Source organism: Phyllostomus hastatus, unplaced genomic scaffold (genome assembly GCF_019186645.2).
Source record: "Phyllostomus hastatus isolate PE091 unplaced genomic scaffold, TTU_PhHast_1.1 phas_scaffold_55, whole genome shotgun sequence".
NCBI lineage: Eukaryota > Metazoa > Chordata > Mammalia > Chiroptera > Phyllostomidae > Phyllostomus > Phyllostomus hastatus.
In genome coordinates this window covers 8036215-8180393 of record NW_025334035.1, presented here as the reverse complement: position 1 = coordinate 8180393, position 144179 = coordinate 8036215, and the positions used below count along the sequence as shown (strand labels likewise).

General features: G+C 38.4%; 1 pseudogene; it reads left to right on the top strand.

The window, feature by feature from the left end:
- Positions 1-19151: 19151 nt before the first annotated feature.
- LOC123809514 lies at positions 19152-21155 on the top strand (annotated as a pseudogene).
- Positions 21156-144179: the final 123024 nt, after the last annotated feature.

Below are 144179 nucleotides of genomic sequence, written 5' to 3'. Positions count from 1 at the left end.
AAGAAATAAACAATCAATGAGAACAGAATGAAGAAATAAGAATTCAAAAAAATGAGGAGAAAATAAGAAGACTCTGGGACATCTCCAAAAGGGCCAACATCCGAATCATAGGGATGCTAGAGAATTAGAGGAAGAGTAAGAAATTGAAAACTTATTTGCAAAAATAATGAAAGAAAACTTCCCTAATTTGGTGAAGAAAATAGACATACAAGTCCAGAAAGCATAGACAGTCCCCATCAAGTTGGACCCAAAGACAGCCACACCATAATTAAAATGCCAAAAGTTAAAGATAAAGAGAGAGTCTTAAAGGCAGCAAGAGAAAAGCAGAGAGTAACTTACAAGGGAGTTCCCATAAGGCTGTCAGCTGATTTCTCAAAAGAAACTTTGCAGCAAGAAGTATTCAAACTGATGAAAAGCAAGGACCTACAACCAAGATTACTGTATCCAGAAAAGCTATCATTTAGAATTGAAGGGCAGATAAAGTGTTTCCCAGACAAGGTAAAGCTATAGGAGTTCATCATCACCAAGCCCTTAATATATGAAATGTTAAAGGAACATATTTTAAAAAAGAAGAAAATCAAAACTATGAACATTAAGATGACAACAAACTCACAGCTATCAACAACTGAATCTAGAAAACAAAAACAAACTAAGCAAACAACTAGAACAGGAACAGAACCATGGAAATCATTTAAAGGGTTATCAGGGGGAGGAAGAAGGGAGAGAATGAAGGAAAAGATACAGATATTAAAAAGCATAATTGGTAGGTAAAAAATAGACAGGGGGATGTTAAGAATAGTATGGGAAGCCCTGGCTGGTGTAGCTCAGTGGGTTGAGCGCAGGCTGCAAACCAAAGTGTCACAGGTTAAATTCCCAGTCAGGGTACATGCCTGGGTTTTAGGCCATGACCCCTAGCAACTACACATTGATGTTTCTCTCTCTCTATTTATCTCCCTCCCTTCCCTCTCTAAAAATAAATAAAATAAAATCTTTAAAAAAAGAATAGTATGGGAAATGAAGATGCCAAAGAACTTATATGCATAGTCCATAGACATGAACTAAGAGGGGTTGTTGCTGGAGGGAAGGGGGTACCAGGTGGAGGAAGGCAAAGGAGGAAAATTGGGATAACTGTAATGGCATAATCAATAAAATATATGTTAAAAAGAATAAGGGTGGAGAAAAACAGAGTTCACAATCAAAAGATTTGCACTTAAGGAATGTACAGGAGAATGTACTTCAAGAGAAGGAAAAGGAAGATAGAAATTTATTCAGATGCACAAAGTCATGATAAAGTAAAGTAAAAATTCAATCCAAGTAGTTACATTTGGATAAAGAGTAATATTTATAACAATATCTTTGAAGACTTGAAGAAAAATAAACTACTCAACAAAAAATAGCAAGCATGTTGGAAAGGAGTAATCAAATTAAAATTGTTTTATTCCTTGTGTTTTTGATAGAGGATTAAAATATTGTTTAGTTGTAGACTCTGTTAAGCTAAATGTGTATAATAAAATTCCAAGGGTCATGACTAAAAAAAAAAGAATATGTAAAACTATAAATCAGCACAGAGTAAAAGTTGGGATGAGAAATTTAAGGAAAAGAAAACCCTTAATCAAAACAAAGAGCAAGAAAGGAGAAAAAAAATAGCACACATAAAGCAAGGCAATGTAATGGTGGACTCTAAAGTTCACATCAGTCCTTACACTATAAATAACCAGCAAATACAAACAGAATACAAAAAAAAATCTTTTTGAGGATTTCAGAGTTAAGAGGCAAAAAATAATTATAGGATAAAAAGTGAGGTTAAAAGGAATTGAGAAGTGGCTACCTCATTACTTAGAAGTTACATGATTATTTAGAAGTTGTGGATGAGAAACTAAGGAGCTTAGCATTAATTTTGGCAGCTTCTTGGCACTCCAAAATAAAAATGGAGTTCACAGTACACCTTGGGGAGGAGTTTGGAAAAAAAAAAACAGAAAACAAGAGCAAATGATAAACCGAGATCCATATAATGAAGTAATCAGGTACAGATTTTAAAGTAACTATTCTTAACATGACCAAGTAAATAGAAGGTAAAACTGAATATTTCTTCAGAGAACTAAAAACAATAGAAAAATAAATGGAAATTCTTGAACTAAAAAATAAAAAAAAAACAAAATGAAGACATAGATGAGTTTAATTTTAAATTAGATGCAGCTAAAATCAGTGAACAGGAAGACAAGCTAGAAGAAAATAACCAGAATGGAGCATTAAAAAAAAGTAAGAAACAATACAGAAAATAGTGTATGGAACAGAATAAAAAAATATCAAATGTGTTGTTTACATTTAAGGAGAGAAAGGAGGCAGTGATAATATTTAAAGAGAAAAAGGGTGAAATTTTTCTAAACCTCACAAGACAAATCAAATATTCAAAAAGCCCACTATGTATCATAAAGATCAAAATTAAAGAAATTCAAAAGAAGACATATTATCATATTGAAAATACAAAACAATGAGAAAAATCTTAAAAGCAGTCAAAGGAAAAGATTATCTTTTCTTTTTTTTTTTTTGAGGTTGGCTTCTAGGGAGTCATATCTGTCCTTTTATTTTATTATTTTTTATTGTTGTTCAAATACAGTTTTCTGCCTTTTCCCCTCACCCCTCCCCACCAACACTTTAAAAGAGAAACAATTTTATAGACAGTAGATTTGTCTACCTAAATAATCAAAGCCAAAAGTTAGTGGAATTTTATCTCACAATGTAAAAAGAATATAACTGCCCTCCTAGAATTTTCTGCAAAATAAAAACTATGTTTAATAATGGAGTATGTGTTTATATAATTATCACCAACATGATCACGCTAAAGAAAGAACTAAAAGGTCTTCTCCAAGAACAAGGTTGTGATTACAAATAGAACCTCAAAAATACAGCAAGGAATAAAGAGCAATGTACAAGGGATATATGTGAGTAAATCTAAATTAATATTGAATGTCCAAAAAAATAATATCTTGTGACATGTAAATTTTTAAGAATATATAGCAAAAATGGCAAATGAGTATGAGCAGAGATAATGAAGTTAAGAGTTCTCAACTTATTATATAGGAAAGGGTAAATTATCTATTCTTTAATAAGTCCTGAATGTAACAGTAATTTCATGAAAAGAAAAAGTATATAATTACTACACTAAGAGGAGCAAATGTGTAATAAAAATTAAATTAAAATGAGTCTAGAAAGGAGAGAAAATGGAGACAATTAATGAGGCAAATAATGTAAGTTAATGTAAGAACAGTTAGAGGGTAGATTCAAACCTAAATATATTAGTAATGACATTAAATATAAATGGACTAAAAGGCCATCTGATTGGATTTGAACACACAAATACACACACATGCACACACAATCTGTATGCTTCTTTAAAAAGATAAATCTAAAATAAAAGTTACAGAAAGATTAAAGTTAAAAAGGTGGATAAAATACATCATGGAACAATGAAACAGAAGAAATCTGGTATAGCTATATTTATATCAGAAAAATAGGTGTTAAGCAATAAACATTGCAATGGATAAAAAAAGAGCACTTTGTAATGACAAAGGGTCCAATTCATCAGGCATATGGAAGAATTATAAATCTGTGTGTACCTAATAACACAGTCTCATAATCAATGAGATTTATAGAACTATAAGGAGAAATAGGCAAACAAAAAATCATAGTGGAAACTGTAGATACTCTGGTTTATCCACTAGCTCTCCACTCAGGACGAAGGTCTTCATTCCCCAATTGCTGGGAATGTTGACTCCTGATGAGTCATTCTAAGTTTGTGACCTTTGCCTGGAGACAACCCACAACCATGTTGGGGGTATAAAGCAAGCTTCAACAATGTCTGATGTTAAATTAATACAGAACATATTCCCTAACTATTTGTATTAAGTTAAAAGTCAATAAAAGCTAAGGTAGAAATCAATATCAAAAGATAACTAAGTACATAATACCCAAATATATTTGAAAATCAAGAAAACTATTTCTAAACTCATTTCTTAAATTATTTTGAAAATTAGAAATATTTTGAACAAAATGATAATGAAAATTAGACAAAAACTTGTGGGATGCAGAAAAACAATACTTAGGGAAATGAGTAGACTTAAATGCATATATTAAAAATAAAAACATTTTGGGAAACTTCCGGCCAAGATGGAGGCATAGGTATACACACTGTGTCTCCTCGCACAACCAAAAGAAGGACAACAGCAATTTAAAAACAACCAGAACTGACAGAAAATCAAATTGTATGGAAGTCAGACAACCCAGGAGTTAAAGAAGACACATTCATCCAGACTGGTAGGAGGGGTGGAGTCAGGAAGCAGGGTGGAGAGGGCTTGAGTCAAAGTGGGGCTGGGGGACCCAGTGAGGTGACAGATTGTGGAAGGGGGCACGGTGTGCAAGGCAGCTGGCAGACTGGACGGTCCCACATCCACATGCAGATAAATCAGAAAAAACTGGGTAGCAGGACAACCCAGGGGCCCAGCGCAGGGAAATAAAGCCTCAAACCACCGATGGAAAACACCTGTGGGGGTTGAGGTCCTAGGAGAAACTCCCAGCCTCACAGGAGAGTTCACTGGAGAGACCCACACGGTCCCAGGATGTACACAAACCCACCCACCCAGGAATCAGCATGAGGAGGGCCCAATTTGCTTGGGGGAAGCAGGGAAAGTGACTGAAATTTGGCAGAGAGCAGAGCAAGCACCACTGTTCCCTCTAAGACCGCTTCCCCACATAGAGCATCACAACCCAGTGACATAGGAGATCACAATGGAGATCACATGGAGGGTTAGCAACAGGGGAGTTGGAGGAGAGAGGGAGAAAAGGCACAGAGAATAAGTAGCATAAATGATAGGTAGACTATAGACAGGGGAGGGTAAAATTTGTATGGGAAATATAGAAGCCAAAGAACTTATATGTGCCCTGGCTGGTGTAGCTCAGTGGATTGAGCATGGGCTGGGAACAAAAGTGTCCCAGGTTCCATTCCCAGCCATGGTACATGCCTGAGTTGCAGGCCATAACCCCCAGCAACCGCACATTGATGTTTCTCTCTCTCTCTCTTTCTCTCTCTCTCTTTCTCTCTCCCCCTCCCTTCCCTCTCTAAAAATAAATAAATAAAATCTTAAAAAAAAGGAACTTATATGTATGACACATGAACATGAACTAGATGGGGGTAATGTGGGTAGGAGGGGGTTTGCAGGATGGAGAGGAGTGAAGGGGAGGAAATGGGACAACTGTAATAGCATAATCAATAAAATATATTTAAAAAATAAAGAAATTTTGAAAATTAGTGAATTTTCACTGAATCTAAAATAGCCTTAGCCTTATAAAGTTTTCATTGTTTATATAAATATGTTTAAATTAAATGAACAAGTGTAAAACAACAAACAAAATGTCAAAGCAGACTCTAAAATCTATGTGAAATTGCAAGGGACCCTGAATAGCCAAAACAATCCTAAAAATAATAAACAAAGACACTTAGTACAAAGCAGCCCTGGTCAGGTAGTTCAGTTGGTTCAAATGTTGTCCTGATATGCCAAAGTTCAATGTTCAATCTCCAGTCAGGGCACATACAAGACACAACCAATGAATGCATAAGTAAGTGAATAACAGCAAATCAAATCTCTTTTTAAAGTCAATCAATAAATAAAATTTTTAAACTTCCTACAAAGCTACAGTAATTAAATAGTGTGGTATTGGCATAAGGATAGCATAAGGATAGACATGTAGACCAATAAAGAACTGAGAGTCTACAAATAAACCAATACATCTATTGCCAATTGATATTCCACAAAGATACTAAGGCCCTTTAATATGGAAAAGAATAGTCTTTTCAATAAATGGTTTGGGACAAGAAAATAGTCACATGCAAAATACTGAATTTGTACCTTTACATCACACCATATAGAAAAAACAGAAAAATTAACTAAAAATGGGTTAAACCCCCAAATAGAAGAGCTAAAATAATAAAACTTTTAGAAGAAAACAGGGATAAATCTCTGTTGACCTTGGATTTGGTAATGGGTTCTTAAATATAATGTCATAAGCATGAGCAACAAAAGAAAACATAGATGTATTGGACTTCATCAACATTATATTAAAGTACATTATCAAGAAAGTGAAAAACAAACTATAGAATGAAAGAGGATATCTGCAAATCTTGTACAGTCACATCCTATATAACAATATTTTTGTCAAAAAAGATGCATATACAGTAGTGGTTTCATAAGATTATAATAAATTACAATGACAGTGTTTGTGATGGTGAAAGAAAAAACTAGACCCACTTAAGATGCTAAATTTAAGGCTAGCTCTTTGTAGTTTAAATAGACAGGAGCTCAGTGTGTTGTCCACAGGCCAGCCCACAGCTGAGCAAAGAGCTGGGTAGCCTCCCACCCACCTACCTGCTCCCCACACACACTCTCTGCCCACAAACTTCTGTGTACAAACTCACTTGTCTTCCCTCCAAGTCCAGTTCTTCTGTCTCCTCCTCTCTCTGTTTCCTCTCCCTTTATTCTCTCTCCCTTACTCTTTCTTCCCTCTCTCCCTCCTCCTCTGGCCTCCCTCCTCAGCTCTCCCCACCACCCAGCAAGTGCACATACATACACTTCATATGTTACACCATAATTGTACTGCCTCTTTTCTGCACCAGACTACAGAGATATCTGCCTTTGTGTTACAATTACCACCAGCACAACAACAAAATTGCCTAGTGACACATTTCTCAGTCATATCTCTGTTGTTAAGCAGTGTGTGACTGTATCTGATAAGGAATTTGTATCTAGAATATATAAAGATTTATAAGAAAAAGAAAATCCTATTTTAAAAGTGGACAAAGGAACTGAATATACATTTTTCCAATGGAGATATACGAATGGTCAACAAGCACATGAAAAGATGCTCAGTGTCATTAGTTGTCACACAAATGCTAGTCAAACCCACAGTGACACATACTTCACATCCATTAAGGTGGCTAGCATCAGAAAGCCATACAATAATGTGTTGCAGAGGTTGTGGAAAAATCTGAATCCTTATTCACTGCTCATGGGAATGCAAAATGGTGCAGGCACTTTGGAAAACAGCATGGAAGTTCCTCAAACAGTTAAACATATGACCAACAATTACACTCCTTGTACCAATATGTACCTCAAGAACTGACAATATATGTTCACATAAAAATGTGTACATGAATGTTTGTAGCAGCATTTTATAACATCCTAAAGATGGCCACAATGCAAAGTTCCTAACTCTGATAAACAAATAGTGTATGTTCATACAACAGAATATTATTTGACCATAAAAAGAAATGAAGTACTGATAATACATAAATCAATCTGGAAAACATTATGCAAAATGAAAGTACCCAGTCACAAAGACAACATATTGTATGATTCCATTTATGTGAAATGTCCAGCACAAGCAAATATATAGAAAGAAAAGTAGATTAATGGTTCTTCAGGGGCAGGTGGACATGAGGGCTTCGAGATTCTAGCTAAGTGGTGTGAGGCTTCTTTCCAAGGTGATAAAAAATGTTCAATGTCTGTGCTGATGCTTGAATATGTCTGTGAATATACTCAAACCATTATATACTTTAAATGGATAAGTGGTATGGTTTGTGAATTATATCTCAATAAAACTTCAAAAAGTTTTATTGAGATATAAAAAGTTATTAAAAAAGAAAATCAAGTGTTGCAGGTTTGATTCCCAGTTAGGGTACATGCCTGGGTTGCAGGCCATGGCCCCCAGCAACCGCACATTGATGTTTCTCTCTCTCTTTCTCTTTCTCCCTCCCTTCCCTCTCTAAAAATAAATAAATAAAACCTTAAAAGAAAGGAAATCAAGATAAAACTAAGAAAAGCTGAAAAGGAGAGGATCCAAGATGGAGGCATAGGTGGTCACACTGTACCTCCTTGCACAACCAAAACTAAGGACAACAAGAATTTAGAAACAAAAACAACCAAAACAGAGAGAAATTAACTGAACGGAAGTCTGAATACCATACATCCAGTCCGGTAAGGAGGGGTGGAATCGGAGGCCTAAGGAGAGGAGAGGGATCGAGGGGCACCGTCAGGAAAAATCGGTGGCTGGCAGATGCACATGCAGGGCCCACACCACAGCTGATGGACCAGTGGCAGACCCTGGGCAAGGGAGGTGTCGAGCAGACCCAGTGAGGTGCGCAAGGCAGCTGGCTGTTGACAGCCACACATTCGCATGAAGAACTAAGCGAAAACAGGCAGCTTGACACAGACCTCGCATCCCAGGGACCCAGTGCCGGGAAACAAAGCCTGAAGGCACCAATTGAAAACACCTGTGGAAGCTGAGGCTGGGCGATTCCCTCAGCCACACAGGAGGCTCCTTGGAGAAACCCACAGAGTCCAAGAGAGTGCACAAGCCCACCTGCCTGGGAGCCAGCACGAGAGGGGACCAATTTGCTTGTGGGAAGTGGCAAGGGGGACTGGAGTCCTGAGGAGAACGGAGCGGGCGCCATTGTCCCCTCTCGGACCCCGCCTCCACATACAACATCACAACCCAGCAACTGAGGTGCCCTGCCCTGGGGAACACCTAACGCTCCACCCCTCATACAGAACAGGCGCGACCAGACCAAAGGAAAAAAAATAAAATAAAAAAGATGGCTCAAACAGAGTTAAAAGCCCCACGATCAGTACTTTTAAGTGACTGAGAGATAGCCAACCTATCAGATGCACAGTTCAAAGCACTGGTGATCAGGATGCTCACAGAATTGGTGGACTTTGGTCATAAATTAGATGAACGAATGCAGATTACAGTAAGTGAAATGAAGAAAAATGCACACAGAACCAAGAGTGATGGAAAGAAAACTGGGTTTCAAATCAATGGACAGGACCAGAAGGAGGAAAGGAACAACCAAACAGAAAAGAATGAAGAAACAAGAATTCAAAAAAATGAGGAGAGGCTTAGGGACCTCCAGGACATCTTTAAACGTTCCAATATACGAATTATAGGGGTACCAGAAGGGGAAGAGGAAACACAACAAGTGGAAAAGTTATTTGAACAAATAATAAAGGAGAACTTCCCCAATATGGCAAGGGAAATAGACTTCCAGGAAGTCCAAGAAGCTCAGAGAGTCCCAAAGAAGTTGGACCCAAGGAGGAAAACACCAAGGCACATCACAATTACATTACCCAAGATAAAAATGAAGGAGAGAATTCTAGAAGCAGCAAGAGATAAAGGGACAGTTACCTACAAAGGAGTTCCCATCAGAATGTCAGCTGATTTCTCAAAAGAGATCTTGCAGGCAAGAAGGGGCTGGAAAGAAGTATTCCAAGTCATGAAAGGCAAGGACCTACATCCAAGAATACTCTATCCAGCAAAGCTTTCATTTAGAATGGAAGGGGAAATAAAGTGCTTCTCAGATAAGGTCAAGTTAAAGGAGTTCATCATCACCAAGCCCCCATTTTATGAAATGTTAAAGGGACGTATCTAAGAAAAAGAAGATAAAAAGCATGGATAGTAAAATGACAGCAAACTCACAATTATTAACAACCACACCCCCCAAAAAAACAAAAAACAAAAACAAACTAAGCAAACTAGAACAGGAACAGAACCACAGAAATGGAGATCACATGGAGGGTTAGCAACAGGGGAGTGGGAGGAGGAGAGAGGGGGAAAAGGTACAGAGAATAAGTAGCATAGATGGTAGGTAGAAAATAGACAGCGGTAGGGTAAGAACAGTATGGGAAGTGTAGAAGTGAAAGAACTTATGACACATGGCCATGAACTAAAGGGGGGGAATGTGGGTGGGAGTGGGTGTGCAGGGTGGAGAGGAATGAAGGGGGATAATGTGACAACTGTAATTGCATAATCAATAAAATATATTAAAAAAAGAAAAAAAGAAAAGCTGAAAAGGAGAGTAGGGATAAAGACAAAATTAATCATATATTTAAACACTCACTGAAAATTAAAAAATACAAGAGCTGATTTTGTAAAGATAATAATGTTGATAATTCTTGCCAAGTCTCGTTTCTAATAAAAATGCTAGAAAAAATAGTAATAGAAAGCTCTTTGAATTGATAATGACTTTACCTAATTCAAACATAATATATAATATAAAACTATTCCAATGAAAATCAGGAATAAGCAATGGTTGGAAGAAGTTTAATGGATTAGAATAAGAAAACTATGATGACAGACTAGATATTGAAAATGAAAAGGTACACTCATCATTATTTTCAGATGCCATAATCACATATGTTCAAAACATAAGAATATTTCAGAATTCATAAGAGAATCTGGTAAAGTGGCTGGATGGGCATTTAAAGAACGATAACCAGCCTTCTAATGGGGCATCTCTGTGGAGGCTGGCTTATTGAGATAAATATGCACTGCATTTGTAGTTTGAAGGGAAGGTAAATAACAGCAAAAAAAATAATAAAGGTAAGGTAAAGTCTCTCAATGCAACAAATATATTTCTGATAAAATTATGTATATTTGAGTTTCACAGGGACTTGGGGAATCAGAAACCTGAGGCCACCCCACACCACCTAGCAGCTTCATCCCAAACCCTGTCAGCTTCCAGCAGGTCTCTCTGCTGTTAAGATTCTGTGGCTGGATTTCTATGAAATTCATATGAAAACAATAATTTTCGAACAAGAGAAGTTTTCTGGGGTCACACTATCTTCTCCCCTTTGTGTGTATAAAGGTATCTTCCTTTAGGAGTGGCTTTTAAGTTAGGCCAAGAAATTCAGGAAATTTGACCTTAAAAAGGGGAAAGATGGGAACTAGCCAATACTCACAATCCTCTCCAAATCTAAATGACTATGACCTGTTGTCTGGGTTCAACAGCATCTTTTTTTTTTTTGAGAGCAAAACTGGAAAAACAAAGAAAAGTCTACTAGATATAGGGGTGATGAATCATCTTTAAAAATAATCCATAGGAACCTATGCACCCCAATGTTCATAGCAGCACAATTTACAATAGCCAAGTGCTAGAAGAAACCTAAGTGCCCATCAGTAAATGAATGGATCAAAAAACTATGGTACATTTACACAATGGAATACTATGCAGCAGAAAGAAGGAGCTCCTACCCTTTGCGACAGCATGGATGGAACTGGAAAGCATTATGCTGAGTGAAATAAGCCAATAAGTGAAAGACAACTACCGTACGATCTCACCTTTCAGTGGAACCTAATCAACAAAACAAACAAGCAAGCAAAATGTAACCAGAGACACTGAAATTAAGAACAATATGACAGTAACCGGAGGGGAAGTGGGAGGTGATAATGGGAGGAAAAGAGGGAAGAGTTTTCAGGAATAACTGTAAAGGACTCATGGACAAAACAAAGGGGAGGTGGAATCGTGGGAAAGAGATGGGGATGGCCAGGGGTGAGGTAGTGGTTGGGGGGAAATGCAGACAAATACACATGAACAACAATAAAATAAAAAAATAAAAAGAATAATATCATCAGCACCATTTACTGAATAATTTACATGTTTTCTCCTTTATTGATTTATTCTGATTCTCATTTTTTATTTTTTAATATATTTTATTGATTATGCAATTACAGTTGTCACATTATCCCCCTTCATTCCTCTCCACCCTGCACACCCACTCCCACCCACATTCCCCCCCTTTAGTTCATGGCCATGTGTCATAAGTTCTTTCACTTCTACACTTCCCATACTATTCTTACCCTTCCCCTGTCTATTTTCTACCTACCATCTATGCTACTTATTCTCCGTACCTTTTCCCCCTCTCTCCTCCTCCCACTCCCCTGTTGATAACCCTCCATGTGATCTCCATTTCTGTGGTTCTGTTCCTGTTCTAGTTTGCTTAGTTTGTTTTTGTTTTTTGTTTTTTTGGGGGGTGTGGTTGTTAATAATTGTGAGTTTGCTGTCATTTTACTATCCATGCTTTTTATCTTCTTTTTCTTAGATACGTCCCTTTAACATTTCATAAAATGGGGGCTTGGTGATGATGAACTCCTTTAACTTGACCTTATCTGAGAAGCACTTTATTTCCCCTTCCATTCTAAATGAAAGCTTTGCTGGATAGAGTATTCTTGGATGTAGGTCCTTGCCTTTCATGACTTGGAATACTTCTTTCCAGCCCCTTCTTGCCTGCAAGATCTCTTTTGAGAAATCAGCTGACATTCTGATGGGAACTCCTTTGTAGGTAACTGTCCCTTTATCTCTTGCTGCTTCTAGAATTCTCTCCTTCATTTTTTATCTTGGGTAATGTAATTGTGATGTGCCTTGGTGTTTTCCTCCTTGGGTCCAACTTCTTTGGGACTCTCTGAGCTTCTTGGACTTCCTGGAAGTCTATTTCCCTTGCCATATTGGGGAAGTTCTCCTTTATTATTTGTTCAAATAACTTTTCCACTTGTTGTGTTTCCTCTTCCCCTTCTGGTACCCCCTATAATTCGTATATTGGAACGTTTAAAGATGTCCTGGAGGTCCCTAAGCCTCTCCTCATTTTTTTTGAATTCTTGTTTCTTCATTCTTTTCTGTTTGGTTGTTCCTTTCCTCCTTCTGGTCCTGTCCATTGATTTGAAACCCAGTTTTCTTTCCATCACTCTTGGTTCTGTGTGCATTTTTTCTTCATTTCACTTACTGTAATCTGCATTCGTTCATCTAATTTATGACCAAAGTCCACCAATTCTGTGAGCATCCTGATCACCAGTGCTTTGAACTGTGCATCTGATAGGTTGGCTATCTCTCAGTCACTTAAAAGTACTGATCGTGGGGCTTTTAATTCTGTTTGAGCCATTTTTTTTCCTTTGGTCTGGTCGCGCCTGTTCTGTATGAGGGGTGGAGCGTTAGGTGTTCACCAGAGTGGGGCACCCAAGTCACTGGGTTGTGACGTATGTGGGGGTGGGGTCCGATAGGGAACAGTGGGGCTTGCTCTGCTCTCTGTCAGACCCCAGTTCCTTCCGCTGCTTCCCCCAAGCAAACTGGGACCCTGTTGTGCCAATTCTGATGTGGATGGGCTTGTGCACCCCATGGGACTTTCCAGCAACCTCTCCTGTGAGTCTGGGAGTATCTCTCGGTGCTTCAACTCCCACAGGTGTTTTCAATCAGTGCCTCAAGTCTCTCTTTCCCAGCGCTGTGATCCTGGGTTGCACGCAGTGCCTTGCTTCACAGTCACCTCCTCACTGGGTCTACCAGCTGCCGCTTCTTGCACTCAGGATCCACCCGCTGTGGTCTTTTGTGCCCCGGATACCTTACACCCCAGTCCCAACACTCTCTGCAATCTGCGCTGCGACCCACGCCCGGCTGCCTAACTCCACCACTCATACCAGTCTGGATGGGCATGTCTATTTTAACTTCTTGGTTGACCAACTTCCATACAGTTCAATTTTCTGTCAGTTCTGGTTGTTATTCTTTTTCTAAATTGTTGTTGTCCCTATCTTCGTTGTGCAAGAAGGCACAGTGTGTATATCTATGCCTCTATCTTGGCCTTAAGTCCTTATCCTCATTTTTAAATTGAGGAATCTGAGCCTTAAAAAATGTAAATAATTGACCTAAGGTTAGAAAAGTTGATGAAGTTGGAGTTTCTATAAAATGATAACCACCTCCATCTTTCTGTACCTCACCCCAGGGTCCCACCCATATTAAGAACTCTATTGAAATGGGTTATATGACCAAACAAATATTTTCTCCCTCATCTAGGCTCCACTCTTTCCTGGGTGTGGAAATTAAGCCACTTTATCCCTTCCCTGACTCTAAATTTGCCTGCTCTCTCTATGTATAATGTTAAAGGTCAGAAAATAAAGAGTGAGAACCTCTTAATTCTCTGGGAAATTAATCAAGTGAATGAAAGTACTTATGGAGAAATATTTGCATAAGACATCAAAATGAAATGACCAACAGCACAAGTAGTACATAAAATGATTTGGGTAAGAAAATACATTTGCATTTATATTAACATCTTGCAGACATTTCTTTCCATGTGTACACTTTTGTCTTTCTTTTTCATTTGTTTTCCTTCTTATTTAATTATGAACATCTGAACAGCCTTGGATATAAACTAAATTTCACTGGGAGATCCCAGCTACTGGTTAGGATGCCCTGCACTGGGTAAAGGCAATTAAAAATGATGAGTCTTATCCCAGATATGCAGAGGGGTGCCCAACCCCCATTATTTGTGACTTCCAGGAATCCACCCCCCTTCCTGCAGGGCCCCAGAGCTGGCTGTGCAGCTGCTCAAAGGGTTGTACCAAATTCCACTGCTGGAAAGGAAACCACAAATATCAGGGCTGCACTCCTCAGTTAGATGCCTCTCAGTCACCTTTTGATCCTGGGATCCTTACACTCAGTTTGCCTTCTTGCCAGAGCCCCAGTGTCTGGCCTTAAGAATAATACTTACACTCCTCCCCGCAGCCCTTGAATGACAACATTTTTCTTACAGTACTTTAATGCTCTAATAAATTCCTCAGTTGTGGTTAGCACACCAGACTATTTAGACATAGTCCACAAACTGTTTGGACTGCAGGGGAGGTTCTGGCGTTCACATTTTCAGGCTGGTTCAGATCGCTCCCGAGGACTGAGATGTAAGACTAGGTCTTCAGGAAGATGCGTTAACGGGCTTCTGAAATGAAAACATCACACACAAAGCAGCCTGCATAATCAGGCACACACAGCATGGACAGTGTTAGTTCATTCAGTGGCTTTCACGTGAAATCACATCATCTGATTTTGTCACAGGGGGGAAGAGAGTGACTCAGGAGAGATTTGTTGTGGCAGTCAAGGTGAATTACTAAGAACTGCTTGGAATCCAGGGTGCTCTGTGGATCCCAGACTCTGGGGTGATACCACTGATTGTAGGTTTGTTTTATTTGCCTTGTTTGTTGGGTTAAAAAGATTTCAGAAGATTCTCCAAAGACTATCAAGGTCCATGCTATGGCTGTTGAGTAGTTGAAATGTGCCTAGTTAGGAATGAGGAATTTAATATTTTACTTTATTTAAGCTTAATCAATTTAAATGTAAAAAACTATTTGATTTAGTTATTGGAACACTGTTAAGTATATTTGATACAAATTGAGTATGTAAATCTTTTCAACCACAAATTTTATGAAATACAAATAAAGTATTTCTGGAAATTTAGTACTCAAGTTGAGATACGTGATAAACATTCAATATACATAAGATTTTGAAGACACAATATTAAAAGGAAAGTATTTTATCAAAAATTTCTTTAAATTAACTCCATGTTGAAATAACACTTTGGACAAACTGAGTTAAATGCTATATAAGATTAACATTTATTTATTTACTTTTTAAAGGTGGCTACTAGAAAATTGTAAGCCATGTCTGAGGCTCACGTTATATCTTTGTTGGGCTTCATTGGTTTAAACCATGATGCTACTCCTGCTGGTTGAAAAGGACAGGCAGCTCTTACAGCATCATTTCTTCAATCGGATACCTACAGGCATCTTTAGATCCTATGAGCCGGGTCAACTAACATTCTTGACAACTTCAAGCCTGTTGTCTAGAGTGACATGAAGGAGTCCAAGTTAAACCAAACTAAACCTATATTAACCCAGTCATCTGACAACTTCAACCTTGAGTCAGGTGCCATAGTGGACTACAGTTTGCAGTGTTGTAAAGACAAACATTTGACACACAACAAATAGTGAGAAGTAGAAAACAGTGCAATGAGACACAACATAAGATATGGTGGGATTATTAGATAAAATACAGGGAGCCCAGTTAAATTTGAATTTCAGATATACAACAAATTTTTTTATATAAATATGTGCCAAGCAATTCATGGACATTCTGTGTTTTAATTTGCTACCTCTGGCAATCCTGAGAAGCAAGGCCCACAGAACATCAGACAGGAGAGGATTCTCTCTTCTTAGAAGAACCCAAACTGACTCTATAAGGGTCTGAGGATGTCCATAGAACTTTCTACTTTCTCTGGGAGACAAATAGTACATGTCTTGCTTTTGTTGCCTTTACTTCTGGATAAGATCTGAGTTCTGCTCAGTTCCTATGCTGTTTATAGATGAATGGGAACAGAGAGAGCAGTACAACTGATACCTTTGCATTTATGACTTTTATCTTCATCCACAGCCTTTCACAGGTAAAAGCCATGTCTTCCTGTAGGAATGAGTTATAGCAGCCAGGCCATAGGACTTAGCAGATGGGATAAAACCCACAGGCAGACCTACACTGTCATAGAAACCATTCTGAAACAAGAAGGGAAAGAAACTCACAACTGCTGAAACTTCCGTACTCTTCCCTTCCCCTCACAATGGCCAGCAGAGCGGAGAAGGGCCAAAGGACACTTTCTGCAATGAAAATACCACAATGGACAAGATACTAAGACCTAAGAACTCACTTGGATTCTTCACACTCCAACACATATTCCCATTTTAAGTTTGAAACAAAGTGGAGCAGACATCTATGCCAGTCAGTGAGGAGATGGAGAAGCAGCCTGTTCCATATTGGTGGGCATGTGCCGAATGCAGGACCCCTCACGCCACCACAGGGAAGGGTAGACCCCAAGTATCCCACCTACTGACACCTACCTAATAAAGGAGAACTTGATCCTTGAGTTCCCAGTTCTAGGATTCCAGAAGGATGAATTGCTGAGAAATGTCAGCTGCCATACTTTGCCAGAGATCAGTAAATCTTCCTTGCCCTCACAGATGGGCCACTTTAAATACCTTCTTCATTACCTACTCTGGTTTCTTAACTCTCTGCTGAATTTTAGTGGGTTATGGCACTTAAAGTCCCTGCAAAATGTTACATTTCACTGATATTTGAGTTGACTGGCTTGTCTCATTTATGTGATTCTTCCCCTCAGACTTGTCATAATCAGAATATTCCCAGGAATTTCAAAGAAGTGCTACAAAACCCTAAAGTAAAATTCGTTTAATTTAGAAATTTAATTAGGATATATGAAATGGTGGAGGGTAGGACCCTGTTAAAACAAAATCAAACAATTTCAGAAGAAGCCATCCTTCGTGCTTGACTTCCTGAGTTGTTTTATGCTACTTCGTTGGCCCACTCTTCCATCAGGTGTCAGGCTCCAGGCTTTTGAATATTTGTTCAGGAAATGCCTACAATGACTAGGCAACAATTCAAAGGCATCAGGAAACATTGTTAAGATTTCAAAGTGACACTTTTCTTTATCTATTTGCCCCAAAGAAAAGTATAACTATGGTCTATAGATATTTGAATATAAAATGTGTATAAATATGTGAATAAGTTTATATAAATATCACTATAAACAAATAATAATGTCTTGGTGAGTTTTTGATACAGACCCTGGCTTGTGGGGTCCATGTCATTATGGATGAAATATGAGACAAACTCACATGGACTACCGAGTCCTGTGGAGGAAAAGGGACGGCATAGCTTTTCTCTCAAGGGGAGCAAAAACCTTGGCCCTAGCTCCAATGAGCTTTTATTGTCTTACTGGGGACATTACAAGAAGATTCTCATTAACTATGCACAGGCTCACTTTACATGGTTACCTTATACAGGAAACAAAGGAGAGGATGCTGGTAATCACATCACAGAAGAGGGATATTTGCAAATGAAAAGGCAAAAGTAGTAGAACTGGTTACACTCATCCTTGAAAGGTTTAGCATGGTTTTTAGGAAGTTGCTTTGCATTAAATGTCTTCAATTCAGGGTGAGGGAGTTTTAGCAAAAAGCAAGACTCATAGCGGCCTAGGTACATTGCAGGCCTGATTCCCCATGGGAAAACCTATCCCTGGGTGTGGGTCCTATGCATCTCCCAGTGGGAGCTGGGCCCACGTCACGCAGAGTGGCCTCCCACAAGTTTTAAAATATAGAAAGAATCAAGATAAAATGGCATTAACAATGAAAGAATCAACAATGAAATATAAGTCAGAGGGTAAAAGGAGTAAAAGAGTTCTATGGTTTTTGCCTTTTCCGGGAAGAGGGTTAAAATATAAATTAGAATTAGATGCTGATACATGTATGTAACTTATTCTTTAGGAAAACCACTAACTCTTTGAAATAAGAAAAAGGGTTAAATGGAATAATAAGAACCAATCTGAGGCCTGCCCTTCTGCGCAGCGCTCTGGCTGAGTCAGGCTTGCCAGCATTGTTGTTACAGAACAACAAAGCGGGGGGAGGGGGGGGGCAAGGGCAATATACAATTACCGAAAGGAACCCCCCAGGTTCGTTATGTCCACCGCCAGAGAAAAGACATTTCTCAATGCCAGAGATTTGTGAAAAAGAAAGGAAATGTTTATTTAATACTATACTAACCTAAAGTAGTGACCTAATGTCTTCATCAATATTCCAAAGTCCCTTAAAACACCCACAAACACACACAGTCCTTCCTTTACCCCCTTTTGCCCAGTCTGGGGTACCATATCTCAGAAAAAGAAATAGAAGTCTATGGCTCAGGCAGTGCCTGGTTCTTCCCAGTAATCCATCTCAACTGGTAGGCCTCCCTCAGTTTCCATCACCATCAGCTATGTCACTGGGATCTCTGCTAAAGCTGGGTGGTGGTTCCCCCTTCTAAAGCTGCAGGGGTCCCCACTCTTCCAAAACACATGGTTCTCTCTGCACAATGGATGCGGGAGTCTCCACTCTGGCAAAGCCTTGTGGTTCTCTCTCCCAGGGCAGAGAGAGTCCCCATGTAGCAGGGTGCAGCCAAGAGGGGGGCCCCAAATAGGGATTTGAATGGGGTCCAGAGCTCAAGGTGTTCAGGAAATATTAGGATGTCCTCCCCCCACCCAGGTGTGAGTTGGGGGAAGGGACAAATGGAGCAGGGCCATTGAGAGCTGTTTTGCATAGCAACAGCTTTGCAGCTAACCTTTGCTGTGGTCATTTAACATATCTATAACCTTTAACTGGTTACATGGATATGTTAAATAGCTGTGGCCAAGCTCTGAGCCAGGGGAATGGAAGTAACTTCTCCACCAAGATGTAACTGGGGCCAGGTCCCTCGAGTTACAGCACCTGTGTGGGAGCTTGGAGAAGATTGGCTCCATGATATAGGGCCACACCTGCCCAGACTCACGATGGCAGCCAAGTAAAGCTGGAAAGATATCAGTGCTGGCAGGTGTAACTTATTGTAGAAGGAGTCGGAAATGGGGCTGCAGAGGAGGACGGGTGTGGGGATTTAAACCCAGATGTGGCAGCCATTGTGCAGAGAGGATCAGTCGGCTATGGCAATAGAAGAGAGAGCCACTTGGTCTTTAGCAGAGTGGTGACTCCTGCAGTCCTGGAGAGAAATCACCATGCAGGTTTGGCAGAGAATCACCACTCAGCTTTGGCAGAGTGGCAATGCCCCTCCTTGCAGCCATTGAGGAGGGAGAATGGCACGGCTTTGGCAGTGTGGAGACTCCCACAGCCATTGTGCAGAAAGGACCACGCATCTGGGGCAGTGGAGAGAGAACTACACAGTTTTGGCTGAGTGGGGACTCCTGTGGCCCTTGGAGAGAGAACCACAAGGCTTTGCCAGAGTGGGGACCCCCGAAGCTTTAGAAGGGGGAACCACCATCCAGTTTTAGCAGAGATCCTGGCAACACAGCTGATGGAGACAGGAACCAAGTGAGGCCTACCAGCCAAGATAGATTACTAGGAAGAACCAGGGCTTCCTGAGTCATGGACTTCTATCTCTTTTCCAGAGATATGGTACCCCAGACTGGGCAAAAGGGGGAAAGGAAGGACTGTGTGTGTTTGTGGGTGTTTTAAGGGACTTTGGAATATTGATGAAGACATTAGGTCACTACTTTAGGTTAGTATAGTATTAAATAAACATTTCCTTTCTTTTTCACGAATCTCTGGCATTGAGAGACATCTTTCCTCTGGCGGCGGACATGACGAACCTGGGGGGGTTCCTTTCTGGTAATAGTACATTGCCCTTTGGCCCCTCTTGGTGCCCTTGTTGTTCTGTAACACCCACTCTGGCAAGGCCTTGTGGTTCTCTCTCCCAGGGCCATAGGAGTCCCCACTTGGCTAAAGACCGAGTGGTTCTCCCCAATGGCTGCTGTGTCTGGGTTTAAATCCCCATGCCAATCTTCCTCTGCAGTCCCATTTCCAACTCCTCCTACAGTTGGCTACACATGCCAGCACTTTCATATCCTTCCAGCTTCACTGGGCTGCCATCATGGGTCTGGCCAGGGGTGGCCCCATGTCATGGAGCCAATCTTCTCCAAGCTCCCACGCAGGTGCTGTAACTCGGGGGACCTGCCCCGCAGTTACATCTTGGTAGGGAAGTTACTTCCATTCCCCTGGCTCAGAGCATGGCCACAGCTTTTTAACATACCTATGCAACCAGTTAAAAGTTATAGATATGTTAAATGGCCATACCAGAGGTTAGCTGCAAAGCTGTTGCTATACAAAAGAGCTCTCAATGGGCCTGCTCCATGTGTCCTTTCCCCAGCTCACACCTATGGGGGAAGAGGGTGAGGACCTAATATCAGGAAATATCCTAATATTTCCTGAACACCTTGAGTTCTGGACCCCATTCCAAATTCCTATTTGGGGCCCCCCTCTTGGCTGTACCCTGGTATAGTGTGTGCGTGTCCCACGAGGACTGGCACTGTGCTCAGCCCATGTACAAGTTCTCAGCCAAAAATATTCATGGGCACATGGATAACATGGACAAGCACTGGGGCTTTGTGTGCATTGTCACTAATGTGGCCTCTCAATGAGGCAAAACAGACATAAACTACATTCAGCTTGTTGACCTGCATACCTGATATGCTGAGTGTGGTTTACAGATTCTGACTTTCCCTTGCAACCAGTTCAGGAGGCAAGAGCCAGGGACTAATAATGCAGAGGTCAAAGAGTTCACTGCCAGCTATAATGTCAAATTTGATGTGTACAGCAAGATCTGTGTGAAGGGGGATAATGCCCACCTGCTGTAGAAGTGGATAAAAGTCCAGCCCAATGGAAGGGGCATCCTAGGAAATGCCATCACATGGAACTTCACCAAGTTCTTCATTGACAAGAAAGGTTGTGTGGTAAAGCTGTACAGTTCCATGGAAGAGCCACTGATCATAAAGAAGGACCTGCCCTGCTACCTGTGCTCTACAAGTGTGTACCCTCCAACCAAGCCCACCACCCATGCCCATCGGAGCTTTCCACCTGGCACCCATAACATTCTGTCTAAACATCAGCTTGCTGGTGGGGCAGACCTGAGAACCTGGTACACCCTTGAATGAGGAAGGCTCTTGAGGCATCCCCACCCCCAGCTCTCTTGTGGGAATAAAACATACAAATTGGAAGAGAAAAAAAAAGAACTAATCTGAAAGAAGGCAAAAAGAAAGAGAAAATGAAAGAGAAAAAATAGGACAGGACAAATAGCATGCAGTGAGATGTTAGTTTTATCATTTTTAAACAATTTTTATTGAGATATATTTGACAGATAACATTGTGTAAGTTTAAGGTAATTATGTGGGTGTGATACATTTATATTGCAATGATTGCCATTCTAGCATTAGCTAGCACCTCTATCATGTCACATAACTATCATTTTTTGTGTGTGTGACAGGACTAATTAAGGTCTAATCTCTTTGCAAGTTTGATTTTTATAATGAAATATTGTCTATAATCACTATACTGTGCATTAGATTTCCAGGATTTATTTATCTGGATTTATTTATTTATTTATTGTTGCAAAATTGTACCCTTAAATAACATCTTTCCTATTCTTCAGCCCCCAACCCCTGGTAACCACCATTTTACTCTGTTTTTTATAAATTCAGCTTTTAAGATTCCACATATAAGTTATATATAAAATGTTTGCCTTTTTCTGTCTGACTGATCTCAGCATAGTATCCTCAAAGTGTATGCCTGCTGTCTCAAATGCAGGACTTCCTTTTTTCTCATGGTTAATAATATTCCATTGCATGTATATACCACATTTCTTTATATATTCTTTGGTTCATAGGCACATAGGTTGTTTCCACATCATGGCTGTTGTGAATAATACTGTAATAAACATAAGAGTGCATATATCTCTTCGATACCCTGTTTTCATTTCTTTAGGGTATATTCTCAAAAGTGGTATTGCTGGAGTATGTGTGTAGAGGATACTGGCCTGCAGTATCCATCTTGGCTGCGGATGTTTGTCAAAACATGCTAAAAACATACACAGAGACAACCAGGTCCTGTGGGGGAATAGGAACAGAAGGGCCACTCCTCACGTGGGGAGCGCCTGGGCCACCCTCTCTCCCGGAGGGTGCCATGGCCAACCCCATTACTGGAAAGCACTTTGTGTCCATACCCAAGCAGATTTTTACTGAGAAAACAGACTTAGTTTGTGGATTCACAGTCTGGCAGAAAAGATCAAAAGATGTAAGCAACTTACAAAGGTGGGGACAGAACTCCTGCTGAGATTCTAGGGAAGGTTTGTGGTCTTTAACATATGAAAGAGCTACAGGTTCCAAAAGTTTCCTGCCTGTGCTTTTAAATTCCAAGTTAATAACATCCTCCAGCAAACAAATCTCAGAGGATCTTGCATATTCTATGTCCCAGGCCTGATTACCCCAGGGGCCCGCCTCCTGGTCTGGGCTGCCCCTGCAGGCCTGAGTTAACAGAGAAGACAAAGGCAGCCAGGAGACTTGAATTTCTCACATCTAAGAACAGAGACTCAGGCTTTGACAAAGCAGAGGGGGCAGGGGTTAATGTCAATCACCCCTTCATTTCCACAGCCCCTTCTCTCAGGGCACTCCCACGTGATCGCATCTTAGGTTCATTCTCCTTCTTAGAGAATTGTTACCCGTCATTGACCGCCGATCATGCCAGGGAAATAAGTTTTGTCTCCTTAGTGGCTCCTGGTCCGGAGGCCTTTCACTCAGCCTAAGTCACGGGGGTTTACAGCTTCCTGAGACCAGGCAGGGCAGTCTCCAACATATATGGTTGTAGTAGTTTTAATTTCTTGAGGACTTGCCACACTACTTTCCCTAATAGATGTACCAATTTACATTCCCACCAACAGTTACAAAGTTTCCTTTTCTCCACATCTTCACCAACACTTATCTCTTATCTTCTTGAGGACAGCCATTCTAACAGGTGTGAGGTTATGGTTTTGATCTGCATTTTCCTGATAATTAGATATTAAACAATAAACTGGTAGTTTTAAATTCAAAAGTATCAGAAGTATCAGTTATCACATTAAATGTAAATAGATGAACTGCCCAGTTGAAAGTCAAAACTTGTCATACTGGAAAAAAGCTAGATGATACTTAAATCACATTCAACAAGGACACAGGAAGGTTTAAAGTAGAAAGAATGGAAAGAAGACATATCATAAAAACTGCTAACCGAAAGAAAGCTGTTATAGCTATATTAATGCCACAACTTTCTTTTAGACAAAAAAGATTAGTAAAGATAAAAAGAGACAATTTATAATAATAAACATTTTAATTCACTAGAAAGATATATTTCTAAATGTCTGTGCATATGATAAGATAACCAAAAATAAAGTAACCATTGGCAAGAATATGAGGAGAAATAGGCAAATTCACAATCATGGGGCAAATAAACACACCTATGTCATTAACCTAGACCAAGCAGGTCAAGAGTTAATAAGGATGAAGATTATTTAAATGATGCTACCAGTAAACCTGACCTAAAGGACATACACAGGATACTGTCCCTAGCAACTACAGGGTACACATTCTTATAAATTATACATGGAGCACTTATAAACATTTACCATGTGCTGACCAATAATGCATGTTTTATTTAAATGTTACTTCTCAGCTGTCTTCTCTATTCTTTACATAGTAGTTCTTATTGGATATATGTTAGAACCTCTCAGTCTATCTTCCATTCCTTATAACCCTTCATTTTGTTTTAAAATAACTTTGATGTTGTATTCTAGGTGATTTTGTTGATATCATCTTCTAATTCAGTAATTCTTCAGTTGAGTCAAGTCTAGGATTCACTTATCTATTGATTTTTTTAATTTCAAAGTTTTTTTTTAATTTCTAGAACATCTAGAAGAGACTTGGGAGAAAGAAGTATCTGTGTTCAAAATCCAGTAAATATTTATGTGGATCAGAAACTGAACAGCATCAAGCAAATGCACCCTCTCAGGCTTCGCCAAACATGTGGGAGTCGAATGGAGACAAATGGTATGTATGTAAGAGGCAGAGTACCTCAAACAGCCTCTCAGAGTTTCCATCATCCCAGAAAGAATAAGAGAGCACAGAAGTTCAGTAAATAAGAAGCGGTGGGTCTAATCACTAGGAAGAGGGCAGTCTATGACAGGAAAGGGAGGAGATGGGATGGATTGTATAGCTGAAGGATGGGTGAGATCCTAGGAACCTTGTTAGATATGCATGTGGAGAGATGACCACTCATAAAGACCAGACAGCAAAGAGCATCCCAGTGGCTGCCATCTGCCTGCCATTAGGACAGACAAAGGATGTGGACTGGATTCTCCCCAACCTTATCCCCACACTGTGCTCTATCTAGATAGAGTCCTCAACTTCAGTGACACCTTGGGGAGAAAGAGGGTATGAAAGCCAGAAATAATTTATACTAAAATGGGTTTTCTGATAATCAACCAAGTTCTGGTTTCTGCTAGCTGGAAAGATGAGGTATTGAGATAGAAACTAAGTTAAATTATATATAAAAAAAATAAAGTTGTCTACCTAGCCCATCTTTAGTTGAGTTTTGTTGATGTACAATTTTGTCCTAGACTTAGAGCATTTTAGGATGGAAAAGACTCTCATGTCACCAAGTCCCATAAATATCATAAATACTATCATAAATACAAAGAATCCGAGGCATCTGGACCTCAGTGAAATGAAGCATGGAGGAACTAGTTCAAGGTCACTCAGTTATGTTGTAACTCAGAATAGGACTCAGAACAGGAACTCCTGTGAAGCAACTCTTCCACCCTAGACTCTTTTAGTCTGCTTTCATTTGAGGTCTCCCTTACTCTTCCATCTTTTAGATTCTGTCATCTAGAACATGTTAATTTTCTTAATTCCATTGCCTCACAACTGTGTAATTAATAATTTCTGTTTCTATCATACATAATATATTACACATGGTTCTCAAACTTCAGTGTGTGTAACAGTTTCAGGAAGGGTACAAAAAACACAGATTCCTAGGCCTCGCCTAACTGGTTAAATTCAGTAGACCAGGGGTAGAACTTGAGAATCTGCATTTATAACAAGTTCCAATGTGATGCCATTGCTGCTGGCCCCAGGATAACATTTACAAAGCCACTGGCCTGGACTGGGGTTTTTTGAAAACCCACCCTTTCCTCCACACATCTTTGTTGCCTTTCCCATGATTTCCACTGAAGAAATACTGTTAACTTTTCTTCAAATGTTCTTTACTTGCATTATACCTTTCTAATTACTTTCTTAACTATTATTGTCTAAAAAATTCATTAAGTAAAGTTGGCATACAACATTATATTAGTTTCAGGTGTACAATGCAGTAATTGACATTTTTATACCTTACAATGTGATCACCACACTAAGCCTAGTAATCATCTGTCATCATGCAAACTTTTCACAATATTATTGACTATATTCCCCCTTTTACCCCTTCCCTTCTATCAATTATTCCTTTTGTCTCTGTTTCTATGAGTCTGGTTTGGTTTGGTTTGCTTTACTTTGTTTTAGATTCCCTATAGTTTTAGATAACCCTAACCCTAACCCTAACCCCGCCCCATGTTTATTTTTATTTCTCTGCTCTGAAACTCAAGATTTTATTTGTGGCTTAACATATAATACTTTTTAAAAAGTTTCATATTCCCTGTAAAAAGGCATTCTTGCTGTTTGTAGGCTATGTAATTCAAAATCTACCTTTTAGATACAATTTATTTCATTAATAATACTTTCAAAATTGTTGCTAAATCTTCAATTATTTTGAGATATGTATGCTTCTCAAATTTCTCCTTGTAGGAGTGTTAGTTTTACACCTATCTTATCCACTGATTTTGGCACATCAATGCTTATTGGCATTCCACTGTCCTTTAGTGTTTATAAAATGGTGGTCTTTACTTAGAGTCTCATTTGAGGCTTTTAATTTTAAATTCTGTGTAGTCTGCTATTAATATTATAACTCATTTTTTTCTTTTTGCTAACATTTTCTTGGTATAAATTTCTATGTGGGCCCTGGTCAGTGTGGTGGGGTTAGTTGGAGTGTCAACCAGTACACCAAGTTTGTGAGTTCAATTCCCAGTCAGGGCACATACCTAGGTTGTGGGTTTGATCCCCAGTTGGGGCACATACGGGAGGCAACCAATGGATGTCTCCCTTCAATTGATGTTTCTCTCTGACATTAATTTCTCTCTCTCTCTCTCCCCCCCCCCCCCACCTTCTCTCTCTAAAAGCTTTAGTAAAATTTCCTAGGGTGAGGAATAAAAAAAAATTCTATATGGATTAGTTTTAGGTATGCCATTAGTCAACAGAGACAAATTGGATTTTGTTTTATCACATAGCAATTTGAGAATCTATATTTATCTTTTAAACCTGAATGTATATTTTACTTTTATATTTTAAGTATATTTTCTTGATTATGCTGTTACAGTTGTCCCGATTTTTTTCCCTTTGCTCCCCTTTGCTGGGCATCCCCCTTCCCTCCAGCTATCCTCTCTGACCTTAGTTCATGTCCATGGGTTGTATGTGTAAGTTCTGTGGCTTCTCCCTTCTGTATACTATTGTTTTTGTTGTTGTTACCATGTTTATTTTGTCACATGTGCAGAATTTACTCCTACACTATTCTTAATATCCCCCTGTCTATTTTCTTCCTACTAATTATGCTTCTTGATCCCTGCACCATTTTCCCCTTGTCCCCCCTCCCTGTCCCAGCTGACAACCCTCCAAATGATCCCCATACCTATGATTCTGTTCCTGTTCTGGTTGTTTGCTTAGTTTGCTTTTGTTTTTTAGATTCAGTTGTTGATAGTTGTTTTAATGTTCATAGATTTGATCTTATTCTTTTTCTTAAATAAGTCCCTTTAACATTTCATGTAATAATGGCTTGGTGATGATGAACTCCTTTAGTTTTACCTTATCTGTGAAGCACTTTCTCTGCCCTTTGATTCTAAATGATAGCTTTGCTGTATATAGTAATCTAGGCTGTAGGTCCTTGCCTTTCATCACTTTGAATACTTCTTGCCAGTCCCTTATTGCCTGCAAAGTTTCTTTTGAGACATCAGCTAACAGTCTTATGGGTTGTAGGAAACTATTTGCTTTTCTCTTGCTGCTTGTAAGATTCTCTCTTTATCTTTAATGCTTGGCATTTCAATTATGATGTGTCTTGGTGTGGTTCTCTTTGGTCCCAACTCATTTGAAACTCTCTGTGAGCTTCCTGGATTTGCATGTCTATTTCCTTTGCCAAATTAGAGAAGTTTTCTTTCATTATTTTTTCAAATAGATTTCCAATTTCTTGCTTTCTCTTCTTTTTATGGCACCCCTATGATGCAAATGTTGGATTTCTTGAAGTTGCCCCAAAGGCTGCTTATACTGCCCTCATTTTTTGGATTCGTTTTTCTTCTTGTTCTGATTGTGTGTGTGTGTGTGTGTTTGCTTCCTTATGTTCCAAATCATTGATTTGATTCTTGGCTTCATCCATTCTACTGTTGTTTCCATGTAAATTGTTCTTTGTTTCAATTAGTGAATCCTTCATTTCTGACTAGAACATTGTTATGCTGCTGAGGTCCTCACGAAGTTCCTTGAGCATCCTTATAACCAGTGTTTTGAATTCTGCATCTGATAGATTTCTTATCACCATTCTGTTTAGCTCTTTTTCTGGAATTTTTATCTGTTTTTGCATTTGGGCCATGTTTCCTTGTCTCTTGTTTTTGGCAGCCTCCCTGTTTATTTCTATGTATTAGGCAGAGCTGCTTTGACACCATTTCTGTGTAGTGTGGCCTAATATATTAGGTGTCCTATAGGGCCCAGTGGCACAGCCTCTCCCATCACCCAAGCTGGGTTATCAAGATGTGCCCTTCATGTGGGCTGAGTACACCCTCCTTTTGTAGTTAAGCCTTGGATGTTGTGGGCAGATCAATGGAAGAAATTTACTTAGGGCAGTCAGCTGCAAGGACTGGCTGTGACCACTGACTACTAACTTCCACCCTCTGTGGAGGATGAGCTGTGCAGGGGCAGGGTGGTGGTGCTCTGACATGGTCTATAGTTGTCTACTGGGTGCACTGGCCCTGAGGTTTCTTCAGGTGGTACAGGCCAAGGTCAGACCCCACCTGTGTTTTGCCCAGGGCCACCCTTCCTGACCTCCAAAGCTATCTGAGAAGACTGCTACTTGTGCTAGGCTTGGAGATTCCCAGGTGAAGCGAAGCTGTGAAACTAATCTGGATGCTGGTAGTGACTGCCTGGCCTAGAGCTCACTGAGGCCAGCTGCTGCTTGTTTGATAAGATTTAGGAAGTTGTGAAGCATGAGCCCAGACCAGTTTATTCATAAGAAAAAGCAACTTTCTTGGGCCCATAAGTTGGGTGGGGTGGAGTCTTTGGGGATCTCCAAGGCACTCAAAACAGTATTAGCCAGGTTGATGGAGCCTCAAATACGGCAGCATTCTGCCTGCTCCATGGCCTGTAGGGGAAGGGCTCAGAAAAGGGACAATGGCCTCTCCTAGTATGCCACTGGTGCCCTTCAAGCTGCCACCTCAGTGCTGGAGCTCAGAGGAAGTAAGTCTGAGTAAGTAAGTCTGTGTGTGGGTTCTTTAAGAGGGACTGCTTGGAGCTCCAGGAGTTTCTTCCACCAACTCAATCCCCATTGGTTTTTGCAGCCGGAAGTTGTGGGGATTCATTTTCCTGGCACTGGAACTCTAGGCTGGAAGGCCTGTTGTGGGACTGGGGCTCGTTGCTCCCAATATATCCCTCCCAAATTTTTATTCACCACACATAGGTATAGGACCAGTCCTGTTCCGCATCTGCACCCCTCCTACCAGTCTGGGTGAATGTGGTTTCTTTAATTCAGTAGTTGTCAGACTTCAGTTCAACTTGATTTTTGATGTTTCTTACTGATGGTTGTTCTATACTTTAGCTGTTATTTTTGATGTGGTTGTGTGAAGAGGGGAGCCATGTCTGTCTATGTTGCCATCTTCGAGAATCTTTTTTAAAATCACTTTATCTCATTTACACTTACTCTTGTAAGTACTATATTTAGTCTGTATCTTTTGTCCTTGTCTCTGTTTGCTTCTTGTTTCCCTTCACTCTCTTTTATTTCCTAACCAGATAAGTTTTTTTTAACTTTACTTTTCTCTGATAGCCTTTAAGTTTTCACATATATTCTTTAATCTATGGTTTAAAAATTATTAGAATTAATAATTTCTGTTACCTAGTTTAAGCAAAACGTTTAACACACTTCTACATTTTCTTTTCCCCATTTACATTATACACCTTGTTAATGTAATATGGTTTTATAGATCCAGATTATTCATAGCACTTTGCATTAAAATAATTTATCTTCTTTTGTGAGGATAAGTCTTGTTTGTAATTATGTTATGAAAGGTTCACAATTACTTGGATATCTCTCAATTTTAACTGTTTTGGTTCACATTACCAATATGTTTATGATTATTTTTCCAGCTTCAAACATTTAATTGTGTGGTACTTTTGCAAGGAACTTTTTTCCCATGAAGCATACATGCCTAATATTTTCTGAGTCCTTTTGAAGATGCATCTTTGTTGCCTTCACATATTTAAATTTTAAAAAACGAGCCTGACAGATATTGCATTCCTGGATCACAACCTTTTTCTCTCAAAATTGCTTTGAGGTTTCTGTCATCTGAACTTAGGGTAACACTAAAGAAGTTTGACACCAGCCTAATTTTTACTTATTTGTGGGTTATTTTTTCTTATTGTTTCTTTATATAGAAGCCTGATAAATTTTCTTCTATGCAATTGAAAAGTTTTCTAGACAATGTCTTGCTATGAATTTGAATGAAACACAGTGAAACTTATTCTGTATAGACAACTCCTTCTTGAATTCAAATGTCCTCAAATTGTAGTTTCAATTTTAACTTTTATACTTTTTTCATACATCTTTTAGGTGCCCAGCGCATAAAGACAATATTCTAAAAAGGCAAAATCTTTGTCTACATGCAAAGAATTATTAGTTAGTGAGTGAGGCACTCATTAGAGAAATAAACCTCCACACTCCTGGTGTTATTGTCATCTAACATAGATTCAACACTTACTAAATACCAGGCTCTCTGTTAAGCTGTTTATATTTATTACCTTGTTTAATTTCCATGTCAACAGAATAAAGAAATTCTGTTATTAATTGGATTTATTGATGAGGATACTGAGTCTCCAAGAGATCAAATAAATTGCCTGAGCTGGGATTTGAACCCAGCTAAGTGAAGAGTAGGAAAGAATGCATTCTAGGCACAAGGAACATGTGGCTCTGGAAAGAGGCTGGTAAATTTGAGAAAAGAAAGCAAAATCTGTGACTGAAGAATAGAGAGCTAGGGGTGAGTGGTAAAAGTACGTTTAAGAAAAATGTGAGAGCCAAGTCATGCCCTTTCTGGGAAATTTGCAAATTTGGGCCCTATGACATTGTTTTCTCTTGTTCTTTACTGCCTTTGAAGATAGTTTTAATTCTACTGCTATGTCTTTAATTCCTTGCAGACCTTCTGTATCCCATCTTCCATGTCTTGAAAGCAGTTCCATCTTCTCTTTCTTGAATTTCATTGCTTAAATTCAAGCCCCCTTTCATCTCAGTCTATTCTCTTTTTCTGATGCTATGTAAAGATTATGGAATTTTTAACCAAGTTGAGAAAGCTAAACAGTTCTGTGAATTGTTCACATTGATTCTACATTAGATAATCTTCAGACTGCTTCCCATTAGCTGTCTGAGTGCTATCCTTGCATATTGTTCTGGAGCATTTCTTTTGATAAACTCACTTTCAATCATTTGGAAGAATGTTGTTCTGCTCATGTCCTTGAACAAGATAAAACCTGTCTGGACTCAATTCTCATATGAAGACTAAGCAAGTGCATGAATCCAGGTCTCCTTATCTGTACATTATGATGGTGAGTCCACTCTGGGTCTAGAGCTTGGAGAATATTTTGATGCTTCAGTCTAATTTCTAGTTCTGGAGGATTTTCATACTTTCTTTTCTGTCCTTCAGTAAGGGGCATATTTTTTCCATTCCTCTTAGTTGTTGGATTTTTAAACTGAGACAGAACTTGAAAAATGAATATTTCAAGATGTACAATCTTTGAGATTATTACTGATTTCCTCCCTACTTTGATCACATCACTCTTAAAAATCACATCTCTGATAATAGACGGGGCCACTCCCAGGTCCCTCTGTGCAGCCTGCTGTTTTTCCTAAATTAAAAAAATATATATATTTACAGGAACATGGAATGATGGGGGTGAAACTAGGAAGAATAATTTTCTTGCCCCCTGGAATGCACTTGAAGGTGTCTGAAGGATGCCTGCTCTGTTTTCTCATTACAATAGGTCACAGATCCTTGGGATAGGACAGGGATGGGAGGAGGGAGAGGAATATAAGCATCTTTTTTGGTAAAGACAACATTGGATTTCATAAGTTTGGGTTTTCACAAGCAGAAGCCTGGGTAGGGTCTGACTCATTTGAATCCATATGCTTTATAATTAAATCAGCTGATACCAAATTTTGGCATAATTTTCTCTTGTTTATTTTAATTTTTAATATTACTCTGAATTATTACATTTATGCAGGTATTCACAGAAGCCAGCTAGACTTCCATAATTTTTTTATTGTGACATTTTTTAGTAAAATTTTGAATTTGACAAGAGCACAGACAAAGATTTTGGGAAACTCACACCTAACATCTAATTCTTTGTATTATGAAAAGGAGAAAAAAGACACCTTTACAGTGGCAGGTATAAGCAAAGACTTCATCACTGTAACTTGGAGTCATAATACTTCCTCACTGTTATCTTGTCAAAAGCAACATATACACAGTATTTTTTAGCTTAAATTTGTCAATAAGTTGAGAAAAAGTATAGAAATATATTTTCTTAATTATTGCAAATGTGCTTTATTTCTCCACTCTTCATCACTACCTTTCATATTTAAATGATAAATTTGGAGCAACACTTTGCACCGCATTTCTTTTTGGCCATTAATTGTCTAATGATCAGTATTATTGAATCTCTTATTTTATATGTAGCATTTTTATAACATTTTATGTGTAGCATTGCTTTCCTAATATTATCCATTTTCTGCCTAAAGCTTCCTTTTTTCTCTACCCCATCCTGGCTTTTGGATTTAGTTGCTTTTTTTGATCCTGAACATCCATTTTGCAGCTTCTGACTTTCTATAAGCCTTTTCAGCTGAAATATGAAGGAAATAAGCAAGCAAGTCAGTAATCAGTTTTTGTCAAACATGGTGCCAGAAAATGAGCACTTCTGTACTCATTGGGAAAGAATCCACTTCTTGTAACTTGAAAGTAAATGCACCTCCTTCTCCTCTTTGAATTTAATTCCCAATCTCTATTTCAAAATAGAAAAAGATCAGGAAGAACATGCAAATATTGGACATCCAGCCTCAGCAACATATCATATTTATCACCTTTAATGTCCCCTTAATGTCTTTGTGTCTTGTCTTTCTAATTTAGCTCTGACTCCACTAGTAAAAATTATATGACTCATGTCCAATTCCACATTTAGCAAAATATCTAAAGCTTTGTTAGTGTGCAAGGCAATGAATATGAAAAGAGATCTACATTCTTTATTTGGATTAAGTTTGAAGCTTTTCAAATAACACCATCTGAAAATGTCATAGCATGACAGAGCAGCCCTCCATATGGGAGGGAACACTAGGTCCTTCCACAGCGTGCAGGACCTAGGGGGAAAATACACTGCTTGTCCTGCTATCTTATAACTCTTTTACTCACTGCCACACATATCTCACCCTGGCACTTTTATATATAAAGAAAATAAGGTTAAAAATTAACATGAAGGGAAATTTTCATATGGAAAATAACCTAGAGAAGGCTAAAATGTAGGGATTAATATAAGATACTATAGGTCAGGAATCAAAGAACTATGAGCCAAGGGCTAAATCTGATCTTCTTTTGTAAATAAATTTTCGCTGAAACATAGCCATGCCCGTGCTCGGTTATTTACATTGCATCTATAGCTGCTCTCCCACTGTAAGGGCAGAGTTGAGTCATTGCAACAGATACCATATGGCCTGCAAAGCTTAAAGTATTTACTATCTGCTCCATTAGAGAAAAAGTTTTCCAACCCCTGGTGTGACTGTTGGTTTCTGCCTAGAATCCATTCCTCTCTTTCTCTTTCCTAATAGGATCTTGATTTGTCTAAGTTTCTACCTCTCCCCCATGCAGCCCAGGTGTTCTAAGGAATGCTCACCCTTCCCCACCTCTGATTAGTTGTCTGTCCTGTCAGGCTTGCCAGAATAATTGGGAACAGCATCTCTGGTCAAAGCCAATCAGTACATGGAAATCCCCTAATCATAGAGATTGTTTCAAAAACAGGTAGGTAACCCAATTCAAATCCTACGAGGAAGAGACTACCCCAGGTTTGGGGGAAATACATTTCTCTTCTTTTAATTAAGATTCAGTGGAAAAGCCACAGTCCTCTCCTTGAGGTGTTGTATGCAGCACCACAGCTATTTTCCACCAGAAAGCAAGCCTGGGGTACAAGCAGAAAGGTACAGCAGAGAGAATTGCACCAAAACAGAGCTGAAGTCCACAGATTCAGCTGACCTTGAATAATGCCTTATTTCTGGAATTACAATTACTTGGACCAATTAATTTAACAGTTTTTAAACCAATTTAAATAGTGGGTTTTCTGTTATCTGCAATGTAGAGATTTCTAACCAATAGATATATTCCCATTCCACTTATCTTGTAAAAAGTATCCTAAAATTTTGTGTTAATTAATTTATTTGTAGGTTTTTTCATCTGGATAGAACACCCTCCCCTTCCTCCTATCAGTGTCTCTTCGTAGCTGCCTCTTTGAGTCACTGCCCAGCAATTTGTTTAATTCAGAACTCAGGGCTCAAGGTGGTCACCACTCTTTTTAATACCTTTATGGGTTTTTTCACTCTCTCATAGCTTTTGTCACAGTCATTCCTTGATTGGAGATCAGGAAATCTGAGTGTGACATCCTAGGCTTATAGCTTCTCATTAGCTTCCTATTTATTGCCTTCAGAAAAGTCCATCATTCTTAATATGGTTTACAAGACCATCCGTGTTCTGTTCTCTGTCCACCTCCACAGCCTCATCCTGAACCATTTTCCCCTTTTCACTCTACTTTCTAGCCATACTCTTTTTCTATTACTTCCTCTAAGGAGCCATACTCTGTATCCAAACATTTAAGAAATACTCTTCTCTTTGCCTCAAATCCTATTTTTAACTTTTACCCATATTAGTCTGGTTTATTCTCCAACTGTAACCCAATGATTGTGTCTCCAAAGATGATTTACCTAACCATCCAGACTAGTTTAACTGCCCCTATCGCAAGCTCCTAGCTGCCCACCCTTCCCTTTTCATACAACCTTTTTTTTTTTAATTTGGAGCTACTAATTCAAAATCTGTACTCATGAATATACTAAAAGCTCCATGAAGGTTGAGTCCAGGTCTTTTTTGTTCACAACTGGATCCCAAGTCCCCAGCAGAGTTTCCAGCACAGAGCTGGTCCTCAATATATATGGATAAACTTGTCATTTTGGCCATTTTTAAAAATTGAAGTTATGGGTAGTACCCATGTTTAAATACAGAGTACTTTTCTAGTGACTCATATCTAGTGATTTGAAGAGAATGTTGGGTCAACACTAATAAATTCTTATTCTCTGACTCTCTGTTTTTTAGAAAACATGCAGAACATCAGCCTTATAATGTGACAACCATTTATATTTTGCAATATATCAAATTCCCAAACAAGTCCTCACTATATACTATCTCCAACTTCTAAAGTTCTTCAAAGTACATTTTATTAACTCATTCTGCTGAGACTTAACAGGGAGAAGTAACCTCACTTGCTAGTTATGTGTGAATCTATCCCTTCTACCACCACAGACCATTACATCAATTTTCAAACTCAGAGAACAATTTCCCCTGCATCTACATGAATGAAGGATCTTCAATCACTAAGATTCCAGACTCATGGACTCAGGTCCAATTCCACATTTAGCAAAATATCTGGACTCTGTGTGTGTGTGTGCATGTGCATGCATGTGTACACACATGTGCTGCTATGAACTGAATTGTGCCCCTTCCCCAAAATTTATATGTTGAATCCTTAATTCTCAAAATGATGGTATTTGGCAATGGGGCCTTTAGAAGGCAGTTAGGTTTAGATGAGGTCATGAGGGTGAGGTGTTTATGATAAAATTAATGCTCTTATAAAAAGAGACACCACAGAGCTCTCTCTCCCCTTCCAAACTCCTCTCTCTCTCTTTCCCTCTATCCTTCCCTTACCCCCTCCCTCTGCCATATGAGGACACAATGAGAAGGTGGCCATCTGCAGGCCAGGAAGAGAGCTTCCACCAGAACCCAGCCCTGCTGACACTTGAATCTCAGGTTTCTAGCCTCCAGAACTGTGAAAAAGTAAATGTCTGTTATTTAAGCCCCCCTGATCTATGGTGCTCTTTCAGGACAACTAAGCTAAGACTGTTGCCTGTAGGAAGTCTACTTCACATAACCAAAATTTCTAATATTTCTTAGACCTTTTCTTCACTTGCACTGTTACCACTCTCTCCTAACTTTTTATCACCCCTCTTGGAAAATGGCCAACACCTTGTATATGGCTTCCCCCCTTCAGCTGTCTTCTCTCCAATCAGACACCACCCAGCAGCCAGAGAGACCATTGCAAACTATCAATTTGTTATTGTGAAGTCTATGCCCAAAACATTTTAAAGACTTCCCATCAGTTTCAGGAAACAGAAAAATAAAATAAAATTATCAAATACCTGGACTAAAATTCTGGAATGAATGTCAATATTCAAACCTAAAAGTGGTTGAATACATTCAGAAAATAGAAGGTCACTTACCTTTATGTCAACTTAATTTCATGATATGTTTGAGTTGAAAACTTGCCAAGTTTAAATATTCTATTGATCAGAGATACAGTTGCTGCCTTAGTTTTAGCCTCAGCTGAATTGACTCCCAGAATTCATGTGTGTCAGAATATTCTCTTGTGGGTCAACCAGATGTCAATTTGCCTGAGAAAAGGAGAAATGCTTTAAGTGAGAGCTTCTACTAAGGGAAAAAGAAGCCAGGGAAGTAGGCACCCTTGAATATACTTTTTAAATGTACAAGTCATTACAGAATAAGCGGGGCTATTCTGAATTTAGTAAAATTGTTATCACTCAGCCAAGCCAAGTATGCTATTAATCCATATCTGAATACTCTACTGAGGAGGGGACAATAGATAAGCCAGAATAAGCCAGTCAAATAAAACCTTTTAAGAGAAGGAGGCACAAACAGTATTAGATCAGCCCTTTCCTACAGAGTGTAACACAAAAGATAGACCTGCCACTCACTGCATTACACTTTCTGGGCAGAGCTGGTATGGGAAGAGAGGGAAAGTGATGCTTGGCAGGAGATGTGTGTGCATAGTAGTGTGTCAGGCACAACAGTTGTACCTCACGGAATTAGTGACATCCAGTGGATGGTGAGAAGAAGGTAGTGAACATATGGGACAGAAGTGCCCACTAGCAAGGGCAAGCAGAGAGGTGGCACTAGAAAAAAGGATGGGGGGGGTAACTATTAAGGTAGTTAACTTAGGTATGAAAATGTGAGAGACACCACCATAACATACTTGAGATGGGTTTTCTAGAATTTGAAGTCTGTGTGAATAAAAGTACATCAGGAAGAAAGTGTTCAAGATGAGTTTAAAAATGGCCTTCACTGCCAGTCAGGTTACTACTGAAGGCATGGTACACACAGTGTTGGCAAGGTAATGGAAAGAGATCCAGAAAAGTAGACATGGAGTGCTGGAAAATGTCTCCTTTCTCTTTGAAAAAAAAAATTTATTTTTTCTTTTAATTGTGTTCAAATACACTTTTCTGCTCGCTGCCCGAGCCCAACTCATCTCCCTCCCATTTCCACCCCTCCCCCTTGTTATTGTCCATGTGTTCTTTATACTTCTTCCTGCAAACCCTTTACCCTTTCCCACTAAAATTCCCTCCCCTCTCCCCTCTGGTCACTGTCAGATTGTTCTTAATTTCAATGCCTCCGTTTATATTTGGCTTGCTTGTTTGTTTTGTTGATTAGGTTCCTGTTAAAGGTGAAATCATATGGTATTTGTCTTTCACAATTTGGCTTATTTCACTAAGCATAATGCTCTCCAGTTCCATCCATGCTGTCGCAAAGGGTAGGAGCTCCTTTCTTTCTGCTGCATAGAATTCCACTGTGTAAAGGTACCATAGTTTTTTTCATCCATTCATTTACTGATGGGCACTTAGGTTGTTTCCAGCATGTGGCTATTGTAAATTGTGCTACTATGAACATTGGGGTGCATAGGTTCTTATGAATTGGTGTTTCAGTGTTCTTAGGATGTAATCCTAGCAGTGGAATTGCTGGGCCAAAAGGCAGCTCCAATTTTAGTTTTCTGAGGAAATTCCATACTGTTTTCCAGAGTGGTTGCACCAGTCTTCAATCCCACCAACAGTCCACTAGGGTTTTCTTTTCTCCACAACCTCTCCAACACTTGTTGTTTGTTGCTTTGTTTATGATGGCCATTCTGACTGGTGTGAGGTGGTATCTCATTGTGGTTTTAATTTGCATCTATCTGATGGCTAGCGATACTGAGCATCTTCTCATGTGTCTCTGGACCCTCTGTGTGTCCTCCTTGGAGAAGTGTCTGTTTAACCCTTTTGCCCATTTTTTAATTGGGTTGCTTGTTTTCTTAGAGTGGAGTCATGTGAGTTCTTTATATATTTTGGAGATCAAACCCTTGTTCGAGGCATCACTGGCAAACATGTTTTCCCATACAGTTGGTTCTCTTCATTTTAGCCATGCAGATAGAAGCTTTTTATTTTGATGAGATCCCATTTGTTTATTCTTTCCTTTATGTCCCTTGCTCTGGGGGACATATCAATGAAAATATTGCTGCCTGGAATATCCGAGATTTTCCTGCCTATGTTTTTCTCTGGGACTTTGGTGGTGTCATGGTTTATATTTAAATCTTTTATCCACCTTGAATTTATTTTTGTGTATGGTGTAAGTTGGTGCTCGAGTTTCAGTTTTTTGCATGTAGCTGCCCAGCTCTCCCAACACCATTTTTTGAAGAGACTGTTTTCACTCCATTATGTTGCTGCCCCCTTTGTCAAATATTAACTTACCAGAAAGACATGGGTTCATTTCTGGGCTCTCTGTTCTGTTCCACTGGTCTATCTGCCTGTTTTTATGTTAGTACCAGGCTGTTTTGATTACAGTGGCCTTGTAATAAAGGTTGATATCAGGTATTGTGATCCCTCCTACTTTGCTCTTCTTTCCCAAAATTGCAGCAGCTAATCCAGGTCACTTATGGTTCCATATAAGTTTCTGAAGTGTTTGTTCTATATCTGTGAAATATGTCATTGGTACTTTAATAGGGATTGTGTTGAATCTATAAATTGCTTTGGGTAGTATGGACATTTTGATGATGTTAATTCTTCCAATCCATGAACATGGTACATGCTTCCATTTGTTTGTGTCTTCCTTGATTTCTTTCTTCAGTCTTGTGAAGTTTCTGAGTACAGGTCTTTTACCTCCTTGGTTAGGTTTATTTCTAGGTACTTTATTTTTCTTGTTGCTATATCAAATGGGATATTTTTTCCTGAATTCTGCTTCTTCTGTTTCATTGTTGGTATACAAAAAATACCTTTGATTTCTGGATATTGACTTTGTATCCCACTGTTTTACCAAATTCATTTATTAGGTTGAGCAGTTTTTTGGCAGAGTCTATAGGTTTTTCTATGTACACTATCATGTCATCTGCAAACAATGATAGTTTTGCTTCCTCCTTTCCAATTTGGATGCCTTTTATTTCCTTTCCTTGTCTGATTGCCGTGGCTAAAACTTCCAATATACTATATACTATATTGAACAGAAGTGGTGAAAGTGGACAACTTTGTCTTGTTCCTGATCTTAGTGGGAAAGCTTTTAGTTTTTGACTATTGGGTATGATGTTGGCTGTAGGTCTCTCATATATGGCCTTTATTATGTTGAGGGATGCTCCCTCTATTCCCACTTTGCTGAGTGTTTTTTGTCACAAATGGGTGCTGTACCTTATCAAATGCTTTTATCCACATCTATTGATTTGATCATGTGATTTTTGTCTTTGCTTTTGTTTATGTGATGTATTATACTTATTGATTTGCAAATATTGTACCATCCTTGCATCCCTGGGATGAATCCTGCTTGGTCATGGTGTATGATCTTTTTAATGTGTTGTTGGATGCAGTTTGCCACTATTTTGTTGAGGACTTTAGTGTCTATGTTCATCGGCGATATTGGCCTGAAGTTTTCTTTCTTTGTTGTGTCTTTGTCTGGTTTTGGGATTAGGATGAGGCTGGCTTCATAAAAAGAGTTTGGGAGTCTTCTGTCTTCTTGGAGTTTTTGGAATAGTCTGTGAAGGATAGCAGTTAACTCTTTCTTAAATGCTTTGTAGAATTCTCCTGTGAAACTGTCCTGTCCAGGGCATTTGCATGTTGGGAGATTTTTTGATACCTGCTTCAATTTCATCAGCTGTTATTTGTCTGTTCAGGCTTTCTGCTTCTTCTTCATTGAGTTTTGAAGATTATATTTTTCTAGAAATTTGTCCACTTCACCTAGGTTTTCTAGTTTCTTGGCATACAGTTCTTCAGAGTAATTTCTTACAATCCTTTGTATTTCTGTGGCATCAGTTGTAATCATGCCTCTTTCATTTCTGATTGTGTTTATTTGGGTCCTCTCTCCTGTTTTCTTGATGAGTCTGCTTAAAAGCTTTTTGATTTTGTTTATCCTTTCAAAGAACCAGCTCCTGAATTCATTGATCCTTAGAATTGTGCTTGTAGTCTCTATGTCATCTCATTCTGCTCTGATCTTGGTTATTTCCTTCCTTCTACTTGCTCTGGGCTGTCTTTGTTGTCGTTCCTCGAGTTCTTGTAGATGTAGGGTTAGGCTGTTTATTTGAAATGTTTCTATCTTTTTTTGGTAGGCCTGTATTGCTATGAACTTCCCTCTCAGGACTGCCTTCACTGTGTCCCATAAGTTTTGGATTGTTATGAGTTCATTTTTGTTTCCAGAAACTTTTTGATTTCTTCCCTAATCTCATTCTTGACCCATTCATTGTTTAATATCATGCTATTCAATCTCCATGATTTTGAGTGTTTTGGGTTTTTTTCACTGGTGTTGGTTTCTAGTTTCAACCTCTTGTGGTTGGAGAAAGTGCTTGATATGATTTCAATTTTCTTGAATTTGTTGAGGCTTGTTTTGTAGCCTATCATGTGGTCTATCTTTGAAAATATTCCATGTGCATTTATAAAGAATGTGTATTTAGCTTTATTGGGATGGAGGGCTCACTATATATCAATTTATATTTTAAAAATCACCTGAAAAACTATTATAAATCAAAGTATTCAGGAAATTAACCAGTTTTTAAGTTACCATTAAAAATTATGTGTTTCATACATAAATAAACATGTAGAAAATATAATGAAAGGAAAGATCTATTTAGAAAAGAGTAGAAATAAATTTGACATATATGTATGATCAATATGAAGGATACTGTAAATAAATATCAATATCAATGCAATTATCAAGAGTTGGTTGTAACTCTTGATAACTCAAAATAACCTGTTTCATATTTTTAAGTGAAAAAAGTAATGTGCATGAATAGCTATTTTTTTTAAAAAAAGAGAAGATCTTGAGTCTGATAGGATTCATTTTATCAGACATGAATATACATTTTATTTTAGGTGCTCTAATCACTAAATTTTTTTGGCACTGAATTGTGAACAGAAAGGTTAATTTAATATAAGTCTGTAGGTAGATACACCAAATGAATTTGGTAACCGAGTTCTTGATAAAGATGGTATTTCATATTATTTAAGAGTGATAATTCATTCAGTAACGGAGGTGGGAACAATTGGCAAATAATCTAGGGGAGCAGATAGACAGGTCTATCACTGCCTCATTCTAAAATAAAATTCAGATGAATAAAAATTTTTAAGTAAAAATGAGGTACTAGAAGAAAAGGTAGATATTATTGTTAACCCAGCTATTCCTCTAGCAATTTGCATTAAAGATATATTTTGTCCATGATAATATAGATGCATGTACAAGGGTTTGTTGCAGTTTTGTAAGTATTAGCAAAAACCTGCAAATAAATAGTACATCAATAGAGTAATTTAAAAAAGGGTGCAGTCATATAGTGGAATCTAGTTAGCTCTAAAAAAAGGAGACAGATATATACACACACACACAAAATGTCCTCAACAAATTAAGTGGAAAAGGTGAAGTACAGAGGAGTATGCTTAGTTTGTTCTTGTATGCCTAGAATCACATAGATGGACATATCTTTATGTCTATCTGTCTATGAATGTAGATGCCAAATGTAGAAGTAGTACAAGTATATGTGTCTTGGTATACCTATAAATAAAGAATATAGATAATGATGCATTTGTGTATGCATTAAACCTCTCTGAATAAATACCAGAAACTGTTAGGAATGAGTCTCTGGGGAAGACTGGGAGTTGAGTTGGATGAATGACTTTTATTTTATAATACTGATTTCCATGTCATCCTAATATTTCAAGTATGTGTATGAGGAAAAATAGCTTTTAAAAATAATATAAAATACCAAGTAAGTTAGCTATTAACCAAGAGCCTGAAGGGTTTCCTATAATTAAAGTATAAGAAAATGTGACAAGTATTTTTCCTGATTTCAATTTTTTAAATTTTTGAATATTTTCTTGGTTCTTAGCTATGTTACAAATGGTTGAACTTGACAGACAGGTCATTTCAGATAGCTAGGTACATATTACATGTCACAACACTGTGACACATGTTAAGGTATTTTTTCAGAAGTTTCAGTTGTTCATTTATCCAAAAACCTATTATTGAGAAGCTCTTGTGTTCCAGCTGCTATTCCCCAGACACTTGGATGGACAAGAAAACAAACCTGAGATAGCCCCAAATGTGAGGCGGCACCGAGTGAGGTGTCACAAAATGTGATGTGGCACCAAGCATCTCTGCAGGCTGTGGTTAGAAATCTCTAAGACTAGAGTGTATGTGTGCTTTAGGAGTCTTCACTTAACCAGAAAGACTTAGGATATATCAAAAGTGGCTAATTATCATTTATTTTTTTAAATTCACCCACAATATTTATTAAGTACAGTCCTAGGGTTAAAAATTAATAGCAATTAGACATTAAAGAGGAGGCATGAATTTATATCCAAGTTTTGGCATTTTCAAATATCTTCCTTCAAACTTATTGAACATGTGTCAGTGAGTGCATGAGGCACCTGAAACTCACATCAGGCTGCAGGGTATGCACAATGGTGCAACCACACTAGAAATCTGTTTGGCGGTTTCTTTTAAAGTTAAGATACTGTTGCCATAAGACCCAACAATTCCACTCATAGGCATTTACCTGAAGGAACTAAAAAAGTCCATTAAAACCCACACACGTACACAAATATTTTTAGCAGTTTTATCCATAATAGCCCCAAACTGGAAACAATCCAAACATCCACCCAGAGGTGAAAGAATAAATTATGTTATATTCACCCTGTAGAATACTACTAAGCAGTAAAAAGAAACTGCTGATAAATGCAAATTATGGGTGAATCTCCAAATCACTATGTCCAGTGGAAGAAGCCAGACCCAAAGAATGTACACTGTATGATTCCATTCACAGAACATGCTAGAAAGGATAAGTCTACTCTGTAGTGACAACAAAAAGACTAGTAGTTGCATGCAAAGGGATTTGGGAACTTTTTGAGGATGATACAAATGTTCCATACCTTGATTGTGGTATAGTTTCATGGGTGTATACATTTGTCAAACTCATCATAGTGGACACAATAACTGGCTACATCAGATTGTATGTAAATGACACCTTGGTAAAGTTGATTTTAAGAGAAAAACAAAGCAAGTAGGATAAAAGTCATTGTACAATATTTTCTATTTTGGATGATGCAATTAAAACAGGTCAAAGTCCTGGCAGGTCTACTAAGAGAAAATAATACCTAGACCTTGAGGAAAGGCAAATACAAATTTTGAGTGGTAAAACTGGAAATGAACAGAAAATAAAATACAGTACATGGGAATAGCCTGATATTTCAGGAGTAATCAAGGAACTGAGAGAAAGACAATCCCCACCTGGTGTGAATTTCTCTGTGGCCGGGACTTGCTCTGCTTCCAGCCCCAGAGGACCATGGTCTCTCTGAGGTACGGTGTGCATGTGGGGGTGAGCAGTACACATTTACAGGGAACAGAGGGATCCCAGACAAAAAACCTTCTGGTGTGGCTGCAAAGGAAGAGAGAAGGGCCTGTCTTATGTCTCCATCTGCTCTTGGCTGGCAAGAGCCTTACTAGAGAGCTGTGCTAAGCAGCCCAACTGTGCTTATGATTTGTAAATAAAACAAAGTCAAACAACTGCAAGCAAACAGTGTGTGGTATATCTGCTGCCCGAATTCATCCACTGAACCAGGGAAAGCCGGGTGTGTTCAGAAAGCAAAGGTCTCTGGGGTCAGCATTGTATTCTAGTTTAGAAATCAAGAGCCCTGGTCTTTCCTTTGAAAATGAAACTGCTCACTGGGCAAAAACAGACTTAACATAAATAATGCAGCCACCCGCTGTAGAGGACCTCCGCTGCTGGTGGTCCCTGCACACTCGCGGTTTGGCATTTCATGTACATTTCAAAACCAGAGTCATTTTAAGCCACATAAATCTGTCACTTCTGTTGAATTTGTATATCACCAAATCCCTGACTAATTTTTCAAAGATTATCCTCTGCCCAAATGAAGCCCAGGCTCTCTGACCCAATGGGCTTTCCTGGGTTGTCATATCACTCATGTTGCTGCCTGTATTTTTATTGTGTGAATGAAAATTCACCAGGATTGTTGAACAGAATTCAATGTTGCAAAGACTTCATAGAATGTTTAGGAAACCAAATTATACTGGATGTTGCTAAGATACTCCTTTCTTGAAAATCCACCTGAAGGAAAGCATGCTTATTTCATATTGGTTGCCACTGTTATCTAATTAAAATGACAGACATGGCCCTGACCAGGGCAATTGGTTAGAGCATTGTCCCATACACCAAAAGGCTGTGGATTTGAACCTTGGTCAGGGCACATATCTACGTTGCAGGTTTGATCCCCAGTCAGGGTATGTACAGGAGGTAATCTATCAATGTCTCTCTCTCTCTCTTTCTCTCTCTCTCTCAAATCAATAAAACATATCATCAAATGAGAATTTAAAAAATGACAGACACAATCCTACTCTCTGTTTGCATTTGTGAGCTTATCTCCCACACTTCTCCCTGGAAACTCAGATTCTCTTTACTTTCCTGAGGATATACAAGGTCTGGCAGAAGTAAGGGCTGCTTGAGTGTGGTTGGTAGGTTAATAATATGGGTGTACTAATGTTTAGTTTTAATTTGAACATTTTACCTAAAATGTCATATGGTGTGCTTGAGTATGATATTGTTTTGTTACAAAATTATATGCTTATGATTTTGTAATAAAAAGGGTTTTTTTTTTTTGTCAGACCTTGTATGTACAAATCTGAGGTCCATCCTTTCAATTTTCCCCACCACCCTCTCTCCTCACTCTAATTTCAAGTCCTGGTTCCCTGGACTGTGTTTTCAGTTATTTTTTTAAAACTTACTATATTACTAAAATTACCTTATTAAAACATTACATACTAAATACACTAACACTTTAAGAAAACATTTAATTTTTAAAGGGAAAGGAGGAGAAGATGGCAGCAAGGTAGATGGAAGTAGAGTCCACTTTGCCCAGCACACGGATGAAATACCTAGCTGACCTTCTGAGGAACAGAGAGAACAGCCAACAGTATTCCAGAGCATATGAAGATTGGAGACCAAAATTTATAGAGGACACTGAAAAATCAGATGGTGAGACAATAATACTTGGAGCATAGAAAAGACCAGAGTTAGACCCAAACAGGGGTCATCCCAACAACAGAGACAATGAGACAAATTTCACTTTGCTACTCCAGAGAACTTGCAAGGTAGGAGCGGTGAACACCACTACACCTGATGGAAGAGGAAACCCACCAACAAAGAAGCTACCAACAGATAACAATGGAAGAAGGTGAAGGAGGGAGTGGAAGCCACACAAACCTCAATCCAGGACCTATCTGAAGATACAACTAAATAGTGGAGAAATTATCCACAACAAACAACTGAACAAGAGTGAGAGAGAAGCCTCAAAACTTCATACACACAGAAGAATCAGCTTCAATGCAACCTGTCCACACCTGAACAACAGAATACGAGACATGGTAGATGGAGTGATCTTCAGCTAACCAGCTGGAGGGAAAGACCCAACAACAATCAAAACCCAAAGACATACAGAGAGACAACATAAATGACGGCCCAAGACCAGCGAGCTCAGGAGATTAAGACTGCACCACTGAATCCCACAGATATTCTACCATAGAAATTCACACCATAAACCCAGGGAGTCAGAACAGATCAATTTAAGAAGCAGAGGCTAATGAGAAGTCCCACAAACAATGGAAAGACAAAGAAACAATCCCCAAATGAAAGGAAAGGAAGAAGCCTCAGAAAGAATGCTAAATGAAATAGAGTCAAGTCAGCTATCAGATATTGAGTTCAAAGTAATGGTTATCAGGAAGCTCAGTGAGCTCACAGAGAATTACCAGAACCTACAGGAAAACTACAATTAACTTGCTGCAAACTACATCAGCATGAAAAAGGAAATAGAAACTATCAACAAGGGCCAAGAGGAAATGAAGAGTACAGTATCTGAACTGAAGAACACAGTAGAAGGAATCAAAAGCAGGCTTGATGAAGCAGAGGATCGAATCAGTGAGCTAGAGGGCATGATAGAAAAAAACACCTAGAAAGAGCAAGAATAGGAAAAGAAGCTCAGAAAAAATGAAGAGTGATTAAGGGAAATGCAGGACAACATGAAACATAATAATATCCATACAATAGGGATGCCAGAAGGAAAAGAAGAAGAGCAAGGGATAGAAAACCTGTTTGAAAATGTAATGATGGAGAGTCCCAATCAAGAGGAACACAAAGAGGGTCACTTCAAGACACATCATAATTAAAATAGCAAAATTCCAAGAAAAAGAGAATCTTAAAGGCAGCAAGGGAGAAACAGGAAATTACATACAAGGGAGCCCCAATAAGGTTAGCAGCTGACTTCTCAATGGAAACACTCCAAGCCAGAAGAGAATGGCAAGAAACATTCCAAGTAATGAGAACCAGAAGCCGGCAACAAAGGCTACTTTACCCAGCAAGGCTCTCGATCAAGATAGAAGGCCAAATAAGAAGCTTCCTAGACAAAAGAAGTCTAAAAGAATACACCTCCACGAAACCAGCTCTGCAAGAAATGCTAGAGGAACTGCTTTAAGGAAAGGAAGGAAAAGAGAGAGAGAGAGAGAAACACAAGTAGAAAAAAAAATGGCAATGAATAACTACCTATCAATAATAACCTTAAATGTAAATGGCTTAAATGCTCCAATCAAAAAACATAGAATAGCTGAATGGATAAGAAAGCATGACCCACACATGTGTTGCCTACAAGAGACCCACCTCAGGACAAAAGACCTACACAAACTGAAAGTGAAGGGCTGGAAACAAATTTTTCAAACAAATGGATGGGGAAAAAGCCAGGGTAGCAATACTCATCAGATAAAACAGACTTCAAAAAAGGGTCCATAAAGAGAGACACAGAAGGTCACTTCATAATACTCAAGGGAAGAATTCACCAAGAAGACATAAACATTGTAAATATATATGCACCCAACATAGGACCACCCAAATATATAAAGAAAATCTTGGAGGATGTCAAGAAAGATATTGACAGCAACACAATTATAGTGGGGGATTTTAACAATCCACTGTCAAAAATAGACAATTCTTCCAAACACAATATCAACAAAGATATTGTAGCATTGAACAATGACCTAGAGGAAATGGACATAACTGATATATATACACATATATATACATATAATATATATATGTATAATATATATATAATATGGTATATTATATATATATATATATAGAGAGAGAGAGAGAGAGAGAGACAGAGAGAGAGAGAGAGACAGAGAGAGAGAGAGAGAGAGAGAAGGAACGCCTTTCTTCCAAAAGAAGCTAAAAACACATTCTTTTTACATAGACCACATGATAGGCTACAAAACAAGCCTCAACAAATTCAAGAAAATTGAAATCATATCAAGCACTTTCTCCAACCACAAGAGGTTGAAACTAGAAACCAACACCAGTGAAAAAAAACCCCAAAACACTCAAAATCATGGAGATTGAATAGCATGATATTAAACAATGAATGGGTCAAGAATGAGATTAGGGAAGAAATCAAAAAGTTTCTGGAAACAAAAATGAACTCATAACAATCCAAAACTTATGGGACACAGTGAAGGCAGTCCTGAGAGGGAAGTTCATAGCAATACAGGCCTACCAAAAAAAGATAGAAACATTTCAAATAAACAGCCTAACCCTACATCTACAAGAACTCGAGGAACGACAACAAAGACAGCCCAGAGCAAGTAGAAGGAAGGAAATAACCAAGATCAGAGCAGAATGAGATGACATAGAGACTACAAGCACAATTCTAAGGATCAATGAATTCAGGAGCTGGTTCTTTGAAAGGATAAACAAAATCAAAAAGCTTTTAAGCAGACTCATCAAGAAAACAGGAGAGAGGACCCAAATAAACACAATCAGAAATGAAAGAGGCATGATTACAACTGATGCCACAGAAATACAAAGGATTGTAAGAAATTACTCTGAAGAACTGTATGCCAAGAAACTAGAAAACCTAGGTGAAGTGGACAAATTTCTAGAAAAATATAATCTTCAAAACTCAATGAAGAAGAAGCAGAAAGCCTGAACAGACAAATAACAGCTGATGAAATTGAAGCAGGTATCAAAAAATCTCCCAACATGCAAATGCCCTGGACAGGACAGTTTCACAGGAGAATTCTACAAAGCATTTAAGAAAGAGTTAACTGCTATCCTTCACAGACTATTCCAAAAACTCCAAGAAGACAGAAGACTCCCAAACTCTTTTTATGAAGCCAGCCTCATCCTAATCCCAAAACCAGACAAAGACACAACAAAGAAAGAAAACTTCAGGCCAATATCGCCGATGAACATAGACACTAAAGTCCTCAACAAAATAGTGGCAAACTGCATCCAACAACACATTAAAAAGATCATACACCATGACCAAGCAGGATTCATCCCAGGGATGCAAGGATGGTACAATATTTGCAAATCAATAAGTATAATACATCACATAAACAAAAGCAAAGACAAAAAATCACATGATCAAATCAATAGATGTGGATAAAAAGCATTTGATAAGGTACAGCACCCATTTGTGACAAAAAACACTCAGCAAAGTGGGAATAGAGGGAGCATCCCTCAACATAATAAAGGCCATATATGAGAGACCTACAGCCAACATCATACCCAATAGTCAAAAACTAAAAGCTTTCCCACTAAGATCAGGAACAAGACAAAGTTGTCCACTTTCACCACTTCTGTTCAATATAGTATATAGTATATTGGAAGTTTTAGCCACGGCAATCAGACAAGGAAAGGAAATAAAAAGGCATCCAAATTGGAAAGGAGGAAGCAAAACTATCATTGTTTGCAGATGACATGATAGTGTACATAGAAAAACCTATAGACTCTGCCAAAAAACTGCTCAACCTAATAAATGAATTTGGTAAAACAGTGGGATACAAAGTCAATATCCAGAAATCAAAGGTATTTTTGTATACCAACAATGAAACAGAAGAAGCAGAATTCAGGAAAAAATATCCCATTTGATATAGCAACAAGAAAAATAAAGTACCTAGAAATAAACCTAACCAAGGAGGTAAAAGACCTGTACTCAGAAACTTCACAAGACTGAAGAAAGAAATCAAGGAAGACACAAACAAATGGAAGCATGTACCATGTTCATGGATTGGAAGAATTAACATCATCAAAATGTCCATACTACCCAAAGCAATTTATAGATTCAACACAATCCCTATTAAAGTACCAATGACATATTTCACAGATATAGAACAAACACTTCAGAAACTTATATGGAACCATAAGTGACCTGGATTAGCTGCTGCAATTTTGGGAAAGAAGAGCAAAGTAGGAGGGATCACAATACCTGATATCAACCTTTATTACAAGGCCACTGTAATCAAAACAGCCTGGTACTAACATAAAAACAGGCAGATAGACCAGTGGAACAGAACAGAGAGCCCAGAAATGAACCCATGTCTTTCTGGTAAGTTAATATTTGACAAAGGGGGCAGCAACATAATGGAGTGAAAACAGTCTCTTCAAAAAAATGGTGTTGGGAGAGCTGGGCAGCTACATGCAAAAAACTGAAACTCGAGCACCAACTTACACCATACACAAAAAATAAATTCAAGGTGGATAAAAGATTTAAATATAAACCATGACACCACCAAAGTCCCAGAGAAAAAACATAGGCAGGAAAATCTCGGATATTCCAGGCAGCAATATTTTCATTGATATGTCCCCCCAGAGCAAGGGACATAAAGGAAAGAATAAACAAATGGGATCTCATCAAAATAAAAAGCTTCTATCTGCATGGCTAAAATGAAGAGAACCAACTGTATGGGAAAACATGTTTGCCAGTGATGCCTCGAACAAGGGTTTGATCTCCAAAATATATAAAGAACTCACATGACTCCACTCTAAGAAAACAAGCAACCCAATTAAAAAATGGGCAAAAGGGTTAAACAGACACTTCTCCAAGGAGGACACACAGAGGGTCCAGAGACACATGAGAAGATGCTCAGTATCGCTAGCCATCAGATAGATGCAAATTAAAACCACAATGAGATACCACCTCACACCAGTCAGAATGGCCATCATAAACAAAGCAACAAACAACAAGTGTTGGAGAGGTTGTGGAGAAAAGAAAACCCTAGTGGACTGTTGGTGGGATTGAAGACTGGTGCAACCACTCTGGAAAACAGTATGGAATTTCCTCAGAAAACTAAAATTGGAGCTGCCTTTTGGCCCAGCAATTCCACTGCTAGGATTACATCCTAAGAACACTGAAACACCAATTCATAAGAACCTATGCACCCCCAATGTTCATAGTAGCACAATTTACAATAGCCACATGCTGGAAACAACCTAAGTGCCCATCAGTAAATGAATGGATGAAAAAAAAACTATGGTACCTTTACACAGTGGAATTCTATGCAGCAGAAAGAAAGGAGCTCCTACCCTTTGCGACAGCATGGATGGAACTGGAGAGCATTATGCTTAGTGAAATAAGCCAAATTGTGAAAGACAAATACCATATGATTTCACCTTTAACAGGAACCTAATCAACAAAACAAACAAGCAAGCCAAATATAAACGGAGGCATTGAAATTAAGAACAATCTGACAGTGACCAGAGTGGAGGCAGGAGGGGAAAATCAGGGGGAAACGGGGAAGGGTTTTCACAAATAATGATAAAGAATTCATAGACAAAACCAAAGCGATGTAGAATTAGGAGAAGTTTGGGATGGCTGGGGTGGGAAGTGGGGGGTATAAATGTAGACAACTGTACTTGAAAATAAAACAACTTAAAAAAAGTTAGAAAAATAAATAAAATTAAAACCAAAAAGATCTCAACTACAAGTGTAACCTAATCAACAAAACAAACAAGGATGCAAAATATAACCACAAACTTTGAAATAAAGAACAAATGAGAGTAACCAGAGGAGAGAGGAATAATATGGGAAATAGGGGAAGGTCCATCAAGAAACATGTATAAAGGGCACATGGACAAAGTGAAAGGCGGTAGGTTTGAGGGTGTGGCAGGGGGGCATTGTGGTGGGGTGAAAATGGAGACAACTGTACTTGAACAACAATAAAAAAGAAATATGCAAAAAAATAAAAATAATAAAAATGAATTATAATTTATAAATTAAGATAATTTATATCCTCTTTTTAAATTTTATTCCTCCTATTTCTTTTATTTTTCAATTCCAAACACTGGCCAGAATGATGTTGACTAATGAGGAAACTGGGGTCTTTGTTTCATTTCTGACTTTGATGGATCTGCTTCTAATTGTTGCAATTGAGCATGAGACTGATTAGGTTCTCAGATATTAATTTCAGTGTTTTTTAATTAAATTTATTAAGGTGAGTTTAATTAATAGGATCATATACGTTTCAAGTATACATTTCTATGGTACATGATCTGTGTATTGTATTTTGTATCCACCACCAAAAGTCAAAACATTTTCCATCAACAAGTATTTGGCTTCCTTTACCAACACCACCCCTCTTCCCTCTATAAAATAAATAAATAGATAAATAAAAACATAAATAATAATATTTGAGAACCCAATCAGTGTCATGCTCAAAGGTAATAATTAGAAGCAAGTCCAATTTTGCATTTAAAAAAATATGCATCTATTCGTAATTTAATAGGAGTGAATGTCAATTCTTATCAAACACATTACATTGTTGGCATCTGTCTTAATAATCATTTTCCTCTTTACCTTTAATAATATTAATGGATGTCCAACTATTGACCTCTTCCATTGACTTTCTGATATTGAAACATATTATTTCTAGAAAGGACATCAGTTTATTAGAGAGCCTTTTTCTCTATAAATATTGCTGGAATCCAATTTCTACTATTTAATTTCAGATTTCTTAAATTAACATTCACTACTGGGATTATATTCTAAGAATCTTGAAATACCAATTCAAAAGAACCTATGTACCCAATGCTCATAGCAGTGTTATTTACACTAGTCAAGTCCTGAAAACAGCCTAAGTGCCCATCAGTGGATGGGCACTTTCTAAATGAGTGGATCAAAAAATTGGTACATTTACACCATGGAATACTATGCAGCAGAAAGAAAGAAGGAGCTCCTACACTTTGGGACAGCATGGATGGAACGGGAGAGCATTATGCTAAGTGAATAAGCCAGAAGGTGAAAGACAAATATCATATGATCTCACCTTTAACAGGAACCTAAACAACAAAACAAATAAATGAGCAAAATATAACTAGAGACATGGAAATAAAGAAAAAACTGACAATGACCAGAAGGTAGTGGGGAGGGGAGTAATGGGAAAAAGAAGAAGGATCAAGGCAAGGAACATCTATAAGGGACCCATGGACAAAGACAATGGAGGTGGGAAAGAGGATGAATGTGGGAGGTGGGGGCTGGGTAGGGCAAGAAAGAGTAATGGTGGGGGGGAATGGGGACAATTATAATTGAACAATACAAAAATTAAAAATAAAGAAAAAAGAATATGTTCTTTATTAGTATCCTTTATTAATAGAGTATTATTCAAAAATACATTCTGAGGCCTGGCTGGCATAGCTCAGTGGATTGAGCGCAGGCTGCGAACCAAAGTGTCACAGGTTCGATTCTCAGTCAGGGCACATGCCTGGGTTGTAGGCCACGGCTCCCAGCAACCGCACATTGATGTTTCTCTCTCTCTCTCTTTCTCCTTCCCTTCCCTCTCTAAAAATAAATAAATAAAATCTTTTAAAAAAAGATCATTTAAAAAAATACATTCTGAATATATAGCATTTTATTATATAGTATTATATAGAGGATATGCTAATAAAATTATTCATATTCTTTTTTAAAAACTCATATAAATGACATTGCCCTTTGCTTTTATCTTTTTGTGCTATATTTTTCAGGTTTTAGAATTAACATAATGCTGGATTTTAAAATAGATTTAATACTTTCTCCTGTCCATATGTTCTCAAACATTCAATTCATTTTACCTGGTCCTTAATAATTTAACAGAATACATTTTGTCTGGTTAGTGGGGTTTTTTTAGTAATAGAAAAAAAATTCCTCAATTTGTCTTTTATGGCAGTGGGTCTATTAGATTTCTAATGTCTTCTGAGTCCATTGGATTCATTTATATTTTGTTATAAAATCATCAGTTTAAATCAGGTACTCATATTAATTTTTAGAGTATCAACAAAAGATTACTATATATATATATTTTGAGGTTTTTCTATATATTTTACATTTTTAAAAAGCTGTTATTTACATATTGAATTTATCCCTTTTCTATATTCTAATTTATTAAATTATACTTTATCCTTACTAATTAATTTTTCCATATAGATATCTAATTATTCCAGCATCATTTGCTGAAAAGATTTCCTGTCCTCATTTAATAGCTTTAGCTACTTTGTCAATAATCAATTGACTCTTTAAGTGCTTCTGTTAGTAGACTTTATTATGTTCCATTGATTGATTTGTCATTTTTTATGCTCTTATCACTATGTCCTGATTACCATAGTAATTTTTATGGTAAGGTAGAATAAGTCTTCCAACTTCATTCTTTTTTAAATTGAATTTTCATATGTGTTTAAAATCAGTTTATCAATTTCTACCAAAAAACCCCCAAACTACTAGGATATTGACTGGGAAGCTGCGGGATTTCTAGATCAAGTTAGGAATAATTTATATTTTTGCAATAATAAATCTTCAAAATCAAGAGCACAGCAGATATCCCCATATTTTCAACACTATTTTGTACTTTTTAGTGTAGAGATCTTACATCCTTTTTATTAAATATATTACCACTTATATTTTTGATGCTATTGTGAATGGTGTTTTTAAATTTTTATTTGGTTTATAGAGATACAACTAATTTTTGTATACTGAACAAGTACACTGCAAACTTGTTAAATGCAATTGCTCTTACATATTTTGCAGATTCCTTTAGTATATATATTCTTATATTACCTGAAAATAAGGACTATTCATTTTCCAAGATTTATGTCTTATTGTCTTGTGTTATCTTATTGCACTGAGTAGGACCTCAAACCTAACGTTGAGGAGAAGTGGGGAGAGCAGACATTCTCACTGTGTTACCAACATGGGGAAAACTGTTCAGTACTTCCCCATTAAATATAACTTTATTTGTAGGTTTTTTTCTGGGTGCTGTTGGTCAAATTAAAGTTTCCTTTCCAGTCTGATGAGGGTTTTTATCATGGATGGATATTAAACTTTGTCAAATTCTATATTTCCCCATCTGTTGAAATGATCTTTTATTTTTTTATTTTGTTAATGTGAGTTACACAGATTTATTTTAAAAAAATGTTTAACCAACCTTTTATTCCTTGGATAAATTCTACTTTGCCATGATATATTAATCATTTTTCATATTGCTACATTTATTTCCTAAAATTTTGTTATGATTTTTATACCTCTCTTTATTAAGGATATTGGTCATAATTTTTTCTTACAGTAACTCAGGTTTAATCAAGATTATACATTTCTCATAAAATGAATTGGAAAGTATGCCTACTAGCTCCTCTAGTATCTGAAATTGTTTATGTAAAAGTAATTATTTTTCTTAAATGTTTGATAGAATTCATTAGTAAGGCTCTCTGGGTTTTTGGTTTCCTTGTAGGGAGAAAATTCAATTACACAATTTCTTTAAAAGATAAAACAATATTCAACTTTCTCTTCATTCCTATGTTAGTTATGATAAGTGATTTTTTTCTTTTAAAAGTAACCATTTCATCTAATTTGTCAAATTTAGTAGCTTATGTTTTCATCATATTAGTGTTCCATCTTCTATACCTTTTCATCATTTTTGTCAGTAGAAACTGGACATAAAAATCTATTGATGTTGGTATTGAGGTATTCTTTTCCCTGGATCAGTCTTGGAGGGAATTATAAATTTAATTAATCTTTCCAAAGAATCAAACTTTGGTTTTGATTTTCTCAACTGTTTTCTGTCTTATCAATTATTCTCTTAGCTTTATTATTTTTTCCTTCTGCTTATTTTGGACTTAATTTGCACTTCCTTTTTTTGTTTTTTCAAGATGAAAACTTAGATTATTGATTTTAAACATGTTTTTCTTTTCTAACACAATTATTTAAAGTTATAATTTTTGCTACATGTACTAAAAATAGCTTAGGAGAATCCCACAAATATATTTTGTATTATTATTATTTATTCAAATATTTTTTATTTCTTGTGTGATTTTTGGCTTATGGATTATTTTAAAGTCCTTATTTAATTTCTAGGGGTTACTAAATTTTCCAGATATCACTCCTTTATTAATTTCCAAATGAATTTCATGTGATTTGTGTACTCAGTGATTTCAATCTCTCTAAATGTATTTATACTTGCTTTATATTTTAGCATATGGTCTACCTTAGAAAATATTTCATCATAGGCTTTGAAGAATGTGTATTTTGGTATTGTTTGGGTGGTGTTCTATACATGCCAATTAAGCAAATTTTGTTGGTAGACATTGCAATCTTCTATATTCTTATATTTGCTATATATTCTTATCCTATTAATTATTGAGAAAATGTTAAAATCTCTAATTGTAATAGTTGTTTTCTATTTCCCTTTTTATTTTTGTTAAGTTGTATATCTCTTTTTAACAAAGTGTTTAGGTGCATAAACATTTAGAATTTTCATACCTCCTTCATAAATTGATATCAGTATATTAGAGATGAGAAAACTGAAACTCAAAGAGGTTAGATGAATTTTCACTAGCTTTGAGTAAACTCGGGTAACCTGGTTCTCACTAAGAGGATAAATAATCATCAAAAGAATGAAAAGATTGTTATAAATGTTAGATCTGAAACCACAAGAATCCTGGAGGAAAACATAGACAGCAAAATAACCAACATTGCTCATAGAAATTTTTTATCTGATATATCTTCCCAGGGAAGGAAAACAAAAGAAAAAATAACAAATGGGACTTCATCAAGCTAAAAGGATTTTGCACAGCAAAAGAAATCATCAACAAAATAAAAAGACAACCCACAGACTGGGAGAACATATTCACCGAAACATCTGATAAGTGTTTCAGATCCAAAATGTATAAAGTACTTACAAAACCCAACACCAAAAAAAAACAAGCAATCTGATTTAAAAATGGGCAAAGGACCTGAATAGACACTTCTCCAAAGAGTATATACAAATGGCCAATAGACAGAGGCTCAACATCACTAATTATCAGAGATATGTAAATTAAAACCACGAGGTAATACCTTTCACCTGTCAGAATGGCTATCCTCAATAAATCAAAACACAACAAGTGTTGGTGAGGATGTGGAGAAAGGGGAACTCTTTGGGGGGGGGGTGGGAATGCAGATTGGTGTAGCCACTGTGAAAAGCAGTATGGTGATATCTCAAGATATTAAAAGTGGATCTGCTTTTTGATCCAGCAATCCCACCTCTGGGAATATATCTGAAGGAACCCAAAACAGTAATTCGAAAAAACATGAGCACCCCTATGTTCACTGCAGTGTTATTTACAATTGCCAAGATATGGAAGCAGCCCAAATGTCTATCAATAGGTAAGTGGATAAAACAACTATGGGACATTTACACAATGAAATTCTATTCAGCTATAAAAGAAGAAGAAAGGAAGGAAGGAAGGAAGGAAGGTAGGTAGGAAGGAAGGAAGGGAAAAGAAAGGAAGAAAAGAAAGGAAGGAAGGAAGGAAGGAAGGAAGGAAGGAAGGAAGGAAGGAAGGAAGGAAGGAAGGAAGGAAGGAAGGAAGAAAGAAAGAAAGAGAGAGAGAGAGAGAGGGAAGGAAGGAAGGAAGGAAGGGAGGGAGGGAGGGAGGGAGGGAAAAAGAAAGAAGAAGAAAAGAAGGAAGGGAGGAAAAAAGAAAGAAGAAAAAAAGAAGGAAGAAAGGAAGGAAAGAAAGAAAAAAAAGAGAGAAAATAAAATTTTACCTTTTGCAACAGTATGGATGGACCTGGAGAATATTATGCTAAGTAAAATAAGCCGGTCAGAGAAAGACAAATACAGTATGATTTCACTCATATGTAGAATCTAATGAACAAACTGAACTAACAAGGAAAACAGAGACAGACTCATACATGGAGAAGAGATGACAGTGGGGAGAAGGTTAGGTGGTGGAGAGGTTGAGCAGGAAGGAAAAAGGACTCATGGGCATGAACTGGACAGCAGTGTGGTGATTGGCAAAGGAGAGGGTGGTATAAGGGAACTAAATGTTAATGGAAAAAATATAATAAAGATTTAAATAAACAAATAAATAATAAAAACTGAAGTATCCTGTCTGAGGTACAGGTTAAAAAAAAGAATGAATAAAAGTAAACAGAACCTAAGGTACCTGTGGAGGACCATCAAGCACAACAACATATGTATAATGGGAGTATGAGAAGAGATAAAATAGAAAGACAGAAAGAATATTTAAAGAAAAAATGGCCCAAAACTTTCCAAAGCTGAAGAATGATATCAATCTCTATATCCATAAAGTTTAGAGACCTTTGGAAGTAGACAAAGAGAAGTAACTCATGACCTATGAAGAATCATTAATAAGATTAAGAGTCTACTTCTCGGAGAAACCTGAAGTCCAGAAAGCAGTTGGATTACATATTTAAAATGCCCGAAGGGGAAAAGTACCTGTCAACTAAGAATTTTATATCCAGCAAAATTTTTCTTCAGAAATTAGGCAAAATTAAGACATTCCTAGATAAAGAAAAACTAAGGTAGTCCATAACCACTTGATACATCCCATTAGAAATGCTAAAGAGAATCTTTTGTGTTGAAATTAAAAGATAGTAACTCTAAGGTGTATGAAGAAATTATAAAAGCTGATATTTTATTCTTGATTTATACTTCATTTTTTATTTTCTACCTGATTTAAAAGATATATGCATAAAATAATCATAAATCTATATTATTGGGCACAAATCTATATTATTTATACAATATGTAAAAATGTAATTTGTGGCAACAACAACATTTAAAGCAACATTTAAATGAGCTCTACATAAACAAAATTTTTGCATATTGTTAAAGTTATGTTGGTATAAATTCAAATTATATTATTATAAATAGAGGGTGTTAAAAGCAAAAACCAAGGTAAATACAAATAAAATATCAAAAAAAGAAAAATGGAAAAAAATCAAAATGGTTCACTACAAAACAACAATAATTACATACAAGAAAAGGCAGTAATGGAAGAAATGAGGGACGAAGATACATAGCAAAGGGCAAAATTAAATCCTTCCTTATCAGTAATTAAATTTAATATAAATCAATTAAAGTTTTCAGTCAAAAGGCACAAATTGTCAGAATCTATTTTAAAAATTATCCAACTAGTCCACTGCTCTAAAAGCATGAAAAACTATCCTCAGGTGAGGATAAAAAAAAATCTAAAAAATGTACATGCATATTTACTGTGACACTATTTATAATATCTAAAAAGTCAAAATGGCCCCAAATGTGCATGAATAAATGAATGGGTAAACAAATTTTGATATACAAATAGAATGAAATATTCACCCATAAAAAGGAATGAAGTACTGACACATACTACAACATGGAGAAATCTTGAAAACTTTATGCTAACTGAACAAAGGAAGTCACAAAAGTGACATCTTGCATGATGTCATTTATGTAAAATATTTGGAAGAGCTATGCCTATAGAAATGAAAGGCAGATTAGTGCTTATTATGGGGCTGTGGAGAGGTAGAATTGGGAGGCACTGTTTGCTGGACACAGGGTTTTGTTTTAGAATGGTGAAAATGTTTTGCCACAAGATAGAGGTGGTGGTTGCACAACACTGTGCAAGTACTAAATGCTACTACTGACTTACTCACTTTAAAATGGTAAATGTTATGTATGTGAACACCTCAAAATTTTTTAAAAAATCCATGAGTTGTAAACCAGCCTGTATCTGCTTTTTCTGTCCTGCATGTGAAAGGCAAATAAACAAAATTTTATACAGAATATTAAACAGTTTTTTTTTTCAACTACAGAAAGAGAAAGAGCTAAGGAAGGAGAACAGAGAGAGATGGGGGAAGAGAGGCAGAGAGAGAAGGAGGGAAGGATAAATCACACATACTTATTTCAGGGAGGTTAAAATTAAGCAGATATTCTAATTTAAAACAATTATAACTTCCTTAATTATTGCTCAGAAAGAGGAAATGTTATATACATAACTATTGTAATCTGATATGAGCAGAGTTTGTCACTGGAACTCACATAGTCTAAGATTTAGCCCACTATTTCCCCTGCACAGCACCATTTCCAGCACTCAGCCAAAGAGAAAAATCTGGAAACTTCATTGAAGTTCCCAGTTACATGACCTGGTCTTTTTCAGATATTTAAAGTACAGAACTGAAAAGCTCACTCACTATTTGATATCTGTTCAGTTCTACCAATATATATTTCATCTATTTTTAGAAAGACTGAGAATTTGCTGGGGAGCAGTTGATAGTTTGTGATAGAGAGCCAAAAGATTAAATATTTATCTTGCAAAAGGTTCTGACTTCAGGTATTGGTTAAACAATGAGATTCCTGAACTGGAATGCTGTGACAAGCTCTCTCATTATGGAAAATCCACTCACTTCCACCTGGTAAAATCTGCCTGGCCATCAGTGGCATCTGAGTGAGTAGGTCCAGAGACCAGTTTCCAGTAAACAGGGACTCTGTACAATAGGACACTAGGCAAACCACCATTAGAGAGGGGCTTCGCTTGGAGATGGCCAGGAGCCACACCCCACCACCAGGGGTTTAGAGCAAATTTTCTCATGAATTCTGTGTGTCAGATCTAAGGAGGATGTTTATTAAAAGGAAGCAGTGTGGTATCACCCCCATGGAACATGTGGTTTCTGAAGATGCCTAGAAGGCAAGGGCTGAGATGAATGTTTTCTAATTTCTCAAAATTTACACTGAAATGTGAAGGAAATTATGAGTTAATCAGCCTTGTTTACCAAATCCGAAAATGTTGTGAAAAAGAATTGATAAGTTTAGTACAGTGCTTTATCTCTAATCATGGAATTATCAAAACACCGAGGTAATTTCAAATTCTCTGACACAGGGGGATGAATTTATTTGGAAAGAAAGCAATGATAGAAACAATGCTCTCACACTTGAGGCATTGATGCCATGCCAATAAGAAGAAACAATCCACACTTACATATGAAGTGTTAAAATGTTTTTGCTTAAAAAGGAATTATTTTCCTGATCATTTATTTCATGTCATGCCTCAAGTTATCTTTAGTAGAGGCAGTTTAAGTGCATGTTTACTCTAATTAAAACAAACAAACAAAAAAACAAAAAATCTTGCCAAACCATGTTCATAGCATCTGTATTGTTTACATTCTCACCAGCAGCATGTGAGAGATCCTGATGCTCTGTCCTTACAAGCATTTTGCATTATCATTACTTTTTCTTTTAGGTGTTGAAACGGGTACGTGGTACGTGGTAATCTTTCATCATTGTTCAATCTGCATTTCCCTAACAGCTGGTGATGTCAAACACCTTTTCTTGTGCTCTTTGGTGAAATGTCTCTTCACATCTTGAATGTGTTTGCCAGAGCCACAACACAATTACACACACTGAACACCTTCAACAACAGAAATTTGTTTTCTAGTTCTGGAGGCCAGAAGTCCAGGACCAAGGTGTTTGCAGGTTTGTTTTCTCCTCAGGCCTCTCTCCTTGGCATGCGGAGGCCTGCCTTCTCGCAGTATCCTCACTTGACCATCCTTCTGTGTGGCAAATGTCTCTCTGTGCCCAGATTGCTTCTTTTGATTGGAGCAGAAACAGCAGTCTGGTTGGAGCAGGAGCCAACCAATCGACTTCATTTTAACTTAATCGCCCCTCTTGAGGCCCTGTTTCCAAATGCAATCACATCCAGAGGTGCTGGAGGTCAGGACTTCAACCTATGGATTGGAGGAAACACAATTCAACCCATAACAATGTCTTTGCTTATTTACTAATTAAATTATTTATTTGTTTTTTACTGCTGGGTTGAAGAGATCTTTATATATTTGAGATAAAAGTCCTTTCTTGGATAGAGTGTGCAATATTTTCTTCTAGCCCACAGCTTGTCTTTTCATCCTGTTCAGGTCTTTCTCAAAATAAAAATTTTAAATTTTCACAAAGTCCAACTTACCAAATTTTTTAATGAATTGTGCTTTTGGTGTCACATCTAAGGACTTTTTGACTTGGGATTAGCTCTATTGTTATACCTTTTATCACTCAAATGTCACTATAAGAAACATATAGTCAGTTGTTTGCTGCATTTGTTGTAGAAGAAATCCTGTAGGTATGTTGCCCACAGTCCCACTCAGGATTTCCTGCTTCAAATCCCAGGTGAAGGGTGTCTTTTAGAATGGTGTTTCTCAAACTGTCATGTGCCTATCAATCACCTGGGATCTGGTTAAAAAATGCAAATTCTTTTTTAGTAGGTCTGGGGTCAACTTGATATTTTTTCATTTCTAACAATTTTTCCTTGGTCTTCAACCAGAGTTTGGCCAAAAAGTTTTAGAATTTCATGTTCTTCTGATATCCAATCATAGGAACCAGGTTACAAATTGTGTCTTCTTTTTTACCAGAGAAAAGAAGACCAACATTAGAAATGGAACTGAGCACACAAGTTGACTTATGTTTGGCATTTTTGTGTCCTTATTTCCATGGTTCTAATTTTATACTTTTATTTCAGTAAGTCTATTCTTGTAAATTTTCTCAAAATCTTTCTAGGACAGGTAAGCTATAAACAAAAATAAATTATTACATGTAAAAGACAGATTTTCTTTGCCCTGTGTACCCCCAAAATGAATCTTCTTCATTTTTTATGCTCAAGTTTTAAAACCAATGGTATCTAGGATATATTACAATGAAGAAATATTTTTAATGATATTAGGAATTTTGAGTACTAATTGGTCTCTTTTTTCCTAAATTATCTGTGACTTCCATATTGATAATTACTTTTTGTTGTTATTAAAAAATAGGTTCTGGTATGCTAGATTATGCTTAGGACAGAATCTTAAACATAGTTCTGTTTAATAAATATTTATAAACTAAATTACTTTTTACAAACTTTATATCCTTATAATCAACAACGCAGTTAAAAAAATGTATTATGTTGTAACCCTTGTGCACTGATGGTGGAAAAGTAAAACAGCACCCAATGGGTGCTGAGGAAAATGCTACTGTGGTTCCTCAAATAATTAAAAATAGATTTACCATATGATCCAAAAATTCCACTTCTGGGAACATACTCCAAAAAATGGAAAGCAGGGTCTCAGAATGGCTTTTTTACACCCAAGTTCATAGCAGCATTATTCACAAGAACTGAATCATGGAAACAACTCAAGTGTCCTTTGAAAGATAAATAAATAAGCAAAATGTGGTCTGTAACATACAAAGGAACATTATTCAGCCTTATAAAGAAAGGAAATTCTGACACAGGCTACACACAATATGGTTGCTCCCATCTAAGGTGCCTATAGTGATCAGATTCATAGAGGCAGAAAGCAGAGTGGTGGTTTCCCGGGTGCAGGGTAAAAGAAAAAGGGGAAGTACTGTTTAATGGTACAGAATTTCAGTTTTACAAGAAAACATTCTGGAGATGGATGGTGGCGATGGTTGCACAGCAATTTTAATGGGTTTAATACCTCTTAACTGTACCCTAAAAATGGCTAAGATGGATGAAAGTGGTGGTGGGAAAATAGAGACAACTGTATTCAAATATTAATAATTTTTCAATAGCTAAGATAGTAAGTGTTATGGTATGCATATTTTACCACAGTTTTAAAATTGGGGAAAATGTATTAGGGAGTCAGCTTTTTCCCCAAACGCAGTGTTCACCAGTTGCTCAGGAAGGGGCCTCCATCAGGGTAATGCTGGACTCTGGAACAGCTCTGCACATGGTGTTAGCATTGCCTTGCTCTGGCCACGTGGTTCACTGTGTTTTCAACAATGGTTTGACTTCTCCCTTTATTCTTTGCCATATGACTTCCCATTATAATGCTCTACTTATGTGAATCTCTTCAATTTGATTTTGAATTGTTTAGAGAAAAAGCCAATGTTTTTTTTTTCTAAGTTAATTCCCAGCATTTGGCATTGTGAGTGGAACTTGGTTATTGCTTAATATTTTTAAAAAATAGGCAAATGAATAAGTATGCCTTTAAAAACCACAGAATGCAATTTATTTTGACCTCTGTTTGATCTGATTTTTATAAAAAACATTATACTTTTAAATAAAGTAAGTGTTATCAAGTATTTAAAGATGGCTTTCAAATGAAAAAAAAAAAAACAACCTGTAATATATTTCTGAGTCTACTGGAATATACTGCCTTTTCCCATACTGGCTTTTTTTTTCTGGCCCCATCTGATTCCTATGTTATATTCACATGCAACATGTTGAGTACAACCTTGGCATTACTGTCACCCTAAGAAGTCTGCATTTTTATCTGAGTGTTCCTCTTCCTCCTCCTTCTTCTTTGCACAGAAAGCTCAATCTTGAGTAAGTTTGTGCATCTTAGAAAATGCTCTGTGAATAACCCTTTTGAAATCACTGTGAATGTTGGTAAAGACCCCTATCCTGTCGCTAACTCTGCTTTATCTTTTCTAAATATTCAAGTCATTTAACAGCAATTCACTTCTGTGTATTGGAATTAGCACGTATGCACAGCGGAGCTCCATTTTTCTATCTGGAAGCTCATCACAAGAAATACCTTCTAGATGTGGCAGTCATTCCCTTTTAGATGTGGCATTTACTTATTCACCCCTGGTTTTGCAGCTGCCACTGAAGGATTTGTGAGTCATGGCAGGTAACAATCTTCCAATATTTCTTGCTAAGAAATATAGGCCCTTCTTCATTTTACCTAGAAATTGTATACACAGTTCTCTCAGCAGAAGTGCCTGATCTACCACGAGAAGTTCCTGATCTGCCTCTGGGTGCTGGGACATGTGTCCTTCCTTCTGTAGGTTCTGCAATGATAGGACCTCCCTAGGTTCTGGAACTGCAGAGCATGGGCAAAGCCCTTCATGTACTATGTAGCTTCAAAGGTAATAGAATTCCTTTTCAGTGTGTCCCCAGAATGTTTTTTACCTCAGTGTAGTTGCATCGATGCAGTAATATATATTTTTTATTCCAAGCACTTCTACTTTTATATCAAGTAAGTGGGCTCTAACCAATGCTGATCTTTAGTGATGTGACAAACATGTACATTACCATAGTAACTGCCACATTTCCCCAGAGTTCCATTTAGCCTGAGTCTCTACATGAGCAGTAGTTCAAATGAGCAATGAGTATAGTTCCCATTTCTGATAGCCCTAATTGGAGGAAACTGAGTCCCTTGGCACCAAAGGACACCAAGAGTCTCATCAGTAACCAGGAATATCTGATTCTGCTCTAGTGTGAAATGCCTTTGGAATCAGCCACCTTGACAATAACTTCAGTGCATTGGGAACAAAGACAGGATTAAACAGAATAAATTAAAAGCAACCACAACGTTGAGAACTTACACCTGTAAAAATCATTTTAACTGGGGTAGGGACATAAGCCAGCAAACTAACATTCCAAAGGGGATAATAACCCATCAAATAGTGCAGACCCAGTTTCCAATGTAGTTTCCTAGTAAAATACAGAGAAACAATAGACCACAGTTATCAGAAGCTTCTAGAATTGTCTATGTTACTCATTTGGAAGCAGAAGTTACTCCTTTGGACTGAGTTTCCTGGACAATGCAAATCCCCATTCACACAGGATTCTCACGAATGCATGTGAGTTCTCAAGCTTAAAATTGAATTGCATGTATGGACCAAGTTGATGAAATCAATCCCATAAGTAACTATCCATATAGAAAATTTTATACTAATAGAGATTTTAAACAATGTTCTATGAATAACATTAATGCTAAATAACCATCTAGAGATAGAAAAAAAATGTTTTAGTTTGTTTTTTTAGAGAAAGCCACTGACTGTTACAATGAAACTATCTCACCGTGGAGGGTAACACAGTGAGTACATGAACAGCCATGGTCATATCAGCACAGAGCACACCCATTTCAACTATGATCGTTGATATGAAGGGATGGCAGAGAAGCTGAAACATGGAGCTGTGGATGGTGTGGAAGGTTGGGAAGGGTTCTTATAAAAGACTAGCAAATTCTTCAACATAGGAGTCTGGTGTGAGATGGTGGGAAAAAGTGGGAGAGGAGAAAGGACCCTGCTGGGCTGGGACACTGAAAGAGAGGGTAAAGAAAGGGCAGGAGAGAGGAGCAGGTGGCTTCAGGCTCTGAACCCAGGCTCCCCATATTTCCTAAGTGGGAATGAGGCCAGTCTGCCCCCAGGGCCCTGGGAGCTCCAGCAGCACCTTACACTTGTCCTGGGTCTGCACTTGCCTTTTGGTCTGAAACAGTGAGAGAACTATATGATCTTGTTTGGAAGCATGTTTTGAGGATGGTTTAGCTGGAAGGAGGCATCTGTTTTATGCCAACTAACACATTCTCTTGGCTTGGAGGGAGTCATTAGTACAATGGGGCTATGAGGGGAAGGGTGTGTGGGGTAGGGCATGTCTTCCCAGTCAACTTTCTGCTCTGGGTTAGGGCATTGCAAGGGAAGTGGAGAATAGCAGTTTCTAAGTTATAAGATAAGCAAGTTAACTGCATATGAAATATCTATCTAACCTTCCTTTATACCACCTACTTGGGAAATATAAACCTTGTATTCACAACTAAAATTGTGATTAAATCAAGCTGGTATTAAAACCTCTCATTCAGAGGGAAAATGTGCATACATTTTCATTATGTATAATATATATGTTCTTGTTATATATGTACATAGATATAGTATCTCTGTATTCTTTCTACATATATGTATTCTACATATATGTATACCTATGTACACACATAAAATATATTAATAAACTCATTTTATATGATGAGAATGTATATATTTTTCTTGGAATGAGACTGTAATAATAAACAATAATATGTTTATCATGTAAAAACAATATATATTACAAAATAATCATATAATAAAAGTAGTTAATATTTATTACTACTCATTATGTGAGCATTATATCTAGAGATACTTGCACACATCCTCATTATGAGTTGAAATACCTGTGCTTCCTTCTCTACATATTCCATAGGTATACTCCCTCCAGACTCAGCTTTCTGTTTCTGGAAAAAGGTAGAGTGGCAGGAAGGAAAGGATGAGGAAAGTAGAGAAAAGCAATACAGCTGACAAAAGGGGTGGATGGCAGGTTGAACATTTCAAAGCTCAGGATATTTTCAAACTCCACTTTCACCTCAGCACCAGAACTTCCAGATAAAAGTTATACTGCAATGTCCTCAGAGGCTCTCTATGAGAAAACTACTTTGCACATTATGAAATCACTGGTCTGACTGCTTAAATATATTTGAACTCTCCAAAAGAGAAAAGTTCTTAGCATTGTGAGAAGCCCAGGGACCATGGTCCTACATAAAAGGAAGCTATAAAACCTAATGAACATGGGACTCTTTGCCTCCTGCTATACCATAAAATTTCATCTATTTAGAACTCACTTTCCATGTAAATGAAATGCTTATTGTTCAGGTTAAAGAGCTTAAGATAAAAGGGATTAAACCTGGTGGCAACCCCAGGGTACCTTTGTGCACAGTGGCTAGCCTTTTAGAGCCACATGGGCCCTTGAAGAAAGGAATTAGAGCAGGAGAGAGCCAGTTGCTTGAAACATGTATATTGCTCTTGCATCCTACAAAAGAAAGATAGACTCTCGGGTAAGAGAAACATTAGGGGCACATAGGAGCCCAGGTGTCTTTCAAACCCCTTTCACATTTCAGGTGAAAAGACCCTAAGGTACAGGGGGAGGAGGCTTCCAATCCACAGTTCTTCTCCTCTCCTGCATCACCAGCTTCTTTCTCCTCAAGGTGACACAGCGTCACCATCCACATCATCTGCATTCACCCCTGTATTCACTGCCTACCATTTCAAAAGAGTGATCTAAAAATGAAAACCCAACCCCTCTCTAGACCACACGCCTGGCTCCTGCCCAAATTCATTCCTGAGTCTGCTGTACAAAATCTGTCCCCACTTTCTCATCTGCTATTTGTTCATAATCCTCTTCTAACTTGTAACCATGTAGCCACCCTGACTTCCTACAGTCAATTTTCAATGACAGCCAGACCCATTTTTAAAACATGTATCTAATAATGTCACTCTTCCACTCAAAAATTTTAAGTGGCTTCCCACAACACTCAGAATAAAACCCAGAATCTGCACCATGGCCTTCTGGAACCCATGTGATTTGCCTCCTAACCCAACCTCATCTCTGAATTTCCCTCTGTGTTTCCCAGGAGACCTTTCTGCTATTCTCTGAATGTTCCAGTTGCATTGTTACTTCAGTCTTGAACTTGTTTCTCTTACTTGGAATCCTTTATTTCCAAGCTTGACCCATGACTCCCTAATGCTGATCTCTGCTCTCAGGACCCCTCAAAGAGGGTTCCTTCATTCTCCATCTAAAATAGCCATAGCCCCCTCTCTGTGACTGCTTCCCACTGCCTTGCTCACTTCATAGCAGCTGTCACTACCTGACATCTTGTTATTGAATTGCATCAGATCTAAAACATCATCAAATGTACAGTGCTCTAACTTACACACCAATAATAAATAAAAATTTAGAAACCCACTGGCACTAAATAATAGTACAATATCTCAGTGGGAGTCACAAAAAATATATAAGAATCCATTACACCAACTTGCATTGCTTGGAAACTTTTTGTTAATGTTGGAGGGCTCGGAAATTTCTTCTGCACTCAATTGAATTGTTTGGCTTTTGATAGGCATCATCTACTTGTGGTCATGTTCTTGCCTTAGGTTCAATAAAGCCTGATTGCTGCTTTGAAAAAAAAAGGTGGAATCCCATCCATTCATCCAACAACAAGTATTTGCCTCTAATACCAAATTTATGCTCCATTGCTGTGGCTTTGGGTCTACACAGCAAAATCAAAATGGGTCTACAAAAGCCAAATCAAAATGCAAAATTTTGAAAATGTTTTAAAATATAATCAAATTCACACTGGTCAGTGTGGTTCAGTTAGTTGGGCATCATCCCATAAATGGAAATATCATGGGTTTGATTCCCAGTCAGGGCATATGCTTAGTTGCAGGTTCCATCCCTGGTCAGGGCATGTATGAGAGGCAACCATTCAATGTTTCTCTCTTACATAGATGTTTCTCTCCCTCTCTCTTCCTCCCTTCCCCTCTCTCTAAAATTTATAAGCATGTCCCCCAGTGAAGATAAAAAAAGATAATCAAATTCAACATATGTAACATCAGCAAACTCATACTGTTAACTCAGTTGACTGATGACAATACGATAGTTTCGGCTGAGTTTACATAAGTAGACAGTGAAAGTTGCATCATGACTGCCACCTGCCTGACAGCAGGTACAGCATGTTGTCTATTGTAAAATGCATCCCAATTTCAGAGATGTAAGAAGGGAAGATATCTTAGAATGAATAAACACAGTAAACATTTATTGTTTACTTGTTGTATCTTTCTTCCACCAGCATGTAAGGATAGCAAGGACTTGTTATATACTTCTATTTTATCTCTGAATCCTGAGCATCTTAAGAGGCTGGTACATAGTAGGTACTCAATAAAAGCTTGTCAAATGAATGAATAACTCAGTGAGCATGCACTGGAAACAAAAGAACTTTCACTATATGCCAGAAATTTTGAGGAATGGCTACTAGAAGGTTGATGAGTCCATACTGAAACAAAAGCCAATGTGACGTGTAAACTCCCCCTGCATTTATGAAAAAAAAGGGAAAGATCCTGGCAGAACTATTGAAAGCTTCATGACCTGGAGGGAGTGTGCTGAAGGTAACGTGTCACTGGGGGCTAGCCAAGGGGCACATCTGGATATATAGCACCAGTTCCTTGGCACACTAAATGGGAAGCTCATAATGCTACTTATCTCTCCTTACTCTTAACCCTGACTAACATGCCAGAAAGAAAAACAAAACAAGATCACTGCACTGCCAGGGTGCCAGTGAGCAAGCCCAGGCCCAGCAAAGACTGGGGTCTCCGTCCCAGGCCACTGCTGACCACTGCAGCAAACCCAATGAGGCCATTATTTGGAAGAGGCAAAGTCTCCTGACAAGCTTTCTCCAGCTTTGGCAACCTTCCTTCTCTTCCTCGGGCTTCCAGATCAAAGAATTTATAAAGTCCCAACTATCATAAATGTAAAGCCTGAACAGTTGTGAACCTATACATTTCCTTTGCTCTTTCATTTACCAGAATTTAGTCTCTTAATGAGTCCACTTCAAAGTCCAATATGGGATAAGTGTATGTCTCCTCTGGCTCCTAGTCTTTATCAGGTTGACAAGAAAGAAAGCCACCAGATACAGAAAAAAGATACCACAATTCAAATTAAGAGAACTATCTGGGTAACCAGAACAAATGTCTTCCTATGAAATACTGTGACTACCAGTTACAGGGCACAATTTTAGAAGATGTCTACACATGTTCCAGCTAAGATTTAGGAGTTCATTGAGGCTTCTGGTTCCAAAGACCACCTAAGTAACATCCTCCTGTGCAGCATTTCTTAGCTACTTAATAAAACTGAAACAAGACTCAAATAAGAAAAAAAAACTTCACAGTAATATTGTCAAAGAAAACAAATAGAGAATTTAATGGCATGAAACAAGAAGAATTGGGTTTATTACGAGAGATGGAGCTAGGTTGAGAAACTTACACAAGCTGTATTTTGTGAGCTTAACTTTGCTTTAGAATCTCAGTGTACCTCAAAAGGACATTAATGTCTTAAAAGTCCCACAGAATGTGACCCTGACACAGGGAGAAAAGAACTCAACCAGCTAACAAGGGGCAAATCTAGACTTTTCTCAAGACTGGCACTTTCACACTTTTTAGAGTCTCTTTAGGTGAAAGAATACAAAATCAGATACAAATGAGATGTTGTTTAGAATGAGAAAATAAATCACAACAAATCACACATTTTAAAAACTGAGGACTATAATAAACATTATAAAAATTCAAAAATTTACATGGTATTTTAATAATTAACTGCCTAACATGATTCCATTAATATTTTCATTATATGTCTTGTCTGAACCCTTTTTGATCATATTTTCAAATAAAACATCCCAGGAGCCTTTGGTAATGCCATATAAATTATTTGGATTATTGTAAATTGGGGAAATGTACATGATGTCTTTTTCTCACATATAAGATACGGAAGAAATTTCCACAGACTAGCTTTGGTTCCATACATTTAAATCTTCAGGTTCCAGGTAACATAGTCATGATGTGATTTGAGGTCATCTCTGGCCCTAGGCCCAGCTATCTCAGTGAAGGGTGAGTTGGCACAGTGGGCAAGAGGAGCTCCCCTAGAAACCAGTCCTGCACCAGAACAGCTGGCAGCAACTTAGCTCATGGAAGGGACTGAAAACACACCCTTACATGCCTTTAAATTAAGATTAAATGAACACCCCTGCCCAGACCTCCAAAGCCCTGTGTTGGTGCCTTGCCCCCCAACATGAGGGGAAGTGGGATGGATGATAAATGGGAGTGGAAAGAGATAGTGGGTGTTAACTGATCATCATCAAAATGTCATACTCATGCAAATTTTACAAAGACATAGGAGAATGGGAATATTCTTCTAAGGCTCTTTCCAGGCCATTAGAAAGGACTGCTGCAAATGACTATAAGCTTCATGATTAGATTTGTCTCACAGACAGAGAACTGGACAGCATTCCTGTAGCTCCAGGACAATGTGCTATGGAGGCAGGAAGACTATAGACCTCTTGGCCACCAATATTCCATCTCCCCAACTCAAATAAAATCAGGAGGCATGGCTTCTCTGTAACAAGATCAACAAGCAGAAGGAGAAAATAGACTGAAGTGAAAATACAAAAACAAGAGGTGAAAAATGATGGACTTCAGCTAAAGAGAGGTTATATAAAAAGAAGGGGGAAAATGCAAAATCAGGAAGATAGAATTAAAATTTATTACCTCAACTAGTGTACTCCTATTTTTAGTTGAAGCCCTATGCCAGTAATGTAGAAAAATATAGATGGGGCTGGTGATCAGTATCTAAGGAGATTCAATTATGATCATGTTGCCTGCAGGTATCAAAAATGGGCATGTAAAGGGAGCATGTATCATTCACCAGGAATAAAAATCTAAATGTCTCACTGCAATGATTTCCTTGATACCTTCAAGCCTTCCAATACCCTCTTCTCTCCCTCTGAATATTAAATATCAAGATATTCTGGAGTAGGAGAGTCTTCAATAGGTTCTTACTGATCACCTGTGGGAGCCCCTACCTTGCCCCTTTTCTTATTGAAACAACCATCTCTGCTCTCCTTCTCCCTCAAAATAGGAATATACCCTCTCATTTTTTCCAATGCACAACTCATGTAAAACTTGTGAATTTATTTTACTGAATGTTTGAGGTTAGCTAAAGCACAGAGCAAGAAACAACTGAATATTGAATATCAAATGTTGTTTCTGATGGCTATGGCAGTCCCCTGCCCTGGCATGTTTCTTGCTGGGGAAATTCATCTTCAAGGCCAAGAGCACAGACATCTCGATTGTGTTGTTTTTCTGAAGTAAGTTGGAAAATAGAGGCACAATGGTGCTTTCTGTTGCCACCCATATAAATATCAGGCAAGTTACTTTACCTGTCTGTTCTTTCATTTACTTAATTGAGGAGGAAGATAAGACTAGTGCCCCTTGAAACTAACAGAATAGGATTTGTAGAGGGTTGAATGGGTTAATATATATAAAGTGCTAACAATAGTGACTGGCACCTAAACTTTAGCTCTATTACTTGCTGTTTCTCTTGTTGGCTTGACCCAGTGTGCCAAGAGCATCATTGTTTTTAATAAACATAAAAAGTCAAAGGTAGCCCAAGTGTTTTTTAATGTAAGATTTGTTTAATGCCAATAAGTTACATTCATGAGCTAGAATACAATTGTCATAAATATGATCAAGATATATTCATAATAAAAGCCAGAGTGCTGAGTGTTAGAAGTTGACCACTGAGTAGTTTATATGATATGATCCCATTTTACATGAATATATACTATATAATTTTGTGGGGGAAAATCTGTTCAAATAAATATCAGAAATATAACTGGTTTTTCCTAGGGTTATGGTGTGGGATTTCCAGTAATACCTTTATGAAATTGTGTGTGTGACATGATCACCAAGCTGCAGCGACTGTGGAATGCTGCAGATGGCTCATCAACACACAAGAAAAACATACACAGAGACAACCAGGTCCTGTGGGGAAGTAGGAATGGAATGGCCACTCTCTCTAGAGGGGAGAGACCTGTTCCCCTGCTTTGTTTGCATAAGAATTCAGGTAAAGCTCATTACTCATTGCTAGGAAGTAAGGATCAAACAATAGATAACTAGGAAATATGAGGGCCTATTTTGAGTCAGGGTCAAAGAGCTGTAAAACTTTGAGGAACAAACTTACTTCTTCCCTAGACCCTTATCATTCAACTGAGAGCATTCTAAACAAAGCAGGTTTCACAGGATTTTACATGTTCTTTCTTAGGCCTGATCACCTGGGGAACCAGCCCTTTTCAGCACAGAGCTGTACCACCCTGTCATTGTTTCAGGCTTAGGTGGAGCAAGGGAAGTAAGGCAGCCAAGAGATTAGGAGATTTTCTCACAGACAATGAGGACTCAGGCTTTGTCAAAACCAAGGAGTGAGGGTCCATCACCCCCTTTTGCTGTAGCCCTCAAAGTCCTTCCTTGGGGGCCTCCCACATGATCGTGCCTGTCTTAAGTTGTCCCCCCTTGAGGAATCTTACCCGTCATTGGCTAACTGACCGAGCATTGGGGGCCAGGCATGGTGAAGTAAAAGGATCAGAAGCAGTGGTCCTGCCAGGGAGATAAGTTTTTGTCTCCTTGCTGGTTTATGGTCCAAGGTCATTCCCTCAGCCTTAGCCTTGGTGGGGGTTGCAGCTTCTGATACCAGCCAGGGCAGTTCCCAACATGTATGTATATAACATGTGTATATATCTAGGCATCTGCAAACAAGCACAAAGATCAAGTAAATACATGAGCAATGACATAAGTGAATAAAAGTCAAAAAACAGTCAGAAAAATTATACCATATACTGCAAGTAATGGGTTACTATCTTTAATAAATAGTTCATACAAATTAATATGAAAACACAACACCTCAAAGCAAAAAGACATATGCAGATAATTTATAAAATAAGAAACACAGATAGCTAATAATTATATAGAAAACAGTTAAGCTTCATCTGTCATCAAAGAAATACAACTTAAATATTCTTTTTCACCTTTCAATGTAACAGTTGTAAAAACTGATAACATCTAGTTTTTGTTAAGGTGAGGAAAAGCAGATATAATTATTTACTGCCTGTGAGATGTATACTAATGCAATCTTTTTGGAGAACAATACAGTAACATATTTTAAAAATGAATAATCATACCTCCTGATGCAGTAACTTTAATTCTAGGAATTTTCATTAAGCAAATCATCAGAGATAACAAAAATGTGTTTATCATAGAAACAAAATATAGGTGATTAATTAAGTAAATTGTGAGAAATATATAAAATGGGATATATGCTTTTCATAACATTTAAAGGTGTGGGAAGATGCTCACAATATAATGATAGGTGATAATAAATAGCAGATGAGGTAACATTGTGGTTTGTTATTTTTCAAAGTAATTTGTGCAATGTAAAATGAACTGGTACATTAATAAGTTCCTGTGCATGGTCAAGTATGATAATTTTTATTTTGCATATATTCATTATTATAATTTTTTGCATGACTATTCCTCTCATAAATAGTGTATTAGTTTTTTATTGCTGTAACAAGTTACCACAAATTTAGCAACTTAATACAGATTCATTATCTTCCACTTCTCTAGGAAGGAACCCTCCCTGTGTCTCACTTTGCTAAAATCAAGGTGTTGGCAAGGGTGCCTTCCTTCCTGGAGGCTCCAGAGGAGAATTCTTAACTTTTCTAGCTTCTAGAGGTCACCCACATTGATTTGCTTGTGGTTCCCTCTTTCATCTTCAAAGCCAACAGCGGGAAGTAGGGCCCTTCTAACACTGCCTCACTCCAAAGTCTAACTTCTGCCTCCCGCTTCCTCTTTTAAGGACTCTAGTGATTACATTCAGGACACCTAGATAATCAAGGATAATCTCCCTTTTTTAAGGTCAGCTGATAAGGAACCTTAATTCCATCTGCAACCTTAGTTCCCCTTGGCCATATAATAAACTATTCATAGATTCTGGGCTTAGGACCTGGGCCTCTCTGGAGGGGGAGCATTATGCTGACTACCAGAAATGCTAAAAAGCAATAAACACTATTTCCATATAAACAAAAGTTCCATTGTGTTTTAAGTGTTCATGAAGAGAGTTTAACAAGTCAAAATGAGATCTTGTGCTGAATAAAGAAAAAAAATTAAGAATCCAGTGGAACTTACTGCCAGGATGTAGCTCTTTCTCCCCCATAACTGAGAGAAGCCTCATTAACCTTTTGATGAGTATCACTTGGGGCAGACTCGCTCAAGGAAATGATTGACAACATACTGAGAAGGGGTCTCTGCTTTATCCTCACAGGTTCTCATCCTTTACACTTGCTGTAGACTGTATCCATTTATTCCTTAGACACAGTTAACTGATTCCTAATTTTATTTAATTAAAAACTGGTTTTTAGTATAAAAATTATAATTTACTTCATATCATGCACCAATTTATTTATTACACTTTTTAGTTAACCAAAAACATAAGTGTTAACCCTCTCAGCTACCTAAAAGCCCATATCAAAATTTCAGTGACCATGCCTGTAAGAAATAACCCAGGCTTCAGGGTGAGGCTTAGAAGTTTAATGCCATGAAGGATTGGCAAGTATCATATGGTTTTCACACAATGTGTATTATCACTTATTTGAAATAGGTGCCTGATAAAGGCGGAGGATTGGACTCTGATGGCTTAAATCCTTCCAAATCTCTGGCTGCCCAAGTGGCCTTCATTGTTCCAACGCAGAGCACAGGCTTGATTTAGGACCCATGGCTCTGACTTGGTACTTCTCAATCCTACTCACTGCCTGGTAGCTATGGGTCAAGATCCCTGGGCAAGCCAGCAGATGCCCAGGGCAGTGGTGGACATTGGAAGATGGCCTTGGAGAAGAAATCTCACCTCCCACATTCACACCTCACCTTCCTGACTTGGAAAACACCTCCCGTTAATGAACAAATCTGGCATCTGTCAGCTTTTGTAAGCAACCATTTCACAAGGTTTACAGAAAAGTAAAGTAAACAGAGTTCTGAGTAACAAAAGAGTGGGGTTTATGCATTCTTTGATTCACTTTAAAGGATGGTATAAACTGACTTTTTAACCAAGCATTAGGCAAGATCTGGGCCCAAGCCATTCTATAATAAACAGTGACATGGCTATATTAAAATATTTACTTAGTGTGCTAAAGTGACTTATAGGAAGAGTGGCTACTACATAGAAGTCCTAAGTATTAAGGCGTCAGGTGCCACGGGCGGCATAAATATTCCATGTGCACTTGTTTATAGGAAAACCCCATCTGGATTTGACTAAAACAGCAGGCACCCTGCTGACCTCAGTTTTGCTATTGGAAAATATAACACAAGTGTTCTCTCATCTAGAATAACTACAGTGTTAAGTGCCAAATGACGGATGGGAGGGGATTGGCTTTTCTCAATAAAATCCAGGCACTCCATTGTGAAGGGTTTCATCGTAAGGGCTTCTCAGCATTTATAGACCCTCAGGGCAGATATGCAGCTAGATGAGGCAGGGACTGGGTCAGGCTGACCACAGCCTGCCAATCACAATGGCTTGGCCACTACCCGTCCAGGCATACTGGCCAGGATTTGGGAAACTTGGCCTGAGACAGCCCATGAACATCAATGTCATCAATCCTTGCCCCCACCCCAGTGACCACCCCCCTCCAACTTAGTTATGTTGAGTAGCCATCAAGCAGACAGGCTGCAGACTAGGCCTGGTATAATCAAAAGAACACAGTATTTTGAGACAGAAAATTGAGATCTGTAGCACCTCCCCTAGAATGAGACAGAAGACAATGTATATTGATAAGCACTGTATTAGATGCTTTTCCCATGTTATCTCATTGACATCCTCAGGTCAATACTTATGGTGCAGGTAGTACTCTTCCCCTGAATAGATTCACATAAATGTTTCCAGGAAATGAAAAGCTGGCCCTTGGTCATCCCTTAGATAAACACATCAACCTTCTATGAAGGTTGACCCAAGTGTAGTGGGAGCAATAAAAACAATGAGAGTAGATCTATCCTCTAGGACTAATAATTTATTTGGGGAAAACTGCTTCTGCATGAAAGGATGAATACCTAACAGTGCAGAACTTCAAAAGATAGGAACTCAAATTGAAGTTAGACTGTTAACTGAAAACTGAAATCTCTAGGTGACCAGATAAAGCAGCTGCCTCCTCTTCCCCTTCCACCAGACTGCAAACATTTCCCTGTTGAATTTGTTTAATAGATTTCTTTTCACTCATCTACTCACTCAACAAAGATGTACTGAGTAGCTGTGGTGCATAGAGCCTTTTCTAGGCAATAAGGATACAGTGATAAGCAAAGTCCATGCCTCCATGGAGTGGACCTCTTGGCAGGAGGACAAATAAATGTATAATTACATAAATATTTAACATAATTTCAGGTAGTGATATGAAAAGGACAATTAAACAGATTACAGGAGTAAAGAGCAGCTAGGAATGCCATTTTATGTAGGGTGATTAGGTAAACCAAAGCTATTAGTTTAAAAGGCATGGGAATCAGGAAAAAAGTTAATCTAATTTACTGTCTTTGATATCATAGCTTAAAGTTTAAATTATTCAACTGCACCATGACATGAAGGAAACAATACTGAACTGAGAGTTACTTGGAACTCTGGTCTAAGCTTTAACGTTAACTTATTAGGTAGTCCTGAGAAAACTGTACCATTTCATAGATGGGAAAACTGAGACCCTGAAAGGCTGTGCTCAAGTCAGCAAAGTTGTGATGAGTCTCTAAGATGTCTTTCCATGCTGCATTTCTAGAAATGCGCTGTTCAATTTGGAAGCCACTAGCCATGGTGAGTATTTTCATTTAACTTTATTAAACTTAAAAAAAATTCCAGTCCAGTTCCTCATTTGCACTCGCCATATTTAACTTGAGCAAGAGCTGTAAGAGGCTGGTGGCCACCACATTGGACAGTGCAGACTACAGAAGAGTTTCTCTGCTCTAGAAAGGGAGAAACTTGTTTTAGAGCTTTGTGGATTCTGGTGGCTCTTCATAAAAGAAAAAAAAAAACATGTGCTTACACATTTTCTATTTATACCAGATGATTTGGCATCTTAGAAACAAATAATTTTGGGTGGTATTAATCCAAGAATTTTATGTCCAGTAGTCTTTTATGCATGGAAACAACAAAATGCTTCAGAAATAATACCATCTATAAAATGTTCTTGAACAAAAACAATTAAAGACATAGTCTAACTGCTAGGGTGACAAAGAAGTTTAAAGAGCCCAAAGCTGGCAAAATTAGAGTACAAAGATTGTTTGGTGTGCACCAAAAGCAATTAATGCACAGATCTATCTAATTAAATGTGATTGTAAATTAAATGCAACCTCCTCTAGAAAACTTAAAACATACAAAATGTAAAAGGAGGGGACTGGATAAAGAGATTAGCCAAACAACATGTATGCACAACCCATTGACACAGACAACAGTGTGGTGAAGGCCTGAGGGAAGGGGGTGGGGCAGGAGCTGGGCGGAGATGGGCAAAGGGTGAGGAATATGGACATCTGTAACAGTGTCAACAATAAGAATAAAGAATAATTAAGATATAGCCTAAATTTTAAAATAAGGAAAACTAATGAAGTTGCACAGTGATACTCAAGGTTGACCTTGGGAGTGAGGTGGTCCCACCGACATAGTCATGGTAAGAATGTAAATGGGTGCAGCTTTTGAATCAGTATTAATGACTTTGAACTTGTTAAACTCCTCCCACCTTGTTATTCCACTTACAGGAAACAATCCTAAGAACATAATAAATAGCACCAGCAAAGAATGCTTTGCCTATTAAGGTTTTCATGGCAACACAATGCATAGAACTCAAATAAAAATTAAAAATATATTCAATTAAAAAGGAATAATTGAATTCCAGCATAACCATAAAGTATAATTTCATGCAACCATTAAAAAACATGATTTTTGTCTTGGCTGGTACAGCTCAGTGGATTGAGCACAGACTGTGAACTAAAGGGTCACTGGATCGATTCCCAGTCAGGACATATGCCTGGGTTGCAGGCCAGGTCCCCAGTAGGGGCCACATGAGAGGCAACTACACATTGATGTTTCTCTTCCTCTCTTTCTCCCTCCCTTCCCCTCTCTCTAAAAATAAATAAATAAAATCTTTTTTAAAGAATTATGATTTTGAAAAAAATTAATAACATGGAAAAATGTTTATAATGTGACAGTAAGGGCAAAAAGTAAAAAAAGTTATAATAGCTAACTTTTATTCAGTGTTTAGTAAGTGCCTTGTCTAAAGGTTTTAGGTATATTGCATCATTTACCTCTCAAAATACTTATAAGTAGCAGTTAGTACCAATATTGTCTCTGATATACCATTGAGGAAACAGAACCTTTTAGCTAATTTGCCCTGTGCCCCATAAATCACTAAGGGACAGAGCCAAGCTGTGAATGCGGGCCCATCTGATGCAAAGTCTGTGCTCCTGACTGCCTCCTCCCCAAGAGACAAATTCTCCAAGCAGCATGACTTCAGTCATGTTAAAAAAAAAAGTATGTACATTTAGGAAAAAAAACCTAACTAGAATATACACTGAAACCTTAATGGTGATTGTTTCTGAATGATGAAGTTACAGATCACTTTCATTCTCTTCTTTAAATTAGTCTTTATTTTTAAAACATTCTGGCAGTCGACATTATTCAGTAATTGAAAAAAGTTTAATGAAAAAGAGAGGTCATCTTCATACACAGATTTGTACACCAAGGGGAAAAATAATAATTCAAAGGCAAAGCTAAAAATGGAATTCCAAAGTGTTGCCTGGAAATTAGTGGGAGTTCAAAGGAGTTAAATAAAAGATGGAAAATTGGAGACATGCCAGTGCTAAATCTCTAAGCTCTTCCAAAAGGTTTCTGTTTGTGGTTGTTGGTTTCTATCTATCAGCCCTCTACTTAACTGATGAGCATTTATATAAGACCGAGAAGTCAGAAGCCACTCAGAGGCTCCAAGCTTATGGGTCTGCCTACTTGTTGTTATTTTGTTTTAATGGATTTGTTTATTGGCCTAACAAATGAGTGTACTAGCAGCAGGCCTTTTCTCTCTCTCTCTCAATTTTATTATTATTTTTTTTTAAATCAGGCAACACTTTGTTGAATCAACCTGACCCTGAAGAATGCTTGCTGGCACATTGTCCAAGAAGTCTAGCAGAAGTTTGTATGATTATCTTTATGAGTGAGCACAGTTTAGTCTAGTCTTTTTTCTTTTTTTTTACTTGTCAAATGGTATGGTCACACATAGTCCCCAGCAAATATGAGAGTTGGTCTTACCTTCTATTGGGTGTTCATCACCATCATTGGCCACAGAGGTCATTAAAAACAAATTCACACACTGCAGAAAAAACACAGAAAAGTCTTGGACATATCTGTCATCCTCATAAGCACACTTTAGTTTGCCAGTAGTTTCTCTGTGACATCTGGAGGAGGGTCCAGTGCTGTCATCCTTGCTCAACACTCAGTTCCAGGGAGGCAAGTTCTAACTCCTTGATTCAGAATCAAAACAATGCCCTGGGAAACAGTGTATTATTTAAACTTTAAGAAGTTAATTTCTCTGGGCCTGTTCTAATGATTTGAATTAGTATTTTTATTTCATCACATTCTAGACCCAACAAAACAACTCATGTGGGAGGTAGAATGGGTTGATGCAAAAAGCTCAGGAATTAGAAACATGCAGACTTGAGTTTGAATCCTACACGATCATTTACTGGATAAGACCTCTAACAGTGTTTAACTGCTTCAAGTCTCGTTTTCCTACAAACTAGAGTGTTGCCATTAAGATTCAAAATTTAACATGTATAGTACTAGCATGGTGCCTGGCACAGAATGCACACTTAATAAATATGCTCTCTCTTCCCATCCTCATTGTTCTCAGAAGCTCACCTGCCCCACATTGAGCTTCTTGGAATCTAAAGCAGTTATGGTAGTTTTAGGACATGGTTCTTTGTCTTTATTTAATCAAGTCTGAGAGATCTGCTTTGGGGTGAAAAGCATTGCATTTCTAATGATAAGAGAAGGCAGAACTTCCACTGAACTTTGCTCTTGATTCCAGTTTATTTCCATGCTATATAATGCCCTAAAGAATTAGACTATAAAGTACCCACAGAAATGAGCATTACCTGTGCCCCACAATGACCCAGCCTGTCAGCACCAGAATTCAGGTGCAATGCCCCAGATGACTCCAGTCTTCTTTTTGTCTGTGATCCTCATCTTGTCTTAAGAGTGGGAGATGCTGCAAATTGTTTGTCTCTTTTTGCCTAGCCAACATGGGCCCAAGCTTATTTAACTTGTAAATTCAGCCTCACTCCCTCATTTAATAATCTACAGGGTGCTTTGAAGTTATTACATCTTCCTCACGCTGTGTAGCAGACTGGACAGGTTGGGTTAGGTTGAGGCAGCAAACATATAGAATTCTCAGTATCTAAAATAATGAGGGTTTATTTCTTGTTCATGAAAAGTGCAGATGGGCTACAGTCTCTGTTCCAAGACCTTTCTCACTCCAGGACCCAGGCTGGTGCAGCGTCTACTTTAAGGAACTTTGCCAGTATCTGCAACAGAAAGAAAAGAGAAATTCATGTTCATGTTTGAAACTTATACCTGAAGACATCATATCACATTTCAGAAACTAAAAATAAGGCATATAATCACGCTAGAATTTGAAGGAGCAAAAACACACCACCACCGCATGTCTTAAAGAAGAAATAAAACACTTTTATAGTATACCCATCACATATCTGTAAGATTTGCTAACTAGGTAAGATATGCTGACTTCAACTTATTTGAAAAAAATGAATACACATCTAAGAAAAAGGGAGATGGTAACCTAAATTTATTAAAATTAAATAATTTTTCTGCTCTGCAAAAGACATTTTCAAGTAAAAGAGAAGATAAGGCATGGACTGAAAGAAAGTATTTGCAGAAGACATGTCTGAAAAAGAACTGTTATCCAAATATACCAATAACTCTTAAAAGTCAACAATAAGAAAACAAACAACCCAATTAAATAATGAGCCAAAGACCTTAACAGACACCTCACAAAGTAGATATCTAGATAGCAAATAAGCACATAAAAAGAGGCTAAACATCAAGACACCTAACAAAGAAGATATACACATAGCAAATAACCCCATAAAACGAGGCTAAACATCATATATCATTAGGGAATTGCAAATTACAACAATGAAGAAGCACTGGCGACATATTAGAATGGTCGTAATTCAGAACACAACACCAACTGCTGATGAGGACATGGAGCAATAGGAATGCTCACCCAGTGCTAGTGGGAACACAAAATGGAGCAGCCCTTGGAAGCCTGTTTCTCAGTTTCTTATAAAACTAAACATACTCTTACCATGTGACCTCAAAATTGCACTCCTTGGTGTCTACCCAAATGAGCTAAAAACTTATGTTGATGCAAAAACCTCCACCAGGATGTTTATATCAGCTTTATTCATAACTTCTAAAACCTGTAAGCAACAAAGACGCCCTGCAGTAAATGAATGCGTAAATAAGCTGTGGTGCATCCCAACAGTGGAATACATGTCAGCACTACAAAGAAGCTGGTTCTTATGTCATGAAAACACCTGAGGGAAACTTGCAACCTTGTGAACATTACTAAGTACAAGAAACTAGTATGAAAAGGCTCATGTTATATGATTCCAGCTATGTGACATTCTGGTAAAACAAAAAAAACACCTATGAAGATAATAAAAAGATCCAGCCCTGCCAGAGTGGCTCACTTGGTTAGAGGATCGTCCCACAAGCCAAAAGGTCCCCTGTTGGGGCTTGTCCCAGAGGCAACTGAGCTATATTTCTTTCTCACATTAATGTTTCTCTCCTCTCCCTCCCCTCTTCCCCCCCTCTAAAATCAATTAGCATTCCTCAGGTGAGAATTAAATAAATATTAACAAACTAAATAAAAGATCTGTGGTTGTCAGGGGCTGGGGGAGAAAAGTATGACCAGGCAGAGCACAGAGGATGTTTAAGGCGATGAAACCACTCTGCACTGGTGGACACATGTTAGTACAATTTTTTCCAAATCTATTCAACATACAATACCAAGAGTGAACCTTAATGTAAACTATGGACTCTGGGTGATAATGATGCAACAGTATAGCTTCGTCATCTTGTGTAAGTTGTAATAAATGTACCACTCTGGTGGGAGATGTTGATCATGGCAGAAGTTAAATGGAGCAGGGGCAGGGGGCTGGGGATCTATAAAAACATTTCTGTACTTTTGACCCAATTTTGCTATAAACCTAAAACCACTCTAAGAACTAATTATTATTAAAAATGAACACATGCCTTAGAGCTTAAGTGTCTTGGGTAATGTCATTCAAAAGAGTGCCTTGCACATAGTAGATAATAAAGATTTGTCAAAGGTTCGTTGAAGGGATGTATGAACTAATGAAAATGTAAAATGAGGAAAGCCAGGGTGCAAATACAGGCGACCTGATTCCTGATACAGGGGGCTTTCTGTTCACATGATATGGCTAGCTGGGTCCTCTCTCACTCTTCCCCCATTCAGGCCACCAGCAGTGATCTTTCGCCCCAGCACTGGCTTCTGGGCTTGTGAAATAACTGGGATTCCTGAGTTCTACAGTGACCAGCAGTCACCTTGTAGTACAACACAGGCATGTGCACATATAACCCGCAGAACAAAACCCATGATAAACTTGGAATGAGAGCAGTGACTGCACAGGGCAGCTAAAGGGAATAATCCGTGTAACTTGAACCAGAAACCTGTTACGAAGGACAAAGTTGCAGGAGTGATGCCTGAGTCCACAGAGCTCTATGATTCTCTCTCTTGCTCCACTTAGATGGTGTCGCTGCCCAGAGGTGTTACTGTCCTGAAGAGACAGCTGTGGCACTTGGACTTCACTGAAGAAACCAGGAAACTGGAGAAATAAAAAAATGAAAAAGAGATAGACAGAGAGCACTGAACTGAAAATACTTCTGGTATCAGGCAGAACAAAGAGAATAAAAAATTCTTCATCTATGAGAATCAAAAACTGCACATGAGCCAAATACATCTGTTGAATGTTGAAAGTGACAAAACACAGCTCAGAGAGAGAACACACTGAATCATTAAAAAAATTCTTAAGAAACTTAACAAGTACATCTAGACACTGCTCAAGTATGTGCTCTGGTGGCTCATGGAAACATCCTGGGGAAGTGATTCAAATGGCTTGAGAAATGCAGCCTCTTTGCTTGGATGAGTCACCCATTGAGGAGACAGCAGGAACTAAAGGTAACTGTTCACTGGGAGTTTCTTCAGATCATATGGAATCCTGTATGTTGTGCCTACAAAAAGACATCAAGGCATCTGGGTACTGGTATGGGAGGGAAATGAATAGAAGAAAAAAAGATGGATTATTTTTACTTTTTAATTTTATTTTTAATGGATAATACAGTCATGATTCAAATTTTTATTTTATTTTTTATTTATTGAATTTATTAGGGTGACATTGGTTAATAAAATTATATAATTCTGCAGTACATCACCTGTATATTGTACTGTGTGTTCACCACTCCAAGTCAAATCTCCTTCTGTCACTATTTAACCCCCCCTTTACTCTCTGTATCTCCCCGCATCCCCCATTTCCTTCTGGTAATCACCATATGTTGTCTGTGTCTATAAGTTAGGGGCTTCTTTTTGCAAAATTTTAGAAGTAAGAAGTAGTATAAGGTGAAAAATCCCCTACTACTGTCCCACCCACCCAATTCCCCTTGCCAGAATCAGTGAAGAATTCCTAGTGTATTCTTCTACACATAATTTTTGAAAATGCAAACAAATATATTTAAAATTTTCCTTTAATTCAAATACAAATCTACTTTATAAACTATTCTGCACCTTAAAATAGAATTTGGAACCTTATGTTAAAATTGAACACATGTAAAAATCAACCAAATAACACTGTTTCAAATGGCCATTAGAAAAGTACAAAAAAAAAAAAAAAAGAACTTCAGTAACTTTTGAACCCAGCATATTCTGACTCTGCACCCTTAGGGTTATATGCTTTGAGGATAAAAAATGGTGTAAAGAAATCTGAATCTTATTTAGTTTATTTGTTGTTTGGTAGTGGTACAGAGATAGTTATTCTGAAACTATTTTGAGTGTATTGCAGAATAGAGAAAAATGAACAAGTGGATGTATTTAGAAATCATGAAATCTCATGTAAGAGAGGAAGATAGAACTGTGGTGAAAGTGAGAAAGAACCTTGTGCTTTGGATAAAATGATATTATGGGCTAAATGTTCACATTCTCCCCAAATTCATATGTTAAACCCTTGAACCCTGATGTGATGGCCTCTCTCCTTGACTTTCAGATGGCTGCCCTTCTGCTATCTCTTTGCATGTTTTTTTTTCCATGCATGAATGCCCCTGGTGTCTCCTTCTGTGTTTAAATTTTTTCCTCTTTGACTTTATTTAACTTTCATTACCTTTTAAAAATCCTGTCCCAAACACACACTCTAAGTCACAGGGTTTACAGATTTAACACACAAATTTGGAGGGTGGGGGGTGTAGGCACAATTCAGCCCATAACAGACATATTCTTCAATACAAAGTAAATTACAGTTGAGAAGTCTGGCAGCCACTACCTTAAACAAATGAGCAAGCTCAGTATCATTGTGAGCATCTCTGTAGTATTCTTGACAAAAATGTTTCACCTGAATCTCATGAGAGAATAATTAAATAAATCCAGATTACGAAAATTTCTATAAGACAATTGGATGGCTTCTTCAAAAATGATCATTGTCATAAAGTAGTCTGAATAGATAAATAGAAACAAAAGAGACATGAAAGCCAAATTCTAAACACTGGATCCCCAGCCCACCCCTCAAAAGATAAGGCTAGAAAGAACATTTTAGTGATAGCCAAGACAGAGTGAATAGTACATTAGATGATACTATTGCTGCAATGCTAAATTTCTTAGGTGTGTGGTGATGTGGCTTTGTATTTAGGGATGAGTGTCACGATGTCTATAATTTATTTTCAAAAAGTTTTATTAAAATGTCTGTAATTAGCCCTGGCTGCTGTGGCTCAGTGGATTGAGCACAGGCCTGTGAATCAAAGGGTTGCTAGCTGAATTCCCAGTTAGGGCACATACCTGGGTTGTGGGCTGGGTCCCCAGTAGGGAATACATGAAAAGTAACCACACATTGATGTTTCTCTTCCTCTCTTTCTCCCTCCCTTCCCCTCTTGCTAAAAATAAAAAAATTAAATCTTTAAAAAAATGTTTATAATTAATGATTAATGAGTCTAGATGAAAAGTATATATGTATCTTAATATTCTTATAACTTTTCTATTTGATACTTTGTAAATGTAAAATTAGAGAAGAAAGATGAATCAGTAGATAGATTATAGTTATATAGATAGAAATAATCTACATGTTTTAGGAGATCTCCCTAGCATATGTAAGAAGTATATTTGTTATGTTTCACATCTGTCAAATGTATTTTTTTCTATTGTGTATCTATTATTTGATCAGTTCCCTATTACTGAATATTTGGGTTATCTTTAATATTTTTAATTAAAAACAATGGTGCAAAAATAATCCTGCACATACATCTTTTTGGATATGTGAAAATATATCTTTAGGACAAACCCCTGGAAAAGAATTGCTTGATTGATGACTGAACGTGGGTACTGAGTTTCTAGGTAAAACAGGTTTTTTTTCAGTCTGCTGGGGTTCTCAGCCAATATGAAACAAACCAGTTTAAAAAGTAAGCCTCCTTTGTTCACAATGAATAACTAATTTCTTTACCTCAATGGTTTAGTTCAACACTTGAATTATTTAATTTTAAATGCAAAACATCTAAGGCAGTGTGTTGTACAAAATGGATATGGGCATTCATCAAATGTGTTTGAATGAATGAGTGAATGAATGAATAGAAGCTTCTAGACACTAGAAGCATTAACTGTGGAATTATAAAATAAACACATCTTTCCTCCTCACATTCCAAAGAGGCTGTGAGAATCTTAATGGCATCTCACTATAACACACTCACAAATTAGATGTGAAGGCACATCTCCCATGGACCTCATCCAAGTCACCAAGATGACTTCCTTGTAACGGACTCCACAGACAGAATTATGTGCAGTGGGTGGGGTCTGCAAGTTTACAAAGCACTGGCTTCTCCAGCTCCTTTGCTGCACATTGCTGCTGAGGCTATTTTTCTGTCCTCTAGTCTCCAATTTCTCTATCACTTTGCTCCACTCAAGGGCTATTTGGAAGGATGACAAATTTAGATCTCACCATAGTTGGAGCCCATTGAGGACAGGAGATACAGGATTTTGAAGAAAATCACTTTATCCCTCAAAGGTTTTATGCTATCATCTGTGAAAAATTAAATTAAAAATTTTTTAAAATTAGAAAAAGGACTTTAAGCACTAAAATTTCTTCCCATGTACTGTATGTAGCTCTTGGTGAAATTGTTATTGATCATGTAATGTGTGGTAATAATAACTGCATATAAAAAGGGACAAAACTTGCATTAAAATATCAACAAACACAATGTAATAGGATTATCATGTACATCAGAAGAGGAGGATTATCAAAAGTCAGGTTCCCACATGAACTCCTTCTTAATCCAGGTTTAGTAATTATGGTTCTTCCAGGAAAGTAGACATCATAGAAGTCAAGTATAAACCTGCTCCCAAACTCAGAGGTCCCTTGCATTGTTGCAATATGCCACCATCTGCCTATATGAACCATCATTTGTTGAAGATTTGCTACCTACAAAATGCTCTAAGTGCTGATGCGGACTAGAAAGCTTTCTCAATTCCACCTCTAACTCTAGGCTTGTGATTCTTTCCAAGTAAGACATCTATAAAATAAAATGTAATAATACCTCACCTACCTGTTTCTCGAAGCTTATTTCCCTGGTGGGAACCACTTATCATTCATCAAGTCTTAGGTGTTCCTACTGCTAAGGTTCCCTTCTAGAACTAAGACAGGTTTCCTCCCGGAATCATACACTAGCTTTTATATTTAACAAAAAGGTAAAAAAAATGGTTTCTTGAGTAGAAGAACCAAAATCACAAAGAAAATAGGAAGTCAAATTTTCGTAGGGATATTTCAAGGAACTGGCATATTTGATTCACAAAAGAAAAAAGACGAAGGAGGAAAATGGCAGTTGCTTACAAATACGCAGAGAGCCAATAAATGGAAGATAGATGGGGCTGGTTCCTTACAGATCAGGAGAGCAAAAGTTTGAATGGTGACATTTTCAGAGTGGAAGATCTTAGTTCAGTTTGATGAAAGTCTTTCTACTATGTAGATATCCCAAAAAGTAGAATATATTTCTGTGACTCACTGAATTCTCAAGAATATGAAGACTTCAAGGGTATGTTTGATGTCAATTTATAGGGATGGTGTGGGATGAGAGATTGAAGTCACCCAGTCCTAAGATCTGATCCATATCTAATATCCCATAAAACAAGTAATATTTGACAAATTTCCATGAAATAATAATCAGACTTCAATATTATTTTCCTTCTTCACAAAAGAAAGACAAAAGAAATAGTAGTCATTGTAAGATTGCAAAGATTAAGTAAAATGTATAGAAAATTATAAGTAATAAAATATGATTACAAAATTTATGGTAATACAGATGCATCTAATTGAAAGCAAAGTGGGAGGGTACATAAAAAATTATAAATATCCAGTGCTTGCAAAAAACAAACAAAACTGCAAGAATATGACTCATGAAAACTAAAGGGTAGTTTTTCATGAATTAAAATTATAAAATTTACTATAAAATAATTTTAAATCTCAAACAGCATGAGCAGGAGTTCCCATAAGACTATCAGCTGATTTCTCACAAAAAACCTTACAGAGAAGAAGGTGCTGAAAAGAAATATTCAAAGTCATTAAAGGCAAGGACCTACATCCAAGATTGCTCTATCCAGCAAAGCTATCATTTAGAATGGAAGGGCAGATAAAGTGTTTTGCAGATATGGCCAAGTTAAAGTAGTCCATCATCACCAAGCCCTTATTATATGAAATGTTAAAGGGACTTATCTAAGAGTCCCTTTAAAGATCAAAACTATAAACAATAAAATGACAACAAACTCACAACTATTAACAACTGAATCTTAAAAAAAAATGAACTAAACAAACAACCACCCCACTAACAGAATCACAGAAATGGAGATTACATGGAGGGTTATCAGTGGGAGGGGGTGAGGAAGAGTCGGGGGAAAGGTGCAGGGAATAAGAAGCATAATTGGTAGGTAGAAAATAGACAGGAGGAGGCTAAGAATAGTATAGGAAATGGAGAAGCCAGAGAACTTATATGTATGTCTCATAGACAAGAACTAAGGGGGGAGGGAATACTTGTGGGAGGGGAGTGCAGGGTGGAAGGGGATAAAGAAAAGAATAAATAAGACAAGTATAATAGCATAATCAATAAAATGTACTTTAAAAATCTCAAAACAACATGAACAAAATTAATCCAATAAGACAAGAAAAAATAACACGTATACAGATGAGGAGGGAAGAATAAAACTGTCTTTGTTCACTGATGACATAATTGTCTATGTATAAAATCCAAAAGCAGTGACAAAAAAATTTCTGGAACTAGTAAATAATAATAGCAAGATTATAGGATCAAAGCTAATATGCAAAAGTCAATCACTTTCTTATATTCTAGCAATAAATACCTGGAATATGACATTAAAAATACAATACTTTTTACATCAGTACTTCCCAAAATGAAAGACGTATTTGAACAAAATATGTATAAGATTTACATAAGAAACACTCCAAAACCTTGATGAAGAAACTCAAAGAACTAAATAAGTTGATAAATATTTCATAATCATGGATAGAAAGCATTAATATTGTTATTGTGTCCGTTCTACACAACTTGATCTACAGATTTAATCCCAATAAAAATCCATCAAGTTATTTTATGGACATTGACAAACTGGTTCTAAAGTTAATGTAAAGGTACAAAAGACCCAGAATAGCCAACACAGAATGGAAAGGAAAAAAAAAAACATTGCAGGAGTGACAATGCATGACTTCCCAAATTCCTAGAGAACTAGAGTAATCAGGACAGATGTGGTGGTACTGGCAAAAGTAGAGACAAATAGATCACTGAATAGAGAAACCAGAAATAGGTCCACATAAATGTAGTCAGCTGATCACTAACAGAGAAAAAGTAATACAATGAATAAAATATAACAAATAGTGCTAGAAAAATTATACATCCACATGCAAAAAATAAAATGAGTATGGACACACACCTTACACCTTTCACAAAAATACTTTAGATTATAAATGTAAATGTAAATATAAAATGCAAAACTGTAAAACTCCTAAAAGACAGCATAGGATGAAATCTAGGTGACCTTGGTTTGGGTGATGACTTTTCAAATATAACACCAAAGGCATGAGCCATGTAAAAAAACAACTGGTTAGCTGGACTTCATTAAAACTAAAATTTTCTACTCTGGGGACTCTAAGATGGCGTCGGAGTAGGAAGGAGCAGATTCGGCTTCCCTCTGCTCAGGGGAGAAAATCCTGGCTGATCTACGGAATAGAGGAGCAAGTAACCAACATACTTCAGTATATGTGAAAACAGGGGACCAAGGATTGTGTCAGAACTGAAAAACTGGACCCTAAGACGAATGCTGCAACACGGTAGGGTCCCAGGGACCAGCATGTGGTCCGGGGGCTGCAGCCCCAGGCCCAGGGCCCGCTGCTGGGTTTCCCACAGAGTCCTTGGGAGAGAGCCAGGACAACTGCTGCCTCCCCAGCAAAACAAGGTCTGAGTGGCACTGGGAGGAATCCAGGTGCTAGCAAGCACACAAGGGCTGTGAGCACCTTTGGAGGCTGTGGACATCGGAGAGGCTGGGTTGTGCAGCAGGCCCTGATCCCCACAGTCACCAGTCTGGCTGGAGAGTTGGGCTTCGGGAGAAGCCAGGCCATTGTGTGGAAAGGCAGGCTTGAATAGGAGGAATTTCTCAAGAGGAAGGAGTGAAAAGACAGACACTGTTTGGGGAATTCTCCTAAAGTGATCAATCACTCCAGCTTCCCTGCCACACACCCCGCCCCCCCCACCCCACCCCAAGGTTGCACGGAGGGTGTGCTTCTGTGGAGGACCCTGCATACCCCCATAGAACCAGGAAGGGTGAGGCAGTCTGGCCAAGGGTGCCCACGGGAGAGCATCCCTGCAACCCAGTCCACAGCAGTAACCCTGGGGAAAGGCCTGATTCCCACACACAGGGCGCAGGGCTGAGGACCCATGATAGCTTCCCAGACAGTGCACACCATTCACTGAGGAAGAAAAGCCATACCAATCACCCCTCACCCTGCTGCAGCCAGCAAGAGCAGAAAAACCAGTTTGGCGACTTTGAAACCAAGAGACTTTTTAATTTGATTCTATTTTTTAACAATTCTTAATTTTTAAATTTTTATTATTTTTATTCCCTTTTAATTTCTTTGTCCTCTCTTTCCTGCCTTCTTGTTTTATTCCTTCCTCCTTTCTTTCCTCCAATTTTATCTCTTCTTCCTTCTTTCATCTGCCTTTTTTATTTTTTTAAAATACCTGAAAGTGAAGCAAAATCCTGGATCTGTGAAAAGACCAAAGTTGAGCCCAAAGAAGGGGCATCACAACAGCTGGGACAGTGAGACAAATTTCACTCTGCTATTACAGAGAACCTGCAAGTTACTGCATATTTGTATTATTATTTTTTTACAGTATTCTTGCATCTTTTTTTAATAGTATTTGTGTATCCCTCTTCTTTTTGTATAGTCTGCTTTGCTAGGCTGGTTATATTGTATGACCTGACAGCTTTCCTCTGATATCTCTTTCATAGTATATTGCTAATCTACCGTCCTTTAACTCACCTGTGTCCCATAAGCACACTACTGGAGGTTCTGTACTCCCTATTCTTGTTACCTAGATCTCATAGACTCTGTCATATGATTGTTGCCCTAATATTATTGTAAACAATTGCTGTTCCATGCAATTGTAATTATTTCACAACACCCCTCCCACATCTTAGCCCATTTCAAAGTTTCCTGAATTCTATTACTGTAGTGGTTAACTATATTCTCTCACACACTACACCTATTTACTATCCCTTACTCTCACTTTACCTCAGAATCTGACCTCCCACAACCTCACTGCTTTGTAGATCCAACTCACAATCCTTCCTTCCCCAACAAGAGTCTTATCTTCTTTTCATCCTTTCTAAAAATCAGCTAGCTGGGTGGAAGATCACGGTTAACACTATACATAGTCAAAGGATCTCCTATCTCTTCTCTACAGGCTGCTACTGTAAATATCATAGAATACTCTCTTGCTGTCTTAAACCATTCTGCCTTCCCCCTCCAACTGATCACAAAAAAAGAGTAGGTGGAAGTGGTGAACACCAGGATATCCACTGGAAGAGGAAACCCAACAAGAAAGGAACCACCAACAGATAACAACAGAAGAAGGTGAAGGAGGGAGCGGAAACCACACAAACCTCAATTCAGGACCTATCTGGAAATAAAACTAAACAGTAGAGATAGTACCCAATACAAACAACTGAACAAGAGCAAGAGAAAATCCTTAAAACTTTATACACATGGAAGAACCAGTTTCAACACAACCTGCCCTCACCAGCACAACAAAATACAAGAGGTGATGGACAGAATGACCCTTATTTAACCAGCTGGTGGGAAGGAACCACCAAAGAAAGACCCAACAACAATCAAAACCCAAAAGCAAACACAAAGCCAACTTAAATGACAGCCCAAGACGAGTGAGCTCAGGAGATCGAGGAAACTGTACCACTGAAATTCACTGGTATTCTACCACAGAAGTTCACACCACAAACCCAGGGAGCCAGAACAGATCAATCTAAGAAGATGAGGCTAACAAGAAGAGTCTCACAAACAATGGGAATACAAAGAAACAATCCCCAAATGGAAGGAAAGGAGGAGCCTCAGAAAGAATGCTAAATGAAATAGAGGCAATTCAACTATCAGATATTGAGTTCAAAGCAATGATTGTCAGGAAGCTCAATGAGCTCATAATGAGCTACCAGAAACTACAGGGAAGATAGAATGAACTCACTGAAAACTACATCAGCATGAAAAGGAAATAGAAACTATCAACGAGGGCCAAGAGGAAATGAAGAATACAATCTCTGAACTGAAGAACACAGTAGAAGGAATGAAAAGCAGGATCGATGAAGCAGAAGATCGGATCAGCAAGCTAGAGGACAAAGTAGAAGAAAACACGCAGAAAGAGAAAGAAAAGGAAAAGAGGCTCAGAAAGAATGAAGAGAGATTAAGAGAAATGCAAGACAATATGAAATGTAATAATATCTGTATAATAGGGATACCAGAAGGAGAAGGAGAAGAACAAGGGATAGAACACCTATTTGAAAAAGGAATGATGGAAAACTTCCCTAGTTTGATGAGGGAAAAACTCACACAAATCCAGGAAACACAGAGAGTTCCATCAAGAGGAACCCAAAGAGGGTCACTTCAAGACATATCATAATTAAAATGGCAAAATACCAAGACAAAGAGAGAATCTTAGAAGCAGCAAGGTAGAAACAGGAAGTTACATAAAAGGGAGCCCCAATAAGGCTAGCAGCTGGCTTCTCAATGGAAACACTCCAAGCCAGAAGAGATTGACAAGAAATATTCCAAGTAATGAGAACCAGAGGTCTGCAACCATGGCTACTTTACCCAGCAAGACTCTCAATCAAGCTAGAAGGCCAAATAAGAAGCTTTCCAGACAAATGAAGTCTGAAAAACAATACACCTCCACCAAATCAGCTCTGCAAGAGATGCTAAAGGCCCTGCTTTAAGGAAAAGAAGGATGAGAGAGAGAAAGAGAGAGAGAGAGAGAGAGAGAGGAACACAGGTACAATAATGGTAATGAATAACTACCTATCAGTAATAATCTTAAATGTAAATGGATTAAATGCTCCAATCAAAAGACATAGAATAGCTGAATGGATAGAAAGCACGACCCACACATATGTTGCCTACAAGAGACCCACCTCAGGAAAAAAGATCTACACAGACTAAAAGTGAAGGGCTAGAAACAAATTTTCCAAACAAATGGACAGGGAAAAAAAGCTGGAGTAGCAATATTCATATCAGACAAAATAGACTTCCGAAAAAGGGCTATAAAAAGAGACCCAGAAGGTCACTTCATAATACTCAAAGGAAGAATCCACCAAGAAGACATAAACACTGTAAATATATATGCACCCAACATAGGAGCACCCAAATACATAAAGAAAATCTTAGAGGACTTTAAGAAGGATATTGACAGCAACACAATTACAGTAGGGACTTTTAACACCCCACTGTCAAAAATGGACAGATCACCCAAACAAAATATCAACAAAGATATTGTGGCATTGAGCAATGCCCTAGAGGAAATGGACTTAACTGATATATAGAGCCATTTATCCCAAAGAAGCAAAATACACATTCTTCTCAAATGCATATGGAACATTTTCAAAGATAGACCACATGATAGGACACAAAGCAAGCCTCAACAAATTTAAGAAAATTGAAATCATACCAAGCATTTTCTCTGACCAAAAGGGACTGAAACTAGAAACCAACCCCAAGGGAAGAAACCAAAATCATGGAGATTGAATAGCATGCTATTAAACCATGAATGGGTCAAGAATGAAATAAGGGAAGAAATCAAAAAGTTTCTGGAAACAAATGAAAATGAACTCACAACAACCCAAAATTTATGGGACACAGCCAAGGCAGTCCTGAGAGGAAAGTTCATAGTGATACAGGCCTACCTAAAAGAGATAGAAACATTTCAAACAAACAACCTAACTCTATGCCTACAAGAACTCAAGGAAAAACAATAAAGACAGCCCAGAGCAAGCAGAAGGAAGGAAATAACCAAGATCAGAGCAGAATTAAATGACATAGAGACTAAAAGCACAATTCTAAGGATCAATGAATCTAGGAGCTGGTTCTTTGAAAAGATAAACAAAATCGACAAGCCTTTAAGCAGGCTCATTAAGAAAAAAAGAGAAAGGATCCAAATAAACACAATCAGAAATGAAAGGAGATATTACAACTGAAACCACAGAAATACAAAGGATTGTAAGAAATTACTATGAGGAACTGTATGCCAAGAAATTTGAAAACCTAGGTGAAATGAACAAATTTCTAGAAAAATAATCTTACAAAACTCAATAAAAAAGAAGCAGAAAGCCTGAACAGACCAATAACAGCAGTGGAATTGAAGCAGTAATCAAAAAACTCCCAACACACAAAGTCCAGGTCCAGAGGTTTCACAGGTGAATTCTTCAAAGCATTTAAGGAAGAGCTAACCCCTATCCTTCACAGATTATTCCAAAAAATCCAGAATGATGGAAGACTCCCAAACTCTTTATGAAGCCAGCATCATCCTAATCCCAAAACCAGATAAAGACACAACAAAGAAAGAAAACTTCAGTACAATATCACTGATGAACATAGATGCTAAAATCCTCAACAAAATATTGGCAAAGCACGTCCAACAAAACATTAGAAAGATCATACACCATGACCAAGTGGGATTCATCCCAGGGATGCAAGGATAGTTTAATATTCACCAATCAGTGAATGTAATACATCACATAAACAAAAGCAAAGACAAAAATCACATGATCATATCAATAGATGTGGGGAAAAGCATTTGATAAGGTACAGCACCCATTTATGATAAAAACACTCAGCAAAGTGGGAATAGAGGGAGCAGTCCTTAACATAATAAAGGCCATCTATGAGAGACCTACAGCCACATCATACCCAATAGTCAAAAACTAAAAGCTTTCCCACTAACTCAGGAACAGGACAAGGTTGTCCACTTTCACCACTTCTGTTCAATATAGTATTGGAAGTTTTAGCCACAGCAATCAGACACAAAAAGGAAATAAAAGGCATTCAAATCGGAAAGGAGGAAACAAAACTGTCATTGTTTGCAGATGACATGATAGTGTACCTAGAAAATCCTATAGACTCTGCTAAAAATCTGTTTGACCTAATAAATGAATTTGGCAAAACAGTGTGATACAAAGTCAATATTCAAAAATCAAAGGTATTTTTGTATACCAACAATGAAACAGCAGAAACAGAAATCAGGAAAAAAAAATCCCATTTGACATAGAAAAAAGAAAAATAAAATACCTAGGAATAAATCTAACCAAGGAAGTAAAAGACCTGTATATAGAAAACTACACAACACTGAAGAAGGAAATTAAAGAAGACACAAACAAATGGAAACATATACCATGTTCATGGATTGGAAGAATAAACATCATCAAAATGTCCATACTACCCAAAGCAATTTACACATTCAATGCAATACCTATTAAAGTACCAATGGCTTATTTCACAGACAGAACAAACACTTCAAAATTTATATGGAATCATAAATGACCCTGAATAGCTGCTGCAATTTTGACAAAGAAAAGTAAAGTAGGAGAGATCACAATACCTGATACCACACTGTATTACAAGGCCACTGTAATCAAAACAGCTTGGTACTGGCATAACGACAGGCACATGGACCAATGGAACAGGACGGAGAGCCCAGAAATAAACCCAAGTCTCTATGTCAATTAATATTTGACAAAGGGCAGCAACATAATGGAGTAAAAACAGTCTCTTCAACAAATGGTGTTGGGAGAGCTGGACAGCTACGTGCAAAAAAATGAAACTCGAGCACCAACTTACACCATACACAAAAATAAACTCAAGGTGGATAAAAGACTTAAATATAAGTCATGTCACCATTAAAGTCCTAGAGGAAAATATAGGTAGGAAAATCTCAGATATTTCACGCAGCAACATTTTTACTGATACGTACCCCAGAGCAAGGGACATAAAGGAAAGAATAAACAAATGGAATTTCATCAAAATAAAATGCTTCTGCATGGCTAAAGAAAACAGTATCAAAATAAAAAGAGAACCAACTGTATGGGAAAACATATTTGCCAATGATACCTCAGACAAGGGTTTAATCTCCAAAATATATAAAGAACTTACAGGACTCCATTCTAAGAAGACAAGCAACCCAGTTAAAAAATGGGCAAAGGACTTGAACAGACACTTCTCTAGGGAAGACATACAAAGGATCAAAAGACACATGAAACGATGTTCAATATCGCTAGCTACCAGAGAGATGCAAATTAAAACCACAATGAGATACCACTTCACACCAGTCAGAATGGCCATCATAAACAAAGCAGCAAACAACAAGTGTTGGAGAGGCTGTGGAGAAAAGGGGACCCTAGTGCACTGTTGGTGGGACTGCAGACTGATACAACCACTATGGAAAGCAGTATGGAATTTCCTCAGAAAACTAAAAATGGATCTGCCTTTTGACCCAGCAATTCCATTGCTGGGATTATATCCTAAGAACCCTGAAACACCAATTTAAAAGAACCTATGCACCCCAATGTTCATAGCAGCACAATTTACAATAGCTAGGTGCTAGAAGCAACCTAAATGCCCATCAGTAAATGAATGGATCAAAAAACTATGGTACATTTACACAATGGAATTCTATGCAGCAGAAAGAAAGAAGGAGCTACTACCCTTTGCAACAGCATGGATGCAACTGGAAAGTATTATGCTAAGCGAAATAAGCCAGACATTGAAAGACAAATACAATATGATCTCACCTTTAACAGGAACCTAAACAACAAAACAAACAAACAAGCAAAATATAACCAAAGACAGTGAAATAAAGAGCAGACTGACAGAGTTCAGAGAGGAGAGGAGAGGGAATTTGAGGGGAATTTCAGGGGAAAAGGGGAAGGGATTACAGGAACAAGTATAAAGGACACATGGATAAAAACTAGGGGCAGGTGGAAATGGGAGGGAGAAGGGGAGGGCTGGGTGGGTACATTGGAAAGGGAGTAAAAGAAAATTGTACCGCAATAACAATTAAAATAAAATTTAAAAAAATTTTTCTACTCAGTGAAAGACAATACCAAGTTACTGAGAAGACAAACCACACACTGAAAGAAAATATTTGCAAAAGACATCTGAAAAAAGACTGTTATTTAAAATATACAAAGAATTTTTGAAACTCAACAATAAGGCACGTGACTAAAAACTGAATGAAAGACATTAACAGACACCTCACCAAATAAGATATACAAATGGAAAATAAACATGTAAAAATTATCAAGAAACAGACAGCAATACTATAATAGTGGGGACTTTAATACCCCACTTACATCGGTAGATAGAATATCTAGACAGAAAAATCAATAAGCAAACATCAGCCTTAAAGGACACATAAACCAAATTCACTTAACAGAAATATACAGAACATTCAAAATCAAAATCTAAAAGCAACAGAATACATATTTTTTCTCAAGTGCACATGGAATATTATTCAATATAGATCATGTGTTAGGCCAGAAAACAAGTCTTAAAGAGACTGAAATCATATCAAACATCTTTTCTAACCACAATGGCATGAAGCTAGAAATTAATTACAAGAAAAAAAAAGGAAAAATTCACAAATCCGTATAGATTAAACAACATGCTACTGAATAATGGGTCAATAAAAAATCAAAATCAAAATAAAAACAAATACATTGAGCCAAATAAAACTAGAAATACAACACACAAAACTTATGGGATGCAGCAAAAGCACTTCTGAAAGGGAAGTTCATAACAATTCCAAAATCAAGAAACAAGAAAAATCCCAAATAAACAATTTTACACTGCAAAGAATTAGAGAGAGAATGAACAAAGCCCAGTTAGTAGAAAGAAGGAAATAACAAAGATCTGAACAGAAATAAATAAAATAGATCCCTAAAAGACAATGAAAAGATCAACAAACTAAGAGCTGGTACTTTGCGGGGGGGGGGGGGAGGGTGGAGGAGGCAAACCTTTAGTTAGGCTCACCAATTAAAAATGAGAGAAAAACTCATGTAAATAGTAAATTAGAAATAAAAAAAGATGTTTAAACTGATACTACAGAGATACAAAGGATCATAAAAGAATACTATACGCAATTCTACACCAACAAATTCGACAACCTACAAGAAATAGATAAATTGCTAGAAACATATGATATACCAAGACAGAATGTAAATAGAACAATTATACAATGAGAATGAACCAGTAATCAAAAACCTTCCAACTAACAAGTCTAGGACCATTTTATTGAGTGTTCTAATCATAAATGAATGTGGTATTGCTGAATGATTTTTATCCATGAATTGATATGATCATATGATTATTTTCATTTATTTTGTTAATGTATATTACATTGATTTGAATATGTTGAACCATCCTTGTACCCTTGGAATGAATCCCACTTTATTATGACGTATTATTTTTTAATGTATTATTGTATTTGGTTTGCTAGTATTTTGTTTAGGACTTTTGCATCTGTATTTATCAGAGATTAGGTTTGTAGTTTTCTTTGTCTTGGAGAGGCTCTTATGAACTTGACCACAAATGCAAGGAAAGTAAAGGCAAAAATAAATGAATAGAACTATGTCAAACTAAAAAGTTTCTGCACAACAACAGAAACTACCAACAAAACAAAAGGCAACCAACCAAATGGCAGAAGACATTTACAAACAAAAGTCCCAACAAGGAGTTGATATCCAAAATATATACAGAACTCATACAACTCAACAACAACAAAAAACAAACAATCCAATTTAAAAATGAGCAGAGGACCTGAACCAACACTTCTTGCAAGAAGGAAAATAAATGGTTAACAGGTATATGAAAAGATGCTCAGATTTCACTAGTTATTAGGGAAATGCAAATCAAAACTACTGTGACATGTTACCTCCACCTGTTAGAATTGCTATTATCAACAGGACAAGTGTTGGAGAGGTTGTGGAGAAAAAGGAATCCCTAATCATTGCTGGTGGGAATGTAAACTGGTACTGTCACTATGGAAAACAATATGGAGGTTCCTCAAAAAATTAAGTATAGAGTTAACCATATGACCCAGGAACCCCTATTCCAGGTATCTACCCCCAAAATTGAAAACATTTATTCACAAAGACATATGAGTCCCTGTGTTTATTGGAGCATCATTCACAGTGGCCAAGATATGGAAACAACCAAAGTGTCCTTCAATAGATGATTGGATAAAGATGTGGTACACATGAGTATATACTATGGAATGCTACTCAGCCATAAGAAAACATGAAATACTGCCATTTGTGACAATACAGATGGATCCTGAGAATATCATGCTAAGCATAATAAGTCGGACAAAAAAGTTAAGAACCATATGATTTAATTCATAAGTGGATATTATGCTAAAAGCAATAAATGAGCAAATAAGAAAAAACAAAAACTCATAGATATATACAACAGTATTGTGATTACCAGAGGGAAAGGGAGTGGGGAGTAGTAAAGAACAAAGGAGATCAAATACATGGTGACAGATGTCTCTCAAGAAGACTTGACTTTGGGTGATGAACACTCTATGCAATATATAGATGATGTACATCGAATTTTACACTTGAAACCTATATAATTTTATTAACCGGTGTCACACCAATACATTTAATTAAAAAAAGAAGTTTGAAAAGTGGGTGGGGGGAGTCCAGGACCAGACAGCTTCAATGGTGAATTATGCATTAAAAAATTAATACCACTTCTCAAACTCCTCCAAAAAGTGGAAGAAAAGGAAACACTATCAGACTCATATTGTGAGGCCAACATTACCATGATACCAAAATCAGACAAGATTATCACACACACACATACAAAAAATGACAGGCCAATGTCCTTTAGGAACACAGATGGATGTAAAAATCCTCAACAAAATATTAGCAAACCAAACTCAACAATACATTAAAAGAATCATATATCATGATCAAATGGACTTTATTCCAGGGAAGCAAGGACGGTTTAACATCTGTACATCAATCAATGTGATACATCATATTAACAAAATTCATATGATCATATCAATAGATGCAGAAAAAACATTTGACAAAATTTAACATCCCTTTATGATTCAAACTCTCAGTAGAATCGGTGTAAGGGAACATACATCAACACGATAAAGGCCATATATGACAAGTCCACAGTTAACATTATATTCAACAGTAAAATGATGAAAACTTTTCCTCTAAAATAAGGATGATTACTCCACCACTTTTATTTAATCTAGTATTCAAATTCATAGCAATTAGACAAGAAAAAGAAATAAAAGGCATACAAATCAGAAAGGAAAAAATACAACTGTCACAATTTGCAGATGACATATTTTATGTAGAACAATCTAAATATTTTACCAAAAAACTGTCAGAAATAATCAACAAATTCACTAAAGTTTCAGGAAACAAAATCAATATACAAAAAATCTATTGTATTTCTGTACACTAATAACAAACTATCAAAGAGAGAAATTAAGAAAACAACCCCACTTGCATTTGTAGCAAAAATAAAATAAAATACCTATCAATAAATTCAACCAAGGAGGTAAAAGACTTATACTCAGAAAATTATAAAACTTTGAAGAAAGAAGTTAAGGTAGATACAAATAAATGGAAAGATACCCTGTGCTCATGGATTTGAAGAATTAATATTGTTAAATTGCCCATGTTACCCAAAGCAAGCCATAGATTCAATGAAATCCATATCAAAATTCCAATGATATTTTTCAAAGACACAGAACCAACAATCCTAAAATTTTTATGGAACCACAAAAGACCCCAAATAGCCCAATCAATTGTGAGAAAGAACAGCTGAAGGCATCATGCTCCCTGATTTCAAACTATGTTACTCAGTCACTGTGATCAAAACAGTATGATACTGGTACTGGCATAAAAACAGACACATAGATCAATGGAACAGAAGGGAGAGCCCAGAAACATCCCCACATTTATATGGTCAGTGAATCTATGGCAAAGAGCCAAGGTACATACAAAAGAATGAAACTAGACTACTTTCTTACATCATTTACAAAAATTAACTCAAATGAATTAATGACTTGAATGTGACCACCAAAAAAAAAAAGACTCCTAGAAGAAAATATAGGCAATAAGTTCTTTCACATAAGAAAATTGACAATGATTTTTTGATAAATCACAGAGATATATTCTACAATGTCTATAATTAGCAATACTGTGTTGCATATTTGAAAGCTGTAAGAGTAAAACTTAAAAGTTACCATAAGAAAAAATTCATAACTGTGTATGATGATATTAACTAGATTTATTGTGTTGACCATTTTACAATATATACAAATGTCAAATTACTATGTTGTATATGTGAAAGTAATATAATGTTATATATGTCAGTTATACCTCAATTTTAAAAAGAAAGAAATGTCCAATATCATATGTCATTGGGCAGTTGCAAAAGAAAATAATAAATTACATTTGCAAATTTACTAGAATGGTCAAAATCCCCCAAACCGGCAATGTCAAAAGCTGGAGAAATTGTGAAGCAACAGAACTCTCACTCATTGCTGGTGGGAATGCAAAATGGTGCAGTCACTTTGGAAGACAGTTTGGCAGTTTCTTATAAAACTAGACATACTCTCACCATATGATCCAGCAATTACATGCCTTGGTATTTACCCAAATGGACTAAAAACTTATGTCAACTGGATGTGGATGTTTATAGCAGTTTTATTCATAATTTTTGAAATTGTAAACAATCAAGATGTCCTTCAGTAGATGAAGAATATATAAACTATGATATATTCAAACAATGGACCATTATTGAGCATTGGAAAGGAATGGGCTGTCAAGCCATGACTTGAATGCTCATAGTAAATGCATATTACTAAATGAAAGCAATCAATCTAAAAACACTACATACTGTATGAGTTCAACTATTTTACATTCTGCAAAAGGTGAAAACTATAGAAAGAAGAAAATCATCAGTGGTTGTCAAGGGCATAAGATGAGGGAGAGATGAATCAGCATAGCACAGAAAAATTTTAGGGTAGTAAAATTATTCCATATGATACTACAATGGATACATGTCATGTGTCCAAAACCATACAATGTACACCACCAAGAGTGAACCCTAATATAAATGATGAGCTTTGGGTGATAATGATGTATCAGTCTATAATAGATTTGTCAATTATAAAAAATGCAGCTCTCTGGTAGCAGGTGTGGATAGTAGGAAAGACTGCATATATAGGGGCAGGCAATATGTCAGAACTCTACTTTCCACTCAGTTTTACTGTGACCTTAAAACTGCTCTTTAAAATAAAGTTTATTATTTAAAAAATCTTCTGGGACAAACTTGAGACCAGCTTTTTATGTCAATTGGAAATAATGGCAAATTGGGTGTTTAGCTTTCTTTAGCTCACATTGCTATGGAGGTAATTTGCAGCTGTAGTGTATTGTAGGTACCCCCAACATTTCTGGAGTCTAAGTCCAGGGATCTGATTCTAAACTATTTCAATGCTTTGATTTGTGTAGATTATTTGAACTTCTTTTCCTTGTTACCCTGTGTAATATAGGCTTCATCACTGATTTGATGATGGGGCCACCATTAGACTGACATCAACAACAGAGAGAGAATCCAGATGGCAGGTTACCAAAAGAATATTTATTACCAAGGGCTTAGTGACAGTTCAAACTAAAACTAATTTCTTGATATTTATAACATATAAAATACAAGATGATAAATGAGATTATTTTTAAATGCTATGTTTACATTGGGTTTTAGAATTAAATATTGTATCTTTGATGAATGAAATCTAAGTAATTAATCAAATCTTATAATGGTGAGATGCGGGGGAGTTGTTGAGTCACACATTCTGAAATATTTTTTATGCATGGAAAACACTTATACTGAAAAGCCAATATGCCACAATTGACTTGAAACAATCTTGAAAATTTTAGAAGTTTAAGGTTTTAGTATTGGATTTTATACATGCATATGTATACAAATGTATACATTTTATACATTGATAGTGGTCTTCCAGATTTTAAGTGAAACAATAAAATTTCACAGAAATGAAAAATAGAAACAGCAGTCTTCAGAATGTGCTTGAACATAGGAAAGACTCTTGCAAAAGTTTTGTTTCTTCTCAGTTTAACTGTGAATAAGTTCATTAGTAACCAGATACTCACAGCAAGCTTTTTTTCACTAATTACATATCCCTGATCATAAAAATATGTGGTCATCATCAGGCCATTGACTCAGTCCCTGAAGCTTCTTCATTTCCTCAGCTCTGGGGCTCTAAGTCATTGTAAGTAACTTGAGCTAGTATTTTGGGTGATTCTCAATTAATGTTTATTGAATACTTAAATAATGTCACAGGGCCATACCCATTTCTTGCTATGTTAATCTATAATAATAATGACAGTTAACACATATACTGTTCTCAGTTTTACATGTTTTAACTTATTTAATTTGACTGAAACCTTTTGAAGTACATACAATTGACATCTACAGTTTACAGATGTGGAGATTGAGGCATGAAGAGGGTAAGTGACTTGTTCAAGGCCACATATTAGCCAACTTGGAACATGGGTAGTTGGGCTCTTGACCACTCCTACCCTGTACATTATACTACTTACATAAAGTGATTTTTTCTTTCATTGTAATGTTGTTTTGAGTTTTAAATGAGTTCATCTATTTAAAGCACTTAAAGAGCTTTGACACTTAGGAAGCACTTCAGAAATACTAGTCACTTATGTTATCATTACTATTAACATTTGCATATCTTCTAAAAGACTATCATATATATAAAGGAAAACCTTTGACTTGGATATGTCCAAATTCTCTTATTACTTCTAATAATAGTGTTTAATATTTGGATTCTATTTGTGTATTTTGGGTACCCAGTTTTCAAATAGCAGTTCTATTTCATTTGTTCTAAATGTCTTATTATTATTTTAATTTCTTGTCTAATTGTATTGGCTGGAGTTTCTGGAATGATGTTACATAAAAGGAGTAAAAGTGAAAATCTTATTTCTGTTCCTGACCTCAACCTCAATGAAAATGGACATATTTCAACAACCTCTCTGTTGAACTTTTGCCTGGATTTCAGGGTGTAAAATAATGGTAAGAAAGCATCTCTCTATTTTATGCTACTAAAGAATTTTCATTAAAAATGTATGTTGACCTTACCAAATATATTTTAGGCATTGATTATTCATAATATGCTTTTCCCACTTTGACCAGTTAAAATGCTGATTCATAGCAATGAATTTTCTGATATGAAAAGATCTTTATTTTCCTAGAATAAAATGCACTTATTTGTGATGTTGTATTTTATAAATTCACTGGTGAGTTTTATTTGTTAATATATTTTTAGAAATTTTGCTTCATTATAATTCATATTGTTCTTTAGAGTTTGTGTGTGTGTGTGTGTTTACCATGTTATGATGGCCTTAAAAAAGAAATTTGAAACTATTTTTTCTGTTCTCTATGTTCTATTTTCTATGTTCTGCAACAATAAAGCATTGGATCTTTCTACTCATTGAAAGTTACAGAAAATTTTCTTGTGAAACCATCTGAATTTTATGCAAATTTTTAATTTTGGAAATTTTTGTTTTCTATGAACATTGGTACTGTTTGGGTTTTCTCCCTCTTCCACGGTCATTTATGTTTTACTAGAGAACAAAATTATTTTTTACTGTAGGTTTTAAAAATTTGCCTGGAGTTTAAAAAAATTATCCTCTTATGTTTTGTTAATATTGTCTTTATCTGTGTTTGTTTCACTTGTCTTGTTTGTAAAATTGCCTGTTTGTGCTTTTTCTCTTTTTTCTTAATTAATATAGATGTATCTGTTTAATTTTTAACTGCCTTCCACAGATTGTACTAAACCCAATTTTTCTCATCTCCAATTCAAATGCCTAATTTACTTATTTTCACTCTACCTTAAGACTGTGAATGTTTTTTTCTAATGATGGTATTTTCTTCCCATAATTTTTATAGTTATTTTATTTAAGAAAATGCATAAATCTGATACATATGTATAGTCAAATTTTCTCATTGACCCAAAAGTTGTTTAGGAGTTTTTCTTTTCTTTACTTTTCTCTTTTTATTACCAAGTACTTGGAATTTTTGTTTGCTTCAGTCTATTTTTTGCTATTTTATGTTTTATTGCAATGTAAGTAAAGAGAATGAGATCTGTATTATTTCTACTTAATACAATTTGTTGATTTTTTTAATGTTTACTATATCAGCATGGCACTTGGGGAAAATGTGTAATTTCTGTTTTATCAGGATCTGGAGTTTGTTCTACATTCATTCTATTACATTCATTACATTAGTCAGATTGATTATATGTTTCCTTCTTTTTGTCTAAAGCTATGCCATGTGCTGAAAGTGGTGAGAAAATGCTGCACGTTACTACGTGTTTCTATGGCTCCTCCCCTTTTTGGTTGTTGCCTTATATATGTTGATCTGGTAGAATTTGGATTTATGACAGTTTTTGTAAAAATACCAACTTTTTTGTTATCTTACCATTTTTAGTTTACATTCAACCTTGCTTTTAATGTTTCCTTGCTTTTAAAAAATGTAGTGTATTTTCCTTTGTTGTCTGTGTCTTCTCTTTCTTAAAAATCTTTTTTTTTTGATAATTTTTAAGGTTATATTCATTTTCCCCCAGTTCTTGTGGTAGTTACAACTTTAGATAGTAAACATTTTTAGTGTGTTTACCTTAAATGTTCTCTATTAGACATGCTCTCCAAAGAGGGAAAGATCAATATCATTAAATAGTGAAGGTCATTCTTCTTACTTGTGCAGTCAATGATCATATTCAGAAGGGACAGCATGGAGACAACAATTTGCTGTTCCCAGCCTGCTGAAATTGGGGCTTGTCAGGGATTTTTGGACAAGCATTCTTTATAGAATATAACCCCTGAAGGCAGGCAAACAATCCTATGTTTATGCTAAGAAAGAAAAGACATCATATTTTAAGGCTAATGGGAAAATTTGCTGAAGTGAACTACTGAAAGACATTAGATTGATTTCCAAAAAGACATCTTTCTTATGGATTGTCAAAACAATCCTGATTAGGGGACATTATGGTGGATGTTGTGGCTGTGGCTGCTGCCTTAAAGTCTCTTTCCTATTCTCTTGGTAATAGCCCTAATTTTCATTTGGGAGCTCACTCACAATCAGCACAGCTCTGGTCTGGGGAAAGTTGTTTCCACTCCTAGTTCTAGGAGTCAACATGTGACTTACACCTGAATTGATCAGCACCCAAGGTCATTTTCATTATGAGAAATGGCACCCATAACCCAATTTGTGCCAACAAGATAAAATGACAGTTTTTTCTGAGAGTTCCTTGGGAAAAATAATTTCTCATTCTTTTTGAAAAAACTTCAAGGAATGCCATTCTCTCTAGATCCTTAGATTTGGATAAGGAAAGAAGCATGTTATCCAGATATTGTTGGACAGGCAATTTGCAGCCATGCCTGGAGTGCATCCTCCTGCCACCTCCCCTTAACATGCAGCTGATATCAAGGAACAAAGGCAAAACAGGAAAAGACACAATCCTTGGGAGCATAGTTCAGCCCCTGAGTCAAACCAGCCACAATGTTCACAAGGCCTGGCCCTGCAGTTACTTGGATCAATGAGTCTTGCTCAGCTGTTTACATCTGATTGAACTTGTCCAGATTTTCTGCAGCCACTGCATCTTAGGATTGTGGTTTATACTTGTGCTGACTGGAGAGCCTGACCCAGCCATGAGACGTGACTTCCTTCAAACTCTGGCTCTTAATTTATCAACTTTTAAAATAAAGTAGTGTCTATTAGCTTCTCACTAAGATAGGGAAATTAGTCCACTATTTTTCATGGCTTCATTCCTCCTCCTCTTAATTTTTGTCAGAGTAACTGAGAATTTTAACATGTATGCACGTATATGTTAAAATTTCATAAATATATGTGGTGTGTTTTCTTTCAAGGTTAGTGATAGTTATAATTTTTCTTCTGAAACCATAATTCTCATTTTCCCTGCTAAGTTTTATTTAAGTAGAGTAGATGTTTATACTAGTGCTTTTGTAGACCAGCTTTATGTTCTTTATTTCCTTTTTCTTTCTTAGATTTCACATTTAAATGCCTAAATTTCCTCATAAAATAGATTGTTCAACTAGGACTCATATTAAGGTTGCCAGATTTAGAAAAAAAGAAAAAGCTCCAGTGAAATTTGCATTTTAGATAAACAATGACTAATTTTTTAAATATAAGTATGTTCCATGCCATAATTGGAACATATTTATCCTATAATGTTATTCATTGTTTATCTGAGATGCAAATTTCACTGAACATCCTGTATTTTATCTAAGAAACCTTAGCTCATGTGAGCAGTGTTCTCCAAGTCCTTAACTATGTGGACATGCAAGGCTATTGCCTTTTATCTGAATGAAAACTTAGCTGGGTTTAAAATATTCTGAGCCACTTTTTTTTTAAACTTAGAATCCTACACATGTGGTTGCACAATTTTCTATTAGTGAATATTTTGATGAAGACAATTAACTAAAAGTTTTTCCTTTTATATTTTCTTTCATAAAGTGGCTTGCTTCTTCTGGTAGGATATTTACAGAATTCTTTCTCTATCCTTGAAGCTGAGAAAATTCTTAGACTAAGCTTCATTATGCTATTTTTCTTTTTAACTTTTTCTTTAGAACATAATATGTCCTTTCATTTGCACATTCAATCCTTTTATTTCAATATTTTTCCCCTGTATCTATGAATATTTTCCTACTACAGTTTTCTAATCTTGATATGTTAAATCATCATTATCTATTTTACACATTTATTATTTAGCATATAATTTTTATCTCTTTGCTTTTTCTTCATATTTCATGCCATGCTCTATCTCAAGCCTTTTCTTCATCTTATACACTCAATTTCAGCTATATCTATTTTTTCTGGTTGCAATATATTTATTATTATAAACATATAATTTCTAGTGACTTCCTTTTTTCTGAGCCCCTATGTTTTTTAATTTTTTAGTTTCCCTTTTCATCTTATTTTATCACATTGTTTATCCCTTGCTTCCCAGGTTTCTTATCTACTTAAGTCCTTTGAGAAAAAAGAATTTGTTGAAGATTTTTTGGCATGGTTAAAGTATAGATGTCATCAATTGATTCCTATAGTGGTCCATTCTTCTGTTTCTAAGTAACCTTCCAAGATTATGGGTGTAAGACTGTATTCGCTCTTTCATTTCAATACTACTGGTATATGTTTTTCTATTTCAAAAACTTGTATTTTGCTTTTTTTGTTGGATTAGGAGAGGAAAGTTTGCAAACACTGTTTCTAAGTAGCTGCCTTTTCCTAGAATCACTTAAACTAAGCCACTCAGAGGACTTTTACCTACCTATTAAGATCATTTCCTAGAAATAGATTAATTCTTAGAAACTAATTCACTCAGAGGAAATTTGTAATAATTGAATGGTGAATAAATAGTTTTGTAGAGAAAGAAATACTATGAAAATCAAGGGCCCATTGCAAAAGCTAAACTAAAAGCTGCCAAAATGGTGAAGAATAATAAAGAAAATGAAAAGCAATAACATAATAAAACAAAAATGATAAGGACAATACTTTGCTGGTCTCAAAGATGATATTCAAATTAATTAATGCTTCACTTATTCCAACAATGGGTAACCTCTAAGCCTCAGTTTTCTTATCTGTGGAGTGGGGATAATAAAAATATCTACATCATAACCCTTTTTTAGGGTCAAATGAGATAATATATGCAAAGAGTTTAAACATGGTGCCTGACACATCGAACCCAAGAGATGTGAACTAATTATTATTCTTATTCTAAGTTCACCTTGAAAACTCAAAAGGAAGAGACAGATGTTGCAGTTTGTGACATCCCTATACCTTTACCCTGAAGTGTTTACTATTCAGGTTCTCCATAGTGTATAGGTGTATACACTATACACATAGTATGTATAGTACTGTCGTATCTACCAGACGTTAGGCTTGTAGCTTAACACTTTAATCTGCCTAATATAGCACCCTGACCTTACACATAAAGGATACTCCTTGCTTTCACCTGTTGAATCAATAAACAAATGGATTTATGATTACAAGACACACAAAAAGGAGGCATTTATCCAGGACTTAATGGATGAAACTGAACTGACACCAGGGGGACGTGACCACTCCTCTAGATGCGAAATGAAGAGAGATCCAGGGCACTTGAAAGGGCTAACAATTTAGATGTTGACTGCAGCCACAATGTCCAACCTCCCCCAAGGCATTTAGACTGCTGATGACCAACATGCAGAAGTTTACAAACAATCCCCATCTGACAAAGAGTTCTAATATCCAGAATTTGGGGAGAGAAGGAACAAAAGTTACCATAATTCTTGGAAAATGAGGGAAGGGAAGGGGGTGGTATTAAACAACCCAGCACAAGCAAAGCAAAAACAATTGTTAATATTATTAACAACAGTAACAACAAAATAATAATGGCAAGCACTCGCATAGCATTTACTATATATCAGATCTTATCAAAGATGGATAGATAAGTTTATTTAATCGTTACAAAAATCCCATGAGGCAGGTGAAATTATACAGTGATACGGAAATTAAGGCACAGAGAAGAGTTAAGTCTCCAAGTCACACATCTAGTGTTCAAGTAAATTTGGGTTCATGTTGGCCCTTTGTGGGAGTTGTGTTATTAATTAAGTCTTACACTGTCATACAGAAAGTGATGAGTGGCAGCTGGTGGTCCAATTTTCTTTTTGTTTTGGGAGAAAATTTTCTGCCGAGGATTTGAATCATGCAGTTTGCCTTGGGGTGTGCTTTGTCTCCAGCATCTCCCTACATCTTTGTTAGAAACAGATGCAGCAGATTGTACTGGTTAAGAGCAGAGACCCCTGAAGCTAGAAGGCAGAGATTGGAGTTTGCCTCTTTCTTCAGCTGTGTGGCCTGGGCTGCTTCAGTTATTCAATTTTAAGGAATGTTTCTGCCATCCAGACACTGGCATCAGCCAGGTACCTGGAATCCCTGTTGGTAATGCCTGACACATATATTCCATTTCCAGCCCATCAAACCCCACAGACTTAGCTCCTGGATATGTCTCTGAGGCTTGTTCCCTTCTCACCTCCAGCCTGGACACTCCCCTAGTCTGAGTTCTTTACCTGCTGTGTGACCTGTGGAAAATTACTCTCTCTGTGCCTCAGCTTCTTCATCTGTACAATGGGGATAATAGCCATACCTATTTCACAGAGCTTTGTGAGCACTTCATATATTCATGAGGTGAAGGATTTAGAACAGTGCCAAGCACATTGTAAGAATTCAAAGATTATTAGCCTCAAGAAACTTGCTGAGGTTTCCCTGCATTTGCTTGGCTCCTGCTCTAACCTGTTTTCTGCCCTGAAGCCAGAATAACATTTTCCAGTGTCAGTTTCGACCATGTGCCTGCCTTACTTAAAACCATTCCTGGATTTCTCCTGGTGCTTGGGCATGAAAAGCCCTGCCCTGTGGTGCCCTGCCACCTCTCAGGTTTATCTCTCACTGTGTTCCACCTTGCTCTTAACTCAACACCCACTCTAATCTCCTATGGAAATCTCCCACTCCAATCTCCAGTTCCTGGAGTGCCCAGTTTTCTTCCCAGCACACAGTGCACATGGTGTTCCTCCATCTGGACTATTTTCCCTTCCCCTCCTCCCTGGTCCCAGGTTGTGCATCCATCCTTTGAATCTTCCTGCAACTCTCTGGGAGGCCTTCTCTGAAGCCTGCCTGCTCCACCTCAGTGTAGGTCAGTCTCTCTTGTCTGTATACAATCTCAGGACCACATTCTGTACTTATCTCCTTCTTTAGTGAGCTTGTCTTTTAAATGTTGATCTCCCCAATTAGAATGACACTATAACCCAGGTGGGAAAATTCACAATTGTATGTTATGTGAGTTTTCTCACAACTCACATGAGAAGCTTCATGTTTCATTTCCTCCACCTGATCCTCAATCCTCGTGTTGACCTTCTCTGTAAATATAAATCCTTATTCTAATCTCTACTGAGAAACTGTATAACAAGCTTTCTAGAAACACCACCTCATGTCTACCCTGGTGAATCCTATTCTGAAGGTCACAGCCCATACTCCAGTGGTGCATTTCTCCAAGTCTGAGTTATGCAAGCTAGACATGCTCCATGGAGATGGGAGCAGAGACTTGACACTCATGTCCCACACAATAGCCTGTCCTTGATGTGTGTACAGGTGGAAAAGGGGATGAGCAGGGATGGAAGGAACTTCAGAAGGAGCATTTCAAGATGGAGGGAGCATTTCCAGTCTTTTCAACTCTGAGATGATTTACAGACTTTCTTGTAACCCGCTAATTGTTCAGGAGGTAACTGTTTAATCACATGCCACCAGCACCACCAGCACCACCACCAGCAGCACCCCCCACATCTCAGACATACTACATTCTAAACCAGAAGTCACAAACTGGGAGTCTCAGGACCAAACCAACACACAGAATTTGTCATGGAAAAATGATCAGATTTCATATAAAAATCCAGATTTTCAACTTCTTTAGAAAAATAGGAAAGATTTTCATGGGCTGCAGCTGAATCATTGTGGTCTCTGGGCAAGTCAAGCCCTCCTCAACCTGCTGGTCCTTACCATTTCCTGCAAGCAGCCCCCAACACTCACCCACTTCCTGCCTGGCCCCTGAGAGCCTCAAGTTTCTCAGCTCTAGTCTAACTCTGACGGTGGGAAGATGTCTTTCCCTACCTGCACCTTAGTTTTCAAGAATGTACCACTCAGTATGGGTGCGTTCTTTCCACCGTTGCACAGAATGAGAAAGTCCTTGGCTTACCCTTTTTTCCCCTCCCTTTCACATTGTATCCCTGAGGACTTGCCGGGAATAAGAAATAGTCCATTGCTGAGTCACCTATCTCTTAATAGCAACCCCCTTAGCTTCAAAGAATGTGGTTGGAGTTTTCAAATTACTGCTTGTAAGGGCCAAACTAAATCCTAAAATTAGGTCTGTCGCCCTCACCAGATGATTCTGGTTGCACAACACAGCACACATTGGCAGGCAATGATGGGAGACTGGAAGAGGGAGCAGCAGGGAGACAAGAAGGAAGGGGCTGAGGGTCTGAACTCCAACAGTGGCCATAGGAAGACAGGAGGGGACAAATGTTATCAGCTTGCCCCCAAAAGAACCAGCAGTGCTGTCATTTCTCTGTGATGGTGACACAGCAATTTACTGTCATCACATTCTGTATTTACAGTGTTTCTCCCCATCCCAGAAAATTCTAATGATCATCTCTTCCCTCATCTCTTAGGCCTAAACACATGTTTTTAAAATCTGTGTGTCTATATATAATGAAAACATGTACAGGCTCCAACTAAAGTTGAAGGGAAATTATGACTTTGGCTTCTAATCAACTAGCTAAACAACCATAGCAATCAAATCAAAATCCAATGTAGGAGCAAGACAGTGACTGTAAGTTGTGACTGAGTTAAACACAGGATCTGGCTCTTATGAGAAAAAAAAATCCTACTGAAAAGTCTGACAGAAATTTTGATTTTGGGAGCACACACTCAGTATGTGTGTAAGGTCACTTTCAAAATTCTACATTGGACACCATTTTTTAGTAAAAATTAAAAGCACAGAGTGTGCGTCATGGGCACTAAGTTAATATTTGAGAAAGAAAGAAAGAAAGAAAGAAAGAAAGAAAGAAAGAAAGAAAGAAAGAAAGAAAGAAAGAAAGAAAGAAAGAACACAGGACACCTCCACCTGTAAGTTCTGCTTCCTAGAGAAATAATAGCTTGATTCAAGCCAGCCTTTGATGAGAAAGAAAGAGAATGAACAACTGTCCAAAGTTTGTCTGACCTACTAAAAGGAAAGTTTGGAGAGTTAAACATCAAGCCCTATTATAGTTCATAAGTAGAGAAAACTCCATATTGGATGAGACAGGTCTCTGCTCTGCCTGGAGAGGATTTAGAGAATGAATCTGGATTCAGGTGGAAGAGTTGTGAAGGGAAAGAGTGGATCTGGAATCTGAGACATGAATCTTACTTCCCTTGAGTTCAAAATCCTTGTTTGCATTAATTTTTTAAAAAAGTGGAGAGGTTCCAGCCAAGATGGAGGCATAAGTAGAAACCCTTCACTTCCTCAGACAACCAAAAGGAGGATAACAACCAATTTAAAATCAATAAACAACCAGAAATGCCAGAAAATCAAACTGCATGGAACTCTGACAACCAAGGAAGTAAAGAAAAAATCAATCATAACAACCAGACCAGTGCACCAAGACAAAGAAATATGGCCCAGATGAAAGAACAGAGCAAAACCTCAGAAACAGAACTAAATGATGAGGACATAACCAACCTATCCGATGGAGAATTTAAAGCCCTGGTAATCGAATGCTCACAGATCTGACTGAGCTTGGTCAAAAAATGAAAAAACAAATGAAAGATACCCAAAATGTAATAAAGCAAAATATTCAGGGAACCAACAGTGACTAGAAGGAAACCAGGATTCAAAGCAACAATTTGGATCAAAAGAAATAAACATCCAACTAGATCAGAACAAAGAAACAAGAATCCAAAAAAATGAAGAGAGGCTGAGGACTCTCTGGGACAACCTGAAATATTCCAATATCTGAATTATAGGGGTGCCAGAAGGAGAAGAACAACAGCAAGAAATATTTGAACAAATAATGAAGGAGAACTTCCCCAATCTGGCAAAGGAAATAGACTTCCAGGAAGTCCAGGAAGCCCAGAGAGTCCCAAAGAAGTTGGATCCAAAGAGGAACACACCAAGGCATATCATCATTAAGTTACCCAAGATTAAAGACAAAGAGAGAATCCTAAAAGCAACAAGGGGAAAGGAAAGAGTTACCTACAAAGGAGTGCCCATTAGGCTATCAGCTGATTTCTTAAAAGAAACCTTACAGACAAGAAGGGGCTGGAAAGAATACTTCATGAAAGGCAAGGACCTACATCCAAGATTACTCTATCCAGCAAAGCTTTCCTTTAGAATGGAAGGACAGATAAAGTGCTTCCCAGATAAGGTCAAGTTTTCTTAGATAAGGGCTTATCTAAGAAAAAGAAGATCAAAGATATAAACAGTAAAATGACATCACAACTATCAACAAATGAACCTAAAAGAAAAGAAAAACAACAAAAACAAAAACTAAGCAAACAGCCAGAACAGGAACAGAATCAGAGAAATGGAGATCACATGGAGGGTTTTTAGTGGGGAGGGGGAAGGGAGGAATATGGGGGAAAACGTACAGGGAAGAAGCGTAATTAGTAGGCATAAAATAGAAGGGGAAAGACAAAAAATGGTATAGGAAACAGAGGACTCAAAGAACTTGTATGTACAACCCATGGACATGAAGTAAGAAGGAGGGAATGCTGGAGGGGTGGGGGACAGGGTGAGGAGTGGATAAAGGGAGAAAAATTGGGAAAACTGTAATAGCATAATCAATAAAAAATACCTTTTAAAAAAGGTGAATGTTTGGGTTATTCTGTTGCACAACAGCTTGTTTCTGCTTTCTTGAGCCACACACCAGGAGCCATTGCAAGTTCCCTTCCAAATGGACTTGGGTGCCAAACTAACATGGAGAGCAACACGGAGGTAGGCAACTTTGCAAACACGTTGCAGAAAGGCTTTGGGCTCTCTACACAGTGCACAGTATGGAGACTTTTAGAAGTCCTCTAAGATCTGATGGAGTTCAGAGAAGCTGACAGGCACAGTAAATCAGCAGAGTGGTCAGAACAGAACACAGAAACTTCGTGACCAAAGACCAGGACCAGAACATCACCAGTAAGTGTAGCATACTGTTCCAAAAAGCTGGATGTGATTGGGCTATATGAGCGGCCACTAGCATGTGGGTGCCCTGGGCCCAGGCCAGTGTGGGCCCAGAGACAGTTATGCACCTGAGGCTTCCTGAAGCACCACCAGGAGGACACATAAATGCTCCATTATCCTCAAATACTAACTTGGTCATAGGAGAGCGGTGAGGGTGGTGGTGAGGACACCAGCAGAGAAACCGTGAGAAACTGAAAAAGCTGCTCTAATCCCCCAAACACAATCAGTGGCTGTAGAAACTCAGGAAACAGTTATAGATTCACCTGTACAGCTTGAGTTTGTGCATGTGAACCATAGATTATACATGCTTGACTCTGCTATAGAAAATAAGTAAGGTGATGATGATTCACTCAGAAACAGGAGGAAGAAAAAATAATAAAGCATGGTTTCTTTCTACCACCAACAGGTGATGCAAGGCAATATGCAAAAAGAAAAGCTTCAAAGATGAAAAGTGTCATTTTTTGTTCCTAACAATATGAGGTTACCTCATTTATCCTCTGCATAATCAGTGTAGTATTGTGATACCCAAGTTAGATGAGGACACAGAAGCTCTTAACCAGGAGCTTGCACTAAGAGACAGTTCTGCGTATTATTCAGAGCCCAGTTGGAAACAGAAGGGCCTGAGAGCAGGATTAAGAAAATGAGAAGGTGAGTCACCCAGGGGCTAGGTTTAAGGTGGGAGAGTAGAGACCCTGGGAGGGAATTATGCGAGAGAACCTTTAGAGAGCTGGGGGCACAGAAGAGGAGCACCTACAGGGAACTGAACCTGACCTCTCTCCCCTCCTGCCCTCCAGGCTCCTGCTGGCAGCTCCCTTCAGCAAAATCCAGCAAGAAGTCAGAGGCCAGGTGATACAATCTGCCTAGGACCTTGGCATCCTAGGGCACCAAGCAAAGCAGAGAAGGATGAAGAATGAATCAGGGCAAGGCAGGGTGGCAAATGGAAAATAACCAACCCAGTCTGATACACAGAATTGCATGACATGGCTGGCATGTTAAGGAGAAGTTCTGTATTTCTGTATGACTTTCTAAAACCACATCAGCCCAAAACCTGCACTTGGGTGGCCAAATGAACACCTGAAAAGAACTTGTTTGTTCAATTTCTGAAGAAATTAAGAAATTTCCATCATCTTCCCCAAGGCTGTGATGTCAGACTGTTTTAGTCTCAGCTAAGCTACTTCAAACATTGTCATGTATTTCTGTAAACTTGAGCTATGGGAGTTCTGCTTTCATGGTTTTGATATACAATTGAGAGGCAAAGACTACGTCTCTATGTCATGGATGTTCTGGTCACATGACACACCGCCACACGGCACAAAAGACAGCCAGCAGGCCCGACCAGACCAAGCTGACCTCGTTTTACAATGCAGGCTTTGGGAGATTTTATTTTAAAACCTGAATATTTATACAGTTTGCATTCTTTAGGAGGTGATAGATTCTATTAACCTTCAAGAGCTCTCATTTGCTTTATCTTTTTGCTAAGAGAAACCAGGCTGCCTGGCAGAGAGGACCTAGCTGGCTTGGCTTCATTCAGCAATACCTGTTGTTATTAAACACAGAGCAGAATTATTTTAAGTTCAATTTTTACATTAAACATAATAATTTTGCTGTGTTTGGATTCCTGAGGGTTCTTGGACACCATAATTTCTTTTTTTCTTTTTTTTTAATGCCTCTTCTCCCCCCGCCCCCTTGAATTCCATGCTGTAAGCTAAGGGAGTTCTTGGGAAGGGGTGAGTAAGGAGCAGCTCCAGCAGGGAATAGGACCAGAAGGAAATGGGAGAAAGGTCATGGTCATGGTCACAGAGACTCTGGGTTTGCTCTGGAGGGATTCAGAGAGAAGGGGACTGATCAGTCTGAGAAGAATCAAAAGAGGAGAATTTAGGGAACTGAGAGGTGACCCTTCCTTCCATTCTCTTTTCACAGATAACTCATTTGAAATCTAGTAACTTTGACATAATTATTTTCACAGCCTGTTTAACAGTTTCTATATGTAAACCAGAGGTGCTGGAGCTATCTTGACCTGAAGTGGAATTGCAGCTCTTACCTGCAGTGTGACCTTAGGCAGCTGGCTTACTTGATGAGACAATGCCTGTCTTGCTGCTCAAAGAAGTGTGCAGCACCGACTGGAGCTGGTTTGTGCCCATGTATCTCTTGCCGGGTAGGTATGACAACAGAAAGTGTGTAGAAACCTTCTTAGTGATTTGATGTTGCTGTAACACCCAAACACGTGATCTTTGACTCAGTTCATTGAACAGGGTATGGACTAAAAAGGTATCCAAACTTTTGACATGTCTAGGCCACACTGGAAGAAGAAGAGTTGTCTTGAGCCACAGATTAAATACAAAAACAGTAACAAAAACAAAAATAAATCTCATAATGTTTTAAGTAAATTTATGATTATGTGTTGGGCCACATTCATAGCTATCCTGGGCCTCATGCAGTCTGCAGGCCATGGGTTGGACACCCCTGGAATGTGACAACATGGAGAAAGAAAAAAGAAAAACAAAAAGATACAAAAAACAAAACCGTGGTCTTTCCTTGGAGAAAGCGTGAGCAGCACAGCAAGAATGGTGTTCATCCGTGCCTCTCAGATGGCACTCAGGCGCCTGGCAGCCATGACCTGGCCCTTTGTGGAGCTCAAGAAATGGCAGTTCCTTCCACTCCTCATCCCAAAGATTTGCAGTCAATACCTGAAACCTATGAACTCTGACATTGCTCCAACAGGAAATGCAAGGATGAGTTTTGTCAGAGAGCTGCATTGAAGCCTTTGTTGAGGAGGAAAGCAGTCCCCAAATGTACTGTGAACACAGCAGGGTCCACATGAGAAATGCCCTCATCTAAAACAAACAAACAAAAAAAAACAAAATAAAAAATATAAAGAAAGGAAAAAAAGAAGAAATTCCCTCATTTTTCCATCTAGGGGGAGTTCCCACCTGCCATTAGATTTACAGATAATATTCATTTAAGGTCAACCTTCAATTTCTATCATCTGGTCATTTCCAAGGAGCTGAGAATTTTTCCCAGCTGATCCTTGGATTTTCACTAGAGGTAGTTCATTTACTTGCGCTGAACCATCTTTTTAGTCTTCCATTTTTTAAAAAGAAACTGAATAGCAAAGAGGAAACAAGGGCTTAGACTGGGGTCAACAACACTCACTTTTATCACAACAAGAATGACCCTGCTCGGGTATATTCCTTTGTTTTTAAGATTTTTGTTTTTGAGAGAAATTTTAGGTTCATAGCAAAATTGAATGGAAGTAGCAGAAATTTCCATAGACCTCCTGGTCCGAATAAGGTGCAGTATTATAAAAAGCTCAGGTACATTGGTGTGAACTTAGGCATGTTATTACTTCATGCTCTGACATAGAGGCCAAAGCCACAGAAACATTGTCTGTCCAGTGCAGTGTAAAGTATCCCTTAGACCATGTTTAGTCTTGTGCAAAAAACAAAAATTCAAATCCCATGACAAGTTAGCTGATGGAAGAGAAGCTTGTCTAGAACCCGGTTGGGTCACTGGCTGAATCAGTGCTACCTGATACAAATACTGTATAACAGCCGCGACCACTAAAAGGACTTGGACAATTTGGAGAAGCTGTAAAGTCCAGCAAAGCCCTGGCTAGGGTGTTTGCTAACCCTGCTTTCCAATGACTGCTTGTGTACACCACTTCAGAGGGAAATAATGAGCATGAAATTCAATTATGCAGGCACTTGCTTAACCATCTTAACCAGAATCGTGTCCCTAATCTTTTATTTTGAAGATAAAGTGAAAATCTAAAGCTATTCTCCTTAAGATGGCATTTTATTCCCTTTGTGACTCAGCCAAGAGAATTCCCTCCAACCTACGGCTCTAAACTTCAAAGTCAGCTCCCTCTTAGTGGTTGTCCTGCTTTTGAAGCTTACTTTATGTTTTCTGTACGCTGAGAGGAGAGACTTCAGGAGCACTGCCCTGCAAAGAGAGGAGGTGCTGCTGTGGGATGGGAAATGCTGGGCTGAGTCCTGCAGAGACTGTGTCTTCCACTCTACTGGTGCAGCGGCTGTGCAGGGAGGGAGAGTGGATGAGGTTATATCCTTAGGAGCTCTGGAAGGCCCTGGCCCACAGTCTGATGTGCCCTAGGCTAAAACCATGGCCAGGGGTCCAGAGCATCCTGAAAAGGTGCTGCTGAGAAGACTCCATTGGACCTTCTTTCAAAGCCTTCTTGGTCCACTATATATGGGCCAGGCTTTCAGATTAGTGCCTGGGTCCTTAGAAGTCAGGTTATGAAGCTTTAAACCACAACATGTAGGGAATTGAGGCTTGCAAAAGCCCATTTGCTCTGCTTCTCCTACTACTTCCCATTAAAATGAGAACCTAAGAACTGTCCCTAACACAAAGAGAAACCCAGAATCATCTATGGACCTAAAGCACAATTATGCAGCCCTCCCCCCCCCAGTGTTATCTAGCATTTTTTAATAAAAAGATAACATTGAAAATAGGAGTATTACTGTTTGGCACTAGCATAGTCTTTTTCCAAATGTAAAGGATAATGAATCGAGTTTATGGTGTTTCTATTAAATGGCAGATAAAAGTGGGCTGAAAACAGTGAAGGAACAAGTTCACATTTTAAATCAGACATCAAGGAAAACTTCCTATAGCCAGAGCTTTGATATTCTAGAATAAGACCATCACAGAACCTTCTCCAAAGAAACTTACAAGTTTGTGTTAAAAGGGAAAAGGTGATCTTTCCAGAGCCAAAGGGATGAGTGAGTTTCCCTCCTCATTTCACATGTTCATCCGTCAAAATCCTTCCCGTCCTCCAAGACTGTCTCCGATGTGCATGAATCATGACTCTCCCCATTCCTCCCCAACCTTTGTGTGTACAAAGGACACACACAGTCCTTCTGTGGCACTTAGGATTCACCAACACTTGCTATTGACACCTGCCACGTCCAGATACTGTTCTCATTTTTTGGAGGACACAAATACTGTCTTAGATCCCTGTTGTCATGGAGCCTATATTGCTGGGGGTGAGTGAGTGTTGGGGGTGATGTAATCCAGATGATAAATAAGGAAACAAATACACAAAATGCTTTTAATTAGTTTTGATGTTATGGAAAAATAAAGCAGATTAAGTAACGAAGAGTGGCTGAGAGTCCCCTAAGGGGGATTTGCCATAGGAAGGTGGAAGGGACCTCTGTGAGGAGCTGACTCTGAGCTGCAGGCTGAGGAAGCCAGGATGTTTAGAGGTGATTTCAGGGAGGAGGGAAGAGCTGTGTTTGAGAGACAGATACAAGCAATATGAGTGGTTCTGACTGGGCTGAAGGGAGAGACAAGGGGGCTACTGAGAGCTGCCTTTCCCAGAGTACTGCTTGGTCTTCTCTTTCTGACTACTGTGTAAAGGTCTGGAAGAAGCATGAGCTCCCACTCAAGGTCTTTGTGCTCTGAAAAATCACATATTGAAACCCTAACCCCCAATATGATGGAATCTGAAGATGGACTTTTGGGAGGTAATTAGAACTATTCAACGGATGAGGTCATGAGGGTGGGTACCCCATAATGGGATCAATGCCCTTATTAGAAGAGACCCCAGAGAGCTCATACTCTCTCTTTCTTGACATATATGAGCATGCAGCAAGATGGCAGCTGCCTACAAGCCAAGGGAAGGGGCCTCAGGATGAAGAGTAACTTGCTGATCCTTGAATCTTGGACTTCCTAGCCTCCAGAAGTATGAGAAATAAATGTCTGTTGTTTAAGCCACACAATCTATGGTAATGTATCATGGAAGCCTGCGCTGACTAACACAGGTCTACCAACGTGCTTGGAACTCAATAAAGGGTCTGTAAACAGCTCTTTAGCCGATGAGTAATGGCATCAGGGGATCCTGAGGCACAGTCTCTCTATCCTTCATGACTCACGTCCACCCTGAGTAAGAGGGAACTATAATCCCCACTCAAAGCTTAACAGGATATTTTTCAGAGATCCTGAGGAAGTCTCACAGCAATCCAAAATTGTTATCACATAGTCTTCCATTCTAGGCTCCTTCCCTTGTCACTTTCAAAGCTGTGTCCCTGTAGCTAAGACACTGAGTGTCATGCTGAGGGTGGCAGTCACCTTCCATTCCCAAAGCTACAGCCATGAATGTCAATAATAGGCTGTACTCCCTGTGGCCTCTGCTCAGGCATGGGACAGCTGTTCTGTTCCAGACCTTTCTAGCCTGGGCCCTAAGAAAACCCCTTTGTGCACTGAGTCTTCTAGGGACACTGGTCCCTCAGCTTCTGCTGCAGGTTTGTCTCCAGTGAGCTCAGACCCAAGACCACACCTGCTGCATCCCTGAACCCTCAGATGAGTCTCAGGGAAGCAGCCAGTCATCCCCACATCAACTTGTCATTCACATTCTATATAACTGAGTCTCAAGGTCATGCAAGCTACAGGCTAAATAAAAGAACTACACCCCTGGATGGACTCTGTTCACATCTAGCAATGAACTGCAGGAGGTTTTCTAGTGTATGGAAAAGTGTATGCTGAAAATGGAAAGCACACTGAGACTTCCTTGCCGAGGAACCTGTGTGTGCGCGCACACACACATGAACACCCTGCAGTTCTGTGGGCTGGGATCATAATATATGTCCTCATTGAGCTGCTGCCAGTAGACGTTTGACTAGCACCCCTACACATGACATTTGTTTGTTCAAATGTCACACAAGTCATGGTCCGTGGGGAGCACAGTGGTGCTGTGACACTGAGCAGCTGAGGACTCCCGAGCTTGGCAACCTCCCAGGCGTGCTGCACTGTGGCACACAGCCAGAACCTTGCACAGAAGAGCGTGTGTATACACACATACACACATAGATGCACACACGTCACACACATGCATGCACACACATGCACACACAAAAACAGGTGATAAGCACTCTGTCTTGAGAAGGTGCTTCATTTCTTTTCTTTAATTTATACCCCCAAACTGTGCTATGCACAATCTTGTCCTGGGGACTTGATTTCTTTCATGTGGTTCTTTGTGCTAACAAGATTAAATCGGTTCCAATAGGTACTGGTTTAATGGAGATGATAAACTTTTATTGAACTTGAGCACATTAAAATGAAATGTAAGCAATAGGTGATTTTGGCATCCTCCTGGGGTCTCTTCCAATTTGAATAAAGCCAGCATGCCTTCTCTGGAAAATAGCAGCTCCTAGCCCAACTCACTTTATGTGCTTAATTAAAATCTATTTTTGTGGTATAAAAAGAAGCTGAACAATGTCATGTTCCTTCTTTTCCATACAAGTCCAAAGAAACTATGTTTTCAGTTACAAAATCAGAGATGGACAAGTCCTTTCTTAAAAACAGATCTTTACATTTCGCACAAAGAGCAGGTAATGTGCTGTTTTACAGCAGCCTGTCTGCTAATCTGTGATCTGTTTTGTCTGTGAATGGGATTATCATGGTGGTTTATTGAAAAAGAGCCAAAAAAGATGTTAAGTAAACTGTTTACACAAAGCCACCAGGCTGAAAAATTCAAACTCAGACTCATTTCAGGTTTTAACCAAAATAAACTTTATTGTAGTTTCAACTGGACAGTTAAAACTTTCAGGGTCTGTTCAACTTGCTGAACATGTAGAACACAAGACCACAGCTCTTGCAGAAATTATGAAACTGTAAATATCGTGGTTAACCTCTGAAGGTTGCCTTTCTTTGCAGCGCTGCATCCAGCTTTTACTTGGGCCCGGATTTCAGCCAGGCTCCTGTCACCATGTCTGCCAGTCCTGTAAGTCAAGAGAGGGAGGTTTGGCTCTCCAGCCTGGCAGGGGGTCGATGTGGAGCTGTCAGTAACCATTCTCCTGACTCATCAGGGAAGATGTCTTTATTTCTCTGGGGGGCTGGCAGGGGTACACCTGGCCTCCTTTGACCCCACTGGTGGCCCTCCAGTTCAAAAGGGTCAAAATGATTATTTTTATTAATGTTCATTCTTGACCTTTGTGCATCTTAAATTCTAATCCAGGGCCAAAACATTTCACAAACCGTGCTTTGATCTGCTCGAAAACAGACAAAAGACCGAAAGAATAGAAATATCCACCAAGGAAGCCCAACTTGAACACATTGTTTTGTCTCCTTGCAGGTTCTATAGTAGGAAGCCAGGCAGAGAGTTCCTGTCCATGTTTGCCATATCCACAGAAGTAACATGAGAGAGCACTTCACCAGGCCTTTTAGTTTATAGTTAGGAACTGGGGCTCATGGGCTTGTTCTGCTCCTTTATTTGTTCTTCTGAGCCTGTCTAATTTTTCCAAGAATTATCCTCTGCAGCCCCTTGGACTATAAAAAGACTACACCCTTTTGACCTCACTCCAATCAAATTTTAATCTCATTCATTCATTCAAATGGTCCAGTGTGCCAGGCATTACATTAGACATGGGTGATACAAAATAAGATAGGGCCCCTGACCTCAAGGGCTCATAGTCTCACGGAGTGATGGGTGGACAAACAGGTGATTATAATACAGAATGATGCATGCTTCAGCAAAAGAACTAAGTAATGTAGGAAGATAGGTGCTTCTTGGTTTCCATCTCAGCTCCTTATCTCCTGACCTCTAGATGCTGACCCTTCAGATTGTGTCCTGGGTCCTCTTTTCTTCTCTATCTACATGCTTCCCCTAGGTTATCTCATTCAGTCCCAGAGCTTTGCATGTTGAAAATCTGCCTCCAGCCCTGACCTCTCCACAGAGTTCCACATTCTTATAGTTCTCTCACTATACCACCAGCAGCATTTGAATATTAAAAGCATCTCAGGCTTGTGCACAGATGGTAACCCTCAACCTCTGCCTTCCAACAGCACCCCATCCCACCTCCCACCCAGGGCTTTCCCCATCTGCCCAGTTGCTCCAGGAAAAAGGCCAGGAGGCAGCCTTCACTCTTTCTTTTCCTCCCTTCTGCACATCTAAGTCCTATTGACCCCATCTCCAAAGGCATCTAGATCTGTCCTCTGCCTCCATGTTACTTGCAAAAATCTAGCTTCAATATCATCACTTCTTGCCTGTGTTGATCTTACATTCAATCTGTTTGCCACACTATAGCCTGTATGATCATTTTAAACCACAATTGGTATAATGTCTCCTCTACTAAAAATCCTACAAAGAGATGAGACTTCCATTTCTGATAGACTTCCATTTCTGAAAAACAGAGTGTAGATTTATCGTCCTATATAAAATGACTAAAAATGGTTTAAAACATATGAAACAATGATTTTCATAGTATTAGATGTCAGCCAATGAAGGAGAGTGATAGCTGAAACACAACAAAGACCTATGAAGGGCATTTTCAGGTCAGGCTGCAGGGACAAGGAAGCAACAATCTGGGTGGCCTTGCTGAGTTGAGGAGACAGTACTAGGACTCCAAGAGGACAAGGTCACCAGAGTTCAAGGGCAAGTACTGGGGAGCAGAGAGGGTCACAGAGAGAGAGTTCCAGAGATCTTCAGAGAGTCTTCCTTGAGTTTTGATCTGAGTGCTGCTTAGTGAGTTCCTGTGAGAAAACCAGCTGAGACGTGGGGAAAGGATTAGGGATAATCGTTCCTCAGAGGCCACACAAGACCCAGAGTAACTTCCCTTCCTCCAGCCAGAGTAAAGAAAGCCTGGGTCTCATATCTCTGACCATAGCTTCCTTCTTAAAAATGAACAAAAAACATGCCCCCCAAAAAACCTAGAAAAAAATCAAGTTAACCTCAAGATAACAGGATAAAGAAATAACAATAAGAGCAAAAACCAATATAAATATAAAACAAAAAAATATAGAGAAAATGAGTGAGACCAAAAACTAGTTATTTGTAAAGCTCAGTAAACATGATACACCTCTACCCAGACACATCGAGGGCATGGTGGAAAGAAGAGGACACTTTAACACCACCAGGAATGAGAGGGCTGACATCACTACAGGGTCTGCAGACATTAAAGTGGTTATTTTTATGAACAACTTTATGCCAAACAATTTAGCAACTTAAAAGAAATGCACAAAAGCCTTAAAAGATATGAGATCAACACTTGCTCAAGAAGAAATAGATAGCCAAAATAGATAAACCTATATTTATTTTTTAAAAGTTGAATGTATAGCTTAAAGCTTTCTAACAAAGGAAACTCTAGGTACAGGTGGCTTTTCTAGTAAATTCTATAAAGCATTAGAAAGAAATGATATCCATTTGAACAAACTCTTAAAGAAAATTGAAGAGAGGAAATGTTTTCCAAACCATTTTATAAGGCTGGCATTACTCTGATATCAAATCCAGAAAAGGATATTACACGAAAAAAAACTAAATAGGAGCATGTTTTCTGAACAAAACCTTTGCATATTCAATTCAACAATATATAAAAAGAATAATAAATCACGATCAAGTAGGGATTATTTCAGGAATGTCATTTTGTCTTAACCTTCAAAACAATCAATTATGTTTTTTTAAAAAAGATGATCATCTCAAAAGATTGAGAACACTTGAAAATATATAGCACCTGTTTCTAATTTAAAAAAAAATCTCTCAAGAAAATAAGAATAGGAAGGAACTTTCTTAACCTGATAAAAGTTATTAACAAAAAATTTATAAGCCACATACGCACACAAAAGAGCATACTGCAAAGACCCAAGTAATCAGTCCTGTTTACATAAAATACTAGAAAACACAAACTACTTTACAGTAATAGGAAATCAGTGGTTGACTCACGTTGCAATCAGGAATGGTGCTGAGTGGGGTTTGATGAATGTGTTTATCTTGAGCATAATGATAATATCATGAGTGTACAAGTATGTCAAACTTTATCATTGTGCACTTTACATATGTTCAGTTTATTGCATGTTAATTATACCTCAATAAAGCCATTTTTAAAATGGCTTTAAAGAATTTGCATTGCTCTTAGAATAAAACCCAAAGTGACCATGATTCAACATGATCTGGTGCCAGTCTACAACCTACCTTGTCAATCTAATCTTTTATCACTCCAACAAAAGTATCGCTCAGACATATCAAGCTGTTCTCTGCTGCAGGACCTTTGCACTTACTTCTCTCTGTGTTTGGAATTCTCTAGCACTTTACTTATTTAGCTCTTTCTCATTTTCTAAGTCACAGTTCAAATATCACCTCCTAGGAGAGGCCTTTCCTGATTCTCTGTGTCTTAACTAGGTTTCTCCCAGACATCATCACCTGCTATTACCTTATTGATCATTTCTATAGAACCTACCTCATTAACTTTCTTAGTCATTTGTTTGCTGGTTTATTAGCTATCTCCCCATGAGAATGTGAGCTTCTTGAGGGCAAGAATATGTTGTGTCTTGCTCCTGCCAATGGACCTAGTACAGTGTCTGACATATGATACATTCTCAATTAATACTAATAAATAAATATATGTGAATAAAAAATGAGAGCAATAAACTTGAAAGAGATTTCATAGAAAAGTGACAAGTAAGCTCAGCTGGACAGAATTGACTCTTACTAATTATGTGACATCAGTCAAGATTTTTAAAAAGCATTTATTTTCCTATATAAAATAGGGAATAAGTATTTTAAAGGACTACTGAAAATAAGTATTTTAAAGGACTACTGAAAGAAATGAACATATGCACTTATCATAGTACCTAAAACATAGCGGCCCGACACATAAGTTCCCTTTTCCTTCCCCAGTTCAGGGAACTGCACAGGAAAAAGCATGTTCCCGTAAAAGGACATGGCATACTAGGAGAATCATGGCAAAATGAAAAATTTTAGTGGGAGAAATGAAAGTCAAACTGGAAATAGACTATAGCACTGGATTGTATAGGAACATGGTGACATGGCCATTCTACAAGTAACAGGAAACCCAAAGGGTGAGGTGGAGGTGGGATGAGGTGGGGTAGGGGAGAATTAGGCTGGGAAAACCTACAACTGCAAGGGTGACTCTAGTAACTGTGTCAATAGAGAAGTAGGATGAGGTGACGGCTGGGGGAGAAGATTGGAAGCAGAGAGTTAGAATTTTTTTAATTGTCTAGATTCCAGGGATGATGAAGAGAGGTATAAATTCCTACTAAGTACCCAAGATCTTCACCTCCAGAGATGTGTTCTGCCTTAGCCATCACCACCTACTTCTCTTAGGAAACCTTCAAGTAATTCTCAGCATCAGCTCTGGCTAGTGTGACTGAGCCAGTTGGAGTGTCATCCTGTAAACCAAAAGGTCATGGGTTCGATTCCAAGTCAGGGCACATGGCTGGGTTGCGGTTACAGTTCCCAGTCAGAACACATGCAAGAGGCAGCCAATGGACATCTTTCTCTCACATCTATCTTTCTCTTTCTCTCTCCCTTCCTTCTGCTCTCTCTAAAATCAATAAGCATGTACTCGAGTGAGGATAAAAATAATAATTATAGTAATAACAATTCCCAGCATCAGAGCTTGGACCATAAATTAGAACAGAGAGCTTTTTACCATTGGTTGAAGACAAAAGTCAAAATAGAAGATCAGGAAAACATTACAACAGTCATGAAATTTCGATATAATTTTCATACGAAGAGGTTACTGTTGAGAACCATGGAGATCTCCAATTCTCTGATTAAGGGGAAAGAGAAAGGGGTGAAGTGTTTAAAATCCCCAAGGCTACCAAGACACAAAACAAGAGAACTGGCAGCAGAGACCCAAGTAGTCAAGCCTAGTAAAGAATGAGTAGATAAACTGGTTAATAAGAGACTTAGCACTGGAATATAGAAAGCACAGGGTTGAAGGTTATGACTCAGGCTTTCCTAGCAACTCTGTTACACAGGGATGTTCCATAACAACGGATTTACCAAGGAGCTAACTGGTCAACTTGGAGATGGTTTCATACTCTTGAGGAGCAGAGAAAACTAAGAAAGAAAAGCCCCATGACAAAGAAATAGAAATAAAACTTTGCTGGAATGTACTCCCAATGGGATTACAGAGAGACTAATGTTTTTTAAGTGTGGATTTGCAAGACTTGCCCACTAGAGGTTGTTTACATCCTTTGAGGGGACACTGACATTTCTGACTAGTTAACCAGGAGGTCTGTGACCCTCGTTATGCACGTGAATCACAGGTGATGCTTGATGAAAGTGCTGATGGGCTGGAGGCTCTGATTTAGCAGGTCTGGAATAGAGTCTTACATAGGAATTTTAAATAAGTTCCTCAGGTTATACTGATGTGCTGCCAGGTTTAAGAATCACTAATCTAGATCATGGCCTTGTCCAAACAAGGGAGATTTTGCACAGGCATAGAAAACTAAATGTTATAAAGGATAGCTAGATTTCCATTTACAATACGTTTGTAAGGAGAAACATAATACCTACATACTTTGCACATATACAGTAACTTTAAATGTATATAGTGGCATAATTTAAAGAAAGATCATTAAAATCACAAGCATATTAGAAATTTTCATTTTTATTTCACTCTTAAAAATAGTTTATGTGATGTCAAAATGGAAGCTTTTGTAGCAAATACCGGCCAGCAGTATCCATCTCTGCTGTGGATGCTCGTCGAAACACGAGAAAAACATACACAGAGACAACCAGGTCCTGTGGGGAAATAGGGACAGAAGGACCACTCTCTCTAGTGGAGAGAACCTGGTCTCCACTCCCAAGCAGATTTTTATTGAGAATACAGACTTAGTTTATGGATTCACAGTCTGGCAGAAAAGATCAAAAGAAGTAGGTGACTTACAAAGGTGCAGACAGAACCCCCACTGTAATTCTGGGTAGAGATTGGAGTTTTAACATATTGCGTAAAGGGCTAGTTTTGGTTTCCTGTCTGTGCCTTCAAATTCTAATCTAATAACATCCTCCAGCAAATGGATCTCACAGGATCTTGCATATTCTATGTCCCAGGCCTGATTACCCCCGGGGTCTGCCATTTCTGGTCTGGGCTTCACTGCCCCTGCTATTTCCGCAGGCCTGAATTAACAGAGAAGACAAAGGCAGCCAGGAGACTTGGATTTCTCACATCTAAGAACAAGGACTCAGGCTTTGACAAAGCTGAGGGGATAGGGGTTGATGTCTATCACCCCTTCATTTCCACAGCCCCGAATCTCTTCCCTTAGGGCATTCCCACATGATCGCATCTGTCTTAGATTCATTCTCTTTCCTAGAGAATTGTGTTACCCATCATTGACTGCCGATCATGCAAAGGGAGCCAGGCATTAGAACAGGCTCCTTCCCATGCCAGGGAAATAAGTTTTGTCTCCTTAGTGGCTCCTGGTCCAGGTGTCTCTCACTCAGCCTAAGTCACAGGGAGTTACAGCTTCCTGAGGCCAGGCAGGGCGGTCCCCAACAAGTTTTGTCTGAGACTTGGGCAATAAAGAGTTCAAAGCCAAGTTCTAGGACAGGCATTTCCAAAGCTCTGTTTCAAAGAAAAGGGAAAAGATTCCCTGGGTAAAAGATATTGCTAGGTTGAATTCCACTGCCCATCAATGGGGCAGAGAGATGGGTTCCTTACTTCTAAACCCAAGCCTGGTAAGAGGGACTCAGATGAAACCACTCACAGCATTGGAGATGTGTTCATTGTAGTTGGAAAAACAACATGGAAAGGTGAAGCAGCCTGAGCGTCTGGGGCATGACTGTGCTCCACTCTAAGGGAAGGGGATCATATGTCTCAATAGAAATGTTGTTCCAGAGCTAGTTTAAATCCTTTCCATCAATGCTGCTTAAAAGTGCAATGGAGTCTAACAGAGAAAGTTGTGCTCAGAGTGGACAACCAGAAATCTAAGGGCTGAGGGTGGAGTAGCAGCCAAAAGAGATGCCCAGGATTTAAAGCCAGAGGGCTTAGAAACCGCAGAGTCTCTGGAGAGCTGGAAGAGTCCGCTTTAATCCTGGCCAGGTAAATGGAGAGCAAAACCCTCTTGCAATGATATTTGTCATGTAAGAAACTTGAGTATTCATTTTCAGTTCTCTCTTCCTGCATTCTAGCCTGCATGGTAGGTACATAAGCTAAACTTAGTGAGGTGATTCTTGAGATGAACCAGATTTTTTTCTAAAGTTGACTACACCTCACTCCTAGGCAGCAGGTGGTTAACTGAAGTAGGGAGAGCAAAAAGGATAAAATGCTAAGTCAAGTTTGCAGTGTGGGTTACCACATGAAATTGCTCATTTAAATAACCAAACTCAGACTGGCATGTGAGATAAAGTGCTCAACATTGGCTGTTGCCAATGGTAACAAGGGACTGTGGGAGGTAAAATAAAGATGCTTTTTAATTGTATCACACAGATTGAACGTGTTCAATATATGGTTACTGGAGTTTATTCTAACCACCATCTTTCCCAAACATTTTCTCCCCATTCCCATTAAGAAAAACAAAAAACCAATCATTTACTATCCACCTCATCTCACAATCAGAAATCCCTTAGCTTACAAGTATGACCCTGATTCCAGATCATCTGCAAGCAATTCAGTAACAAAAATAGAGTCTACAGCCATACTACCCTGAACGTATCTGATCTTGTCTGATCTAAGAAGCTAAGCAGGGTTGGGCCTGGTTAGTACTTGGATGGTAGAAACAAAAATAGAATGATGCAGAGCAAAAGGAGAAGCAGTTAAAAGACCAGGGAGCTGTTCCAAAGGTAAGAGAAGTGACTTTCCAAGAAAAAATACATACTTTAAGGGTAGCTGGGTTTTTGTTTTGATAGGTTACAGTCAGACATAGACATGCAAATAACTTTCATGAAGGAAAAGGTCCTTATACTCACAGATCTGGAGAGGCAGGAGGCCACAAGGGGAGCTCCAGGGTCAGTCGGGGCAGAGGGGAAAGAGGGATTTATGGGCAAGCTCCTGTTGAGGTTTACATAGGAAGGAACACATGAGATAGGGTGAGCAGGCTTAGGTTGGCTAGTTTGAATCATTTCAGCAGTCTCTGGGCCACAGGTAATGCCTCTACAGGTACCTGGGGTGATTAGGGCAGGTGGAGAAAGGCCCTGAGCATGAGAGCCTTATAGAAGGCCTGATTGGGGGTTTACATTTGAAAGGTGCTCTTGGGGGCAAGTTGTTTGCTATTTCTAGGAAGTGGGTAGCCCTGGGAGGGGTAGTCCCTCTGAGGTTAGGATAAGCCCCAGCAAAGTCCCAAGATATCAAAGCATCAAAAAAGAAAATAAAAAGACATGGTTAATAACTTAAAACAATTTATAACAGGGCCAAATACTGCAAAGAAGTCAAGGAAGTGGAGTTCTACAAAACAGGTATGAGATTTCCAGCTAAGTGGCTGTGGGAACACATTCAGGACATAATTTGGGCAAGGTAGTCCAGACAGAAGGGATAAGGAAGGATATTGTTGGTTAGGAAACCACATCAGATAGGGTAGAGTACTCTGCATATACAAGTATGTGACATAAAAAGGAAAGAAAGAAAAGCAGTGTGACTACAGTAAGAAAGCAGGATAAGAGACAAGTGATCTTGTTTTGTTAGATTTGTTTTTGTTTTAGTGGACAAGAGATGTACATATGCAAACCAGGGTAGAAGGAGAAAACCTTCAGCCAGCTTCAACTTCTAACAGTGTGCAGTGAATATCCAGGCTTGCAGTGAGAGAACACCTTCACCTACCCTCACATGGCAGTCAGTGGTGTGAGGGGAGGTTGGAATCTGCTAGTTGATGCAAAAGGCTTTCTTGAGGGTTTTTATCAGTGGATTGTCCTTATTGTCAGTGTCTGGTTACCTACAATTTTGGGTACAGAAGACTCAATAGATTAAACAAAAATGCAAGATTTTCCTCTGATGTGGAAAGGGTACATCTGTATCTTTTTCCCATTTTTTCTATGTTGAGGCTATGTTTATAGAGGTCAAGCTCTTAGTAACCAAGCCCAGTAAAAAAATCAATCAATGTTTGTTTAGAGAAATGATGATGTGTTAGCAAAACCATGCTGGTTTAATTAACGGAGCCCTCTCAAGAATGCCAACTAAGCAGATTGGCTTCTTAGATGACAGGACCTAATAATTGTCCTCACAGCTGAATTATGATTGATAAATACACCCCTCTTCCCCATCAGAGTATTTCTACTCCATTATACCCTGTTGCAAGAATATTCAATCACTTCACAGTAGATATATTAATTCATCAATTATATGTAAGAAACAAGGCTTACCTGTTTGTTCAATCAACCATTCTATAAGGATTTACTGTCTCTGTTTCATTGAGAAACCACAAGAAACCTGAAGAGAAAAACAACATGAAATATCCTCTTGTGCATGTTTTTTAAATATACCAACCATTTGCCAATGGTATTTTATTTGAATTGTTATGACCATAGTAATTCATACCATGATCTCCATTTTATAGAGGAGATACCTGTGATTTGGAGAGTCTGATTTGCAAGAAGCCACAGGGCTAGAACTCAGTAGATAGTGAGGGTAAAGTTGGGATTAAGATGCAAATTGATGGAGTTGGACTAGGCAATTATACCAGAGATCCTCTCCCTTAGAGGCTTCTTGAGAGAAGAATAAGTGTGGGAGTAGTGGCAGCTGGGCTGGTGAGCTTACTCTCTAGGGCTGAGTTCTCTTCTATACCAGGCTGGACTGTGATTCTGGGCAGCATATGTGGAGTGGAAGAAGAGACTAGGGCCAGAGAGAACCCAGACAGCCAGGGAAAAGTGTGTATTTGCTCTATATGCCGCTCATCACTACTGCCAGTTTGGCCTGTTTGGCATGTGGGCGATGAATATGCAGAAAGCTTACTACTCTGAGTTTCTTGTTCCAGCTGCCTAGGAGGAAGAAGTAATGGGAAAATACACACATACACATGTATACATATGAACACATACATGCACACACAGGTTCTTACCTGCTAACTGGGCCTTTTCACACGTGGCCCACCAGCACAGTGGCCCTCAAATCTGCAATCTGACACAGGCAGATCAAGACTGCCTTCTCCTGGGAGGAGCTAGAAAGTGTATGGAGGAGTTTTTTTCCCTACCACATTAAAATGAGGATGCTAAGCCAGGCCCTCTGACTCAGGCCTTGGACTTTTTCTACAAAGAAGACAAAAAGAAGTGTAATGCAGGGCCTCTGCTGTCAAGAAATGAACAGTCAGGAAAAGAAAGGATCTGGTGAAAAGCGAGCCCAACAAAAGTTCTCCAAGGCAGTAACACAAACCAGCAGTTTAGAAAAGGAAGGGCTTGCTTTGGCTCTGCCTCATCAAGAAGGCCCCCTGCTTGAGGTGGGGTTTGTTTTAGTAACTGTCTCAAACCAATGGACCCAGTTTCCGTTCACCCAGTAAGGACCTCATCTTTACCAAGAATGAGACAGATATCTGTGGCTGGTTTCCTGCTCTGCATTCTGCCTCCCCAGAGCTCTGTGAGAAAGTGCTCCTGTCTTAGGAAGCCCGAGTACCACCAACAAGAAAATCTAAAGTTGGAAGGAACTTCCCTCCTGGAGAAAATGAACCATGACAGAGTTAGGCATAGAGCCGAGCCCTAATCATCTGCAGGCATTTCCAGAACCAGTCCTGTGCATTGCAGGGTTCTCGAGAAATAAACAGAGAGGATCTTTCTCCTCCACAGGATCCCCTTTGCCCTGTTCAAATTGGCCCTGACTAATTGTCTTTGTAGGTGTTGGGTCAGAGTCAGCAAGGGGTCTGACTAAGGTCACTTACTTGCTTTGTTTACACTGCTAATTTTGTCACTGCTTGGAAGCCTAATGGTATTATTTACACTTTAACTATGATAACTGTTCAGCTAAAGAAGGATTGGGGCAAATAAAAGACCAATACAACAAATTCAGAAGTTTTTTATATAGGAAATATTAATGTCTTTGATCCCCCCAATCTTTCTAGAATCTTGTACTTAACAAGGATATGTAGTCCTTCTAGCCCAGTGATTATCTTAGTCAAGCCTCTGGATAAGGAGCATTAGGATCTGAGGAGTGTTGGGGGATGGGCAGGGCCCAAGAATGTGCAAGTTAAAGAAATCCAGCCAAGATGGAGGCATAGGTAGAAACCCTTCACTTCCTCTCACACAACCAAAAGGAGGATAACAACCAACCTAAAATCAATAAACAACCAGAAGCACTAGAAAAAAATTGCATGGAACCCCAACAACCAAGGAATTTAAAAAATCAACCAGAACAACCAGACCAGTAAAGCGGACCCCACGGGGCAGATGACTCAAAAACCGGAAGAGGTGGCTGAGGGGCGGGGCTGACTGCCAAGCTCTGGGGAGCTGCAAAGGAGGGAATTACTTAAAGGGAAAAACTGAGACTCAGAGCTGAATGTGGGCTATGGCTGGGGTTGCTGTGGTGGGAGATACTTCCAGTCTGATGTGAGAGTCTGTTGGAAAGTGTGCTAGAGACTAGTAGGAGAGCTGCATTGCTTTCTCTCTGGCCCCTCCCCCACAGGCAGTGCAGCAAAGAGGGTTGCCCTGCGGGTGAATGCCTAAAACCTCTGCCCCCTAATCTCTGCGCTAAGACAAAGACATATGGACCAAATGAAAGAACATAGCAAAATCTCAGAACTAAGCGATGAGGAAATTCTTCAACCTAACTGATGGAGAATTTAAGCCCTGGTAATCAAAATAATCACAGAACTTATTGAGCTTGATCAAAAAATGAAAGAACAAATAAAAGATACCCAAAATGAAATAAAGCAAAATATTCAGGGAACCAACAGTGACTAGACGGAAACCAGGATTCAAAGCAATGATTTGGAGCAAAAGGAAGAAATAAACATCCAACTGGATCAGAACAAGGAAACAAGAATCCAAAAAAATGAAGAAAGGCTGAGGACTCTCTGGGACAATCTGAAACATTCCAATATCTGAATTATAAGGGTGCCAGAAAAAGAATAAGAGCAAGAAATTGAAAAGTTATTTGAACACATAATGAAGGAAAATTTCCCCAGTTTGGTGAAGGAAATAGACTTCTAGGAAGTCCAGGAAGCCCAGAGAGTCCCAAAGAAGTTGGACCCAAGGAAGCATACACAAAGGCACATCATCATTAAGTTACCCAAGATTAAAGACAAAGAGAAAATCCTAAGAGTAGCAAGAGAAAAGGAGACAGTTACCTACAAAGGAGTTGTCATAAAGCTATCAGCTGATTTCTCAAAAGAAACCTTGCAGACAAGAAGGAGCTGGAAAGAATACTTCATGAAAAGCAAGGACCTACATCCAAGATTACTCTATCCAGCAAAGCTTTCCTTTAGAATGGAAGGACAGATAAAGTGCTTCCCAGATGAGGTCAAGTTAAACGAATTCATCATCACCAAGCCCTTACTATATGAAATGTTAAAGGGACTTATCTAAGAAAAAAGAAGATAAAAAATATGAACAAGAAAATGACAGCAAACTCATAATTATCAACAAATGAACCTAAAAGAAAAGAAAAACAATAAAAACAAAAACCAAGCAAACAGCCAGAACAGGAACAGAATCAGAGAAAAAGAGATCACATGGAGGGTTTTCAGTGGGGAGGGGGGAGGGGGAAGGAAGGAATATGGGGGAAAAGGTACAGGGAAGAAGAAGCATAATTAGTAGGTATAAAATAGAAGGGGAAAGACAAAAAATGGTATAGGAAACAGAGGACTCAAAAAACTTGTATGTACAACCCATGGACATGAAATAAGAAGGAGGGAATGCTGGAGGGTTGGGGGGAGCAGGGTGGAAAGGGGATAAAGGGAAAAAAATGGGAAAACTGTAATAACATAATCAAAAATACTTTTTAAATATATTTTATTGATTATGCTATTACAGTTGTTCCATTTTCCCCCTTCACTCCCCTCCCTCCTGCCCACCCCCTCCCACCCACTTATCCCCCTTTAGTTCATGTCCATGTGTCATAAGTTCTTTCACTTCCACATTTCCCACACCATTCCTGCCCTCCCTCTATTTTCTACCTATTGTCTATGCTACTTATTCTCTATATCTTTTTGCCCTCTCTCCTCCTCCCACTTCCCTGTTGCTAACCCTCCATGTGATCTTCATTTCTGTGGTTCCTCTCTTGTTCTCTTTGTTTGCTTAGTTTGCTTTTGTTTTAGGTGTGCTTGTTACTAACTGTGAGTTTGATGTCATTTTTTACTGTTCATATTTTTTATCTTCTTTTTCTTAGATAAGTCCCTTTAACATGTCATATAATAAGGGCTTGGTGATGATGAACTCCTTTAACTTGGCCTTATCTGAGAAGCACTGTATCTGCCCTTCCATTCTAAATGAAAGCTTTGCTGGACAGAGTATTCTTGGATGTAGGTCCTTGCCTTTCATGACTTGGAATACTTCTTTCCAGCCCCTTCTTGCCTGCAAGATCTCTTTTGAGAAATCAGCTGACATTCTGATGGGAACTCCTTTGTAGGTAACTGTCCCCTTATCTCTTGCTGCTTCTAGAATTCTCTCCTTCACTTTTATCTTGGGTAATGTAATTATGATGTGCCTTGGCATGTTACTCCTTGGGTCCAACCTCTTTAGGACTCTCTGAGCTTCCTGGACTTCCTGGAAGTCTATTTTCCTTGCCAGGTTGGGGAATTTCTCCTTTATTATTTGTTCAAATAACTTTTCCACTTGTTGTGTTTCCTCTTCCCCTTCTGGTACCCCTATAATTCGTATATTGGAACGTTTAAAGGTGTCCTGGAGGTCCCTAAGCCTCTCCTCATTTTTTTGAATTCTTGTTTCTTCATTCTTTTCTGTTTGGTTGTTCCTTTCCTCCTTCTGGTCCCTTCCATTGATTTGAAACCCAGCTTTCTTTCCATCACTATTGGTTCCGTGTGCATTTTTCTTCATTTCACTTATTGTAATCTGCATTTTTTCATGTATTTTATGACCAAAGTCCACCAATTCTGTGAGCATCCTGATCACCAGTGCTTTGAGCTGTGCATCTGATAGGTTGGCTATTTCTCAGTCGCTTAAAAAAAATTGGCTCTGGGGCTTTTAACTCTGTTTGAGTCATCTTTTTTATTTTATTTTATTTTTTTCCTTTGGTCTGGTTGCACCTGTTATATATGAAGGGCAGAGCCTTAGGTGTTCACCAGGGTGGGGCACCTCCGTTGCTGGGTTGTGACGTTGTATGTGGGGGCGGGGTCCGAGAGGGAACAATGGCACCCACTCTGCTCTCACCAGGACTCCAGTCTCCCTTGCCACTTCCCACAAGCAAATTGGTCTCCTCTGGTGTTGGCTCCAGGGTGGGTGGGCTTGTGCACTCTCTTGGACTCTGTGGGTTTCTCCAAGGAGCCTCCTGTGAGGCTGAGAGAATCTCCTGGCCTCAACTTCCACCGGTGTTTTTAATCAGTGCCTTCAGGCTGTGTTTCCTGGTGCTGGGTCCCTGGGATGCGCGGTTGTGTCGCGCTGCCTGTTTTCGCTAAGTTCTGCCCGTGAAGGTGCGGCTTCAGACAGCCAGCTGCCTTGCACACCTCATTGGGTCTGCTGGTTGCCTCCCCCACCCAGGTTTTGCCACTGGTCCATCAGCTGCGGTCTGTGGTCTGTGTCCTGCGCCCTGCGCCCTGCACGCCTGCGCCTGCCAGCCACCAATTTTTCCTGCCGGTATACCTTGACCCCTCTCCGTAGGCCTCCGATTCCGCCCCTCCTTACCAGACTGGATGTATGGTATTCAGACTTCCATTGGGTTCATTTCTTTCTGTTCTGGTTGTTTTTTGTTTGTAAATTGTTGTTGTCCTTAGTTTTGGTTGCTTGAGGAGGTACAGTGCGACCACCTATGCCTCCATCTTGGATCCTCCCCCAAAAATACATAAAAATAAAATAATTAAGAAACAAAAACAAAAAAGATGAAAATATATTTTGGAGATAAAAAAAAAGAATGTGCTTGTTAATACCCCATTCTGGCTGTTTGGAATGAAAACTTTTAAAAAATATTTTATTTATTTATTTTGAGAAGGAGGAGAAGGGAAGGAGAAACAACCTTGTGAGCAAGAAACATTGATTGGTTGCTTCTTGTACCTACCCTGACAGGGGACTGAACCCTCAACCATGTGTTCTGACCAAGAATGGAACAGGTGAGCTTTTAGTTTAGGGGATGGTGCTCCAACCAACCAAGTCACACCAGTCAGGGCTGAAGGAAGAATTTCTGATGCACCATCTCCATGGATGATAGTGGGAACTTCTGGAGAAATGAAGGTTCTAGGCAATGACTTGAAACCAAGTTGTTATCTACATTTCAAAGCCATCTAGTCCTGTTTAAACCTTTAAGGAAGGCTTAGACTTTGAATAATCTGTGCTATGGGACAGTGCTTGTCAAGATTTAATGTCTACATAAGTCACCTGTGAAAATACAGGTTCAACCAATCTGTGATGGGTACTGAGATACCCTATTTTAACAAAATCCCAGGTGATGTCAGTGCAACTGGGTCATGGACCACACTTTGAATAGCAAGCAAAAGGAGATATTGGAAGATCAGGGGATGATTGAATACATTATTGTGTATTGGACTAATGTATTGGCATAATGAGCATCCCCAGCAAGACACTTGAGGTTGGTCTTTCCATAGCTCTCCCACTTATAATCTAAACTCTCCCACAAAATGGAATACTTACTGCTTTCTGAGAAAGCCACAAGTTCCCTTCTGCAGTGAGTGTTCACATTATTCTCCCTTTCTAGCCCAGTTTTCTCCTGGCCAGTTCAAACTCTAGACATTTTGCTCAACCTTCCAGATCTACTTCAAATTCTTCTTGCCTTGTGGTGAACCAGCTCTCACCCTAGGTGAAATTTTTGCTTTTTATTGTTATTTACTTATTTATATTTGGAACTGGAAGTTTTTACTTTTTGACCACCACCCCCTTCCCCCCACACACACATACACACATGATCTCTGGTAACAGCAAATCTGATTTCTTTTTGTATTTGCTTGGGTTTTTCTAAATTCTACATATACATGAAATTATACAGTATTTGTTTTCATCTCTCTGACATTTCACTTAACATAATGCTCTCAAGTTGCAAATGGCAGGGTTTCCTTTTTATGGCTGAGTAATATTCCATTACATATATATATGTATGTATGCGTGTGTAAAATTGTCTGAATCCATTCACTTGCTGATGAGCATTCAGGTTGTCTCCCTGCCTTGACTATTGTAAATAGCGCTGTAGTGAACATGGGAGTGCAGCTATCTCTTCAACACAGACATTTGGTTTCCTTCAAATGTATACCCAGAAGTGGAGTTGTTGGACCATATAGTAGTTCTGTTCTTCATTTTTGGAGGAACTCCATACTGTTTTCCACAGTGGCTGCACCAGTTTACAACCTCACCCATAGTACACATCTTTCTTTTCTCCACATCTTCCCCAGCATTTGGTATCTCTCATATTTTTGATGATAGTCATTCTGACAGGTGTGAGATGATAGCTTATTATGGTTTTGATTTGCATTTCCTTGATGGTTAGTGATGCTGAGCTGGGTGAGGTTTTATAGATGCCACCCTATCATGTCCCAGACAACAGGTAAGGGAACTGTAAAGTGGCAAAGCCAGAGTCCTATCTCCAGCCTATTTATTGGGTAACTATGATAAAAAAAAAACAATTTCAAGGTAAAGCAAGAGGAATCAAGGGCTGAGTGAACTGTGAAGACCATTGGGTGTTCTGCAGTGTCTAGCATGGTCACTGAAGGTTGATGAAAGAGAGATGGGGAGGCTGACAGTGTAGGTGCCTGTGGTTTGACATCAAACATAGGTGCCTGCATCCTAAGCCAAATGGGTAAAGAACTTACTGCTTAATTAAAGGATGGACAAATCCCCAAACCTGAACCTCACCCCACACCCCAGCCACTGCAAATACACACCAAATTAGAACTCTTCTCAGTAACATGGATCCTGAATTTACCTGATCAGGTGCCTATACTGTGCAATTTCAAACCCACTTAGGCAGTCCTACTTTGGGAGAAAGACGGGAAATTCTGAGATTGCCTTCTCTGTCTACAACCATTACTAAGGAGAGAGATGGAAACTAGTCAGAGGTCTGACACTGGGGGCAGTAGGTTGCTCAGCGGTGGCCTTTCTCCCTCTTGTATTGTGACCAGATGGTAAGGGAGGTCTGTGACCTCTCTGGCAAGCCTACCCTTCTCCACTGTAGGCCCTCACCTCCTCTACCAGCTTCTTTGCCCAGGATCTTCCATAGGAGGCTGGCCATCTGAAATTCAGGAGTCATATTCCCCAGCAAAGAGTTCTGTTTTGGTTGATGTTTGTGGCAGGTGGGAATGTGGAGTGTGGCTGGGGTTTGGGAGGTCTTTTCCCAGCCTTTAGTAAAGGACTTCAATTACCATCTCCCCCAGAATATGGGTGCTGAGCCAGCCATGAAACCCCTGGCACCTCCACATTTCCTCTCCCCATGTCCCTGCCATTAGCCCCCGTGACCATTCTCTCCACTCCAGAACACCTATATCGCCCGTGGCCTTTACCACTCAGCCCTTGGCCAATATTGCTTTACTTAGATATTATTTTTAAATCAGGATTACCCAAAGAAGATTATAAATCCACCAGTAACAGAAACTATGTCTTAGACTTTTCTATAGCTTTAGCTCCCAACCCCACTCCTTAAATATGGACAGGGCTCCATAAATATTTTAGTGGTAATGAAGAAATCATCATCGGAGGACCTAGAAAACAACATACGATGGGTATCTTGTGAACTTGGAAAAGACAGTGAAAATATCTCTCTCTGAAAGATAAAAGGGGAAGAGGGAAGATGGCAGCTTTACTCTAGGCAGCGTTTTTCTTGGCTTCTTTGAAGAGGGGGGAAACTCTCGGACCGGTGGAGAGGCAGAGCAAGTGGGCTGGGTTGCCGAATCACTTTTGAAAGCAGGACATCAGAAATTATTGCACTCACTGGAAAACCAGACGGTAAGGAGCCTGATACAGGACAAAAGGGGCCCAGGGATCAGCGCAGGGTCTGGGGGTGCTCAGACCCCAGGCCTGCCCGGTGCTCCGGGGTCTGCCCCAGGGCTCCTGGGAGAGGGAAGTCGTTGCTCCCTCCCGCCCCCGAATACGGAGGTGAGCAACTCCAGGGGAGAACGGTTTGCTAGAAGGAACAGATTGGCCAGTTGGACTGAGAAAAAATCGCCCAGGGAATAGGAACACCCGCCCAGAGACAGGGAGAAGTGAGAGCCTCTAGCCGACAGGACCAGGGGCATCTCTAGCCTGGTGGAAGTGCAGATCGGTGGAGAGTACGAGCTGGCCGCGCTCGGCTCGTGCCCCATAGGGAGGCCGGAATCGCGCGCTGCGAGCCCAGAATCTCGCACTGCGATCCCGGGAGGGACGTGGTGCTGGGTGCGTTCCTGCAGTGGTGGCTCAGAGATTTCCAGCCAGCCCGACCGGGGGAGCTGAGAAAGGCGCCAACACCCGGTCGGAGTGCAGTTTGGTGGGGGACACAGAGCTGGAAACGGCTGGGCTCGCGCACCGTCGTCGGGAAGACTGACTCTCGTGCGCCAGTGTGTTTGGGAGAGCTCAGGGTACCTGACAGACTTGCTGAGATCGAGCTGGGAGAGAGAAGCATTTCAAAGGCCCCTCAGCCAGCTGAAGCCAGCAAGATCAGAAAAACTGGTCTGGCCAGTTAGAAACCAACAAGAGGTTTTTTGTTTGTTTGTTTGTTTAGTTTTTTTTTGTTGTTTTGTTTTTGGTTTTGTTTGGTTTTGTTTAGTTTCTCTGGCTGCTGTTGGTTGATTGATTTTATCTTGTGTTTTATGTGACTTTTTTTTCAATTCTTATTATTTTTATCTCGCAATCCCTTATGTTTCTCTTCCATTCAACCTAATATTATTCTTTCCACTCCAAATTTATCTCTTCTGCACATCTTCTACTTTTCTTTCCTTTTTGTTAATCTTGCAAGTTACTGTAAATTTGTATTATCTTTTTCTCACTTTTCTGACATTTTTTATTTTAATAATATTTTGGTATTCTTTTTCTTTCTGTATAATCTTCTTTGCTTGGCTGGTTATACTGTCATTTGATAGGTTCCCCCTGGTATCTCAGTCACAAGGTGTTGATAAGTTACTATCCTTCATCTGTGTTCCATTAATACACCTCTCAAGGTTCTATACTCTTTATTCTTGTTATCTAGACCTCATCGATTCTGCCACAAGACTGTCACTTTACTATTACTGCTAGTAAGACCTAGTCTATACAATTGTAAATGCTTCTCAATACCCCTAGCTGATCCCAGCCCACTTTGCAATTTTCTGAACTATACTATTGTGGGGGTTGTCTGTATTCTTTTACTCACTACTCCTATATACTAACCTTTAGTCCAACCCTACCTTAGAAGCTGACCTCCCACAGCCTCACAGCTTTCTAGATCCAACTAACAATCCTCTCGGCCCCAATAAGAGTCTTACCTTCTTTCCATCCTTTCTAAAACATGGATAGTGGGGTGGAGGATCACGGTTAACACTATAAGGAGCCAAAGGATAACCCATCTCTTCTCTACTGGCTGCTAAAGTAAATATCATAGTATACTGTCTTGCTGTTTTAAACCATTTTGCCTTACTCCTCCAACTGATCCCAAAAAGAGTAGGGGGAAGCTGTGAACACCAGGATACATGAAGGAGATTACACCACTGAATCTCACAAATATTCTACCACAGAAGTTCACACCATAATTACAGGGAATCAGAACAGTTCAAATTAACAAACAAGAAGAAAAAAGAAGAAACCCACGAACAATGAGAAAACAAAGAAACAACCCACAATTAAAGGGAAATGAGGAAGCCTCAGAAAAAATGCTAAATGAAATAGAGGCAACTCAACTATCTGATAGTGAGTTCAAAACAATGATTACCAGGAAGTTCAATGAACTCACAATGAGCTTTCAGAAATTAGAGGGGGTTCTACATCAATCTCACTGCAAACTATATAAACATGAAAAAGGAAATAGAAACTCTCAACAAAGGTCAAGGGGAAATGAAGAATACAATTTCTGAACTGAAGAACACAGTAGAAGGAATGAACAGCAGGATCGATGAAGCAGAAGATCGGATTCGCGAGCTGGAGGACAAAGTAGAAAACAACATCCAGAAAGAGCAAGAAAAGGAAAAGAGGCTCAGAAAGAATGAAGAGGGATTAAGAGAAATGCAAGACAATATGAAATGTAATAATATCTGTATAATAGGGATACCAGAAGGAGAAGAAGAAGAGCAAGGGATAGAAAACCTAGTTGAACATGTAATGAAGGAGAACTTCCCTAATTTGATGAGAGAAAAAGTCACACAAATCCAGGAAACACAGAGAGTCCCAATCAAGAGGAACCCAAAGAGACCCACCCCAAGGCACATCATAATTAAAATGACAAATTTCAAGACAAAGAGAGAATCTTAAAGGCACCAAGGGAGAAAAAGGAAGTAACATACAAGGGAGCCACAATAAGGCTAACAGCTGACTTCTCAATGGAAACACTTCAAGCCAGAAGAGAATGGCAAGAAATACTCCAGGTAATGAGAACCAGAGGTCTGCAACCAAGGCTGCTATATCCAGCAAGGCTCTCGATCAAGATAGAAGACCAAATAAGAAGCTTCCCAGACAAAAGAAGTCTAAAAGAATATGCCTCAACCAAACCGGCTCTACAAGAGATCCTAAAGGGACTGCTTTAAGGAAGGGAAGGAAAAGAGAGAGAGAGAGAGAGAGAGGGAGAGAGGGAGAGGGAGAGGAACACACGTACATAAAAGAAAATGAATAAGTACCTATCAATAATAACCTTAAACGTAAATGGATTAAATGCTCCAATCAAAAGACATAGAATAGCTGAATGGATAAGAAAAAATGACCCACATATCTGCTATCTACAAGAGACCCACCTCAGGATAAAAGACCTACACAGGCTGAAAGTGAAGGGCTGGAAACAAATCTTCCAAGCAAATGGACAGGAAAAAAAAAGCTGGGGTAGCAATACTCATATCAGACAAAATAGACTTCCAAAAAAGGTCCATAAAGAGAGACCCAGAAGGTCACTTCATAATACTCAAGGGAAGAATCCATCAAGAAGACATAAATATTATAAATATATATGCACCTAACATAGGAGCACCGAAATACATAAAGAAAATCTTAGAGAACTTCAAGAAACATATGGACAGCAACACAATTATAGTGGGAGATTTTAACACCCCACTATCAAAAATGGACAGATCTTCTAAACAAAATATCAACAAAGATATTGTGGCATTGAACAGTACCCTTGAGGAAATGGACTTTACTGATATATACAGAGCCCTCCATCCAAAAGAAACTAAATATACATTCTTTTCAAATGTACATGGGACATTCTCAAAGATAGACCACATGATAGGACACAAAACAAGCCTCAAGAA